The 144,179-nt window shown below is 30.7% G+C and overlaps 12 protein-coding genes and 1 non-coding gene across 30 annotated transcripts in view; 5 read left to right on the top strand and 8 right to left on the bottom strand.

The window, feature by feature from the left end:
• Positions 1 to 4,484: 4,484 nt before the first annotated feature.
• On the top strand, positions 4,485 to 9,212 carry LOC107005553 (cytochrome P450 734A1-like). The gene is made up of 5 exons (XM_015204178.2): positions 4,485 to 4,875; positions 6,226 to 6,449; positions 6,971 to 7,212; positions 7,560 to 8,028; positions 8,366 to 9,212. The coding sequence occupies exons 1-5, from the start codon at positions 4,608 to 4,610 to the stop codon at positions 8,822 to 8,824; spliced, it is 1,662 nt and encodes a 553-aa protein (XP_015059664.1). The 5' UTR covers positions 4,485 to 4,607; the 3' UTR covers positions 8,825 to 9,212.
• A 10,559-nt stretch (positions 9,213 to 19,771) lies between these two features.
• Positions 19,772 to 29,446, top strand: LOC107007534 (acyl-protein thioesterase 2). The gene is made up of 10 exons (XM_015206198.2): positions 19,772 to 19,864; positions 22,167 to 22,243; positions 22,820 to 22,934; positions 23,646 to 23,682; positions 23,870 to 23,939; positions 24,178 to 24,282; positions 25,339 to 25,489; positions 25,571 to 25,653; positions 28,883 to 28,976; positions 29,058 to 29,446. Exons 2-10 carry the CDS (start codon positions 22,213 to 22,215, stop codon positions 29,140 to 29,142), a joined length of 771 nt encoding a protein of 256 aa, XP_015061684.1. The 5' UTR covers positions 19,772 to 19,864; positions 22,167 to 22,212; the 3' UTR covers positions 29,143 to 29,446.
• A 345-nt stretch (positions 29,447 to 29,791) lies between these two features.
• Positions 29,792 to 35,673, bottom strand: LOC107005502 (deSI-like protein At4g17486). Of its 2 annotated transcripts, none has more exons than XM_015204110.1 (4): positions 35,326 to 35,673; positions 32,099 to 32,386; positions 31,097 to 31,177; positions 29,792 to 30,273 (listed from the first exon to the last, which is right to left on the bottom strand). In XM_015204110.1, the coding sequence occupies exons 1-4, from the start codon at positions 35,489 to 35,491 to the stop codon at positions 30,137 to 30,139; spliced, it is 672 nt and encodes a 223-aa protein (XP_015059596.1). In that variant the 5' UTR covers positions 35,492 to 35,673; the 3' UTR covers positions 29,792 to 30,136. The 2 variants fall into 2 exon arrangements, with proteins under 2 accessions (XP_015059596.1, XP_015059595.1); XM_015204109.1 differs by having other exon boundaries at positions 29,792 to 30,276.
• A 191-nt stretch (positions 35,674 to 35,864) lies between these two features.
• LOC107005426 lies at positions 35,865 to 40,897 on the top strand. Its single transcript, XM_015204020.2, has 2 exons — positions 35,865 to 36,057; positions 38,725 to 40,897. The coding sequence occupies exon 2, from the start codon at positions 38,832 to 38,834 to the stop codon at positions 40,554 to 40,556; it is 1,725 nt and encodes a 574-aa protein (XP_015059506.1). The 5' UTR covers positions 35,865 to 36,057; positions 38,725 to 38,831; the 3' UTR covers positions 40,557 to 40,897.
• A 1,701-nt stretch (positions 40,898 to 42,598) lies between these two features.
• On the bottom strand, positions 42,599 to 43,420 carry LOC107006669. The gene is made up of 2 exons (XR_003575781.1): positions 43,271 to 43,420; positions 42,599 to 42,862 (listed from the first exon to the last, which is right to left on the bottom strand). It is a non-coding gene; the product is annotated as an uncharacterized LOC107006669 (transcript).
• Positions 43,421 to 46,189: 2,769 nt separating this feature from the next.
• On the bottom strand, positions 46,190 to 51,028 carry LOC107007183 (serine/threonine protein phosphatase 2A 57 kDa regulatory subunit B' kappa isoform-like). Of its 9 annotated transcripts, none has more exons than XM_015205683.1 (7): positions 50,583 to 51,028; positions 50,439 to 50,483; positions 50,295 to 50,351; positions 50,160 to 50,208; positions 50,014 to 50,070; positions 48,306 to 49,526; positions 46,190 to 47,050 (listed from the first exon to the last, which is right to left on the bottom strand). In XM_015205683.1, exons 6-7 carry the CDS (start codon positions 49,461 to 49,463, stop codon positions 46,688 to 46,690), a joined length of 1,521 nt encoding a protein of 506 aa, XP_015061169.1. In that variant the 5' UTR covers positions 49,464 to 49,526; positions 50,014 to 50,070; positions 50,160 to 50,208; positions 50,295 to 50,351; positions 50,439 to 50,483; positions 50,583 to 51,028; the 3' UTR covers positions 46,190 to 46,687. The 9 variants fall into 9 exon arrangements, with proteins under 9 accessions (XP_015061169.1, XP_027769198.1, XP_027769197.1 ...); XM_027913397.1 differs by having other exon boundaries at positions 46,468 to 47,050; positions 48,306 to 49,498; positions 50,160 to 50,204; XM_027913396.1 differs by having other exon boundaries at positions 46,468 to 47,050; positions 48,306 to 49,522; positions 50,160 to 50,204.
• Positions 51,029 to 55,097: 4,069 nt separating this feature from the next.
• On the bottom strand, positions 55,098 to 60,323 carry LOC107007182 (palmitoyl-acyl carrier protein thioesterase, chloroplastic). The gene is made up of 7 exons (XM_015205682.2): positions 60,068 to 60,323; positions 58,585 to 59,200; positions 58,352 to 58,485; positions 57,454 to 57,567; positions 57,018 to 57,189; positions 56,865 to 56,933; positions 55,098 to 55,792 (listed from the first exon to the last, which is right to left on the bottom strand). The coding sequence occupies exons 2-7, from the start codon at positions 59,092 to 59,094 to the stop codon at positions 55,523 to 55,525; spliced, it is 1,269 nt and encodes a 422-aa protein (XP_015061168.1). The 5' UTR covers positions 59,095 to 59,200; positions 60,068 to 60,323; the 3' UTR covers positions 55,098 to 55,522.
• Positions 60,324 to 77,489: 17,166 nt separating this feature from the next.
• Positions 77,490 to 85,601, top strand: LOC107007480 (E3 ubiquitin-protein ligase At1g63170-like). Of its 8 annotated transcripts, none has more exons than XM_015206111.2 (6): positions 77,491 to 77,642; positions 79,859 to 79,982; positions 81,417 to 82,133; positions 82,987 to 83,112; positions 83,199 to 83,490; positions 84,807 to 85,601. In XM_015206111.2, the coding sequence occupies exons 3-6, from the start codon at positions 81,487 to 81,489 to the stop codon at positions 84,999 to 85,001; spliced, it is 1,260 nt and encodes a 419-aa protein (XP_015061597.1). In that variant the 5' UTR covers positions 77,491 to 77,642; positions 79,859 to 79,982; positions 81,417 to 81,486; the 3' UTR covers positions 85,002 to 85,601. The 8 variants fall into 8 exon arrangements, with proteins under 8 accessions (XP_015061598.1, XP_015061597.1, XP_027769366.1 ...); XM_027913565.1 differs by having other exon boundaries at positions 77,498 to 77,642; positions 79,798 to 79,990; XM_015206108.2 differs by having other exon boundaries at positions 77,499 to 77,642; positions 79,798 to 79,982.
• A 4,624-nt stretch (positions 85,602 to 90,225) lies between these two features.
• LOC107005913 (probable sulfate transporter 3.5) lies at positions 90,226 to 95,345 on the bottom strand. Its single transcript, XM_015204559.2, has 12 exons — positions 95,020 to 95,345; positions 94,190 to 94,397; positions 93,603 to 93,774; positions 93,324 to 93,389; positions 93,107 to 93,220; positions 92,730 to 92,846; positions 92,467 to 92,593; positions 92,094 to 92,380; positions 91,092 to 91,279; positions 90,910 to 90,992; positions 90,675 to 90,751; positions 90,226 to 90,425 (listed from the first exon to the last, which is right to left on the bottom strand). The coding sequence occupies exons 1-12, from the start codon at positions 95,327 to 95,329 to the stop codon at positions 90,252 to 90,254; spliced, it is 1,923 nt and encodes a 640-aa protein (XP_015060045.1). The 5' UTR covers positions 95,330 to 95,345; the 3' UTR covers positions 90,226 to 90,251.
• Positions 95,346 to 96,790: 1,445 nt separating this feature from the next.
• On the bottom strand, positions 96,791 to 104,174 carry LOC107006702 (probable sulfate transporter 3.5). The gene is made up of 13 exons (XM_015205220.2): positions 104,004 to 104,174; positions 102,699 to 103,023; positions 101,853 to 102,060; positions 101,118 to 101,289; positions 100,445 to 100,510; positions 100,246 to 100,359; positions 99,879 to 99,995; positions 99,468 to 99,594; positions 98,847 to 99,133; positions 98,157 to 98,344; positions 97,485 to 97,567; positions 97,291 to 97,367; positions 96,791 to 97,037 (listed from the first exon to the last, which is right to left on the bottom strand). The coding sequence occupies exons 2-13, from the start codon at positions 103,006 to 103,008 to the stop codon at positions 96,867 to 96,869; spliced, it is 1,920 nt and encodes a 639-aa protein (XP_015060706.1). The 5' UTR covers positions 103,009 to 103,023; positions 104,004 to 104,174; the 3' UTR covers positions 96,791 to 96,866.
• Positions 104,175 to 109,469: 5,295 nt separating this feature from the next.
• Positions 109,470 to 112,481, bottom strand: LOC107007166 (leucine-rich repeat extensin-like protein 4). Its single transcript, XM_015205663.2, has one exon. It carries the CDS (start codon positions 112,185 to 112,187, stop codon positions 109,968 to 109,970), a length of 2,220 nt encoding a protein of 739 aa, XP_015061149.1. The 5' UTR covers positions 112,188 to 112,481; the 3' UTR covers positions 109,470 to 109,967.
• Positions 112,482 to 125,148: 12,667 nt separating this feature from the next.
• LOC107007167 (leucine-rich repeat extensin-like protein 4) lies at positions 125,149 to 128,167 on the top strand. The gene has a single exon (XM_015205664.2). It carries the CDS (start codon positions 125,443 to 125,445, stop codon positions 127,666 to 127,668), a length of 2,226 nt encoding a protein of 741 aa, XP_015061150.1. The 5' UTR covers positions 125,149 to 125,442; the 3' UTR covers positions 127,669 to 128,167.
• A 6,509-nt stretch (positions 128,168 to 134,676) lies between these two features.
• The window catches only part of LOC107007271 (probable ADP-ribosylation factor GTPase-activating protein AGD14), a 10,010-nt gene continuing 507 nt past the window's right edge, over positions 134,677 to 144,179 (bottom strand). The window contains exons 2-15 of one of the 2 annotated variants that reach the window (XR_001455035.2): positions 143,419 to 143,559; positions 140,217 to 140,278; positions 140,008 to 140,095; positions 139,802 to 139,863; positions 139,627 to 139,723; positions 139,038 to 139,448; positions 137,475 to 138,059; positions 137,216 to 137,380; positions 136,940 to 137,044; positions 136,759 to 136,839; positions 135,998 to 136,142; positions 135,884 to 135,926; positions 135,303 to 135,627; positions 134,677 to 134,928 (exon numbers count right to left, since the gene is read on the bottom strand). Coding sequence is in view for 1 of the 2 variants with exons in the window: in XM_015205828.2 (XP_015061314.1) it covers positions 135,489 to 135,627; positions 135,884 to 135,926; positions 135,998 to 136,142; positions 136,759 to 136,839; positions 136,940 to 137,044; positions 137,216 to 137,380; positions 137,475 to 138,059; positions 139,038 to 139,448; positions 139,627 to 139,723; positions 139,802 to 139,863; positions 140,008 to 140,095; positions 140,217 to 140,278; positions 143,419 to 143,514 (2,079 nt within the window). In the remaining variant the exon portion in view is untranslated. Of the gene's footprint in view, positions 134,929 to 134,994; positions 135,628 to 135,883; positions 135,927 to 135,997; positions 136,143 to 136,758; positions 136,840 to 136,939; positions 137,045 to 137,215; positions 137,381 to 137,474; positions 138,060 to 139,037; positions 139,449 to 139,626; positions 139,724 to 139,801; positions 139,864 to 140,007; positions 140,096 to 140,216; positions 140,279 to 143,418; positions 143,560 to 144,179 lie in introns of those variants that run through there. The other variant, XM_015205828.2, reaches the window with a different exon arrangement.

Below are 144,179 nucleotides of genomic sequence, written 5' to 3' on the forward strand. Positions count from 1 at the left end.
AAAATATTTTCAATAAACTTTTCAAGACATGATTTCGTTTAAAATACAAATAGAACCAAGAGTTGCTCAAGAAATCATCAGCCCTTAATCAAACGATTTGGTCAAGTAATGTGATTATTTTAATTTGATTTTAAATGAAAGCCCTAAAGGTGATTATATTTGCACTTCATCCCTTCGAATATCGAATGGTTAAACCAATTTGTTTTTTTTAAAAAAAAACAAACTAAAGTTGTATAAGAACGACCTAATTGACTTAACTAATAATTTTTTTTTCAAATCATATGTCATACACACATATATTGTTAAAAATATTTATTTATTTATGATGTATAGCAAGACACATTTAATATCATCTATTTATTATTTCATATATATATAAATGCATGGAAATTATTTACGCGTTTTAGGTCCAAAAAAAAAAAAAAACTTTGAATTTTGGCTATTGAAAGCAAAGAAAGGTTGTATGTGTCACATAAAGTATTAGTTAGTTTACATTTATATATACTTGAAATGACTCTTCAACTAATTCCATCAAAAAAAATATTTTATTTTTATATTTTAATAATAATAAGAGTAGTGAGCACGTCATTTGAATTAGTGGATATAATTTAAATTTAATTATATTACCTCTTATGACTCATAACAAACAATTATGTAAGCAAGGTCAAACTATTTCTTTACATGGTAATAATTGTAATAATTTATTGATATATATAAAAGAATTATAACAACAGCAACGACAATAATATATCTCGTGTACTTTTACAAGAGATGTCTTAAAAAAGATGGCGTGTGTCACTTTTACTTGTTCTTCGGAAGGTAGATAAGTTCTTTCGAATAGATAGAGAAAAATGTGTAATAGTATTTAATAGTAGTAAATTGGGACAATTAACCAAAAAAATATAGTATGAGATAATTGCACTTTTGGTCTCTCAATTTATTTTGTAAATTATGGGTTTGATAATCATAATCTTTTATTAAGTATTTATTTTTCTTTAAGTAACTAAAATGTATGTGTTTATTTAAATCCATTTGTATATGTGATAATTCAACTATATTTAGAATTATAATATCTCCAATATGAAATAACAGTACAATATTAACATAACATATTAATTACTGAATACTTGGACACTTGATAATTTGTTAAATTTGTAATAATAAGGTTAAGTATTTTGAATTAAAAATGATAATTCCCCAAATAATATTTTATTAGGTAGTAAAATTACGTGCATGGAGAGCAAGAACATTTTAAAATAATAATAATGGGTGGCCTATCGAAATAAATATATACAGCTCATACTAACAAATTTTCAACTTTATGAAGAAAGTCTTTTATTTAGTTAGAAAAAAAGAAGGGGATAAATTATAAAATAAAACTTTGAAAAATATTATATTAATATTTCACCTTAAAATGTTCACACTAATTTGAGATTTTAAAGTTTAAAAAGGATATAATTTCTTTCTATACTTAATAAAATGAAAATTAAAAACATAAAAATTTCATAAGTAGAACGAATCTCAAGAAAAGATAAATATATATACATAGAAATACATAAAATTAAATGATTGGAGATAACAAATATTAAAGAATGATCAATTGAATACTTTGTCACCTATTATATCGAAAATGTAGTACATAAGTTAAATTTTTATTATACATATCTATTATCTTTGATATTTTCAAAGAAATTTCGTTATTGAATTGGAATGGTAGAACTCAATTATATTTGGTAAATAATAATGCATTATGTTTATCTAGTTATGATAAAAAATTATACACAATAAAATCGTGAGTCGTAAGTACTCTTTCATCCTTAACAGAAGTCTCAAATTTGAGTCTTCTTGAATACAAAATCGTCTTTATTAAAAAGTGCTCGCTTTACTTCTCAATGCGAAACTTTTCAACACAGATTCAGATTTAATTGCACCTCCAGTGTAAATATCGAACCCCGAACGAAAAAAAATAATAATAATAAAAAGATTTATGAATTATTTTTCACTAAGTATGATTAAGTACTTATGGATTGACATTCCATCTATATAAGTTTCTATTTATTTTTTTTTATATATATCTTCTTCAAATTTTTTTAATTTTTAATTTTTTTTTTTGGGGGAGGGGGTTGTTAGTAGTTGCATAAAATTAGATAACATGTGACAACATATTCCTAAAATAATAGTAGCAAGTTTACACCTCATGCCTATCTGTTATCTCCTAAGGTTGCCATGAATTTGATGCTTGTGATTAAAATTGCCATACACCTAATCAAACACACATATACTAAAATAATTATATTACTCAACAATTAGATCATCTATACCATCATCTTATGAAAGCATTTATACTAGCTTAATATTCCATTTTTCCTAAAGCATGCCAAATTAATACTAATAATTTTACTTATCTAAGTTTGTTCACATTATTAGTCTTAAAAGTACTTAAATAAAGTAGAATGGTTAGGTTATAGGTGAACTCTTTTAATTTGTCAATTCTGAATTATAATTATTTTGTCAAGTGATTTTTCACGATTTTTAATAATTTTTTTCTCATAAATTTTTTATGACCATAGATTATTTCAATTCAAAAGTTGAGATAATGGGCGTAAATCGAAGAAAAAAGTAAGCTTTAAGTAGTTGTTGTTTAGCTATTTTAAGCATAAGCAATAGTTGAACCAACATAATATAAAGGCTAGCAAAATGCTAGGCTTAGTCTTAAATTCAACCAAACATTTGAGTATTTAAACCAAAATTATTGATCGAGTTTAATTGAATTTATATAAAGATAGTTTTATCGCTGATTACAGTATGTCGAAAATTAATATAAGAATAATAAATTTATCATAATAAATTTTTGTTAAAATAAAATACATAATAAACTCAATATAAGTCAGTAAATATATTTATTTCGATGGTCGACATCAATTATCTTGAAATCAGTACATAATTATTGTTTTTTATGCTAATATTATTCTCCATATTTCAAAAAAAAAATTAATAAAATTAATCAATGCAAGAAAGTCATTCATAGTGGAATTCAAGATTTTTGAGCTGAAATTTTCTAAAAGGATAAAAATAAATAGAAGAAATGGTCATAAGACTTTAGCTATATAAAGCCAGCCCATCAATTTTGATGTTGGTAGGTTCTTGCTAAAATCACAAAATGTCATAATATAATGGTTGGTTTCATTTTCATACATTGTTGATATATATATATATATAAAGTTAAAAAAAGCCAAAATAGATTCAATGGGAATATTAGTGTTATTATATAGGTCGTAATAAGATAGGCAAAATCTCTTTATTTTTAATAAAAAATTTCTAATTTGATTTTTTTAAAATAATAAAACATTGCATTCAAAAATGTGTTCTTACTAATATCTGAATTCAAAATTCAACATAAATAACACATACCGAATGTCAAAAAAGAAAAGAAATGAAAAAAGAAGACAAATTTGTTGTTGTACTTATTCTTCATAGAAAGTTATATAATTTTTTGATATATTTACTATTATTATCAATAAATTTAAAATATATATTTACTCTTGATCATTAGTTTCCCTTACTCGTAATCTTTATTATCCTACATGACGCCTACCCAAATATTTATTTCTCCCAATTTAATTCTTCACAATACCTAAATCATCTTTAACCCCATTAAACCCTTTAAATCCAACCCAATTTACAAAATAAACCCAACTTCCCTTCGACCTAAATGTGTTCAACGAAATTCTCTTTCGTAAAACTTTATATTATTTATATATAGGAAAAAAGTCTGAAATATATCTGAACTTTGATCGTAATGATATCAAACTTTAGAAAGGACCTTTTATCTTTTGTACTATTTGATAATATATTTTAAAAGTATATATTTGCTCATGTGAACATAAAAAAATATTGTATAATTATAAATAGTAACGTGTCCATTTTGATAGTGGCGGAGCCAGGATTTTCAATCAAGGGGCTCAAAATTGTAGAAGTAGACACACGGAGTAACCAAAGAGGGTTCGACATACACTACATATACATAAAATATTATTTTAAGCTTGTATAAATAGTATAATTTTCCATTGAAGGGGGTTCAGATGAACCCCTTGTACCAAGGTGGCTCCGCCCTGCACTTGAGCACATATATACCATTAAAATACACTGTTAAATAGTGCAGGGAGATAAATGGTCCTCCATAAAATTTGATACCGTAACAACAATTTCCGTCGAAGTTAAAATATTTTTCAAACCGTTTTCCCCTATGTATATATATATATTAGAATATCTTTAACTTCTTCATATTCTGAACTCAATCTCTTATAAATAAAAAAAACTTCCTTCAACTATTACTATGTGAATACCGAATAACAGATGAAAAAAAAATTATCTAGAAAAAGACAAGGGCAACATTGTCTTAAAAAAGTTTTTTTTTTTTTATAAAATAATTTAATTTTTATTTAATTCGTTGACCCTTATAATTCCAATGGCGGCCCCTACGCCGTTGGCCTTGCCAAACAAACTTCTCTCTCTTTTCCTTTGTATGCTTTAGTTTTTTTCATTTAAAAAGAGAACCAACACACTCACAAAAAATAAAAACCATATTACACAAACTTGAAAAAAAAATGGAAAATTGGTTGAAGATTATTGGAGTAATTTTGTTGATTTCAATTTTAATGATAAGAGTTTTTGGTTACTTATGGTTAAGACCAAGAAAAATTGAAAAACATTTTGCTAAACAAGGTATTAGAGGTCCACCTTATAAATTTTTCATTGGAAATGCTAAAGAAATTGTTAGTTTAATGTTAAAGGCTTCTTCTCAAACTATGCCTTTATCACACAATATTCTACCAAGAGTTCTTTCATTCTATCATCATTGGAAGAAAATTTATGGTAAGTTTAAATTTAAGTGTTCTCTTTGTAAATTTTGTGTTTTTGAGGTTGGGGTTTATTAGTATTGTTATAAAGTTTAAGTCTTTTTTTTTTTTTTTGGAAATTTTGTGTTTTTGAGTGTTGGGTTGTTATAAAGTTTAAGTCTTTTTTAACTTTCTTGATACCATTCAAAAGTTTTCATTTTTTTTTTTTGCAAAATTTTGTGTTTTTGAGGTTTGGGGTTATTAGTATTGTTGTAAAGATTAAGTCTTTTCTTTAAAAGAAGTGTTCATCTTTTGCAAATTTTGTGTTTTTGAGTATTGGGTTATTAGTATTGTTATAAAGTTTGAGTCTTTTTTAGAAAGTGTTCATTTTTTTTTGCAAATTTTGTGTTTTTGAATATTGGGTTATTAGTATTGTTATAAAGTTTAAGTCTTTTTGTAACTTTCTTGATAAATTAAAGTAGGATTAATTAAACAAAAAAAGTTTTGTTTTTTTTTTTTTTTTGAGGTTGAAGTGTTGAAAGCTGGCTTTCTTGTTTTGTACTTACTTCTTTAATTAAAAATGTCTTTTTTTTTCTTCTTTTCTGATATTAATGAGTTGGTGGAGTTGTGAAGTTCAGTGTTTCAGAACATTGTTGCAGAAATAAATTTAAATTTTTTTTATTTATTTATTGTGGTCCAATTTTTTGTAAAAAGAATTTTGATGTTTTGGAACATCATAGTCATGGGGTTTTCATGAACTTTATCTCTTTTTTCTGTTTCATTTTTTTGTCCTTATGGTTCTTTTAGATTTTGTTGTAACTTATAATTCTTGATGATGAAGTTTTTATAATGTTTGTTAGTGCCTTTTTTTTCTTCTTTTTTTCCCCCTTTTCTGTTTTATTGTATTTGTAGGGTCCTACATTTATCCATCTTCTCTGAAAATACTGAATCACTGATTTTGCCAATTTTCATTTTTCTTTACTGTTTTTGTGTTTAACTTGTTCATAAATACATACTGCTTTCTGTCATTTCTATTTTTGTGTATATTTCTTCACCTTCTCATTATTACTCTTTTGTTTTTTTTCTTCGAGTTGATTACTCATACGATCACTCAAGTGTGAATTATATAGGGATTAGTATGAAAATCCATAGAAAATTTACTTTTTCGTAAATTTTCATACTAATCCCCAGAAAAATCTTCATGTAATTCACATTTTTCTTATAGTGAATTATTACTATTATTATCTTAGCGATGATAATAGTAAGTATTAGTTGAGGAGAAATCAGAGAAAATAATTACAATTGGTAGCTAATATACATTAGTATACAGTATTATACATCTATCGACTATTTTTATCGACGATTTTTAAGTAAATTTTTTTTACAGGTGCAACATTTTTAGTGTGGTTTGGTCCAACACCACGTTTGGCTGTGGCTGATCCTGATCTTATTAGAGAAATTTTCACTACAAAATCTGAATTTTATGAGAAAAATGAAGCTCATCCATTGATAAAACAACTTGAAGGAGATGGTCTTCTTAGTCTAAAGGGTGAAAAATGGGCTCATCATAGGAAAATTATTACCCCTACTTTCCATATGGAAAATCTTAAAGTAAGTTTCAAATTTCGTTTCTTATTTCACTATTTTTAAAGTTCGAGCCTTCAGAACGAAAGTCTTAGAAATAACACTAATCACTTTTCGGCACCAATGTTTTGAAGTTTTTAAAATTTGACAGGTGAAATTTTTTGTGGATTTTAAAATTCTAGGATATAGGTTAGTTTTCAAATACATGGGGTTAAAAGTGGCTATCTGCAAAATTTTATCAACTAGCCACTTTTTCTTCCATGTCTCTGAAAATTGTCATTGTCCTAGAGTTTCGAATTCCACAAGTAAATTTCAAGACATTATCCTCGAGTTTCCTTCAAGGATTTTGAAACTCTTGAAAGTGGCTATTTTTTAAATACATGGGATGAAAAGTAGCTATTTGTGACCTCATTTTTATCGTACAAACTCTGGATTAGTCGAATTAGTGAATTTCACAAATGAAAAAAAGAGTTACTCTACATGTTATAGATTCTTATTTCATTTAACAAGTGTATGTTAATTAATTATTTTTTATTTTTTTTGTATAGTTGTTAGTACCAGGGGCAGCTAGCAAAGTGATTGAAATGTTGGACAAATTGACACCAAATTTAAAGAATGGAGAGATTGAAATCGAAGTATCGGAATGGTTTCAAACTCTTACAGAAGACATCGTAGCTCAAACAGCTTTTGGCCATAGTTATGAACAAGGAAAAGCTATTTTTAGGCTACAAGCTCAACAAATGGTACTTGCTGCTGAAGCATTTCAAAAAGTCTTCATACCTGGCTACAGGTGCAAATTATTTTTTATCCCTCGTATCGTATGACCTCTTTCGATATCCCTCTTTAATTTTCGTCCCCGTTAATTCATTGGACTAGTATAGCCATTGTCGCGGAGTATCAAATTCCATGTGGCTATTTGTTTAAAAACAAGGCAAAAAGTGGCTAGGGTTTGAAAAAATGGCTATTTAGGGATTTTGTACATTTTGCATAAATTAAATTTGAAACTCTTAGGACATTATCATTATATTTGAAAATCCGCGACGCATGAAAAATGACCAGTAAACCCTAGTTCTTTCGTTATTACTTAGTATAATCAAAGAGTACATGCTAACTTCTTTTCTTTTTTTTGGCCAATAGGTTCCTACCGACGAAACGAAACATCAAATCCTGGAAACTTGACACGGAAGTTAAGAAGTTGTTAATGAGGTTAATTCAAGAAAGGACAGATAATTGGGATAAGAATGAAATGCAAGAAAACAATGGGCCAAAAGACTTATTGGGCCTTATGATCCAAGCAAGTATTAAGGAATCATTACAATTATCATCATCCATTAACAGCCCAATTCATCATAATTCTTCTACACATAATCATAATCACAATAATAATCATAATAATAATCCCTCCATGATCACACCAAATGATATTGCTGAAGAATGCAAGACTTTCTTCTTTGCTGGTGAACAAACGACGTCGAATTTGCTGACGTGGACGACCGTGTTACTAGCTATGCATCCACAATGGCAAGACCTAGCTCGCGACGAGGTGATCAAAGTGTGCGGCTCACGTGCCATACCTTCCAAAGACGATCTTGCCAAGCTTAAAATGGTACGTGCAATCTCTTCGTTAAATCGAATAAATTTTGAAAGTTTTTAGTTAAATTGTTTCTAATTATAATCAGGAATGTTCATTATACAAAATGATACAAAAGGAGTCAAGTATATCGGTTGACTATAGTTAATTAATTGATTTGGTGTAAATATCGCGTATTTTGCTAATTGTACTTGCAAATTATTAAATTATTAGTGTGGATTCCATCACCAGTAGAAGCTAAGTACAACATTAATTTTGAAAAGCTGTCATTGTCATAAATTTTTTTATTAATTTTATGATTTTTGTATTTATTTATTTATTTATCTGATTGAGATATGATTTGGTGTTGCAGCTGAGCATGATACTCAATGAGTCCTTGCGCCTTTACCCTCCGATCGTCGCGACGATTCGAAGGGCAAAGGCTGATGTGGATCTCGGAGGATGCAAAATCCCTCTCGGGACAGAAGTATTGATTCCGATTCTAGCGATTCATCACGATCAAGCTATATGGGGTAACGATGCTAACGAGTTCAACCCTAGTAGATTCTCCGAAGGGGTGGCTCGAGCCGCTAAGCATCCTGTGGGGTACATTCCATTTGGGCTTGGAGTACGACAATGCATAGGTCAGAACTTAGCGATCTTACAAACTAAGTTGACTCTAGCAATTATACTTCAGCGATACATCTTACGATTATCGCCACAATATAAACACGCCCCAACCGTGTTGATGCTACTTCATCCTCAATATGGTGCACCCGTCATCTTCAAACAACGGTTGACTCATGACCCCACATTTGACAAAAGCTCATAACATGTCTAGTCTCCTTTTGGTGTGTGAGTGCATATATTCTTGGAGAAAAGAAAAAAAAAAAATTAAATATGTTGTTGGAAGGATTAAAATTATAGGAGTAGGGAGAAAATTTATTTTATTCCTTTTTTTTTTTTGTTCACCAAATATTAGTATTACTAACTAACCTATCAAGTAGAGTCATCATCATGCCTTGTTTTTTATTTTATTTTGCCCAAAATTACTTGGATTTTCGGCATGTTTATTTTAGGGTTTATTACATAGTGACTCAATTTAGTAGATTTTATATTATTTTCCCACTCTATGTATATGTATATGTAATGTATGTATATTGGCTCAAGCCATAGTACAATTTTGTAATATTCTCATGTATATCCTTCTTTTTCTTGAATGGTAGCTTGTGTTGTATCTCTTTATTTTTTTAAATTAATTAAATAGGAAATATAAGCGACTCGATTAATTCTGAGTATAGATGTAAAAGATGTGATCAAATTCACCTTGTCTAATTTTGAATCGCGAATCTACAATATTGTAAACATAGAAGAATCAACACCCTAAAGTAGGATTAATCGAACCTTAAAATATTGATGGTAAATGTTGAATTACAATGCCATGAGAACATGAATTAGCAAAGAATCAAACATTCCAAAGTGAGGTTTTTCGTCATGAATTCAAATTAATTAGTCAGACTCTAGAATCCACTGATTCACGACAATACCATGATTGTAGATAAACAAAGAATCATAGCAGTGGCGGAGGCAGCATTATATAATGAGGGAATTCATCTGAACCCCTTCGGTGATTTTTTTTTATTATTTATACATGGTTAAAATTATTTTTTAGGTATGTAATATTAGATGTCAAACCCCATACCACTCGTTCGTATATTTACTTCTCAGATTTTGAACTCCTTCATTAAAATTTCTGACTCCGCCATTGAATCATACACTTTCAAAGTTAAACTTTTCGAGATGAATATAGATTTATCAGACCTTAAAGTGACTATCGAACAACATATGAGAAACCAAAAACAAAAGCAAAATGACCAACAAAACAAAAACTTTTGAGACAATGGTATAATTGCCACTTGTTACTTTTGATGGTGCAAATAAATTTTATAGTTTATATATTTACCAAATAGATTGGTAAAATCAATACAAAAATTGGGCATTGAATCACGCTAATGAGCCCATTGTTGCCGCAACTATAGTCCCAACAATCACACATTGGATTTTGGGACCAAATGTGAAAAAACATAAACACTACTTTTAAGAAAATTCAATATTATAAACAATTAAAGGGCAATTGAGAAAATCTTCTTTTTTTAAAAAATTGTTGTATTGTTATGAAATCATATAAAATCCGATTTCATTAAAACATTAATGACTTTCTTAGATAAATATCTCGAATCGAATGGATTATCGAAAATCTGGATAGAAATTGCACCTGAAATTATCAAATTATCGAAGACTCATTATTTAAGTGTAACGTCAGAAAATAGATACTAAATTAATTTCTACAAAGATGTAAAAAAAGTGAAGGAAATGAATATCCTTTTTTTTTCTTGAATTGTGTATTGATCATTTACTTCAAACATGTCTATTGTTAATAGTACACTATATTCAATTATGAATTTCACCTATGTTTAATGATTAATGAAAAATTTCAATTATTTGATACTGACATGTAATAATAGAGAGTTACAAGTACTATTATTATTATTAGTCCCTCTGTCTCTATATAGTTGTCTACTTTAGTAAAGACATAGATATTAAGATAACAATAATTAACATAGTGAAGTTACAATTCTATCCTTATTAAATATGATCAAAAAGGATGAATTAAAATTTAGAAATTTTCAAGAAGTTTAAATGAAGATATAATAGAAATATTTTTTTGTGCTTTCTTAATTTATCAAAATGGAGAAGTAAATATTAAAGTGTTTTTTAGACTATATTAGTAGAGGAGATTTATGTCTATTTACTGTACAAAATCCATGAATTTATTGCAACAAAAAACATAAATTATTATTACAATGTGTGAAGTACATTCTTGGAAGTTGAGGTACCCCATTTCAATAACTTCGAAAAGGGTATGCATAGCGTAATCTAATAGTCGATGAAATATGTGTAAAATTTAAAGTTTAGAGTTTGAATTTAAGTGAAGACAAGTACATATCGAGTGTACACTTACAAAGTATCTTGTGCTAGTAGAAGATAAAATATTTTTTAATCTCATTTTAACTGTTGTTTTAACTCTTTCATACTCATAAAGAAAAATAATATATAGTAGTGGTTTTACTAAGTTATTCATATTTAATAAAGGCAGATTAATTTTTTTTCTCATCTTAAAATATTCTACATACTTCTTTGATATTAAAAATATAATTAAAAATAATTATCAACTTTAATCTTAAAATTCTAAAATAAATTAATCAAAATAAGTACATACTCATCAAACATTATAAATGTGAAAAGTAAAGAACAATTTCAATGCCCCAAAAATATGTTTTTAGTGAGGGGTTTGTTTATATCTAAGTATGCATTAAAAAAAATTAAAAAAATAAACTTTTTAGGGCTTTGTAATTTTGCATGTAGCAAAGATCAAAAGCAACAAAATTCCCTTTTTGTATTACTTTTTGGCTTTCTCTAAATTAATCCTTCTCATCATGCTCTAAGAATTTTGTTAGTCCCCATGAAATTGCATGTTCTTGGGACTTGATAAAACACTATGCAATTAATTATATTAATCTCTCTTACTAGCTCATTCATTTTTTTAATTAAAAAAAATTAATTATAATTTGTCTTTATGGGGTTTGTTTAATAGGAAACAAAGCATGCCTTGAGGCATGTGTAACCTTCCATAATTATTTCCTTTAATAATTCTAATTGTGAAATGTGAATTTAAAATTAATACTCCCTGTCCATATTTCCTTTTATATTTGTTCCTATTTACTTGTTCATTTTAACAAATCAAGAAAGGATAACAATTTTTTTCTTAATATACCTTTATTTAATTCTAGAAAATTTTTTAGTACTACTAAGTTGTAATGCATGTTTTTTGGAACCAAAAAATATATTTATTATGTGTGCCACTTATAAAGTGGACAACTAAATAGAGACTGAGGGAGTACTAATAATTACTCCCTCCGTCCGGTATTGTTTGTCATTGTTTCTATTTTTAGAGTCAAACTATAAAAACATTGACTAATATTTTAAGATGCATTTTTTCATCATATTAATATTCAAAAAATTGTAATGTACAGTACTTTTCATATAATTTTAGAATATCTAATTTTTTTTGTTTAAAATATCGAATTAATGTGATCCGATTTATCTTTAAAATTAGTCAAATTGACTTTTAATAAACGCAACATGACAAACAATTTCGGACGGAAGAAGCATCTCACAATATTTGTTATTTTAGAGATTGAAGATAAAATTAATTATTTTTCTTATTTTGACCTTAATTTTAATTGTTCTTAAAGATTAAAAATATTTCAATTATAACACATAGAAGAAATATTCAATAAAGAGAGAGTCAAATACTGCTCCTAATTTTTTATCGAGTGTGTAAATGAAAAATACCATTAGTATTTTAAAAAGACGATAAAAATAACATGCATAGTTTAATTTCATAAGAGTATAGAGATTGAGTATATATAATCTTACACTTATCTTATAGAGATAAATATATCACTTTTAAAAAAAATTAACGAATATTTTAAAACGGAGAAAGTATAATATTGTTTATAGGCTGTATTTATGTAGCACAATGTTTCATAATAATGTTACTTAATTAACATTTTATTATTGCGTCGTTAACCTCGAGTTATGTGTTAAGGAAGAATCATAGCCACCTAATTTTTTTTTATATTTTATTTAGATAGTAATAATTTTAATAATTTTTATTATGCATCTAAGTTGCACGCCCTTTAATTTATAATTATGTACATTATACTCCATATCAATTTGCCATATTCACCTTTAATTAATTATCAATTGTGCATATTAATCAATTTTGTACAACTTGAAATTACAAATCAAATTAATTATTATTAAAAATTACTAAATAATTATGTACATTATACTTTATAGTCGATTTTGTCATCTTCATCTTTAATTAATTATTAGTTGTACATAGTGTACACATAACTTAAAAATACATTAATAAGTTTTGTATAATTTGAAGTTACGAATCGAACTAATTATTTATAAAAATTACTAAATAATTAATTGTACATTGTGTACGCATAACTTAGGAACACATTAATCAATTTCATATAACTTTGATAAATTATAATTAACAAACTACTACTAATTAATTAGATGAAGTCAATTGCTTAATTAGGTGCCTATAATTATACTGCATGCCACATGCAACAAACAGGAATTAAGCATGATTAATTAGTATTTGAATTAAAGTTCATGATTCCTTAATTGTATTTTAATTATATATATATTTCAAAAATGGACACCCTTTTTTTCATTGTCATTTTATTAATATCCTAATATTCTTAATACTAATTAATTATTTAATTATGAAATTTAAACTTAAGAGGAGACTTTGTGCTTTTTAGTAAGCACGCTTCTAGATATTGAGCTAAGTTCAATGTCCCTAACCATTACTAGAAGACAAACTAAACATTCTAATTAGGCAACTTAATTAAACATATACAATTTAATTATTGTTTTGAAGATGGTTAAATAAGTTATACAAAAAAAAAAGAATTATTGATCTTTGCGTGTTAGAGTTTTCGATTTTTCATTACCATGTAGTATAATGAAATGATGAGAGTTCTTCACCCTTAGTCAGACATTTCTCGAATTTCGAAAACCTCAAAATGAAGATAATTTCAATTGGAAATATGTGCTCTTTATATAACCGTTCATACAATACGACATAGTATAAAAACGAGGTCATGAGTTCAAATATGTTATGGAAAAAATGGCCGAGTGAAGAGAGTACACATTGTACTATAGTATAATTAAGTAATTAGATATTTATTTTTTATAATAATTTAAACTTTTAGATAGGAATCGTTTTACTCTTTAGGAGCTACTCCACCTATAATTCAAATTTGAATTAATCAGAATAGTAAATTTTAAATATCAAATACTTAAAATAAAAAGAGAAACCCCTTTCGATAATCGTAGTATATTATATTCTATATAATAGATTTGTCAAGTGAGAATAGCTTTAAAACTAATTTATTCTAATATAATTATTTGTTGTAGTAAGTTAATTGGCTACTTTAAATTAGTCTTAAAAGGCTTAAAAGGAATGTTAAACACTGTAACTAATCAGGTAATTAGCACTGAAAAACTTTACAATTATTAGTGCTACTAAATAAGAATTAAAAGGTTTGAACTTCTGACAACTAACTGCCAACAAGAATAAGATAAATAGACACAAAATCATGTGAGCTAAAAAGTTAAGGATGTAGACCTTTAATATATATATTTTATTTTTATCCGATGTTCGATACATACAATTTTGATAATTTAGATCATCGTCATACAAAATTTGTTAGAAGATGAAATGTTATTTAAGTTGTAGACTATCTTTATCCTACGTACATTAAAAAAATTATACATTGGTAAATAAAATTTCCTTACGTATATACTATGTTGAATTATTTTGAATTCGAAATTTCTGATAAAGAAGAAAAAAATTATATTACTCCCATTACAATTCTTGATTTTTTTTTTTGTTATATATATGTTGACAAAGAATCCAAAATATCATAGAGTTGACAATGTATGACAACAAGAACAAAACAACTAGGATTAAATATATAATTATTATATAGTATATATTATACTTTTCTAAAACATACTCTGCAAATTTTTATAGCCAAAGGAACTAAACCAGCTCATTAAATGGATATTTTTTTTTAGGATTTTGTAGATAGCAGAGATCCCAAGTAAATGCTTACTTAAGATCTGGGATTATTATTATTATTAATAATAATAATCATAAAAATTATTATTTGTATTATTTATTATTTTCATAATTCATAAATAATTAAATGTCTTCTATTTATGTATTCATGCCAGAGAAAATAAGTTGGCTTGTGTCTGCCAAATGTTAATGTTCTTGTCTGTGACAAAGGGTCATAATTCTTTAATTTTATTAATTATTGAGGAATAATCATTCTTAATTACTCCTTATGGTACAAATTTTATTTACAATAATGTATTATTTGTCTCCGCATTTTTTAATTGCTATTACATAAAATCTTTTTGTATAACATAATACGAAAAATCAATTTAATAGAAAACATAATTATTATAGTGAAATATTATTACAGAGAAACCTGACATTATAATTAATAACATTAATAATTAGAAAAAACAAGAGTGTCATATAGTTGATATTTAGTTATATCTTACCTGGCCCTATCATTAGAAATAAATAAGAAATTTTGTCAGATGGAAACGAAATACTCTCTCTGTCCCTATTTAGTTGTCCACTTTAAAAAATACACACATATTAAGATAACATTAATTAACATAGTGAAATTACAATTTTATCCTTATTAAATATAATTTCAAAAATGATGAATTTAAGTTTAGAAATTTTCAAGAAGTTTAAATGAGGGTATAATAGGAAATTTTTTATGTCCTTTCTTAATTTGTCAAAATGGACAAGTAAATAAGAACATCTAAAAGAGGATACATGGACAAATAAAGAGGGACAGAGGGAGAAATAAATATTTGTACTCCTTTTTCAGAAATAGTGTTTGATACAGACTAATTAAACGTATCGAATTTGAGCTAAATATAAACTCATTTTTTTATAAATAATATTATATTTTTAAAACGTAATTAATTAGTCGGACGACAAAACAGGTACTAGACATTAATGTTGACATATTACTACCATGATGGTGCATTATTTTTTGTCCTAAATAATGATGGCTATACAAATATATATATATATATTTCAAGAATTTCAATTGGTATATATAGATAAAAGTATTGGCCTCTCTTCTGCATTTATATTATTTTGTTCTTGTAATTTAATGTTTGCTCAAATTAAAGGCATAGGTATCATGTGACATTGAGGTGGGCTAAAAATGCAATGTACCTATGCTATTTATGTAATTTAATTTATTGCATTGACATTGACAATAATTAAATGGAAAATGACTTGCCAAATTCTGAAAAAAAGAAAAAAAAAACTATAAAGAAGATGAAAGCTATCTCATTGTCATATGGCAATTGTAAATGTCACATGTCCTAAGTGGTGTTGTGTGTGAAATTGGGGACCAAATTGAGTATTGTCATAAAATGTCACAAGATGACAAGAGAGAATGTAATTAATCACTTAATTTTTTTGAAAAATAAAATAAAATATTTTTTTTAGCTTACTTTCGATATAACTCAAATTTTCAATTTATTGATCGAGTTTGAAATTCAGAGTATTTAAATTCATAATATAATGTTCGCGACTTGGTAACTTGATTGCTTATTGTATTAATTATCATTTTTTAGCATATGATTACATTTGATAGAGTCGTTAACCTCTAGACAAACGATTAAGAATCACCAACAATCTAGGTCAAATGATCCAAATAACTATTTTCTTTATCTTTATTTTGTTTTACCCTCTTGACTTGAAAATATAAAAAGAAAAATTAGTAGTATTTGTACTCACTTTTTAATATAACTCTTGTTATTATATTCAGTGGCGGATCCATGATTTTCGTTCAGAAGGTTTGAAAAATAAAAATATAAACGTGTAAATAAGTCTTTCAAAATGGGCCCTTTGAATTGTTTTGAGTTTAAAACCACACTTTTGGCATATTTTTAAAATAAAAAATGCTTGAAAAACATAACTGAAACTATACAGGAGGTTTGAAAAATAAAAATATAAACGTGTAAATAAGTATTTCGAAATAGGCCCTTTGAATTTTTTTGGGTTTAAAACCATACTTTTGGCACGTTTTTAAAATAAAAAATGCTTGAAAAACATAACGGATTTTTTAAAACAAAAATAAACTGAAACTATAAAAGGAAATAAATAAATGTTGTTGCAAGAATTCGAACTTGGAGCATACAACTTAATATCCAAGGGACTTACCATTGAACCATTTATTTTATTTGTTATTAAAAGGGTTCAAAATATATGCATCTACAGAAATATAAAAAATTTACCTTATATATATCGTGTATTTTTTTGCCAAGGATGTTCGGGTGAACACCCTGGACCCAACGTGGATCCGCCCCTGATTATATTATTAACCTTTCAACCCGATCACTTACCTTGTTTACCATTTAATAAAGTCTTTAGGCTCTAGACAAACTATTAAAAAGCTCCAACAATCTAGATCAGACGATCCAAGTAAACATTCTTTACTCTACTTAACTTTTTTTACAAAATAATTAGCGCAGTGTTTTCATCTATTTTCGATATAGCTCAAATTATCAAACTTATCAATCAAGTTCAAATTCTCATTATTATATCCTTGACTCGCCAGCTAAGATTACTTATCTCATTTACCATTTTCTTAACGTATGATTCATGCATAATCCTCATATATGACTTCTCACCTAAATTGTTGACGCTTTATAACCGTTTATCTAGAATGAAATGACTGTTAGAGATATCGACTCTCCCTATCAATATTCTTTTGCTCTTTTTTAAAATAAATTAAATTATTTTGTAATTATTTATTTATTTATTCATATAAGACAATAATTTAGGTGATGGAGGTCTAAAATCCCAACCTAGACTCATTTACTACTCTCCTACTTTCTTCCTGTGAGATAGGAAGCATAATCACATGGGAGTAGCAATCATCAAAGATGCTAAAAAGACAATGGCAGAGGATTTGGTGGAACCACTTTTTTTTTTTTTTTATAAATATGCAACTCATATGTAGGTTTCTTTCTTAAGTATCTTTATCAATCTTTAATATTATAAATCTAAATCAATAATTATTATTATTATTGTTCTCACCATATCAAAATATTTAATGCCCTATGACCTTGGATTGATATTTGGGAATTTTGTTAGATTATTAATTTGACAATTTATCGAATACAGTTTTTCTATATAATCAAGATGTAATTCAGATTGCGTTTACGCTGTATATAGTGTTGTTCTATTCAAGGGATATATAAACCAATGAAAAGGCTATATTTAACATGAGTACTATTAATCCCCCACTCATGAATAATCAAGTGTGACATTTTATTAACATGAATTTTCATAAAGTAGTTTTAAATTAACTTGGTGAATAAGATGTTTCTTTTTTTAGCTTTGATTTTCTCGAATAAGCGATTATCTCTTCTACAAGCGAGAAGAACAAACATCATAGCTCAATGTACAACGATCTAAGTGTGTTACTACAAAACTTATCTGCGAATGTGATTATATTTACATTTACAAGACAAATCGATAATTGGTAAAAAAAATTACCAATTTCAACTATATATTGATATTATTAACCACATTGAATGGGATGAACACAATAAGGTAATAAGAAAATGAAAGTTTTTTTTTTTTTTATAGCTATGAATACTTGAATTTTGAATTATAGAAGCAATTACATGGTCTCTTCATTATACAACAAGGTACAAATGGGCCAAATTCTACTATTGGGCTTTTAATTACACTTGATGAATCTAATGAAAGCCCAATAGCTACATTTTGGACTCTTTTAAGCCCACAAAAGTAAATATGGTGCGTAGCCCGATCCATCTTACTCTTATAAATTTCAATATTACTAAACTTATATACACCCGATGTATACACAAAACCCGTTTCAGTAACTCTAGTACCAATATTGTCACAAACAAAGATGAGTTTACATCAAATTGTATCCTGTTACAGAAACACAATCGTAGTCGAATTAACTCAGTAGGAAATAAATGAAAGAATTCGTGTTTTATTTATATAATTGATATCTCAACAAGACATTATATTGTTAGAGAAATGAAACTTTTGTTTATTTATAATCTGCAATATAAACTGATTTTACAAAAAAAAAACTTCATTTGTTGTGATCAAATTTGCCACTTTCACAAAAAGGATTTAATACATATTTTTCATTAATTAAAAGTAGAAATAAATATAAATTGGGCTGTGCCTAAGAAATATTAGTTGGGCTTTGCTTCATCTGGATTGGGCTATATGGCTCTGACCCAAATAGGCCCAAGAAGAAAATCTATATTTAGGTTTGGTTCATTGTCACATATAGCCAATTTGGACCACCATTTAACCTATAACCATTTGTGTAAAAATTTACCACTTTATATATTAGGAACATTCTTTAAACGTGTGCGCGATTGAAGTTTTAAGATTTTGATAGCGAAATTTGTGTAAAAAGATTTATGTACTTGACGTTTTTGTCCAAAGCTTGCGTTGACAATACCAAAAATCAAACGCATACATTAGAATCGAAAGTAATTTTTTTGTTTTGAAGTTTAAACTATTAGTCTTCATTTCTGTCCATCACGTTTAAACTTTTTCAATAATATCACTTAATTTGAACGCAATTTTTTACATCAAAATTCAAAATGATTTCTAAAATTATCAATATATAAAAAATATTACAATCTATGTACCTTTTTGATACTAAATTAATTTAGCTCAATTAATAAAATCAATGTTTCAAAATTTTTTTATAAAAACAAATATTTAAAAAGAAAACAATATTTTTCAATTCCAATCAAGTATTTGTCTAAAATGTAAAGTTATAGTAATATGATTTCCTTAACTAAATTTTGTTAGATAACGTAAATGAACGTCGAATCTCTAAAGTCAAAACTAATTGAATATATCAATATAAATATAGAATATGAGTGGAAAATTAAAAAAAAAAATTAGTTAAATGTGAAGGTGAAATTAAGTTGAGATCCAAATTTACAGGCTAATTTATTTGAAGTAAAATAAAATAAAAAATTAGGGACAATTAATTATATTAACTAAAATAATTTACTATAAACGTTACGACAAAAAATAAAATAAAATAAAATAAAATAGCTTCGTCTTTGTAATCTCCGGCTCTCCATTTTTCTTCCAGAGATTCAGGTAAGAACATCATAATAAAGCCCTAATTTTTCTTCATTTTTTCGTAGATTTGATTTTCTTTTTTGAAATTATTCAATTGAATTTGTTTTATGTATAGAAAGATTTTTGTTTTTTCTTTGTTAAATTTGTTCAGATTATTGTTTGTGGTTTGAGATTGATTTTCATTTTGTTAATTTGTTTGCTAATATGGTTAGATTTGGTTAGCTACTAGTTCACTGTAATTCCTATATTTGGGTAAAGCTGTTCACCAAGAATTGAGCAATTGAGGTCTAGAGTAGATGGGTATTTAGTGAAGAGAGGGAATAGGGAAAGGAGAATCGAACACTCATCCGACATGGTAGGAGTTGAGCTAGAGCTCAATTGAGTAGATGGGTACTTAGTGAAAAGAGGGGGAGGAAAAGGGGAGTCGAACACTCATCCGACGAGGTGGGAATTGAGCTAGAGCTCAATTGACCAATTGAGCTCTAGAGTAGATGGGCAGTTGGTGAAGAGAGGGGCAGGACAAGGGGACTCGAATACTTATCCGGCAAGGGGAGTGCGGGTAGCCAATCAACTGAGCTACTAAGATTACCCATATGATAAAAATCTCTTTTTTAGCCTAGCAATTACTTCCCCACCAATATTTAGTTATATTGTATTTGGATGGATGGTTAGGTACCCTTTTGTTTTAACCCAATAGTGTATTAGAAACGCTTTCTCTATCTTCTTGAGGCAGGGATAAGGTTGTGTACGTACCATAGTCCTTAGACCTCATTTTTGGAATATCCTTTTGTTTTAACTTAAGAGTGTATTTGAAATAGTTTCTCTATCATCTAGAGGCAGGGGGTAAGGCTGTGTATGCACCATACTCCTTAGACCTCATTTGTGGAATTATTACACTGGTTATGTTGTTGGCTCAACAATGCTTTATAGTTTATGCAAGTGTGGTTTGTGAAGAGAGTAGTTATGTAAGTTGAGATTTTTGTTCTATTTCTTTTCCTTTTTTTGGTTGAAATGATGTTTGGAATTCTGGAATTTTTATTTGGTCATTTAGTTTCAACTGTTTGGAAACTATTGATTCTTAAGGTCAAATACTTTTTAGCCAAATGGGAGAAGAAAAGTGGGAGTGGTTGGAGAGGGCAATTGTTTTCCAAGGTCAATTGATAGAAGCGGAAGCGTAGCCAATGAATTTTGAATAAAGATATTTAACAGAAAAACTCCTTTCGAGTGTAAATTTCAGCTTAATTTACTTTTAACAGTATAGCAACTTCTACAAGTTTGTTTAAATTTAATTTTCTCAACTAATTTAAGATAATCTTTTGTAAAATGTGCCTAATGGTAGCAAAGGTGCACATCAGTGATTTTTTTTTGGGAGAATGTAACAAGTGTATAACAATAATAAGCCCTAGGGCAGTGCCAAAACCGTATTTACATAGAGGAAGGAGATCATAACCAACTATTACACATCAAAACAATTACGAGGTACCTATCAAATTTATAATAGAATCTTCCTCCTCTGCTAGACATTCTTTGCGCAAAAAATAAAACAGAAAGAGAGCACTTTATCTTGATATTCTGTTTACAACTGTTGCTGTCTTCAAAAACTCTAGAATTCCTCTCCTTCTGTATTGTCCACCATATATAGTACAAGCATGAACCAATCTTCACATTTCTTCTGTCTAACTATGCCTCCGATACTATTCCAACTCTTAAGTAGGTTACAGGTGTTGGCTGGCATACACAATTTGAGTCTAACAATATATAGAAAGGTTCCCACAGTTGATCAGTGAAAGAACAACGAAGAACCAAATGGTTTGGTTTCTGTATTTGAGTCACAAAGAGAGCACCTAGAGCAAAACTGGAAACCTTTTCTTTTTAAATTCTCTTGAGTCAAACAAGCCTCTCTTGTCACCATCCAAGAGAAACATAAGATCTTTGGTAGGGGCTTTGACTTTCCAGATATATCTCCAAGGCCAGCTTGCAATCTGCTGGTCTGAATTATTGGCTGAAAGATAAGCAGATTTGAATGAAAAGACCCCATCTCTATGTGGCCTCCACTGTAGTTTATCCTCTCCATCTGGAAGACCATTGAATTCTTCCAATGTCTTAAAGAATTCTACTGCTCGTAATTCCCGATCATTTAAGAGCCCTCCTGAATGTGATACTCTACCCTTGCTGCCCCATAAATATGTCCAGTCTTGCATCAGGAGCAGTTGCAATGCTAAGTCAGTGACAGTTTATACTGATATTTGCTGTGTAATTATAGTTCAAGTTCCAACTTTCAGATGCCTTTATATGCAAAGCTGATTTTTGGTGTTTGCAGGTGCCATTGTGCGATAAAAATTAGCGGACAATAAAGTGGAAGCAGTATGAGTTTCACTGGGGCTTCCGTGGGTTCTGGTTAGTTTTATGGTTTGTTTTCGTGTCTTATGGCCAGTGCAGATTGTACTATTTTGTTTTCTTAAATGGTATGCTACGAAATAACAGAATCTAGCTTTCTGCTTCTGAGGCAGTCTTGTTGGAATACTTCGTCTCCTATTATTTTTCTCAGGGTGTCAATAATGAAAGATACTGAATGAAAAAAATATGGCCTCACATTACATTTTTTAAAAAAAGAAAGGAAAGGTTTTGGTTCTAATGGCATGACCAAACTCTTAAATATTCTTACAGTGCATTTTACTAATTTGCATATATAATCATAAGCAAAGAAAAGTTTGTGAACTATTGTGTCTTCATCATGGAGATCATAAAATGTATAGAAGTGAGACTGAATAACAGGGAAAAGTATTTCTGTCTGTCCTCTTGACTCACTAGTTCATTTAAAGTTTCTTTTCTTTTCCTTTTACAATTTAGCGCATTTATTACTCATCAAAGGAAAAAGGGTGTTATTGATTTCTGAAGATGTACCAGTAACGTGTTATTTTTGTCTCTTTGGTAGTTCTAATACTAGTTACCCTTCATGTGCATCTATTACAGTTGCCGGAACTGCTCGAAGGGCATTTGAGTTTGGACAGACTTATGTGGTGAAGCCCAAAGGTAAACACCAGGCAACCATTGTCTGGCTGCATGGCCTTGGGGACAATGGTTCGAGGTAAGCTCGTAACATTTCCCTTTTACCTCTTGCTTCTTTGTTCAAGATATGTATGTTTCAGTATATATCTGTCTCTCAGTGATTTGCTTGGATGATGTTGGATCAGGAAAGTTTTAGCGTTATTCAACAACAAAATACGTCTAAATATTGACTACCTCAGTACCTCCTATGTGTTGTGTTAGTTGCATTGTTCTACCACAGCGACCGAGAGCATCCTGCTAATTCTTTCTCAATCTTTTTTATTACTGAGTTCCATATTGTGATGCTTTTAGCGGTAAGTCCAGGTAGGTTATAGGAAAAGTCCTAATTTTAAGGATACAATTCATCTTTAAATTTGAAATTTAGTCATTTTATTACTTATATGTTAGCATTAGGATAAGTATTATTGCATTCTTTTATATTAAGTATCTCAGTTTTATTGAAATATATCTAGCAATGACATTGGTTTTTTTTCATGCTACGTTTAAGGTTGATTGAGTCCGTTTCTTTTGTTGCAATTTTAGTGAGCTATAATTGTTGAAATATTGAGTCAATTGTTTGCTATTTATGACTATACGAGTTCCTTATTTTTTATGTCAATCTTCTCGAAATGTTCTTGCTTGCTATACACGGTGCAATATGTATGCTATGTATAACTTTAGTCTCTGTGAAATAAACATCTCAAACATATTAACTAAACCTTTTATAATTTACTTTTGGTTTTCCTGGCAGCTGGTCCAACCTCTTGGAGACCCTTCCTCTTCCCAATGTAAGGATCCAAATATTGCTTTTGTACTGAAAATATCTCTTGTTTACTCTTAAACATGTAAATCTCATAACTTTCTGCTATTAGAATCTCTTAGTAGGCTCTTGTATAATGCTCTTTCATCTCCATGCCTTAATCTTTCGTTGTTGTGGTAGCTTAGCTTGATTTTGCACTTCTTTGTATGCTACAGATCAAATGGATCTGCCCAACTGCCCCCCAACGACCAATAACTTTATTCGGAGGCTTCCCTTCTACTGCCTGTAAGCTTTGTGCTTGTAGATTATGCCCATCATTTTCCGATGTAGATATAATTTAGAAACGAACTTTTAATCCCGGCGTGGATGTACATTGCAGGATGTGTAAATTGGATAATTCTATTAATTTGCGACTCATCTGAAAGCATTGTCCAATCCATCATTGGAATTAGTTTAAGTCGGAAGTCATGCTTTGAAACCCAGGAATAAAGAAACCGTTATTTTTTCTCATCTTTTGTAACAGGGTTTGATGTCAATGACCTTTCTGAAAATGCTATTGACGATAACGAAGGTTTGGATGCTTCAGCAACATATGTGGCGAGTTTGTTGGCTACAGAGCCCTCTCATAGTAAGTTTCTCTCACCTGTTATACTAACTTGTGTACCATTATTTGAATCACCAACTTCTCTAAAGTGCATGGCTTCACCCATGAAGCAATTACTCCTCGCATCGAATAACTTCGACACTTTAAGCGACAAAGCAATGACTTTAACACTATATATGATGATGCCGGACTAATAGCCCATTTGACCAAGCTCTTGGGAAGCCAAAAGTGTTTTTTATATCTCATTTGAAAGAGTTGAGATGTTTGGCCTGGCTTTTAGGAAAACAATAAGAGCTTTTGAGTAGTGGATGGCAGCTGAAAAAAGTAGTTGTTTTTGGGAAGGACTTCTGGTACCTTGACCAAGCACAAATTGTTTCTCTAATTTTGGCAAAAGTAACTTTCAAGTTGATAAGCCAAACAGAAATTGCTACTCTCCAAAAATATTTTTTTCAAAAAACACTTCTGAAAAGAAGTAGATTTTGGTGTGACTATGTCTACTACTTGGTCAAACAGGCTATAAAGGATTTGAGCTTGCCATCTTTCTCTTCTTTTTTTTTCCCTTCAAAATGTTATTCTCCTTACGCTGCTGAGTTTTTTAGTGTGACTATGTCTGCTAGTTGAACTTTAACGCACCTAATTCTGATTTTGGTGTTTGTGAATATGAAAACTCCCTTTGTTTTTCTTTCCTTGTTGGTGTGCGTGAGTTTGGTTTTGGGGGGGGGGGGCTAAAAAATGTTTGGCTGTACCATTTAGATGTATTAACCACAATGGCCGTGTCAAACACATTTACATGCTAAGGGCTATCAATTGCACAACCAGCTGTATTTCTTATTCCATGTCCAACATCTCGGAAGTTGTTGTGTTGCATGATTGTTTTGCAAGAATGAATTTCCTTATTTCTACCTTAGTTATCCCATTACCTAGTTGTTATTTAGACATCCATAAAGTTTTAGCTGTAACATCTGAAAAACATTCAAACCTTTTCTCCATTACGATCAAGGGATCTTAATAATTTCTCTTTTTTATTCTTCATTATAAAAAATAATCAAATTCTTTACTTTGTTATTTTGTGTATTACAGTCAAACTTGGGGTCGGAGGCTTCAGCATGGGCGCAGCAACCTCCCTTTACTCTGCCACTTGCTTCGTCCGTGGGAAGTATGAGAATGGCAACTCCTACCCTGTCAATCTGAGTGCAGCTGTTGGATTAAGTGGCTGGCTTCCCTGTGCAAAGTTTGACTTCTAGCAATCTTGTCTGTAATCTCTTCAGAGATATTTATGATGTTTTTGAGTTGACTGCTACTATTCTGGCAGGACTCTTACTAGCAAATTAGAAGGGGTAGAGGGGGCTGTAAACCGTGCTACATCATTGCCCATTCTTCTTTGTCATGGCAAAGGTACTAAAATGCTTCATTTTCTCCTCTTTTATTTTTTATTTTTTTGATCAGGGATGCTTCATTTCTCTTCTACTTGCCCTTTCTCAAAAAAAGAAGAAGAAGAGTAAAGTATTTTTTTTTTCTGCCTAGTCAGTTTGACATGTCCCTAAGTTTCCCTACTCTTTAAATTGTCACTCACCCTACCTTTGGGGGAGGGGGGGGGGTTTGCTTTATATTTTTTAGTGAAGTTCCTTGCCTGGTCATCTGTCACATACTTACATTGATGATAAGTACTGTTTATTGCCTGTCTATACATAAATTTGAAGAATTTTCTTGTCATTTCATTTTAATGATCTAAAAACATCTCGATATTGTCCAACAAAACACAAGCTGTCAAATTATTTGTTTCTAGGCACCTTTGTTGATCAATTATCCCAGTTGTTTTCATCGGAAGAAGGCTGTAATTGCTCATTAATCCAAAGCTACATGAGATGATTGGGGAATTGATAACAAATGTTGGGCCTCTAGAGTCCACCATATTCACGAGATGAGTGCTTAAAAATACAGTACTAAGATGGATGTACATTTGTACAAAATCAAACATATTCAAACGGGGCAAAGTGTTCAAGTAGCATATTAGCGGATGAAATAAGAGAAGATTGCTTGAAATGGATTGGCCATATTTTACTAGATCTCCACAAATTCACTAATGTGTATGCGACAATATGATTATTAAGGTACTAACTACTAATAGGGATGATAGCATAAAATCACATGGAAAGAAATTTCTAGAAGTCCTACAATCTGTAAGAATGCAATTTATAGTTAATAACAGAAAACGATGAAATCAAGGAAGCCATATAAGTGATACAACTGCTTAGCATTTATTAAGCTTAGTTATAACACTTACATTTGGTTTAGCCATTCAAGGTTAGGATAGGTTTGAGATATATGAAACCGTGTTCAAAATGAAATATGAGACAGATAGCCCTTAATTTTGTCCTGACAATATGTTGCTTGATAAACGGAAGAGCTTTGAATAGAGTTGAATGGTGGATATAGAGGATTTATATAGCTGATGATTGGTGCCGAATATGAAGAGGAAGACAGTGGATGACAAAGGTGGTGACTAATCCATATGGGGCCAGTTTATAGAGATCTATAAGAGACATGTGGGATGAGGTGAAGAACAACTCAAAGAAAAAAAGTGATGAATGGAAGAAAGACCCAGTTTTGGAAGGATGAATGGCATGAAAAGACAACTTGGAAGCTTTATTTCCAGATATTTTCAATCTAGCTTTGTTCCAACAAAGATCATAGCAGAGCTATGGACGCTGCAGGGGTGGAACTTTGCCTTTAGGAGGTAGCTAAATGACTGGGAAATTACCTTTAATGGGCTTCAGATTGGGGAGGATAAATTATGGTAGAGTGGTAACAACAAAGGGGTATTCGAAGTTAACAAAGCTTACAGGATGATGGACAAAACCTAGTAATCATAATCTAAACTGGCCATGGAAGAAAATTTGGAAAAGTAGGATACCTTACAAAATATCCTGTTTCATCTGGTTATTGGTCAAAGAAGCAACTTTGACTCAGGACAATGTGATGAAGAAAGGGATAACCTTATCTCAAGATGTTTTCTTTTTAAGGAAACATATGAGACAGTGAACCGTTTGTTTCTACACTGCACTTACACCCTTAAGCTATAGAGAATATTTCAAGTCTCAAAGGCATCTCCTGGACCATGCCCTGGAAAGTCTAAGAGATGCTAAAGAGCTGGGAGGGAGCAGGAGTACATGCTAAAAACAGAGATAGATGGAGAATTATCCCTGCTGCTATATGGTGGTCAACCTGGAAAGAGAGGAAGTCTAGGTGTTTTGAGAGCATAGAGAATAGTGGGCAGAAGGTTAAACTAAATTGCATTATGTTATGTTTTTGGTGTAACCAGGTATACTCAAATGAAACTGTCTCTATAATTGATGTTCTAGACTCAATATAAGTTCAGGGCGGCGGTGAAATTTGCAGTAAATATGTATACACTGGCTGTGATATAATACCAAGTTACCAAGTTAAAATAAAAAAAAGTAATATCTTTAAAGATTGTTATTTCTGATTCGGGACAAGATGGGAGTGGGCATTGTGGTGGATAAGATGCGGGAGGGGAGGTTGAGATGGTTCAGACGTGTAGGGAGATGTGCCAATATCTCAATGAAGAGGTGTGAGAGGTTGGCCGTGGTGGGCCTGAGGAGATGGAGAGGTAGGCCGAAGAAGTCTTGGGAAGAAAGTGATTAGGTTGGACATGACACTGCTTCAGCTTACAGGATATGACCCTTGATAGGAGGGTGTGGAGGTCGAGTATCAGAGTAGGAAGGATAGTAGGTTCCGAGCATATTAATATCATTTATTATGCACCAGGGGTATTAGTATCATTTTTATGTTTCCTTATTCTTAGATTTCGAGTACTACTTGGTTGTTTCTTTCACTTTGTTTATCTTGTTATCTTCCTGCTGTTAAGGCTTGCTATTACTGCTTCCTTTTCATATCTGCTTGAGCTGAGAGTCTTTCGCAAACAACCTTCCTGCCCTCACAAGGTAGGGGGTACACACTACCCTCACCAGACCCCACCTGTGGGACTTTAGTGAGTACGTTGTTGTTATGATTGATACTTCTGATTGTTATATATAAGGAGAGACCAACAATTTAGAAAGGAAAACAACGACCTTAAGAAAATGATAGAAGGGAAATATAGAAGAATATAAAAATTGCTTTTACTCTAGTCCTTTACAATGTGCAATCAAAATGTGGAAACAAATATATAATATCTACAGGTTTCTCTTTGTTCTTCCCTTAATAGACACAAACACAAGCACTCTCTCTTCCTTTTGGACTCGCAAAAAAAAAAACACTCTTTCAACTGATAAAACAAAGTTTTTCCTTCTTGCTATAACCATTTCCCAAGGATCTAGTATTTTCTTTCCAGCTCTAATCTTTTCCTTGCCAATAATTTTTATGAATAGAGGTGTATTTATCAGATTTTGCATTTCTTATTTCAAATGTTAACGTGCAAAACTATTCTATTTTCTTTATTCGTTTTTATTATGGACCAGGGAGGGGTGGGGGGTGGGAGTTCTATCACATGATAATCTGGCTGCTGTGCCTTTTATAGCAAGGCAGTTTCTGCAAAGAGTGGTATTGGCGCTAGATCTTATCTAATAGTCTTACCTGATATATTTACGTTTGATCGACTCAGGAGATGATGTTGTTCCATATAACTATGGTGAAAAGTCTTCTCAGAAGTTACGTTCATGCGGATTTCAAGATGTGGCATTCAAATCCTACACCGCGTATGTTATTTCTACCTGTTCTGATACTACTCCGTCCTTGATACTAGAAGCATCACTGACTCTTTGACTTGTGTTTGACAGACTTGGCCACTATACAATCCCAGAGGAGATGGATGAAGTTTGTGGTTGGCTAACTTCAAAGTTGGGACTTGAGGGAAAATCATAAGTTGTACTTCTGTTGGGCAACTTTCATTGCACAAATATGGAGAATCAGCATTATCATTGTTAATGTGTTGAAGCAGCACTGAAAAAATTTGCAGAAACGCGAAGATTGACTGATTCACCTTCTAATATATCGCGTCTTTACATTGTTCAGCGGCCATTTTATGCCTACTGCTGTATTATCTAATCACAACAATAACGATGTTTTGGGTGTTTATTCTTAAATACCATTTGATGAGAGACAAAATTATGTCCATTGACGTGATTTACTTTGGCAATTTAGTAGTATATGGAAGCCAAAAAAACTCCCTGTTGCTTTGATTAAATAGCATTGCAGTTGTTTTTTCATACAGCCACAAGAAACCAACAACAACATTCCCTATGACATCCTACAAATGAGGACCGGGGAGGATAAAACGTACACAAATTTTATCCCTAATAGAAAGATTGTTTCCAAAGGATCCTCGTTTCATTCAGAAATGGAATAGTCACAACAAAAATATAGTGTGATAATTAAAGCACAAAAGCACGAAATTACAAGAATAAATAAGACTAATATGCAATAGGCACCACCAAATCTAAATCGTAGAAAAGCAAGATAACACTCCACAGTTACTAAATTTCTATTCAAACTGTAACTAATTAAGAGATCATTTCCTCAATGAGTATCTGGTGTAGTATTAAAAAAATGTATGGTATCTCATTTTTTCACAAATACTGGCCTGTTTTCATCTTCCAAACTCAGAATGTTTACATGGATATTTGTGATCTCTAACAAAGGCATAACTCAATAGATGACAATCCTGTCACTTTGAACTAATACATATTGCACACTAAAGGAAACCTTAATAACCAAAAGCAAAAAAGGTTTGAAAATCAATGGACTAGTAATACATATAGCAAGCAAATGGAGAATTTGAGCAGTGGTTCTGTGGGGCGAGTCGATAGCCTTTAATAAACCGATAATACATATTGAATCCCCTTCAGGTAGCATGTTTTCACCTTTGAGTCTCTCTTATGAAAGCCACTTCACGACTACTGATTGGAGATGACAACAAGTGCTTATCTTGATCTCCGTCTTCGCTTTCAGTTGGTTCATGGGGCGTTGTAGATGTCATCGATCCACTTCCATCTTCTTCTGGATAAAAGAAAGAGTTGTTATTGAGAGAACATTTTAAGAGATCTACAGCTGATGTATTCAAAGCAGTGTTTCGAAATGTGAAAAGCGGAAGAAAACAACAAAATCCATGGGACTTGAAGTGAAGGTCATAATTCACATTTCACGCCATAAAACAACAACATACCCAGCGTAATCCCCACAAGTGGGGTCTAGTATGCAGACCTTACTCCTACCTTTGTGGGGGTAGAGAGGCTATTTCCATTAGACTCTCGGCTCATAAGAGAAGTTAATCATAGTAGAGTTGGAAGAAGAAAAAATGACAAAAATATCTAGATACAAGCACGTGAAATAACAGATAGTAAAACACATTGAAGAATAAGAAGCTACATGATTATGAAATACTACTAATAAGGAAGCGATTTGGCTAGCATCCTACCTCTCCCTTCTAAAGTGCGACAACACTCGACTACTTACTAAACTTCTACCCTAATCCTACATGACATAAAACAGACCAAACATTATGAATTTCGTACTAGAATGATCAAATAGCAATTAGAATAACTACTTGCAATGTCCAATATGTAGTAATACTGATACTAACGAAACCCCTGAAAAATGAGATTGAATGAACTGGCCACCTCTTGTAGGGATCAGTTTGCATGTCATTGTTTGAAGCACACACTTTTACAAAGCCCGTGGCTTCATCCATTAAGTGATATCCCCTTGATTCGCTCGCTTCATTGTTTTAAGTAACAAAGCGATGGCTTTTAATAATACTGATTCACAGAATAGCTATTGCAATTTCTATTTATCATTACAAGGATATGTATCATGTTACCTGTACAATGATGATACTCAGGAAGCTGTTTAACAGTTGTCGCTTGGAGGCTCTCAGGAAGAAGACAACTGCAGAAAGCACCTGAAATTAAAAATAAACAACACCTTTTAAGATACGTGTCATTGACTCGCCATATATGGTAATTGCATTGAGAGGTTATCAAAAATATGAAAGGGACATCCAAGACCAAGGGCGGGTTTGGGGGGGGGGGATTGAACCCCCTTGTTGAAAAATTATACTATGTAAATAGATAAAAATGATTGTTGTTGAACCCCGTTGGTGTAGGACATTTCTTTTGAATCCCCTTATTAGAATTCCTAGCTCCGCCGCTGTGAAGACTTAAAGGTAATGTGTAAATTTTGTTGCCAATGAAACATCTTTGTTTAGCAAAAAGACTTAAAGAGAGACTATATATCTTTATGACAAACCAAACAAAAGGATAATGAATGGACGAGTTTAACTCCATCAAATTGCAGAAATAACTTGATGAGTTCATTAGCATGTATGTCAAGCATGGCAATCTGACAAAAGTCAATTAGAGCAGAGAACAACATTAAGACAAGACTTTCAGATGCACCAAAATAAAGAGGCTTAGTATTGTGCCTTCTACAAATCTCAGAATTAGTAAATTGCCACACACCCTCAGATGCCTAGGTAGATCATATACCTAATTGCTCGCTGCAGCTGTATGCTAGTATATCACAAAGAAGCAATAAATGTGGACAAAAAAACAGTGAAAACTAAACGAAACTGAATTTATAACAACAACATACCCAGTGTAATCCCACTAGGTGTGGTATGGGGAGGGTAGGGTGTGTGCAAACCTTACCCCTACTTGTGGAGGTAGAGAGGTTGTTTCTGAAAGACCCTCGGCTAAGGACTCAGGTAACTCATAACAACATACAGACGCAGAGCAGACATAACAAGTAGAGTAATAAAGAAATCATTACACAGCATTCACAAAATGCAGGGAAATGAATTTAGCGGACCAAATATACATACCAACCCTGGCAAGCCGATTCACCCATCCAGGTATCCCTTTCCCTGTTAATCTCTGTGCTATGTCATCTGTAAAATGGTTACAGTTCTTTGAAATGAGGTGATACGTATCCCCGTGATACTCAGAAGCCACATCCTCAAGAAATGCATGAAATTCAGAGGGAGGCATCTTAATACGACCCAATGGGACTGAACATCTGTAGATGAAACCAGGGCAGCTCTTAGGTTCCACTTCAAACACGCCACTTATGGGAAAGTCATGCGCTCCATATCCATATTCCATACCATGAACTGGATTTTTTTTTTCAATTGGCATATGCAGAAAGCAAAAACAAATTCAAACTCCAATCAACAAGAGGTAATTCAATATACTATATTGAAGAGCTTTATATGAATGTATTCAGCATATGTTAGTTCTATAAATTGCATACTCCACATGCAAAAGAACCTAAAGAGTTTATCCAAGTTGAAAATTTTCTTCTGTTTTCTTGAAAAGAACATAGCCAGTGAAAGAATTAAGTTCTTTTGATGACAAATAAGTGAACAAATCTTCCTCAAGTAATTTGCCCAGTTTGAGATTCATCTTATCATACTAGACACCACTATGGGGTTTTATGTACTTTCTTGATGCAAAATTACAATGTAAAATTCTTATGTTTCTTATTTGAACTTTTATGGCTCCAAATATTGAAGGTAATGATTTAACCTCCTATCATCAAACAACCCATCCTAAGATAATGTAAAAACTCAAAGATGCCACTGGCATCCTGTGCACAAAGTATCCACGTTAACAGGGTCTAGGGAAGGGACATGCATTTAGGGGTGTGATGTAGACAGTCTACCCTAATGCAAGCATTATGGCTGCTTCCACAACTCGAACTCGTGACTCATAGATCACACAGAGACAACTTTACTTCCAAGGCTCCCCTTCTCATGGTGCAGTGAATGTGGATGCCACTACCGTGGAGAAAGAGCACGACTCTCAGGCATTTCGTGGATGAAATCCTATAGTAATACTTAAGGAGGACAAAAGTCCATGGGAATCGGTGTGGAGAGAGAGAAATGAGGTGCTGGTGGAGAAAGGGCTCAATGCAGGAAAGAAGTATATGGTTCCTCTCTCTAACTAAACTAACAGTTTGTGTGTTGTGGAGCGAAAAGTGTCTGCGGTAAGGAGCAACAAGGGGAGAGAGAAAGAAAGAAGGTTGTAGAATTCTTATCTTCCTAAGACAACTGAAACTTCAGGTCTCACTAAGTAGTTCTATCAATACTAGTATGAAAATGCCACTTTTAAGATATAGGAAGCTCATAGATATCTAACAAATAATTTAGGACACCAGATCAGTAATCCCTGAACACAACGACTACAAATTTTAGCGGTTGACATACTATACTATTTCAAGTATTAAGCTGAAAATAAAACTTCCATAAAGAAACGGCTTATCTTGAATACCCCAGACTGTATGAGCAAAATAAGTTGCATCTACTGTCTTGCAACTCTGGTAATAATTTTTTTTTATCAGGATCTCCTGGGTAATAATTATTTGGAAGTTAATGTATAACAACATTAATATGACAGGTGAATCTAGGAAATGTTAGTTGGGGTAGAGAAGTGCCATAGTTCTATCTTTGGTAGTTCTCGACATTTTCAATGTCTCAAAAATCTGGGAAGGTGAAGCAATGGTATAAGATATCTACACATGATATTAACAGAACTTTTTGTCCTGTAACAGTAATGATTGTACAAGCATGACCCTCAGAAGTTTAACGATTCAGAACATTGTAGGGGAAAATGAAATGAGAGGTGTTAAACAAGAAAAACAGACGAGATCCATTACATTGACTGGTAAACTGTTGTTTACTTTTGAACGTTCCATGAGCTCCTCAGTTAGCAAGTAACTAATATATATAAGCTATTCATTTTACTCTCACGTATTCGTTCACAATGACAAACAAAATCCCAGCATCCACTTACGTATGACCATTGCAAAATTTATGGCTTCATGATTCCCCACTACGTTGATAATCATTAAATACCACACGTATTACACGTGTCCCACTAATCTCTTATATCTGTGCAAATCTACAAGCCTTTCTCTTTTGGCCCAATGACAAAGAAAGTAGTACTCCGTTTCAATTTGTTTCGAAATTTAAGAAAGTAAAAGAAGACTTTTGAAATTTGTGGATTTAAATGGAAGAGTAAAGATATGTTGAATGTACCCAAATTTACTGTAATCTTTGCGGTATTAAACATATCATGTCATTCATGTGGAAGCTGAAATTAAGGAGTTGCCAAAACAGGAAAGAGACATTCCTTTTTAAACGGACTATAAAGGGAAGTAAAACGGAGGGAGTATCGAAGATCTCACATCTCTGATATGAGCTTAACGCGCCATCATCAACTTGATATTAGAAAGATAAAGAGTGCTCTCATTCAGAATCATTTTCAAATAAATATTTTTGATAATGAAAAAGTCAGCCTCACATCTTTTTCTTCCGTTCTCTTTTTCTCACCTTTGGGGCTTAAGGGTTTTGCACCCAAGATCCATTGAGATTTTCATTGTACCAATAAGATAAACTCTTCCTTAAACAGAGATAGATCGGGCAAGTTTTAAGCCGCTGGGCGCAAAGTTCCCATCGCACCTACTACTTCAGTGACAATTGATTCAGACTTAAATCCAACCATGACCTTAACACTGGATAACAAAAGCTTCCATTTTTTTCCGTTACCTTTCATGTTCGCACAAGGTAAACCCCACTCAACTGTAATAGCTCACAAACCCCACAGAAGAGGTAAACCACACCGAGAAAGCATGCACCGAGTTTCGAACTCAAGACCCCCCATTACCACAAGGAAACAAACAAGATCAAGAAAACTTACAAACACCACCTACTTAACATTTTCATCTAATAACTCAAAACTCAAGGTCAAACAAATAGAAAGATCTTGTTAATAATCCAAAAACTCCCTAACCAACCCCACAACAAATTCTTCTTTTTTTTTCAGAATATGGTAAAGCCTTACCCCAACCCCCCACCCTCCAAAATCCCCCTTCTCAGAAGCTCAAAAGTAACAACCCCACAACAAACAATCCAATAACAAATCTATATTCTAACAACAGCAAGCAAAATCAAAGAAACAAAAAAATCTATGTTAGAATCTAGAACATATGAAAAAAAAACAAGATTTTAAAAATGAAATTCTCCAAAAAGATCAAATCTTTTGTTTTTACCTTCAATACCAGAATGAAAGATTCCAAAGCCAAGCCAAACTGAGTACTGATTTGCAGGTGTGAGATCATACACATTCAATATAACTGGTGTCTCATAGCTTCCATCAGTTTTAGCTGCATTATTATTATCATCAGCCTTAGAATTTGAGGTGCTTTCTTCTCCCATTTGACTCCTCTTTTTTTTTTTTTTTTGAAATTTCTGTAATAATGGAAATCTGGGATTAGGAAAAAGATTGTATTTTTGAGTCCATTTTTTTTATTTTTGGTATAAAAGCAAATAGCTTTTGATTCTTGATTTGTCTCTCTGGCAAACAGAAAAAGGTTTGAACTTTGTAAAAATGGAAATCACAAAAAAAAGAAAAAAAAAGACAAGGGTAAATTGGTAAATGAACTTACAGTCTGCTGTCTGCTTAAATTGTTGTAATAATATTTATATATTCTCGATTAATTTAGATTCATATACATGTCTTTATTAAACTATCGAAATATTAAAATTTACCGATAAATTTAGAAGGTTTATAGATATATTTGATCATAAATTGACAAAACTAAAATATAAAGGGCAAATTTGTCTCTATACAGAATTAATACAATATTTCTCCTTCTCAGTTGAAGCATCGAATTAGGGTTTCGAAAAATCGGCAACGGTGACCGGAAATCCCCAAATCAATCTCCGACGCCTGCCAATTTACTGTTTTTCAGCTCATAGCCGCCGGATACTACTCCGATTAGGTAAAAGCTTGCAACTTTGCCGGATTCTTTACTATTTTCCTCGATAAAATTAGTTTTAAAATTAATTAGAATTATCTCCGATTGGAAATGTTCTTTTCATGGGTACAATTCTCTATTTTTTTATTTCTGTATTGAGGAATTGGATGTTTCTTTAGAGTATATAGTGGTATAATTTTTAAGTTACAGAGAATTTAGCAGTTTTGTGTATATATATGCTTAATTTTTTTCCGAGCCAGCTCCTTGACCCACGGGAACAGGAGGCTAAAACAACGAATGGGAAGAAATCACCGAGTGTTTTTGTCTTTGCTGGAATTTGAACATGTTGCTGCATTGACCACTAGGCCGCACGTTTAGTAGTGGTATTATATTAGAAAGTTCTTCTTTTCTGTATTATTCAATTGTTAGCAGTAGTATTCTAGAAATGTTTTTATCAGAAATTAGTTTTATCAGTCCATGATGTTTTCTGTCATGTGGAGTTTATCTAGGTTGACTTTTGATGAGTGGTTGCTCACACACAATTAGAATTGGCAGGGTTGGGGAGGTGATTTGAATCATTATGGATACTGTGCAGCTGATTTTTTTTTCGTTGAAACAAACTTGAGTTAGCTTTAGGATTAAAGTTCGTAGTCAAAGAGTCGCTAGGTTTGGTTCGATGCATTCCAGCGCCAAATAACTGGCGGAAGGCTCTGGAAACCAATTCACTTAGAGTTTGACAGAGGTGAGTAATTTCTATGAAGGAATGTTAGATACCTTGTTTGTTCATGCCGTGAATGCTCGTGCAAGATGTGTGGTAGACACGAGCTCAGAGCATGGCTAGGGAATTAAGGGTGGTAGTTAACCTGAGAAAGGTAGAGGGATGGACCTATTATCCACCTAGTTCCAAAGCTTGAGACATCAAATTTCTTGGTTATCACAAAAAAAAAAGAGTTTGTACTAGAAGACCTCTAGCTGAGTGTCAAATGGATTAGGTAGGACATATTACTGTGTGTGTTGGACTAGCAGTTTGATTGTAGAAATATTCATCAGTTTATCATTATAGATTAAATTCCACATTGTTGCAAATATATAAAGCAAAAAGTCTATTATTATTTCTCTATTCAACTAGATTTTATGTCCGGAAGATCTTTAGTGGGAGTATTGTATGATTGCGATTACGCAAAAGGTCATAACCTCAAGCCTGTTTTATTTACTCTATGTTCAGGTTTATGACTCTCTTGCTTGCTTCTAGTAAAATGTATTCAGTTTCAATTTTTCGCTTTTAGTTGGACATATAAAGTATTTCATTTGTTTGCTTTTTAGAATCCAGTCTGCCTAGAAAGTTGATTTATTCCAAAACTCCGCAAGGATCTCTTTATAGACAACTTGTGCATAATAATAGACATGATATTATGATTTCAAATGGAATTCTTGCATTATGTCCAAGGAACTGCTCTTTTTTTTTTTTATCTTATTAAAAATTATACTTTTCATTTTGTAACTACATAATTTGATAATAAATGCTCATAAAAATTAATGAGATATTAAGATTGGATGAAGACCTAGCCAGCAAGCCATATAACTTAGTTATGTCTGGTCATGAAAAGTAGAGAGGTCAAATTAATATATTTATTGACTGAAATCTCCCTTATCTCAGACAGTGATATTGTGATGTTTAGTGCTGTTACATAGTCATGGCTAAGGCTGTAAGTGCCTATATTTCCCAGAAAGATGGTTTTTCAGAGATATGAATTTTGATGACCTTGTATATTTCCCAGAAACATGGTTTCAGAGATGTAAATTTTAATGACCTAGGACTTGATAGGTGTAAGTCCTCCTTTGTCTATTTCCTTAAGAACCCTGGTCCCTGGGATTGTGGAGCGTCAACTACAAGTGTTTGCTTCATCTGCCTAAATGTTTCTAATATTTGTAAACTTGTTCAAGATTCTTTTGGTTGTCTATTTCGGTGATATAATCAAGAAACAAATCTCACTGAACTCTTGTAGTTCACAAATACTATATTTTCCACGAATTACTTGGGGATGAAGGTAGGATCGAAGAGATGACTCTGTCTGTTTCTTCAAAAGAAATTTTGGTTTTATAAGGTTAATGGTCTATTCCACTATATCTTGATGGTAGAGTTCTATTACTTTTATTTCTAGAAAAAAACAAATCGCTGGTGTCATGTATACGTATTGTACATGGGTTAATTTCTCTGTTAGGCTTGCTTTCTGATGAACGCCATTTACCTACCTACCCCACCCTCCCCCAACCCCGACAAAAGTTTATCAGGGTTTTAGAAGTTCAGATATTTGGTTTGCTGTTAACCTATACACAAAAGCATTGTCCCTTTTCTGAATAGTTCATATGGATACTTGGGTATTAAAACGAGCTTATTCACGGATTACTGAAAGCTGTTTGGAAAAGAATTATTATCCTGAACAGCTGTTATACCTGCATGTGTGGTGCTTATGAAACAGTTGGTGAGGACATTAACGTGTCCTGGTAACTAGGTCGAGCAGAAGTCACATTGTTATGTGTGCATGGTTGCAATATTTTGTATCGGGATCTTTTTCACCCTACATCTAACCCTTTGGTCTTTTCTGATCAAGGTTTGAGAGGATTCATGAAAGATTTGTGCATTTTCGAACTGCTTGCCCATGCTAATGAAGTTTCCTGTTGAATATTCAGGTTTGGATACATTGGCTGCTTTTTCAGTTCCTTCACATGTCAATTCCCAATAAGTTAATTGGGGACTTTAGCCATTTAAAAGTGGCGATCTCATAAATTGCTATTTCATGGAGGATCAAGACATTTTTGTTGGCCAAGAGTTTCCTGATGTCAAGACCTTCCGCAATGCAATTAAAGAGGCTGCTATTGCACAACATTTTGAGCTTCGCATCGTAAAAAGTGACCTGATTCGCTACATTGCAAAATGTGCCTCAGAAGATTGTCCATGGCGTATTCGTGCTATTAAGCTTCCCAATGCTCCTACTTTTACTATAAGAAGCCTCGAGGGAACACATACTTGCGGGAAAAATGCACAAAATGGACACCATCAGGCTTCTGTTGATTGGATAGTGAACTTCATAGAGGAGCGATTGCGTGATAACATAAATTACAAGCCAAAAGACATTTTGCATGATATTTATAAAAAGTATGGGATAACTATACCATATAAACAAGCTTGGAGAGCCAAGGAAAGAGGGCTGCAAGCTATATATGGATCTTCCGAAGAAGGGTACTGTCTATTACCTGCATATTGTGAGCAAATCAAGACGACAAATCCTGGAAGTCATGCCGAGGTTTTTACAGCTGGTTCAGATAGCCGGTTTCAGAGGTTCTTCATTTCCTTTTATGCTTCTCTTCATGGGTTCCTGAATGGTTGCCTGCCTGTGATTTGTCTTGGTGGTATCCAGCTTAAGAGCAAATACTTAGGTACTTTACTATCAGCAACTTCTTTTGATGGTGATGGTGGAGTGTTTCCGCTTGCTTTTGGTGTTGTTGATGAAGAAAATGATGATAGCTGGATGTGGTTCTTGTTGGAGTTGCGAAAAGCCCTAGAGATGAGCACTGAGAAGATACCACCTCTTACATTTCTGTCTGATGGACAGAAAAGTATTGCAGATGCTGTGAAAAGGCAGTTTCTCTCTTCTTGTCATGCAATATGTATGCAGTATCTGAGTGAAAGCATCAGTAGAGATTTCAAGAACTCAAGGCTTGTGCAACTCCTGTGGAAAGCTGCGTATTCCACGTCCACCAGGGGGTTTAAAGAGAAAATGGCTGAAATTGAGGAGGTTTCTTCAGATGCAGCAACGTGGCTTCAGCAGTATCCTCCTTCACGCTGGGCATTAATACATTTTGACGGAACAAGATATGGTCATTTCTCTTCAAACATTTATGAGTTCAATAAATGGATTCTTGAGGCGCGTGAGCTTCCTATTATTCAGGTGATCAAACAGATTCACAGTAAGTTAACAGAAGAGTTTGAGCTTCGACGATCAAGGAGTAGCACATGGAGTTCTACCCTTTCTCCATCTGCTGAGAAACGCATTATGGATGGAAGAACTCTTGCTTCCACATATCAAGTGCTAAGGTCGGATGAAGTTGAATTTGAAGTTATCTCAGCAGAGCGTTCAGACATCGTGAATACAGGTACTCGATCTTGTTCTTGCCATGATTGGCAGTTGTATAGGATACCATGTTCTCACGCCGTTGCTGCTCTCACATCATATAAAAAGGATGTGTATGCCTTCACAGATAAATATTTCGCTGCAGCTAGTTATCGCGAGTGTTACAGTAAAGAGGTACACCCCACCCCTGATAAACTTGAATGGTCTAGAACCCGAATAGTCCGACCACCCAAGTTCCGCCGCCCACCTGGACGACCTGAAAAGAAGCGATTATGCGTGGAAGATCTTAATCGCGAAAAGCATACTGTCCATTGCAGCAAGTGCAATCAAACTGGACATTACAAGACAACCTGTAAAACAGAGGTTGTTCAAAGTACACAACAGTTCTAGATGTATAGCCATCCCAGTCCCCTTTGTTTTCTTTCGAGTTGAAAAGTTCTCGAGGAAGGTTCAAAACGATGGATAATGGACCCGTCCCTCTACTCTCCGGCACTAAGGTTAGCGCCCTTTCTCGAAGTTCTTCATTATCTTTTAGGTTCCTTTCTTGGAGATAGAATTAGAAAATATTGTAGAAAGATGTGAGATTAGATATCTCAACTTAGCTTCATATATTGTAAAATAGAGTTTGCTTATCTTAGTGATTGTGAGGAAATGTGTTTTATACTTTATTTGGTTTGTGTTATCAAAAGCAAATTCTCATAGTTAAGATTGTCTCTCTCTTTTTTCACTCATATCATATATTATTGATATATTATTATAAGCGGGAAGAGTTTTGCCCAAAAGTTGATTTACCGTTTTAATCCTGCAATTTTGATAAATATTTATTTATTATAAATTAACTTATAATCCTAGACCTAATTTAATTCTCCAGAAGCGAACCGTTGTTGTTCAACCTCCTTGATCAGTGCGATTAGATTACCATTTTACTCCTACGCTTAATAAAAACATTTACTATCAAAATATTTTATCAATCAAATACTAAATAATAATCACAATAAATATACTTTCTCCGATCAAAAAGATTGTCCCTATTTTCTTTTAGTTTGTTTCAAAAAGAATGACCCTTTTCTTTTTTTGGTAGCAATTTAACTTTAACTTTCCACGTGGCATGTTTAAGACCATAAAATTAAAGGGCAATTTGGTACATTTGACATAACTTTAATTTAGAATTATAAGATTAAAAAGTCTTCTTTTTTTTCTTAAACTCCGTTCCAAGTCAAATTAGGCCATCCTTTTTGAAATGAGAGAGTATATATTTATGTTCTTCACCCTCAACCCCTCAATCCAGCCTATATGTCTCTTATTATTTGTCTGGATTATATATAAATATTTTGAATATAAGAAAATTAGTAACAAAATCACTTTGTCCTTGAAAAGACTCCAATTTTCTCCAGTTTTGAAAGTCTAAACTGATATAAACAAAAATAATAGTAATAGCTACTTCATTTATTTTTAGTTTTCATCGTTTTCTTCTATCTGAATTTTGATTTAACATTTTAACATATTTTTTTAGCATATTAATATGAAAAAAGTTGTGTTTATAGTACTTTTCGTATAATTTTTTAATATTTAATTTAAAATTAATTAAATTAATCATCGTAAAGCACAATATAATGACTAAAAAGGATGAACTGGAGTAACAGTCAATAAATTTATCACAACTATGTAAACCACAATTAATGAAAACCATAAATGCAAGTTAATTCACTCAAAGTAATAACACCTAACAAAAAAATTTAACGTACGTGAAAAAAAAAAAAAAACTCCCCCTTCAAGTTATATATATATATATATATGAATAATATAATTTTTTTTTTTATATATCAATATAATTTAACTTGTTATAACAAACAGAAGAAATCGCGATAACATGGAGCCCCTAGCTATTGTTGCTTTCACAGGAGGGATGATTGGACAAATAGGTATTCTTCTTCTTTGGTGTCGACCTATCTACAATTGTGTTCAAAGATTTGTTGATTGTCTTAGAAATCCACGACCTTTACCTCCTCAAGAAGAAATTAATAAAAAAATATTTAACACTTTAAAAGATCGATTTTATTCATGAAATAGTTCAAAGGCGTGGATTTAGAAATAGTCGTTACTTTCAGTTTGAATTATGTACACATATTTCAATATAACAAGGTTATACTTATTCTACACTCCGAGTCTCCAACTTCAGATCAGTGGTGTACACAAGATTTTGTACGAGTCTTTTTGTCATGATACAGCTTGATAAGGAGTTAAATTGTGAAATTAGTAATTATTTTATGCAATTAAAGATTATAGTTACGCAAGAAATGGTATCGTGAAATATAATGCATATTCTTTTATGACGAGTTAAATTGCACTGATAATATAAAATGATAAATCCTAATATTGTATAACAAATGAAGAAATAGGAGGAATTAATTACATTACAAGAATATAAAACATAGCATAATCAATTAACATCCAATTTTATTGAAACATCAACGTTACAAGCTACTCTGCATCTATTTTGCTCGAATTCTTAAATATTGTTATTGTATTCATATCGAATCATATAAAAATACATAATTTAAAAAAAAAACGTACACATCATATAATATTTTTAAAGAGTCTGAATAACATAATCAACGACGACGATGATTAATTTGTGCTAACAGCAACAACAAGTCCTTCCATTGCAGCAGAAGCAGCAACACATCGCAAACATACTGCACTTTCAAGATTTATAAAATCAAATTAAAAAAATAAAATAAAAATAAAAATAAAAATTAGAATAAACATGATAATATTTATATAAATTACTTATATATCTATTAATTAATTAACTACACATCAATCTCAAATTAGTTAGCGATTAACTAATTTGCGGTGGAGCTATAACTATCGAACAATCTCAAAGTGAAATAACCATCGATTTTCACTCACAAGACATAAAAAAAAAAAGTAAAATTCAAGTCCAAACAATAATTTCGACTTTAACTTCAAATATTATTATTTTTTCGGAGAAAATGTCGTCGAAAAAATAAAATAAAAATCTCAATTTTCATGTAACTCTAGTAATTATTTATTTTTTTTCACTAATAAAGTAAAATTAACAAAAATAAATAATAACAAACCAAGCATAGAGGCATCCTTTTTCTTCATGTTGCCTTTGGACATTATCATAATATGACATATTTTGATATTTTGGAGGAGCATCCATTTTTTTTTCTATGTTTGTAATAAAAAAATATTTGGAAAATTGCCTAATAAAAAGAATTTGAAAGTTGATAAAGAATATTAAAAGAGTAGAGGTGAATAATTAATGTTGGAGGCTGAAAAAAAAAACAGATGGTAAGTTGTCTAATTAATAGGGATACTTTGGTCAACTCGATTATTTCATCGAATATCTGTTATAGCAAAATTTTAGTAGATTTTAATTATTTTATCGGGTATTTATTATTTTTCATTGACACTCATGGTAAGAAACTTTGTCTAATAAGTAGCGGTGAAGCTATAATTATCGAAAGATGATTAATATAGTAGAACCCCTTCTATCGAAAAATTATATTTTTAATCTTATTATAATTGAAGATCAATTGAATACCCTTCACCGAAAAATTATATAGCAACCAAGAATGACTAATTAAACTCCTTTCATTAAAGAACTAGAGGTGAATAATTAATGATGGGGACCTAGACCTAAAAGAAGAAGATGATTAGTTGTCTAATAATTAATAGGGTTATCTTCAGCACCGTTAATTATTTCATCAGATATTTATTATAGTAATTTTTTCGCGAAACTTTATTATTTTATCGGATTTTTGTTATTTTTTATTGACACTCTTTGTAAGTAACTTTGTCCAACAAGCAGAGATGGCATTATAATGATCGAAGAGTGATTAATCGAAAACTCTAATGTTTATTAAAACTAGATATTTATTATAGTAATTTTTTTGCGAAACTTCATTATTTTATCGGATTTTTGTTATTTTTTATTGACAGTCCTTGTAAGTAACTTTGTCCAATAAGCAGAGTGTTGAATGCCTTGAATCGGACCCGTTACAAACAGAGAGAGAAGGAAACTTTTCTTGTCACAGAGAAACTACATTCAGAAGGTCTTGGCGAGGTTTGGCATGTCTTCATCTAAGCCTATTGATACCCCCAGTGCTGCCAATATCCATCTCACTGCCATGTTCGCTCCACAGTCAGAAGAAGAGAAGGAGTATATGTCACGAGTCCCTTATGCCAGTGCCGTAGGAAGTTTGATGTATGCTATGGTCTGTACAAGGCCAGATTTAGCACATGCAGTCAGTGTAGTGAGCAGATTCATGGGACAACCAGGGAGAGAACATTGGCAGGCTGTGAAGAGAATTTTCCGGTACCTTAGAGGTACATCTGACGTTGGTCTCATTTATGGAGGTGATACTCAGTGCTTGGTTACTGGCTATTCTGATTCTGACTATGCTGGAGATGTTGACACAAGAAGATCGATGACTGGCTATGTGTTTACCCTTGGAGGATCTGTCGTCAGTTGGAAGGCAACTTTGCAACCTACAGTGACTTTGTCTACTACGGAAGCGGAGTACATGGCCTTGACAGAGGCTGCAAAAGAAGGGATTTGGCTGAAAGGGCTGGTTAGTGATCTTGGTCTGCATCATGATCAGGCTACGGTGTATTGTGACAGTTTGAGCGCAATTTGTCTAGCCAAGGATCAAGTCCATCATGAGAGAACCAAGCATATTGACGTAAGGTATCATTTTCTGAGAAGTGAGAAGAGAATCAAGGTGAAGAAAGTAGGAACTGCTGATAATCCTGCTGATATGTTCACAAAGCCGGTTCCACAGAGCAAGTTTCAACACTGTTTGGACTTGCTCAACATCAGAAGCTGTTAATTGCCCTGCGGGGCAACTCTGAGGAAGAGGGGGAGGCCTGGCACTATCATAGTGCGTCTGAAGAATCTGTTCGGAGAATTCAAGTCAAGGTGGAGATTTGTTGAATGCCTTGAATCGGACCCGTTACAAACAGAAAGGACGGGATTCTGCCCTTAATTATCTGTCAATTCTGTATGTTGGGCCCAAGCCTGTTAGGGCGTAGCTTAGCACTATATATAGACGCTATGGCAAACCCTATTCTGTAATTCTGTTCTTGCCTCTCCTTAATAAAACTGCTCTCCCTCTTCCCGTGGACGTAGCCAATTTATTGGTGAACCACGTAAATCTGTTGTCTTGTTTTTCGCGTTTATATTTTCTCGTATTATCTCGAATTCCGCATAACACAGAGATGGCATTATAATGATCGAAGAGTGATTAATCGAAAACTCTAATGTTAATTAAAACTATAGCAATCGGAAGATAGCTAATTGAACATCCTTCATTCCAAAGATTATGATGTATAGCGAAAATTTTGGGCTCGCAATTGTCAACCAGACTAAATCAAATAGTAATAAGAAAACAACTTATTTATTTTCAAGAAACTGAAATCTTTAAGTTTTTACGATTTTCACTCACTTCATTGATCGCAACGCGGATACCTCTAGCTGATGTAGTGCTTTCTCAAACTTTTTCAAAAAATTTTTTGGCATTTATTGATGGGAAGACAACTATGCAAGTGTAGAATACAACTAGACAACAATGGTTCACATGTCTATGTATCCTAACATATTATGACCCTAGCTGGCTTGTGACCTACTCACATTTTCATGTCTTTTTGACATTATACTATATAGTTTAAAGAGTTGAAAAAACATTTTATCATTATTTTCGAAAGTTTCATAACTTAACTATTCATTGTTCTTTTTTTATACCCTCCGTCACTTCGATGCTGAATTAGCCAAATATTTGTTTCCAACTGACTACAAACATGCGTACACTGATTCAACATCGAAGTGTGTTTTAATACTATAGTTATACCAGACCAACCTTTGTAGTATTTTGCCTAGACGGATTCAGGATTTAATGTTTAAATATTTTGGACCACAACCTCTTTTTTATTTATTAAGTTTTGAATAGGTACAAACAAATACAGAATTTGGACCAAAACTATTGAGTCATGACTTGTGTCAAAACTAGTAACTTCAACAGTAAATCCAGCCATATGCATACATCAATTGTATAAAAAAACAATAAAACTGTGATGTAAGTGAGTGCAACCAAATAACAGCTACATACCAAATGTAATCCGACAAGTGGAGTCTAGAGAAGTAGAGTGTACGTAGACCTTACCCCGACCTCGTGGAGGTAGAGATAGAGAAACTGTTTCCGATACTTACCTTTACCTAGTGCAAGTGAGTGCAACCAAATGACTTATCTTTTTAAAAAGCCAAAAGAATAAGTAAATGGTAGTAGCAAGTCACTTAGCACAGCTTTGGGAAATAGTTGAAATGTGAACATGATGATGCCTTGTGGCATCTCCCTATATACATCCATATTCCAAGACACAAAATCCTTACACTAAAGAAACAGGACATGCATGTTTCCTTTTTTTACTTCTTCACGAAATAAAAACCGCGTGAATGAGAGCTAAAATGGTTCTTTCTATCGATCAAGATCAAATTAGCAAGAAACGAGACAGGTGGGGGGTTTAACGAGGCCTGGAATATTAGAAGGAACGGTAACAGGTTCATACTTAGCAGCAATTTCTAGACGCTCCCATGTCAACCTTCGTCTCTCCGCTGCTACATTTGACTTTGCATTTTCTTCTTCAAGCTTGTGTTGGCACTCGAGTACAAGCTCTTCATCCATCTCGGAGAAGACTTTCCTCACGTTTTGACTGAGATTAAGAACTGCTTTATTCCAGTGGTTCTGGCTGTTCCATTCTAAAGCTGAGATAATAATTGGCATGATTACATGCCTGTTATGCATAACGAGGTTAAGGACGTTATCGTTGTTCCACAAGAAATGTGCTCTTTCAGCCACCTGCAAGTTCGTTATAAGAGGGAGAAAGTCTGAATGAGTTCAAGATAGTCTATATTCGGAAGAAAAAGAAAACAGAAACACGGATTAACCAGACATGAAACAAATATCCAATTTTGCAGACTCCTTTGAGGTGCTGCCCTTCTCCGAACCTTGTGTGAATACGGGACGTTTCATGCACCGGGCTTCCCCTTTTTGTACAAGTGGAACAAACCCCCTCCACACCTTCTCCCACAAGAGAAGAGAAAAAGAAAAGCAACTACAACTCAATCATAAACTTTGGTCAGCTATATGAATATTCTATATAAGTATTATCTACTCTGCTCCATTCGGACCCATTTCATTCCAGTATTCTTTCGGGGAAAAAAGGATTATGCATCTATTATGTCAAAGTTGGGATAACAAAGTAAAATTAGCCTCTCGGGGGTACTTGGAGTTTAGAGCTATGCAAAGTATAGATATACTTATTTTGATAACCATGTGGTGCCCGTGTCAACTTGTGTGTATCTCAACTAATCCTATGGAGGTCCCACCAACACAAATACCGGTAACTCTGTAGACCAAAAAATGTCACGAATAGTTATTATTAAGATAAACAAGAGGCTGAGAAGGCTCTTTCAAGGGCTTGAAGATATCCCGCAAAATAATGGGAGACGTAGCATTTTAATCAAGAGATTATAAATATCTGGCTATGTTGTCAAGAATAAATCTTCAACAATTCTACGTATAAGAAATCTATATCTTCAACAATTTCACATAATATTGACAGAAGTTTTCAAAGGAAGGGTGCAATAAAATGATGGGTAAGATCTCGAAATCCGACTTCCGGGGTCTTCTTTTTTCCTTCTCTTTTCGCGAAGCCAGCTTCTAACGTTCAACTTGAAGTTAAAACTATCAGTATGGTATACAGTGACATAAAAAATAGTATACTAATTGCATGAAATGACAAGAAATTTCATGCTTGGTGACATCCTAAGCTTCACAAACCATTCTAAAGTTGTGGACACAACAATTTGAAATTGAAATTACCATAACCTTAAGCCCGAGCATTGGATTTGCTATTTATCTAACATGCATATGAAAAATATTGTCTCCAATTCTGTCAATTAAGACATCACCGAGACCAATTCAACTATGTACCAATATGGTAAAGAGGTTTCTGACAGAACCTCGACCCAAGGAGAGACTCCCTCTTTATTGTGACCATAATAGTTTGAGAGTTATGTAATCCAAGAGCGTGTTGATTAAGAAATATTACCTGGAAATGGGAGCTGTTAAGGCAATAGCCTATACGACGAAACAGTGGCACCACGATCTTCTCAAACTCTGGAATACTGATCATTTCTAAAATCTCTTCCAACTCACTGATGAACATCAATTGTTTCTGGCTACTTGTCACTGGCCAATATCTCAACAATCTCGTTATCACTATGCTAGCCAGATTTTGTTCCTTTTCTATGAACTGTACAACACAATATGCTAATTGTTGATGATAGATACCCAAGGACTTTGGCTTGTGCAGAGGTAGCAAGGCCCTTGAGAAGAATAATCTATGCTCTTCCTTTAATGGTAAAGCAAAACCACTAATTACACTTCCGAAAACCTCCAGAAGCTCCGCAATCCCGTTATGTCTTTCAGTCTCAAAAGCGAAACGATAAAAGATATTGCTTACAGCCTTTCGGATAGCAGGCCTGTGCATCATGAACTTCCCATAAAGGCGATGCAATACTGATTTCAAGCATTCTCTTTCTCTTGGGTCCTCAGAATCAAATAGGTCAAGCAGTTTCAATATGAAAGAATGGTCAATGTATTTCTTAGCAACCTTTGCATCAAGAGAACCTTGGCCGATTATGCTAAGGAACAAGTCATAAACAAGTTGTAAATGACACCAAGCTGGATCAAACATCGGTTCTTCATCTTCACTTTCACCGCGAGCTGAGAAATACTTGGGAGGAAAAGTTCTGAACATGTTAACTCCACACATTTTACATACTGCAGCAATTGCTGATTCCGTGAATCTTGCAGATCCTGAAGCAACAAACTCATTCAGCTCCAGCAGAACTTGTCGTTTCAAGTCCTTCTCTGCGGAATCTTTATCTGGATCATTGAAATCATAAATGGTACAGCAGAGATTCAACTTGCTTACAAATAAGCTTTGCTTCTCCGCATTTGAAACATCTTTAAAGGGCACATGTGGTGCCACAGACTCACCACCGGCCACAATACTCGCAGGAAAAATTGCTGTCGACATCCGTTTCACTACATTCAGCCTGTTAGCTATGACTGTGCAACTATTGGTAAACTGAATTCCATTCCCCAAGTTTGAGGTGTTGTTTGAGGAATTGCTTCCCGATGAATCAAACGTATCACATTTTGATGATTTCCTAGGAAGTTTTGCAAGAATTTGCTTGAGCATAGTAGCGTTGCTCCAACTTGCAGCAAGACTAAAACCTAAGCCAACACTCCAAAAAAAATCTACCTAAGCAAATTTCAAAGAAAAAAGCATAAGAAAACAAACCAACAAAACTTTGAAGAAAATAACACATCTTGTGGCAAACATAACCAGAATGTTTAGAAGACAGCTTTATTATCAGAACTACACATCTTAAATTCATATCAATTTTTTCATCTAAAAAGCTCATCGAAACCGAAATCTCATTACTAAATCCACTGTTGCATAAATCTCAGATCTGGTACAGAATTTACACAGAGGCCACCACAACACAAAATGGAACACTGAGCAAAATTAAATAGCAGATCATTGACATTCAGAGGCCAAAAAAGTAAGCACTGTGAAGAAAAGAATCACACTTGAGCTATATCAGTTTCAGCAAATTTTGAATAACTAAAGTTGAAATCTTTAACTACTCTTAACAACTTCCAAAAAAAAACAAAAAAAAAGGATCAAACTTGAGCAATATCACAGCATTTCTCAAAAGATCTAAGAGACAGTAAGAAAATAGAACCTGAGGTTTTCCTAATCAGCCCTGGACTTATGAAATTGCCCAAAACTACACCAACAACTATTCAAGAAACCAAAAAAAGGATCAGACTTTAGCAACATCACAGCATTTCTCAAAAGATCTAACAGACAAAAGTAAGAAAATAGAACCTGGGGTTCTGCTAATCAGCTCTGAACTTATGGAACTGCCCAAAACTACCTATTCAAGAAACCAAAAAAGAATCAAACTTTAGCAACATCACAGCATTTCTCAAAAGATCTAACAGATAAGAGTGAATATAGAACCTGGGGTTCTGCTAATCAGCTCTGAACTTATGGAACTGCCCAAAACTACACCAACAACTATTCAAGAAACCAAAAAAGAATCAAACTTTAGCAACATCACAGCATTTCCCAAAAAGATCTGACAGATAAGAGTGAAAATAGAACCTGGGGTTCAGCTAATGACCTCTGAACTTATGAAATTGCCCAAAACTACACCAACAACAATTCAAGAAACCAAAAAAGAATCAAACTTTAGCAACATCACAGCATTTCTACAAAAGATCTGAGATACATAGTGAAAAATAGAACCTGGGGTTTTGTCAACTTCCTCAAAAGATTCCTCAGATGAAATTTCAGAAAGATTGAAACTTTATTACAATACTAGTAAAGAGAGAAGGTAATAAGAAGAAAAAAAACAGGTAATGGGAGCAATCACATCATGTCCTTCTTTTTTAACTTGGGATTGAAGACACAATGATGAGTTTTTGAGGAGCCCATTTTTTTTTCTTTCTTTCTTGATTAACTTTATCAAGAAAAACACACACACACACACACTAATTTCTTTCAAATTCTTGATTGTTCATCCATATGTTAAACTAAAGCAACAGCACTAGTAGTAGTACTACTACTGCTACAATGGCCTCTCTCACTTCCATTTTTTTGTGTCCTCGATCCAAGTGCCACAGCTTGAATGACTCAGTGGCATCTTCACAGAAATTGCCGGCATAAGATGGTGACTCTTATGTACTCATATTAATTATTTTTTTCTTATTCTTCCTAACATTATTTACTTTTGTCAAATAATTTCATTTCACCAACCGTAAAATCAACACATTTCAAATTTTTTCGCTTTTTTCGCGAGTTTCTTATCTGAGTCGTATCTTAAATATTTGATTGGTTTATACGTGATGTTTGTTATTATCGATTGAAATAAATATTTGATTAGCTTAACTTCAACGTATATTTTAATAGTTATTTGAATGCTATTTGAATTTTTAATATGAATATCGAACGATTTAATTGAAGATTAAAAATATGTATATGTAGATGTATACATACTTTGTTGTTGACACATTCAGCTTGTGATATAATTTCACAAGATTCTTGTTAGTGCTACTTCTACCCTTTTTATTTTTCTTTATTTATTTATTTATTCTTTTTGTTTAATATATATATATACTAATAATAATTTATGATTGAGTAAACATAAATATTCATATTTTTTCTGATTAAACAAAAAGAATAAATAAATAAATAAAGAAAAATAAAAAGGGTAGAAGTTTAAACAATAAATTATTAATGATTTTATTTTAATTTTATCGATTATTAGGTCATATTTTTAAACGTCAACATCAATATAAATTTCATTAGTCATAGAGACGATCAAGTGAATTTGCTCAAATATATTTTACAATGTAGTAGTTAAAAAGGAAAAATTTGGATAAAACTTTTTTCGAAAAAAAAGAAAATTATGTTATTATTCTTTTTATTTTTTTTTCTATTCGCGTGTTCGATATACAATAATATAATAATAACGTCTTAGTTCTAAACAAGTGAAAATTGATTGTATCGATTTTCATTTCGATATTTGAACTCATATCATATCATTATCATAATAAATAGAATAAGAGTAAAAAGCATGATAAAAATCTATTCATCCAAGTCTAATATCTATATTGATTAGTGATTATTATCTATATAAATCTTTTTCTTTAATTAGTCTTATTTTTAGCTAAGTATGTATTAACATTAAGCAATGTGCTATAAATTTTTGAGACTGTATATGCGATTTTAAATCTATTTTGTCTACTTATTTTACTTGTTATATTTCATATTTATAGATCGATACAAAACACATCACATCATTTTAAATAATTTTTTCACAGTATATCCTCAACGTATTTAATTTTTATATTTCCGCAACTCTCATTTTATGAATATTTTTCGAAGTTGAGTACATGGTGTATGCCTTGAATATTAATCATATAAGCGTGGATAAATGAAATGAAGATTATGTCACATCAATGTTTTTCAAAAAAATGTTTATGTCGGTATACACTTTATTTTATTTTATTACTTTGTTAAAAAGGATCAAAATTAATTAGTCCAAATACATTGCAACTTAAATTAAATCATGTGTAATAATAGCTAGTGGATTATATTGTTGGACAAATTACATACCATTATTTTAGCCTAATTTTATGTGTCTTTTTTTGTTTTATTTTCTTGCACTTTTCATTTAAAAAAAAAACATGTATCTTATTAGTTGGTCTATATGCTTTTAATTTACTTTTTGTTTGCGGTGATAATTATTATTTCGTTTTTTTAATTATCGAGAAATAACTTTATTTAGAGTGTCTTTGGGATGAAGAAAGCAAAAAAAATTACGAAAAATATATGATTTTACGTCACCTGATCTTAATTATATTTGTGTTTGGGACATCATCAGGTGAATTAGTGCAAGAGTTAAGTGTGTCAATTTGTTAATTAGGTTTACCAAAACAATTTGTTGAATAGAAATTCTAAAGGTAATTAATTAACAACTCCACTTATTGCTTAATTGTCAATTAGTTACAATGTCCTCATCTTAATTATGTTTATTTTGAGTGTTATATAGTACTCAAATTTGAGTTACATAAAATTAATTTCAACTTAATACAAAAAATATGCCATGAGAAAATAAGATAATATGCAATTAAAAATGTGGTTTAAACTTCGATAAAAAATAATCAATTAATTTAATATAAATATTGAATATGAATAAAACTTTTATTTTGCACATATAAATTAATTTGATCATCACTATGGATAAAAATATATATATAATAAGAAATCCAAGAAGACCATATAAAACAATAAATTTATTATGGGCAGATAAACTAAACTAGATAAAAAAAACTGTCACTTGTAACATCTAAAAAATTGTGTCTAATTAATTATAGTAAATTCTATGATTGACCTAATCTTAATTTTTAATCAATATTCTTTTTATTCTTAATATTCCTATCCACTCTGGCTCACTTTTGCATGTGACAAATGTACTAAAAAGAGCAAATAGCATGTGATAAGAGAGATATTTGGATATTATATTATTATTATTTTTTTTTCACAATTAAGACAAAGTTAATGAATTGTTCCCTACTCATGTGAAGTCTCATGGTTGACACATTATTTTGTTTTTCAAGATTCTTTATTTTGTTTACTATAAATATATATATCGTAGTGCAGTGAATGAGATTGCTAATCTTTTAATTAGAGAAATTCAGTTTAAACTGTAAATATAAAAAGATTCCCTCAAATAAAGCCCTACGTTGTATAAATTTAAAATAATTAGGCTTCAATATGAATATACGATACCGGAGGAAAATAAAGAAAAGTACCAAAGTGATATTATTATATACATGGTGATTGGCTTTTTATCTTTTTTTTTTCTCCACCACTCATTCATTTTCCATCCTTTTTTTTTTTTTTTTTGAAGACAAAATTAATTTTAGTAAAAGTATTTTGTTAGTTGACAATAGAAGCCTCTTTCTTTTGAATGGTTTTTATTTCAAGATTGAGAAAGTTGAAGTTTTTCTTTTTGTTTCTTTAAGATTCTTTAGTAGCCTTAATTATTTATTTTTTTTGATGAAGTATTCTTTAGTAGCCCTAATTAATAACAAATTATATATGAAGTGGGAAAAAATATTAGAACAATATATTTAGTGTAATGAAGTCTAAGAAGAATAAGATGTACATCTCTTATCCTTGTCTTTATGGGATCGAGAGGCTATTTTCGAGTGATTCTTGACAATCCTTTTTTTTATAGGACTTAAAATTGATAATTGAGTTCGACGAAGTTAAATTATGAAAAGGAAAGAAAGATCCCTAAACATATTCAATAATCGTATATGCAGTACAAGTTAGGAAAAAACAAGTGATGAACGCGATTTGAAAAGAAGAACAGAAAGACTTCAATTCTAACAAGCTTTTGAAAAAGAGGCGCATAAGACATCTTCACTCATTAAATGGAAGAAAAAAAATGAAGAACATTATAAGACATATCTCTCTGCATATTCAAAACACGAATAGGCAAGTCGGAGTGCTATAAGTACCTTCCCAACAAGAAAAAGATGTGTTTATCAGTTTCGATAAAAAATGTTACCCTTAACTTCTTATTAGGAAGATATGTGCACTATTTGAACTCAATTATGGTATAACCTAAAGGATAAATATGTGAGGTTTGATCGATCGTGAACAATACATGTCATGAGTTTAAATCGTAACAAATATAGTCTAGCAAGTGAAGTTAAAAGAAAAAGAAAAAAAAGTAAGCCCAATTATCTTCCACAAACTTATTTTAAATCCAAAATTATCTGTAAAGTTGATTGTCTAGTTCTACTTTTATGATATATTCATATCTACTATTAAAAATTTGAACTTTGATTGATAAAAAGATACTCATCCACCAACAAAAAAGAGAGGCCTTTGTCACTAAAAGACACAACAAAAATGCAAAAAGATTCAATTTATAAAAGTAAAATTAATTGACAATCATTCTTCTCCAATATATAACTAGGCATCTTTAAACATCATCAATTAACCATTATTAGTCATATTTGTTTAATACCATTCCAAATAAATACCTTTTGATATTTCAAATTATTTACCAATGTATGTGTTCCACAACACATAATACATCATCGTTCTCTACTCACTTCATCGTATCCTAAACGATACGTGTTAAATTTTGTGACCAATCAAACGCCGTTTGGGGAAGGAGGAAGTACAAAGAGGAAACTTCCATACACTAAATTAATGACAAAAATGAGATTGGACCACATGAGAATAAGAACAAATATAATGCATTACAGATAAAGAAAAGAATTGCCACAAATAAAAAAATGTTCCATTTGCTGTCCAGTTCAGCAATGTCATTTCTAGAGGCAAGTTTAATTGCCAGCAAGGTGAAGGGGACAAAAGATAAGAAAGTTCTTGGAGTATAGGGCAACAATGCTTAAATGAAATAAAGACATTAGACACAAGGACTATACTTACAATCACTGATAATTTCACTAATAATATCTAAGGGGAAAGAAAAGAGGCAAGAGGGTAAAAAGAAGAAAAAAATGGGGAAAGGGGTAAGGAGGAAACATATATATTTTATATATATATATAGATATATAGATATAGAGAGAGGGGATATATATATATAAAGATCAAAGAGCACAAGTTGGAGGATTCACAAAGGATTGTGACATATAGATAGCTCAGGCGAAGTCGGCTGGGAATCCGCCTAGGGTTCCAATTCCATTGACAAGTTTCGGCCTCCACTCAGTCCGTCCCTTAACAACCTCTCCGCCATTTTCAAGTCGAAGGACGTGTTGACACTCGACATTGCCAAAGTCGGTGAAGTCACCGACTTCCTTGTCGAGTACAGAGGTAAGAGACTGAAGCACACTGTCCCTTCTGCACTCCCTGCGGTACTCCAGAGTCATGGCAGCAAGCTCACAACCCTCTAGTATTTGCATGGGTGCACTCTGCAGCCAAAGACATGTTCCGAAATTACATGAAATTACATGATGTTATCAAGATTTTGAAGCACTTCAAGAGAATGTTTCTTTGTTAATGTACACCGTTAGACCTGAGAAATTTGGAGTTCTCCAACCCACTAGTCCCAAAAGGATTATTACTACTATTGTGACAAATAATTTATGCTTTATGCAAACGGCAAGGAGAACGAGCACTGAAGGCCAATAAAGTCGAAGATCAATGACCATCGATTTTTCAGTACAATGCATGTCAGAGTGCTCACTCGAGTTCTTTAAGCTTTCCTATTTAAGGTTGATATAAAGATTTCATGCTCATACACCACAACAGCAATAACTACTACCCCTTTATAGGGACAACAAGATCCCCTGGGGTGAAACTAATTATTGTTAGATAAAAAATAAAAGAAATAGCGAGACATTGTACTTATCAGCCGCTAGAAGACAGGAATAAGTTTATTACTGTGCTCAATTATTGGAACACTTTTCACACTTACTGGTTGCACTATACAACAACATACAGAGAGAGTGAGGTTTGGGGAGGGTAGAGTGTACGCAGACCTTACCCCTACCTCGTGTAGGCAGAGAGGCGGTTTCCGAAAGATCCTCGGCTCAAGTGAAGCTAAACAAAGTAGTAATAAAGAGGGAAAAGAACAGAGAAGAAAACATGGCAACTAATAGAAAAGCAGTACAGAGCATACAAGCAAGGAGCAGTAACATCAACAAATACGCGTTTCATAACTTAATGGACTATGCAGATGGCTCCTAACAGATATACACATCACTGGATGTATTTCAGCTCTATCTGAAACCTTAGGATATCCAATACCACTACAAATCCAACAAATACAGAAGTTGGTTGGGTTAGTGTGTGAGCAAACACACGACCTTTTAATTTTCCTTTTCTTTCTGCATTGTCCTGTCCACATAATTTCAGAACACGATGAAACCTCAACTCATCTATTATGCAGCATACCCTAATTATAAACCATAATACATTAAAAGCAGTAACAGGAAAGAAAATTTTATTTTAGAAAGGAGGAGGAAACAGTTGAAGTTTTACCTCAAGAATCCAGCCAATGTACTTGACATTATTAACATGCTGGTTGACATCTAAATCACTCCATCTTGGCTGTAAATTTCAACAACTTAGAATATAATAAAAATGATGTCCTTAGGTGCGACAAAGTCACCATTGATGAATACTTCAACTTACAGTTAAACCAGTTCGAGTGTAGTCTGCTGTTGTCTCGTCAAGTTTTGGCAGCTTCCTGCTGTCATCATCAATAACAGGAGGTGAGTCAACAAAATAACCTTCAATTTCAGCCCGAGCCTCATCTGGTATTTTAGATAATCTCCTCGTCTCCTTATTCATCATCACCCATTGGCTGCAAGCAAATGGAAATATAAAGACATCACAGTTATGAACCAATGAATATATCATCAAGCGCTTCATGTTTGGCTACCAAAGATACAACAGAAAAGAACAGGAGCTACGACATAGTCCTAAAACAACCAAATCCAACGAGAAGGTTGCAAACTTATAAATACAAAGCCTAAGTAGGAACGATAAGATCATTTTACATTGAAGATAACTGATCATTGTGCCAAAATTAACCAAACTGAAGTAGATTAGACAATAATGCTCCTACCTGGAAGCTCTCATCAATATATCCCCAGTATTACTATCGCGGAGGAGCCAATCTCTGCGCATACCATTTTTCCCCGATGCAGCTACCCAAGTGTCTACTTGAACAACATCACCCCTGTGAAAAAAAAAAATCAGTCAAAGGATCTTCATCTCCCATGTCAAAGAAACTGTGCATGTAGCATTACAAAGATTAATAGGGAGATCAGTAGGAAAAATAAAGAATAATCCCCAAAAGATCCGAAATGGCTTCAAATCTTCAACTATACAACAAATGTAAGAAAACCTCATATTGCTCCTATGGATAGTCCACAACTGTAATTCACAACAGGGAATTTAAATACTTAGCAGCCAGATGGCAAATGAGCAAAAGTGCAAAACAATCAACAACAGAGTGTTACTTGGCACCTAAAGAGCTTGAGAGATTTCTGATTGTGTAAAACAAACTTTTCCCATTTAAATTGATCATGTTCCTAAAGACTTCACAGACATTAACATAAGGGAATCAAATTAAATTTGATTTAACCCAAGTGATGTCCATATCACACAAGAGCAAAACGCTATGAGAACACTTTAATAACCTGTTTGCCCAAGTTTTGGAAGGCCAAAAGTGCTTCTTCTTTTTTCCAGAAGCACTCTTCAAAATAAGCTGATTTGAGAAGTTGTCAAACAGGCTATAGGACTAAATAAGAAAAGAAAACTGACTTGAGGTTAAGCACATTACACCAATGTGTGTTCAAAGAAATTTTTATGAAACATAATTAACAAATTCTGGAGTATTGACACTCAATCTTGAATTGCCGAAAACGTTGATCAACAAAGATTGTTCAAAAAACTGGTGAATTTTATCTGATACAACATATGAGAGACGTAATCTCATCCATGTACATGTAGAAACTTACCAAGTAGGATAACGGTCCACCACAACCTGCATTTTCGTAACGACCCAGATCAAATTTCTCTTGGACATCTCTGGAGTTGATCCAAACCCACCATGCATGAGTCCAGCACTCTTGACATGGTTAAGAGCAGTTTCCTGCAGAACAAACTCAAGCTCGTGAAATTATCAAAACAAGATGCGTCCACAACTTAAAGTCAATAATTCTTTACAAATGGAAATGAAAACCTAGAATACCTGTAAATGATTCATCATTGTTTCTATAGACGCAGTCCTATCAGCCCCTATTTCATAGGACCTGATGCTGAAATTTTGACGGAAAACAAAGCCATCCTGCACAATTTTTCCTAATCCGAATGGATCAGCGAGCATATCAGGACGCTTAGGCTTCCAATCAAGCATCATCCATTGCTTCTCAGCAGCTAAAAAAATTGTCGTGATGGCAGCGAGGAGCATGCTCCAATCAGGTAACTGGTTGATAAAAGTCCTTGGGTGATGTGAAGAAATCACCTCATCATCGTTCTTGAAGCCATCCATAACGCCTACCTTTGTTCCATTCACCTTAGGTGGTGCTTGTGCATTGGCCTTAGCTTGTAGGCTCCCAAAAGAAGGCTTCTTAACATTAAGCCCCCGTGTATCTATACTTCCAGGAAGACTTCCTCCTAAATTTCCAGACGATTTTGCTCCAGACTCAGGAGGTTGATTAGCAGCAGGGAAGAATGCACATGTAGCAGCAGTGGCCATCATGAACAAACTATCGTATATTAGCAAGTCAATCTCCCTTCGTTCAAATTATATTGTAAATGGATTACGAACGAACACTAAAACCGATCAAAGACTGACACCTTTCTTCCTGCAACATCACGCAAGTAAAACATCACTTAACAACAACAACAACAACAAGAAGTTAACAACAACATCAAACCCACTGTAATCTCATAAGCAGGGTTTGGGGAGCGTACAGTGTACGCAGACCTTACCCCTACCTCGAGGCTGTTTCCAGATAACATATCACTATTATATAGCTATGAAATTCAAGAACCTAAAATTTCTTCATGTAACTACTGATAAAAAAAGCTTGAATATTTACAATATTTCTAAAGAAATGAACTTTTTTTGCAGCCAAACAAAACCAACAGGCTTTCATAATCATGCACCATAACCCCCAATCACTAACACAGTTTCAGATAACAATTAAAAATCTCACCCAATATCATCATAAAACTAATTAAACATCATCACCACCTCAACATATTAAAACCACTCATCTTTTCACCATCCCCAGCCAACCAAACCAGCACCACAATAAATTTCAAAAAAAATATCTTAATCCAATACATAATAACACCAAAAAGCTTGCATCTTTCCACACAAATCTTCATACTACAATTATTATCATAAATTTCTAAGCATATAGAGCTGAAATTAACAAACTAATTTCCAAATTAAACCATTTCAAACAATTTGTCAATAACAAAATCCCTCAAAAACAAACATAAACCCTCTACAACACCCAAACAAAACAAAATTCAATCATAAATTATAAAACAACAACAGATCTGAGCCTCAAACATTTCAAAAAAAAAAAAATCTAATCCTCCACATTCCACTCAAATTACAAACATTTTCACCACTACATTATACCAAGCAAAAATTCAACCAGATCAAACATAAATATTCAAAAAAAAATTCAAAAAAATTCAAAAAAAAAAATACTAACCTTTTTGAGCTTGTTAAAACTGTATAACAGTTGTAAAAAAAATTAATAAAAAAGACTACAAATTTGATCAGCAAACCCGATCAAAATATATAAGATTTTCAAAACAAATTCTAGGGTTTGTGATCTTTGTAAGTGGTCCTTTTTTCTCTGTTAAATTTGTTTTTAGAGCTCAAGAGAGAAAAAAAAAATTAATTTTAATTTTGAAAAAAAACACAAAAAAAAAATTGAAAATTGAGAGAGAAATAAGGGAATCTGGGTGGTAAGGATACACTGTTTTAGTAACCCATTTTTATAAACTATCCACCTGGCTTCCTCATGCTTCGCGTTTCACTTCATAACTTTACCCTTACTTTTTCTCTTATTTACCTAAATGCCATTTTCCTTTTCTTTTTTTTTTGTCAAAAAGGAAACTACTTTTTCTCATATTACGACCGCTGTTTTAATTTATTTGATTTGATTTAAATCGTGTTAATTCATACTAATGTATATAGAGCGTAGGTTTGCTTTTAGCACTCTATAGACTGACCAATTAAGGCTACGAATGCATTGTCGATAGAAGGAACAATGCAGATCGATCGCTAGAATTACTGTGGTTACTGAAATTAGACTTGCTCCTTCTATGGATTACCAACTTATAATCAAATAAATAGATTAGACTGAGACAGTAACGTACTCCCTTCTTCATAATTGTTTGTCATAATTTTTATTTTTAGAGTTAAATCATAAGAATTTTGACTAATATTTAAAGATGTACTTTCATAATATTGATATGCAAAAAAATTACAATTTATAGTACTTTTTATATAGTATTTGAATATCTAAATTTTTTGTTTAAAATATCAAACTAATGTAATTTAATTTGACTTTCGAAAAGCGCAATATAATAAATAAAAGAGGACAGAAAAAGTATTGAATATTGGATTATGACAATTAAATTAAAACGGATGAAGTATATATATATTTATGTTTAGCCAATATGTCAAACGAAAAATATTTATCAGTTCATCCAAATAATTATTGACATATAAAATGTAATTGCATAGTTTGATTGTCAAAATATAACAACTAAACAATTCTTTTAATTAATTTATTAATAGTTCTTTCTTCTTTTCTTTTCTTTTTTTATTTAAAGCAACATAAAAAATTAATAATTTTTTTAAAATTAAGAAATAATTAAATAAATTGACACAAAGAGAATATTCATTTTTTAAAATAATTCAAGATAGTGGGCATATAATATATCATTAATCTTCCAAAACTTCTATATTACTCTATCGCTTTGCTAGGTTGTCCTCTACTTTATTTCCTTTCCTAAATCTTTATGGATTTTTTTTTTAATTATTATTATTATTATCTTCTTTTTTCATAATTTTTTTTTTGTAATAATATAATTAACTTAACACGTGGTTATGTATTCTATATTTGAAATATTCAGTGTGGCATCATTTAATTTCAATTTAAAGCATACTTAATTAGTTGAAGAATTTTGTTACAGCTACTAATAGCCTAATACTATTGTTTATAAAGTATTATAGGTATTAAAATATTTTATATAAATACATCAAGATCATTTAAGAAAAAGACATAATTGACTTATGAATATTTTTTAATAAAAAAAATATTATGTGTGGATATTAACGAGTTTATGACAGCCATCGGTTAATTTATATTTAGGTTTTAATTGCCTAATAATAAATACTTTATTGTGAAAATATTTTCTTAAATCAATTATTTTATTAGTACTATAATTTTAGGCCAAAAAAATGTCTTATGGTTCAAACTATATTACATTGGTCTATATTACATTGGTTTCATTTTATGAAATAATCGATTTGCATTTTGTTATACTTGGGTTGTTGTCTTTTCTTTCTTTTAATTTATCTTTTATTTATTATCTAATTATTTTATTTTATTTTTTACCCTACGCTTTTATAGTTGATATATTTTGTATTTTACTTTTTGTTATAGATTTATATTTTTCAAAAATATACAATACAAATAAAGTGTTATTCTTAAATGTGTTTATGGGAGGGGGTAATTGAATAATTAGCATCTTCTCATATATTGTTCTTCCAAACATTTGCCTAATTTTTTTTTATCGTTTTACCGATTTTGAAAAATATATTTCTCAAAACTAGATAAAACAAATAAAATGTTATTCTTAAATGTGTTTGTGGGAGGGGGTAATTGAATAATTAGCCTCTTCTCATATATTGTTCTTCCAAACTTTTGCTTAATTTTTTTATCGTTTTAACGAAAGTGAAAGGTATATTTCTCGAAACTAGATAATATAAACAAAGTGTTATTCTTAAAACGTGTTTGTGGGAGGGGGTAATTGAATAATTAGCCTCTTCTCATATATTGTTCTTCCAAACTTTTGCCTAATTTTTTCGTTGTTTTAATGAATTTGAGAACTTATGATTTAGTTAGAGTTGACAAAATTAATTTATGAAATTATGGCACGTTTAATTTGTTTAAATTTGAGCGGATTGTAGATTCGTTTATTTATTAACTTAGCTCATTAAGAATTGAATTAAAATATAGTCTAATTTGACCTATGAGAAATCTTATCAATCTAAAAAATATAGTTTTAAAATTTTGATATGCTATATATAGTCATAATAAAAAATATAATATTTATTAACACTAAAAGCTATTAGTAATATTTTAAAAAATAATAATGAAAACTTAAAAATTATATTTGTTGAATTATAAATTACATTCTAACCAGACTGATTTCAACTCAAATAAATTTTAAATAAATTAATATTTGACCTGATTCAATCCAACGATTTATTTTAATCCGCCTATTTCATACCTCTGAATTCAACACAACTAGAACAAAAGCCTTTTTAGTAGAATTTTTCGTTTTTTTAGAAGGAAAAAAAAAAGTTATCGTTTGGAACAACTTTTAAAAGAAAAAAACAAAAATATTTTAAGCTTATATTATGCCTTGAAAATTTCTTTAACAGGAAATAGGAAATATAATTAAATTCCTTGACAAAACACAATAGGTTTTTGTACGAATAAATTTTCAAATATCGAAATTAAGTTTTTGAGTCTTTTGCTTGTATTAATAACAATAATATTTAATTTGATAGGGTACTATTGCGTCTAGGAATAAATCTATAATCAATAATAAATTAAAAAAAAAAACAAATATTTGTCATTGAGATTTTGTATTGACTTTTTATTATTTAAAAAAAATAAGAAATGAAATAAACTTCTTTAAAACAACAAATTATACGCAATTCTATTTTTTTTCTATAAAAGAACATTTTCTTTTAGATCATATATCATTTTTAATATTAATTGTGAAACACCTTAAGCAACAAAATATTAATAATTTCGAAGGGCTCTTTTGGAAAATTTTAGATTCCAAATAAATTTTCAAATGCCTTAATAATAATTTAAAAGAAGAAAATGTGACTGGATCTTTTACTTCCATTAATAATAATAACAACAATATCAAGGACCCATTTACGAACGTGAGAATATTTTATTTAACTTTTTACTTTATTTAAAAAGCAGAGTTTTCTAAATGTAACGACCCATTTGGTCGTTTTAAATATTAGAGCTTTTTATTTCATAAAATAATTTCCAAAGATTCTAAATGGAAATTTTGGACTATTCTAATTATAACTATGAAATTAGTGGGATAATTTTAATAATTATTTAACTGGTGGTTAAAGAAAATAATAGTAAAATAAATAGTGGGTCACTTTTATTATTTTTATAATTAGTTAGGTATATAATTTAGGGTAATAAAAGTTAAATTAGATTAATGAGAAGATATTATCATTCCTGTTCCAAACCAACTACTGGCGGCTCTAATCCTCCAAAGGATGGAAAGACGAGATCGGTCACAGGTAACAAATTTCAACTAAAATTATTCCTTGCCAATGTTGATAGTTGCAGAAATATAGTATTAATATCGTTAGTATGATATTATGGGTATAATAAATGGAAGTAAAATTTTAAATTGACAAATTTGATTATCGTATGCAGTGTCTTTATTATTATGAATATATTACCAATATTTGTTGTCTAATGAGGAATGATGAGTTGAATTGGAAGGCGGCTTCAGGTGGAAATTATTTAACTTCAATTCTTTTAGTACATTAATTATATGGATGTCGTTAGTGAAGTAAGAAAATTATTTAGTGAAAATGTGTAAAGGCAACACGTACGTATATGAGTCATTGATTGGTTGAGCTTTTGAATAAAAATGATGAAGTTAATGATTTGACAATGGTGAGTGATGATTGGTTAATGGTAAAAAGGATAATGTGTTAAATTTCTGCATATTTTATATAAGCAGGTTATGGTTAATCTGTAGTTTGGGTTGTTGTTCGTCCATATGTCAGTGGGTTCGTAATTAGTGGCTTCCGTCTTTATGTAGTAATATTTTGTTCTCACGCTATTAACTATATTTTGATATATTGAGATAGGTAATTAAATATAAGGTATAGTATATTATATAAGTTACATTAAAGTTATGTTAATTGGTGGAATTAAGACCTATCCTTAGATTTGAACTTTAGGAAATTGATTATATAATTAAGCGAGTTTTTGGGTCTAGGCTAAACATAGAATAATATGAGTGTTTATAGACTCGATAACTTATAAATTATGAATATATACTTGAATAGATTGCATCGATTTGGAAGGTCAACAGAAAGGAAAGGCTCAAGTCCCAGAGTGATTGTTCGATAAATTGAGGCAAGTGGATTTCTAAACTCTTGTTAAGTGTATGAAATGCGTGTATTTCCTTGTGGTATATGTTGGGAGTAACGGGATTGGTGATGGGTTGACTTGTCCACATTGATTAATTCTAATGATGAAAAGAATGGGGATAACAAAAGGCAATGTGATTAATTGTTTATGTCTGTTGTGTTGAGAAAGGGTTGAAGGCTTGTTGAATCATTGTTGATGTAACTTCATGTTTGTGTGGTTGTGAACTGTGCAATGTTATGAAAATGGTCATCTCCTCATTATATGTGTGAACTTGTCATCTGCATTATTCTGAGGCATTTGTTGTGACAAGTGTTATGTGCATTGAGAAAGAATGGGTACTTAAGAGGATGTACCATTTCGAGGGACGTATCGCGCGCCGCGATGGATACTATATTTCGAGGGACGTATCGCGCGCCGCGATGGTTACTATTATCGAGGGTCGTGTCGTGCGCCGCGACAGATGCATGGACAGATATGTCCCCCATGGGTCCCGGACTGAGAGACAGCGGGTGTGTATCACTAGGTCAGACATGCATCATTATACTTGACATTGCATTCCATTGCATTGCACATGCTTATCATTAGTGAACTTGATATTGTGTTTTGCTGATCTTGTAAATGCCTTTCTGTGGAACTTGTGATTGATGAATACTGAGCTTGTTCTTGAGGATATAAAATTTGTTAAAGTGTTGTTGTTGAGGATATGTAATTTGGCAAGGTATTGTTGTTAAGGAAATGTAATTTGCCAAAGTATTGTTGTTGAGGATATGTAATTTACCAAAGTGTTGTTGTGGAGGATATGTAGTTTGTTAAAGTGTTGTTGTGGAGGATATGTAATTTGTCTAAATGTTTTTGTTGAGTTACGTTCTATGTAAACTGTGAGTTGTTAGGTTGGGCTGATGTTTATACAGGTTGTAGTTGTGGAGGTTCGGTTGGGGGTGGTAGGAGTAACCGTATTTCATCCCCTTAGCTTGTGTTTAGAGGTTTACTTGCTGAGTACCGTGTGGTTTGGTACTCACCCCTTGCTACTACAAATTTTTTTGTAGGTTACTAGCCCGGACTTTTATGACATATTCTCTTCTTTTCCGAGGCTTCCTGGAGATTTTGTGAGGTAGTTGTTGGTCATCTCAGCATCCCTCCTTACTCTTGTTTATGATTTTGTTCTACTCTAGAAACATTATCATATGAGACTTATATTTTCTTTTGATCCGATTGTAATATTTTAGAGGCTTGTACACGTGACAACCAGGTTTTGGGGTATAATGTAAGTTGATAGTGAATTTTCCGCATTTTTATTGTAATAGTTGAGTTTTAGGCTTACTTGTCTTGGTGGGATAAGACGAGTGCCATCACGCCCATTTTTGGGTCGTGACACTAAATTCTCAAATACAATTTGAAAATTTGAAGAGAAAAAACACCTAAACACTCTTTCACCTTTAATTTTTTTGAAAAAAAATTATCCTACTATAATAAAAAAAATATTTATCATTAATAGCAATAATATTTTTTTCACTTGATCACTTTTGATTCATTTATAATACAAGTTTAATACATATTACAAAGAATAATTTATTATTCACATGTAATACAAGTTTTAATGATAGATAATATATTTATCACACATTTTAACTCACTTATAATACAATGTGACAATTTTTTACCAAACAAACATAATATATTTCAAAAATAATTATAATTCATATATATTGCATACATAATTTACTTTTAATACATATTACAGATTTATCACAGTATTGCTATAAATGGTAATAAACAAAAAGTATCGCTAAAATCAGTAATTATTTTTTAAAATATATTAATTCATGTAATTTTTTCTAAAATAATCATATTTAAATCATATGGTATATACTTTTTAGTAAATATATTCAATCTTTAATATTTATTTACAAAAAATATACTTATACATAAATTTAAATTTAGGATAAAGTTGCTTCTAGAATTATATCACCTCTTCAATATTAATTATTATGGTTGAACCATATGCTTAACTTTGCTACCTAAAATGGTCTTCCATATCTTTTCCTTTTAGTCATCCATGTGTAATCTTAATTTTTTTCAACTTTATGTCATGGCATAACGTGTTGGCCATTTTTTTTTCTCTCGTTCGATATTCATATTAGTATTTTAATAAAATTTAATTTGTATATTATAAAATTTATTTGAAAATAATATATCTGATAATATCTTTTTCATACGTAAAATTTAAATTTAAAATCTCTAATTAAAAATTGATCATACTTATATTATGATTTCATAGTTGATTTAAGCTTTATATATTTAATAAATGACCATTGTTTATTATGACTTGTAACATATCATTTATTAAATAATATCATCTATATTACTTTTTTATTGATCTAATTGATTTATAATATGTTATTTATTAAATAATATCGTTTAAATTATTTTTAATTGATCTGATCAAATAAATAAATATATTATTAGTCAAATCTTTTTATAACAAATAAACTCATGTAATAATGTCTTATTAATTATTATGAAACGATCAAATTTTTATTGAAGAAGATAATATATTTTTTTATATCTATTTTTTGTTTACCTATAACGAGAACAACTATTCATCTTTATAACAGTACATTCGTTATAAAATTATTTTTATGTAATCATTATTTTTATAAAATAATGATAAGCCATCTCTATAGAAATAGATTCTTTAAGATTCTCAATAGTAAAAAGGAATTTTGACCAACTATTTTAATACATTATTTATGACAGAATATTATCGATAAGAATATACATTTTCTTTATTAAAATAATTTACTTCCTTATGCAAAATGTGATTAAGCTTACAATTACAATATTAATAATAATAATAATGATGAGAAAGTAGATCTCATGTATCTTTTTTCACCTAAAACAATAAATTATTATTTAAATATCAAATATTATTATTTTTATACGTATATAACAAATAGTATCCATAATAATTAAAAATTTAAATATTAGTGATAATATTATGAAAGAATTTAACTGTATAATTTTTTATGTAATAAAATTTATCTCTACATTCGAACTTCCAACCATCAACAACTCAAACAGTACTGATATAACAAAACAAGTAAATTAGGTCTCGATATAGTATAACTTTTAAAATATGTTACTCATTATTATTATTTTTGTTTTGGATATATCAATGTCTTTATCTATAGTCCATAGATATCGACGAACTAAAAATGTTGAGATTAAAGTCATTAATGTACATGCCTCACCTCACGCGATTAAATATCGCGGTGAAATAATAAATATTTTTTTATTAAAATTAAAATTTTTTGATTTAAATATTAGTAGAGAACGATTTACCTTCAAAATAAGATTAAATGACTTGTATTCATATAAATTGAGTATAAAAGTAAATATTAGATACAAAAATTAGAAAAATAAATAAATCGATGTTTTAAAAGCTTTTTCACACACAAAAAGGTGTAGATTGAAGTCACCCATGATCTTGTATGACGAATAAATTAGGAATTTTTTAAATTCTATTATTATTGTTTTTTTACTTTCATTATCTTTATTTTTTTTATTTTTAATACTTTTTTTAAAAAGAAAAATCATCATAGTCTTTTTACTTGTTTTTTTAATGTATTTCAATTTTTTTAATTAAGAGATAAAAACATTTTTATCCTACTAAAAATAAAAGTAAAATATCGTATATTTTATTTTCCTTGTCATCCACTTATAAAATTATATCAAATATATACTGGGAGTCCGGAGCCTAAAGGATATAAAATATTAATAAAAATTTCAAAACGGTATATAAAATTTTATATCAACCAAAATGGCAAAATCGCTGGAACAACAGCGATTTACTCCACTGGAAAAAGCAAAATCGCTGTTACTGTGATTTTCTTTTTTAAAAAAAATTCAAATCGCTACCTAGACAGCGATTTTCAATTTTCTTTTAAATTTTTTTTTTTGGAAATCGCCGCCTAGGTAGCGATTTCTATTTTTTAAAAAACAAAAAAAATTAAAGAAAATCGCTGCCTAGGCCGCGATTTTCAATTTTATTTTTTTTTTTTTTTAAAAAATCGCTGCGATTTTCAATTTTTAAAAATTTTTGTTTTAAAAAAATGTAAGTCGCTGCCAAAGGTAGCGATTTTCAAAAAAAAAATAATTTTTTTTTTTAAAAAATAAAAATCGCTGCCTAGATTTTTAAAATTATTCGATTTGAATTTGATCTCTCAATCTTTTTTTTTTTTGCCTTTTGTTTAGTAATGACTGGATTAATTTATAGCTCAAAAAATACATGTATCAACCATTTAGTTAAGCTTCTTTTCATCATTACACAAGTAAAAATAATAATAGAATCAATTTTTTTTAATTGAAATAAATAGTGTTCAAACTCTTAAAACGCAACATAAATACTAACACTTTCATTCTATTTAAATATTAATAACTATCTATCATGAAATATTTTCTTTGTTTGAATCATCTTCTTACGTTCGAGTTAGGTTAGTTGACCCTTTTTTTTTTTAATTAGTATTTGTCAGATTTACATTACGTATGGCCTAACGTAATATTAATATTAATTAATTTAACATAAGAGTATAGTTCACATTTGATATATTGTTGGCAACTAAACAAAATTCATATTGACCTGTAATTTGGTGTTTCATATGGCAACACGCATTTTGCTAAGTTACCTAATTTGTTTCAATTTATGGTTTTATGTTATGATATTTGATCGCTACTAAAAATAAATATTATTATTTTTAATTAATTTTAAAAATTATGTTATAAAATATAATTGTCTCATCGAATCAATTCACTAGAAAGACATATCGTGAAAAACAGATTCTCGCTGAAATACTGAAATTTTTCTATTTTTTTGTGTGAAAATATTAGTTTATATATATTTTTTCTCATTGATTCAATTAAAATATTTATAAAAATATCTTCTTAACATATTTTAGTGATTTTTTAGTAGTGGATTCGACACATTAATTTATTTTTTTAAATCAAAGTCAGTTATAGAAGAATGTGTGTCTTACTTTCCTTTTTAGTCGATTTAAAATAATTTTTTCACGTGATATATTTTAGACTATAAGATAAAAAATTTCATGCATTTCGACATATTTATAATTTAAGCTCACAAGATTCAAAAATAATTTTCACTTTTTTAAAGTTTATATCAAATTAAAATCAAACAAATAAATTAAATCAAAAAATATTAATAATAAAATGAGAAGTATAAAATCAAATTTACTGTGAAATATGTATATGTTTTTTCTGGATCGACTAAAAAATGTATCAAATAAATTGGAGATACCAGAATTATTTTTTCTCATTTTGTGACAATTATTTTTCCAACAATAAAATTTGATATTTGCAATGGCAACATCGTTATTTGTGAATTGAGTAGTGGTAAAATAGTACTTTGACGAAAAACATAAGTAATAGTAATAATCGTTAATTGGAAGGGTCAAAATTGTACATTCCTTTCTTTTTTTCTTGGAACTTTCCCAGGGTCAAAATTGTACAATATGGCGTTTTGCTTCTTTAAAATTCAAAACGTCTTGAAACACTTTATGTTATTTATTTTTCCAATCAAATAATAAAATTTTTGTCCGATATTAGATATTTATATTGAAATCAGGGGCGAAATCACCTTAGTACAAGTAGGTTCATCTTATTTTTTTCGATCGAAAATTATACTATTTATACATGATTAAAATAATATTTTATGTATATATAGTAGATGTAGAAATGTATTCGGCTCTCCTTGTGTCTATTTCTATGAATTCTGAACCCCCTTATTGAAAATTCTGACTTTACCACTGATTGAAACGTCAATTAATTTAAATTCACGTTTTGAATAAAGAAATTTTTATTTGTCGATATTTCATAGAGAAATGAGAGTGGTGAATGCTTTAAATCTTAAATTGTTCTTATAATTACTCATTTTGTTCACTTTTACTTGTCATATTTCAATATTCCAAATTTAAGTTATATGAATTTTGATCGATATCGTATTTTTACATACTGATATAAAAATGATTGCAATAGTTATTATCTTCTTTATAGCTTTTAAATATTCAAATGTAAAATTTAAAACAATAAATAAATTTAATTCTAAAAAGTTAATCACATTGACTCTGGTAAAATAAAATCCAACAAATAAAGGAGTACATATTTTATTTTTTTTGAAATGAGTAGAGTTTTTGGACGGATTTATAATATTCCTAAGTGAATATAATAATATTGGGAATAAACCAAAGTCTAGAAATGTTTTTATATCACATGTCCACACCCACACATAATAATATATATAATTCTTTTTAAGAATTACGATGAAATAAATAAAAAAATATTTTAATAAATATTTTGAGTTAAATCTTAAAAATAAATAAAAAGTTGTCGTAAACAAAGAGTTATTCTCTTTTATATTTCTATTTTATATCACTAGCATGATATGATATATAATTAAATTCATCTGAACTCTAAAATGAATAGCAAATATTAAATATCGAATGAAAAAAAATTTCATCCTTAACAAAAGACAGTAAGTTCTAATTTGAAAAATAAAAATATAATATGCTTTTTTTTTACTTCGATAAGAAAAGTACTTCTAACTAATCGAACAAAAAAGATATTTTTAAAAAAATATTTATGCACGCCGAAAACACTCTTACTCTCTTTTTAATTTTTTTTTTGGTCCCCATTTTCCTTGTTATCTGGAAGAAACAACTACTAATGGAAGTATCCACACACTTCCATTATTCTCTCTAAATATATATATCTAATCCAATATTCAATAATTTGAATGATTTTTTAAAAAAATATTAATTAGTTTAGGTTGGCACTTGGCATCATGTCATGTTATATTATATATAATATACTTCTAATAAAAATTAGACCCCTATACACTTTTTTATTTTTGGCAATTTAGTGCATTCTTCCACATCATGGCTACCCATAAAAAATAATAATTAAATAATCATTCATTAATCTATTTATTTTATCTGTATTTTTCTAGGTTATTTTTTTCGATAGAATTCAGTGACAAAGTTAAAAATTTATATGAAGAAATTTAACAAAATTCGCGTATGAACTAAAAGGTGATTAATGTGTGTCACTAAATAATAAGAATTCGCGTATCGTTTTATTTAACGACAAATTTCAAGTTTTATTAACTACAAATTAACAACAAACAAAGGAGGCTAAATGGTTAGGTATTTATTAATCATCATGATGAATGAAGATAATTAGTAGGTTTATAGAGCTCTTAATAATAAGTCTATTCAAAATAGTTGTAAAGTATTAGCTAGAGAAAAGGACTAAAATCTAAAAACTATTTTTCTTTTTAGCATTTAATTCTATCCCAAATTTTATGTGATAAGAAATCATTTGACAAATAATCACAACCAACTTAGCAAGCTTCTCATTAATATTATCTCTTTTTGTCATTTTTCAAATTTCAACCAACTAAAAAAAAAGGAAATTTGATAAAATTGTTAGTCGGGCAAGTTACTTAATAAAATTATATACAATGACAGATTCAAAATTTAAATAATGTATTTTGTGTTAAAAAGAAATTGATAATATCAAAGTATATTTTACGATAATCATCATTTATGTACATAAAATTTGTGTTTATATGACATATTTTTTCTAAATATATTTTAAATAAATTGTTATCTCTATACTTAAAAATATTATGAATTGAAATTCTCATATAATCAAACAAATGTTTATACTCCCTCCGTCCGGAATTGTTTGTCATAGTTTCTATTTTTAGAGTCAAATTATAAAAATTCTGATCAACATTTTAAGATGTAATTTTCCATCATATTAATATGTAAAAAATTGCAATATATAGTACTTTTCATATAGTTTTAGTTTTTTTTGAAAATATCAAATTAATGTGATCTAATTTAACTTTGAAAATTAGTCAAATTGACTTTCAAAAAGCGCAACATGACAAATAATTCCGAACGGAGGGAATAGCTTGTTTAAAATCACAAGTTTTTAAATATTTTTATTTTCTTGAATTTGATACACAATCAAACGATATCATGTAAAATTTAAGAAAAGGAATACTAATAGGCAATATCATATGTATATATATATATTTTTTTATAATTTTGAAAATAAAATAAATAATTCATTATGACAAATAAACTTAAAATGATAGTGTATAGCACCGATAAATTAGTAAGATGTATATAACTTTAAAATTTGTTATACAAAAGGTAAGTAGGAGTTTGTTGAACTACTATACAAATTTATTTATTTTTTAAAAACTTTATATTATGATTCCTAGTTCTTACTTGACTTTAATTATTCGGTGCAACGTGGTGCACTAATTATTTTGCCAGCAGAAAATGCAAAATTGACCTTATTTTTTCTACACTCAAAGCAAATTGATAGGGATAGGAAACAGAAATAATATTCAAATATATTTTCATATAATAATCGATAAGGTGATTGAGTTGATTGATCACGAAATTTCCTAAACAAGAAACAAATTGGAGAGAATTCTGTAGGTTCAAAGTCTTCTAGATGAGTTTTCGGTCGATCTCATCGTTTGAGACTTGCTTAATGCGATTTATTTTTTCTATGTAATTTACATGCTATTATACTGAAGTGAGATTTACCATGCATATATTTAAGTGAACTTTCTTCTGTCATATAAAATATCTATTTAAAAAATGTCGTTTTCTATGTATATTTTTTTTGAGGGGTGGGGTGGGGGTAGGGGTGGTGGTGGTGGGGGGGGTCCTATTAGCAACATATTTAAAATTGTGTGGACTGTTCCTACAAGTTGAATTCTCTAGTAATTGACTAATTTGGTCGTTTTGTGGTGTGTGCAATATTGGTCCACAAACTAATTAGGGTTTTTAAAAATTTTAAAGTTCTTCTTTGACAAAACGAAGTTTACAATTTATGGGCCTTCTCCTCAACGATGCATAAGTACCCCTTCAATCTATGTCCGAAATCTCAGAGACACACTTATATTATACTAAGATTTTATTACCTTTCTGAACTTATTTTGTTAATAATTTTCCATCCCTTTTCGGCCTACGTGACACTATCTTGGGGGCTCAATGCTGGTTGACCTTTTTTTTCAAGCTAGTGCCATGTAGGTCAAAAAGGGATAGAAAATTACTTATAAAATAAGTTTAGGAGGATAATAGAACCTTTATATAGTATAAGTGTGTCTCTGGAATTTCAGACATAGATAAAAGAGATACTTACACATTTTCCCAAAAAAAATCATAATACTACATTCGATAGACGTCTTGAAGTCTGTTGATTTTATTTTTCAAATAATATTTTTTAGTTAGTGGAACATTGATCAAAAAGAAAATTTAATCCAAGGAATAAAATCGGAATGAAAAAAGAAAAGAAAGGGAAATGTATCCCAACTTTTCTTCTTCAAGCATTTGACGTATGGAATGACCTTTGTTTTTCCTTTCAAACGTATGGCGGATGAAATAACATTATTTATTAGTATGATTAATTTAAATTTGCATAATAAGAAAAAAATCCTATGAAAAATTTATTATTTCATACTAAAAAAGAAGTTTCATGACTCAAACTCGCGACATTTTATATTACACAACTTTTTCATTTCTCTTTTTTCTTAACATTAGCTTTTGTTGAATGTCTAAAGAAACTCTCGTAATTAATATTAGATATATAATACTTTAATGATGTGAGATAATTTTGAAAAATATATTTAAAAGATTTTGTCCAAAAATATATATAATATCACTACTCATCAAGGATATTTTTGAGCTGATTTAGCTCAACAACCAATATCAAAATAAATATTTTGATGAAATAAATGTGAAAATAAGTCGAATAATGGCATGAAACTCGATTTACTACCTTCCAAAAATAGCTTGGAAATGCATGTGCACAACAAAAAAACTCAAGGCTTTGTCTTTGTGAACATATATATATTTTTCAATTATAACATACAATGAATCTCAAAGTTGACACGTATGTGGTTCATGGTAATGAGTTATGTGAAAATTAATTTGATCTGAGATTGTCAAGTATATAAATAAAGTCTCGTATTAATAACTGAAAAATACTATTAGTAGTACGAGACGTAGTTTTGAGAAATGATATTTATGCTTAGTCTAAAATGAACAGTATAATAGCATGTGGAGAATTGAAGTAGAAGTGTCATTTAGAGTTTTGTAGAACACACTAAACATTTTCATGAAATAGTTTCACAAGTAATTGACTAAAACTTAGATAATTGAAGGTTACTTGTGGTCTTTATTTAGTGAAGTAGTTTAATTCTATTATTATAGTATTTCTCTTTTATCTTCGATTTGGTCAAAATATAATGATTTTCTAACAAATATTTGAATCTAAAAGATTTTTTTAAACACTTTTCGATTATGATTATGACAAAAAATTTGTCTATCTTTTTGTAGCCAAAATTAACAGTGGGAAAATGACGATTTTTTAATAAAATACGAGTCACTCATTCAATGTCTTACAATGTAGATAACTTACCAGAAAACACACAATGAAGATAGAAAAAAGTACAAACCTAATTAAAGTTAATCTTGATAATGATATAAATTAATTGTTTAAGCTATTATTTGATCATAGCCTCAAAAACTAGTTCAACAAGAAAGATTAACAATACAATGTTGAATAAAGTGGTTACATATACAAATCTATTGATATTCTAGCTTCAAGTGCACATTAAATTTGAACATTTAAATTTAAATTTTAAAGATAGTATATATGTATATGAGAATATCCTCAAAAGAATAATAAATGTTACATCTAAACCTATAATTTTAAAATATATAACGAGTTCAATGTTAAGAACGTTAACTATCTATTTATTAAGTTAAATCATGAATGCATCTCTAGTATAAATTGATTAAAGCATAACATTAGTTAATATGAGTAATTTATACATCTACTAGTACTTAATTATGATATATATTGCGAACGATTATGGTAAGATGAATATAATATTCTTGCTCTTAACAAGAACTTCAGATTCTAACCACCCTGAAATGAAAACAAACCTTGTAAGAAACGTTTTCTCCTTCAATGAGTCTACATAATAAGTTCAAAATAATTAGTTTCAAAACTAGTACAAAATTAAAAAATATGGTAAGTGGAAACAATTATTTATAAATATTGGGAGGGACTCAAATAAATTGAAACACATAATTTTAATACCAATAATGTAATAAAAGTACAACTATAATATTGAATTAGGCATTGAAAAATAATGTATTAAACTAATAAAATTAATTGTTTATGTGTGTGGCTCTAATGTTTTGGTCATTTTGGAGAAACTAAAGCATTAAAAACCACATGATTTAAATCATATACATCATGATATCCACATCAAAAATAAATTTTTTAAAAATGACTTGTTGCCCATATATTCGGTGGCAATTTTTTTTTTTTGTGTGTATATATTCGTCTTAATAAATATATGTGATCTTAATTAATAATATACACATATTTTGATTAAAGAAAAACATTTAATATTTTTTTAACTTTTAATTGTAATAATTTGTGAATTTTTTTATAAAATTCATTATGAATAGAACAAGACAAAGCCCTAAAACTTGATAATGAAGCCCAGCCCAATGTACTATTGGGCTTATTTGATGGATAATAAATATCAATGGGCTTTGAAAGTTGTATTAGGGCCCAAATGTGTTTTTAGAATCTCTATTTATAGAAATAGTCATAATTTATAAAGGTTTTAAAGTTTAGCCATTCCAAAAAACGTTAGATATGCTAGCTCGAAGTTAACATAGTATTTCAATCAAAATTAGCTTTAATCTTTTTCGAACAATATCGAAATTGACATTAAATTTTAACGATTATGAATATTTATAATCGTTTGCAATAACATTTAATCCAGACAAATAACGATTTTATAAAACATAATTTTCAAATTTAAAGGTTCAATTTTTTTAATGATCGTCAATTGAGACTTTTCTTTCATCTTCTTTGCTTTAATTTTTAAATAAAATAAAAAACAATATAAGCTCAAATACTTCCCAAAAAAAAAAACTAAATAGAAAAAAGAAAAGGATAAGTGATTATATTGGGCTTCTCAAAGAATAAGACAATTATATCATACAGTTAAATATATAAAACTATAAAATAATAATAATACATTTAATATAGTTTTACAAATAAGAGTATAAAAGGAAGAGTGTGCAAACAAATTTTATTCATATTTTGAAGGCAAAAAAAACTATTTTCGATTCGACTTAAAGATGAACATAATATAACAATCTGAAGATAATATACTAAATAGAAGCATGACAAAATATTTTTAAAAAAATAAATAAACTATTATACATATTTCACTCACCCTCTATAAATTATAATTAATGTACACAATTGACCACATAGCTTTTAATTTATCCGTATCATTAATTATAGTAATTTTTTTGATAAATTCTAAAATATTCTATTTATTATTAAAATATTTAATAAAATTATCATTTCCAATTTTTGTATATTTCAAGTTAATGCTGAACAAGTAAAATTAGACGGATGGATCGAGAGAAAATAATAAAGAATATACATTTTCATGTTATTATTTTGATGGATAATTATGTCAAAATGGCATTTAGTAAAAAAGATAATTACATATAATATAAAATAATAATAATTAATAATTTCATACAAATACAAAAAATTAATAGGAGGAGTCGGTGGAGCAATTATGGGAGCTGACAAAATTTTGCCCTTTTTCGCATAAAAAAGTTGAAAAAATCGAAGCCCTAATTTCAGAGAAATCTTCATACTGACGAACTTTATCGATCATCAAATATAATCGCTGGTAAATTTTACGATTTTTTCAATTCATTTTTTAAATGTTATTTCGATTTATCTGATACCTATATTGATTTTTTTTTTTCAAAATTAAACCTTTTTTGAATGGATTAATGGGTTAATTTTAGGATTTTATGTAGTGGGTTTCGTGGAGAATTTGATTGTAGAGCGTTTATTGTTGAATTTTGAGCTGAATTTTGCTTCATGAAGGTATATTTTGGGGGAGGGGGATAGAAAAGAAATGTTAAATGTGTACAAATAGAGTTGAATGGATAGAAGAGGATTTCTATAGAGATTGTGTAACTAGTTTGGGATCAAGGTGTTGTTGCTGTTGTGGGGTTCGTCTAATTTAGATATTGGTTTGAAGATTTAACTTTTATGAATGGATTGATGGGTAAATTTGAGGATTTATCTAGAAAAGATTGCATTTTGAGCTGAATTTGGTTTGTGAAGGTATGTTGGGGGTTTGGATATTTTGGCAATAGAGTAGTTAAATGTGCACAAATAGAGTTGAATGGATATAAGAGGATTTATATAGAGATTGCGTAGCTAGTTTGGGATCAAGACATTGTTGTTGTTGTGGGGTTCTTTTGATTTAGATATTGGTTCAAGATTAACTTATATGAATGGATTAACGGGTAAATTTGAGGGTTTATCTAGAAAAGATGGCATTTTGAGGCTGAATTTGATTGTTAGAGCGTTTACGTTGAATTTTAAGCTGAAATTTGATTTGTGAAAGTATATTGGGGGTTTTGGGTATTTCGGCAATCGAGTAGTTAAATATGCACCAATAGAGTTGAATGGATATAGTGGATTCATATGGAGATCGCTTAGCTAGTTTGGGATTGTTGAGGTTTTCTTGTTTAGATAGTACTTTCAAGATTTAATTTTTATGAATGGAATAATGGGTAAATTTGAGGATGTATCTAGAAGAGGATGGTGCTTCGAGGCTGAATTTGCTTGTTTGGTTCTTCATGTTGAATATTGAGCAGAAATTTGATTTGTGAAGCTATGTTGGGGGTTGGGATATATTGGCATATAGTTGATAAATGTACCCAAATAGAGTTGAATGGATATAGAGGATTCATATGGAGATGCTTAACTAGTTTGGGATTGTGGAGTTATTCTAATTTAGATATTAGTTTCAAGATTTACCTTTATGCATGGTTTAATGTTTAAGTTTGAGGATTTACCTAGAAGAAAATGGTGCTTCGTGGCTGAATTTGCTTGGTAGAGCGTTTATGTTGAATTTTGAGCTGAAATTTGATTTGTGAAGCTATATTGGGGCTCAGAATATTTCACAGTAGTGTTGTTAAATGTACCCAAATGGAGTTGAATGGATATAGAGGATTTATATGGAGATGCTTAACTAGTTTGGGATCGAGACGTTGTTGTTGTGGAGTTCTTCTAATTTGGATGTCATTAGGAAAAATTCTTGTTAATATTTTTTTTATGACAAGGAAAACCCACAACTGCTACCTGGTGGGTGTGCACAGGGTAAAACCCCCACTCTTGAATTTTTTGTTTGAATCCCGCTTATCGTGATTGAATCGTATTTTTTCTACTCAGGGTGCTATAGTTTTGAAGCCGCTGTTATTCCATTTCATTTGTTGGATGACTGCCAGATTTTAATTGTTCTTAGTTCTGATAGCAATTAAGTGTAGCATGATATCATTTCAATCCCTAATCGGGTTATATGAATTATCCATGTCCATTCTGCTCTATTAAGGTTCATATCAGTAAATTTCCATAAAAGAGGGATAACTTTCATGTAGTCTGTGATTGGATGTAACTGTTAAGATTTTCTCAAGAATTAATCTTTCCCTTAGTAGATCTTCAAATAAATAATTTAACATTTCAAGGCTTGAAGTTTCAGTCATAGTGACTTACCTTATAAAAAAATGGCCCAAAATTTCTGACATAGCGCACAGGGGTGATCATAATACTTGCTCTTTTTTTTGTGAGTGTTTTGATCTTAGCTTATTCTGTATTAATTCTGTTACTGTTATTATTCACAAAAAATAAAGATGGGTCAGAGTATTCCTAAACTTGTTGCTTAATTTCAGTCGAGTGCTGGTTCATACTCTTTTCTCGAGGGAAAATCCTTTGTTTAAGTTACCGACTGATTTGTTTTTGAGTTGATAATGACATTGCATATTCAGTGACAATGGATTTTGGAAGTGTCTTTTTTGTGAAGTATGAGTTGGCTATGGATGGATTCAGGAGAGGTAGAAGTAGATGAAGAAGTATTGGGAAGAAGTGATTAGACAAGACATGACATGGTTGCAGCTTACCGAGGACATGACCTAAGATAGGAAGGTGTGGAGAACATGAATTAGGGTAGAAGGTTAGTAGGTAGGAGTACTTTGTCTTGTTGCTCTTACTGGTTCTCATAGGACTATTCTTGTACTTTCATGTTCTTTGATTTTTATTACTATCTATGGTTTCGTGTCGTTCAATTGTAGTACTGTTCTGGTACTATCTGTTATTTGTGTTACTATCTATTATCTGTTGTACTTTCATTATGGCTTTTTCTAGACTGTTTTTGTCTTGAGCTGAGGGCCTGTCAAAACAGCCACTTCACCTCACCTTTTAGGTAGAGGTAAGGTTTGTGTACACTTGGTGAGACTATACTGGGTATGTTGTTGTTACAAAGTGCAACTTAGTTGTCATAAATGAGAATCATCTGATTTTAGGTTTCTAATTTCAATTCTTGAAGTAGCTTGATCCATAAGAGTTCAAAAGATGATATTCGACCTCGGTGCTAAATCTTGCTACTCAATTTTACCTCTCGGTCATCAATTCACAAGATTTTCCCGAATAAGACCAGAATACCTTGAGATAGATGTGTATTACACACAGTGATCTCGCCCAACCTGTATTTATAGAGAAATAAGCCATGCACATGCCCTCATAAAATGGTGCTTTTGCTAATTAGCTGATTCTATGTATCTAAGAATGCGAACAACTACATTTCAGTAAGTGTCACATGGATAATTCAAAATTAACTCTTGATGCTCATAGGATAGGCAGTATCTTTTTCCCTGGGGTAAAGAAAAAGGCAATTTAATTTAATTCGCAATAAGTTTGTTTCACCTGCCAACCAACCTTCTAATTTTGCTAGAATCATTAGAAGCCTTCTTTGTTGAGAAGCTTGACCTTCAAATCCAATGGAGTGATTCATCTCATGTTATTCTTGTAATATGTGAGATATTGGAGATGAATTTGGAAGTCATAATTTTTCAAAGAAACAACAAAATACCAAGTGCAATTCTACAAAGTGGGGCTTGGGGAGGGTAGAGTGTACACAAACCTTACCCATACCTTGAAGGTAAAGATGCCGATTCTGATCTCGACCCTATTGAAGGAATATCTCTGAAAGAAAAAAAGAAGAATGGGAAGAAGGGAGGCATGTTTTATGTCCTACACTTAGCAGTCATCATAGGTACTCTATACATTACAAATGGTACATTATTCTGATGTGGACACTGTTACAAACTCATACATATCTTACACATATTTTACATCATAGGTACTCTATACATTACAAAGACTTAAAAGGTACATGCTAATTTGTGGGCAACTGTATGCTCTTGAACACGAACTCCTCCCACTTGTTATGTTTATGCATGGGTGTAAACTTTCCCAACTTCTTAACGTATATTATTACAACAATTCAACTATACTTTTTTCTGCAAATGATCCTTCCTCAGCAATGGAGTAAGCTTCTCATTTCTTACCCAGCCTTTATTCTTTTCTTTCTTAAAAATAAAATCACCAGGTAGGCTTTGCTTGTGAGTATAAGGTGGTAGCTGAACCAGTAGCAATATTGTCTTGAGATTTATGGTTGAATGGCTGTTACCTCGGAAGAACTTACTCAAGAGAACCCAACCGACAGATTTCCTTTGCTCATGGAGCAAGCAGAAAGTCGTGAGAGGAATGAACATGTTATTGATGTAGAACAAGGAAGTAGCCCCTCATCATCAGGTTCATCTGATAATGATTCTCCTCATGAATTGGAAATACCCAACCATGAAAATAGACCATCAAATCGACATTCCGTCTCTTCTTCGTCCAATGAATCAGATTCTCATAGCCCTTCTAGTGCTAGGAGAGCTGATGGTTCTGATCGTCGTTGGAGCCCATTTAATACTCTGTTGTGGCTTTCCATTGAGCTAATATTCACCTTAGGACAGATTGTTGCTGCCGTTGTCGTTTTATCCTTGTCAAAAGAGGAAAACCCAGAAACTCCATTATTTGCTTGGATTGTGGGATATGCAACTGGATGTGCAGCAAGCCTTCCTTTACTGTACTGGCGTTATCTTCTCCGTTACCAAACCATCAGTCAGAGATCAGCTCAACTGCGTCAAGATTCACCCCAAGTCAATTCCACTGCAGAGCCAAATTCTTATATTACTATCTCATTAACTCGGTCCTCGGATGAGGAAGATGGAAGGAACACACCTACCGACATTTGGACCAGGCAAAGCAATGCAAGGTAATATCTGCACACTACTCTCTTCCATGTGTTTTCTTCTTTATCTTTTTTGTTGTTGGGCACAATTAATCCATAAGGCAACTAAGCATGTTTAGTAATTTAGGATGGAGTCAGTTGTTGCCTTCAGAATATTAGCTAGCTTGAACGACTTTTGACCAAACGACTTTTTAGGCACAACTGCTTCATGGGTAACTTGAAACTTTAGCGTTTTTCATTCAAAGGTTTTAGCCTTTCTCCAATTCCTTTAATTTTATGTTAGAAAAAGTGTATCCAAGAATACTTCAGTTTTTCTGTCTTCTAAATCCTTGCACAGCCATGTGGATATTCTCATGGAAATGTAGTTAGTATCTCCTCAACAGTGGTGGCAAATGAGACGTTTGGGCTGAATGTGGACGAGTCTAAACGGGCTGAATTGATAAATGGGTCATTTTCCAACCCTGAGATACTTGGGCTGAGATGGGGGTTGGGTCAAAGAAGGGCTAAACAATGAGTTGGTAATCCAAGTTCTAATTTAATATTTTTTATTTTCTCATAATTTTGTTAATACCAAACAAACTCATACATCCTTTTCTTTATCTTAGCTATATATAACATATCAAGGAAAGAAAATTAATATAAATATTTTGACAAGGTATCTCATGGGTCAGTTTGGTCTGCATACTTGGCCCATATAAGCCCATTCTTTTGATGGACTGAACTTGGGGAAGTCGAGATGGGCCGAGTAATAGATGGGCTGGTCATATTTTCATGGACTAAATTTAACACCCCTACGCTTCAGTACCATGATCTTGGAATCTGACTTATATCATTGATAGTGTTATTCACCGTGCATTGATGCTTCCTTTTTTTACAGACTTGGTTCATTGGTAGATCATTTTAAGATGGCCTTGGATTGCTTCTTTGCTGTGTGGTTTGTCGTTGGCAATGTTTGGATCTTTGGGGGGCACTCTTCTTCTTCTGAGGCTCCCAATCTGTACAGGTACAGTTGTTTCCTTCTTATTTATTTGCTCTTCCTTTGCTACACCAGTATCACCAAAACTAACATAAGATCCACATACTTTGCAGATTATGTATAGCTTTTCTTACCATTAGTTGCATTGGATATGCTATGCCTTTCATCTTGTGTGCGATGATATGCTGCTGCCTGCCTTGTATCATTTCAATCCTCGGTGTGCGTGAGAATATGCATGGAGTGAGAGGAGCCACAGAAGAGTCCATCAACGCTCTTCCCACACTCAAGTACAGGGTCAAGACAGATGGAACTGGAAGTAATGAAAGTAAGAATCTAGAAGAGGAGGAAGGTGGTTGTGTAGCTGCTGGCACAGAGAAGGAACGTGCCATATCAGGTGAAGATGCGGTAAGTTCATCTTTCCATTCATAGCGTTTAGGAGTTGGAAATTGAGTTTCTGGGTAACAGTCTCACAGAAAGTAGTTTTTGCTTCTTGATTTGATGTTATTTACATCTTACCTTAGCTAAAATATTGTATGTGTGCTATATCAATCAATCCATTATATGCAAACAGGCTGCATTCCCATTTCCATGACTGCTATTTCCCCTTAGGATTAGCACTATCAAGGAGTCAATAAGTGACTGTCTTAAGTACTAATTGCATTTGATGTTGAAAAATCAACATATAAAGTATTTCTTGTAGTTTCTTTTTTCGTGATTATTTTTTTCTTATTACCCCAGGTTTGTAGTTTTTTCTCCTCAAGGCTGAGCATTAAATACATGTATTTTCATTATTACTTCTCCTTTGCTTTATTATCACTCCCTCATCATCTTATTATTCAATTTTTATTATCATCTGTTGTTTTCTTTTGCTTCCGTTTTCGTATTATTTGCTATTTCTACTGTTCTGTTCTTCATTATTTGCTTTAATTTACTTTATTTGAGGCAAGGGAGTTTCAGAAACAGCCCATGTCTCAAGGTAGGGGTAAGTTCTGCTTAGACACCACTCTCCCCAGCCCTTACTCCTGAAATTACACTGGATTTTTTGTTGTTTTGCTTGATCTGGTTTTGTAGAAGTTTGTTTTACTTGTCAAAAACAGGGATACTTGGAAAACAGCATTATTGGCCTGGTGAGAAAGAATATTTACACATATTATGCTTAGTAAAAACTATCCAAAGTGCAAAAGGAAATGAGGAGAATGAATGAGACCTTACCGTTGTCTTCGAAATACTAGGAGAGAGAATGCATTTTTTTTCTGAAGAATTTAGTCTTCATAGCTTAGGAATAGCACATGACCTTAAACTTATCATTGAGATAGTATCAGATTTCAGTTATTACTTGTTGGCACTCATGTTCCTACACATGTGACAAACCTAATACTTATTTACATGAAATAGGTTTTAGATATTGGACCACGTATTGATCATGGTTAGTTATTCACGCATATCAAAACAATCAAAGAGGATATATCTAATTGTATATACTGGATCTTTGATTAACTCAATTTTATTAGACCTTACCGATGTCTGCTATTGGCTTGTTACGTATTACATGTAGTATTTCGCAGAGCTGTTATCTAGGCATATTTGTGCTTTTGGAAGGAGTTTGTAGAGTCTGTCCCACTTTTGTTTGAGAATAGTTATCTTGAATTTGCACTTACTATCTAATCAGTTGTTTCGTCTCATCTTACTTAAGCCGGCTCTTATGCGTTAAACCTAAACAGGTATGTTGTATTTGCTTAGCAAAATATGAGGACAATGACGAACTGAGGGAATTGCCTTGCTCCCATTTCTTCCATACACAGTGTGTAGATAAATGGCTGAAGATCAATGCGACTTGCCCCCTCTGCAAATCTGAAATTGACGCCAAGAACAGAGATCTACCTTCTGTAGAAGAGGAACCCCTCCAACAATCCTAAGGTGATGCAGAAACCAACTTCTTATGGTTGAAACACAGATCATCGCCGCTAGCTTGTTGCATGGGGAACAAGGAGAGTATATCCCAACTGTTACTTCTTCTGCTGTTGCTGCTACTGCTACTGCTGTTTCTACCACACGAATTTCAGTTTGTATAGTTGTAGCTCATACCAGGTATTTATAACAAGCTTGAAAGAAGAGGTAATTCCATTGTTGATACCCTTACATCTTTCTCATGCCTCACCAGCTATATGTTGCTCGGAACTTCCAAAAAAAAATGTCAGTTGCACTCGTGTTGGATCTTCAAAAAAATGCATAGCTTTTGGAAGATCTAAACCGGGCGATATTTTTGAAGTGTCCATCATCTAATGCAAACATAGCACACTGTATAAATAGATTTAAGGGTAAAGCTGACTACACACCATTCTCCTCAGACGTCGCTTTTGGGATTACACTAGAGATGCTGTTATCTCGAACTTTAGTCTCTACTCTGTTATAAGCTTTTTTTTCTTCTTATAACACTAAACAACTGTCATTATTAACAGTAGTTTCTTTGTGAAATTATCTCTTTATAATAATAACCTTGTGCAAATATTCATCTATGTATTTATTGTTTATAACAACTAAAAAGCAATTAGTGAATTATATTTTGTTATAAACATAACTTTAGCACTTGAAATATAAAAAGACTATTGTGAACCTGGAATATGAGAAATTAGAAATGTACATAAAAAAAGTTGAATATCTCAAAATCTGAACTCGAAATCTCAATCTTATTCATCCCATCATATGTATCGTCAAAGAACTAGAACTTATGTAATGGAAAAATTCGCTAGCCGGCACACAATAGAATCAGCTGAGAGGCATCATTTTATTTTAATATTAATGAGAGTTTACCTGCTTTGGAACTCGTTTGAATTTGAAAATGGATTTCATTACTAAGGTCTTAAAGAACGTTTATGGAAAATTTTGGCAAAAAAACATGTCAGATTTCGGATCATCAAGAATTCATGGACTATGCACACGAAAATCGGCAAAATGAGGATTTACCTGTTTTGGGGCTAATTTGAACTTGAAAATGGATCGGTTTACCCATCGGGAGTAACTAGCTCCATTACTAAGTTTTTAACTGACGTTTATGAAAAATTTCAACCAAAAACACATTGAAATCTTTTATTAAAAAAATTCATGAACTATAACACACAAAAATATGCAAAATGAGGGTTTAGCTGCTTTGGAGCTCGTTTGAACTTGAAACTGGGTTGGTTTACTTGTTGGGACATCTTGTCTCTATTACTAAGGTCTTAATATACGATCATCAAAAATTCAATCAAGAATACGCCGTAATCGGTGATCACGAAAAATCCATGGATTATATAATATATGAAAATTGACAAAACAGGTTTTTACCTGCTTTGAAACTCGTCTAAACTTGAAAATGGTTTGATTTGTCCGTTAGGACCAACTAACTCCATTACTAAGGTCTTAACCGAGTCCATAAAAAATTTCAGCCAAAAACACTTCAAAATTTGGGATAATAAAAAATTCATGGACTATAACACATGAAAATCGAAAAATGAAAATTTACAGACTTTGAGACTCTTTTGAACTTGACTTGTTTGCCCGTCGAGAACAAGTGACTCTATTAATAAAGTCTTAACGTCCGGACATGCAAATTTTTTAGCAAAAACACGTCGAAATTTCAGATCACCGAAAATTCATGAACTATAATACACGAAAATCGGCATATTGGGGGTTTACCTGCTTATAGACTCGTTTGAACTTGAAAATGGGTTGATTTGCCCATCGGGACATATTGGCTCCATTACAAAGGTTTTAAGGAATGCTCATTAAATTTTTTGATGATAAACACGCAATAATTTCGGATCATCAAAAATACATGGACTATAGCACACAAAAATTGGTAAAATGGGGGTTACTTGCTTTGGAGTTCGTTTGAACTTGAAAATTACCGATTTGCCTGTCGAGACAAACATCCGTGAAAAGTTTCAGCCAAAAACACTCCAGACTTCTAGATCACAAAAAACCATGGTCAATAGCACACAAAAATTTACAAAATGGGGGTTTACTTGCTTTAGGGCTTGTTTGAACTTGAAAATTGACCGGTTTGCCCGTTGGAACCAACTCGCTCCATTACTAAGGTTTTAACATGTGCATGAAAAATTTCTGTTAAAAAGACGTCGCAATTTTGGATTACAAAAAATCTATGGATTATGCACACAAAAATATGCAAAATGGGGGTTTTCTTTCTTTGGGGTTTGTTTGAACTTGAAAATAGACCGATTTTCCTGTCGCACCCAATTGACTCTATTACTAAAGTCTTAACAGACGTCCACAAAAAATTTCGACAAAAAACACATTGAAATTTTGAATCTCTTAAAATTCATGGATTATAGCACACAAAAATCACCAAAATGGAAATTTACCAAGTTTGGGGCTCGTTTGAACTTAATATGAGTCGGTTTACCCATTACTACCAACCGACTCAATTACTAAAGTATTAACAGGCGTCCAGAAATATTTTTTGCCAAAAAAATTAAGGAATCCGAATCACCATAAATTCACTGACTATAACACATAAAAATTGATAAAATGAGGGTTTACCTGCTTAGGGGCTCATTTGAACTTGAAAATGGATTGATTTGCCTGTTGGAACCAACTGAATCCATTAATAAGGTCTTGACGAACGTCCATGAAAAATTTTGGTAAAAAACACGCCAAAATTTTGGATCACCAAAAATTCATGGACTATAACATACGAAAATCGACAAAATTGGGGTTTACTTGCTTTTGGGATTGTTTAAACTTGAAAATGGACTGATTTTACAGTCGGGACCAACTGGATCCATTACTAAGGTCTTAATGGACGTCCATGAAAATTTTTAACCAAAAGCACGCCGAAATTCTGGATCACCAAAAATTCATGGACTATAGCACATGAAAATAGATAAATTGGGGGCCTACCTGGATTTGGGCTTGTTTGAACTTAAAAATGGACCGATTTGCCTGTTGAGACTAACTAGCTCTATTACTAAGGTCTTAACAAACATGCATGAAAAATTTCAGCCAAAAAACATAGCGAAACTTCGAATCACCAAAAATCCGTGAACTATAGCACACGAAAATCGACAAAATGGAGGTTTACCTGCTTTGAGACTCGTTTGAATTTGAAAAATGGGCCAATTTGCCCGTCGGGACCAACTAACTCTATTACTAAGGTCTTAACGGACGTCCATGAAAATTTTTAGCAAAAAACACGATGAAATTTCGAATCATCAAAAATTCATTAACTATAACACACGAAAATCGACAAAATGGGGGTTTACCTGCTTTGGGGCTCGTTCGAACTTGAAAGTGGGCCGATTTGCTCGTCGAGACCAACTAGCTCTATTACTATGGTCTTAACGGCCGTCCATGAAAAATTTAGGTAAAAAACACGGCAAAATTTCGAATCATCGAAAATCCATGGACTATAGCATACGTAAATCAGCAAATGAAGATTTACCTGTTTTGGAGCTGATTTAAACTTGAAAATGAGTCGATTTGCCCATCAAAACCAACTGACTCCATTACTATAGTCTAAACGTATAATTAAAGTATCAACCATAATTATCTTACTCATTTTTAGGGATTTTACCTTAATCATGTTCCGTTTTTAGTCCTGTATATGTTAATGGGAAACTTACATAAATGTGCTATAATAATAAAATATTTACCATTTATAGCAATAATATTTTTTTTTCACTTGATCGCTTTTAATTCATTTATAATACAATTTTAATACATATTACAAAGAACAATTTATTATTCACATATAATACAAGTTTTAATGATGGATAATACATTTATCACACATTTTAATACACTTATAATACAATGTGACCATTTTTTACCAAACAAACACAATATATTTCAAAAACAATTATAATTCAAATATATTGCATAAATAATTTACTTTTAATACATATTACAGATTTATCACAGTATTGCTATAAATGGTAATAAACAAAAAGTAATGCTAAAATCAGTAATTATTTTTTAAAATGTATTAATTTATGTAACTTTTCCTATGTTAATTATAAAACTTTCACATATTGCGTACTTAAAATTTTGTATATTGACTAATTATCACAATATTATTTTGTATATGTTTTCAAATTCAAGCTTGAATAAGTTTTGTGACTTTACTTCTTTGTCCTAAATTGGTATTTACTTTGTATTATCTTCAATTATTATCGATTGATTTAGTAGTGTCAAATATGGTCTCAAATTAGTGATTTAATATATTTGATGATTACTTAACTATTAATTTTTTTCATACGAAGTCACTTAGCTTTGATTTTCAACTCAAAGTTCACTCAATTATGAATTATTTGCAAAAAAAAATCAATAAATTTAGTTAATTATTTTTAGATTAAAATTTATTGATATGAAATTTTTATTTCTAATTCAAAATTTTAAGAATTAAATATATATCAATTTAAACCATTTAATGACCCGATCACTTGACCAGACCTACTGAAAATATAACATTGACCCCTTTATTTTACCCTTATTCTCTTAAATTATTCTGTCTTCACATTTGCGTTTTTTTTTAACCTATAGAGAGAAAAAAAAAGAATAATTAAGAGAATAAGAATTAAAAAAAGGGTCGAATATTATATTTTCAGTGAGTCGGGTCAAGTGAGGCGAGTCTTTAAATGAATATATGTTTAGTTCTTAAAATTTTGGTTATAAATAAATTTCATATCAGTAAATTTTAATGGAAAAGATAACTAAATAGGTTAAGTGATTGTCTGTAAAAAAAAAAATCTATAGTTAGTTGATTTTGAGTTGAAAATCAAAGTTAAGTTACTTTCAAAAAAAATTCGATAAATTGAATGACCATCAAAAATATTAACTTCGATCTTAGCAAATGGGATTAAAAAAATTAAAAGTGGAGAAAATTTTTTACTTGTTGTCAAGCTTATCAAAGAACATCGACATATAATATCACCCTCTTAATTTAATTTTTTGCTAATATATATGAAAAGACATGCTAAAAAAATGAATTTTATTTATACTTAAAGAAAAAGACAATAAATCTATCAAAAATCAAAGCTACAAAATTTATTCTAACCAAACTAATGGAAAAAAGGTAAAAGAAAACACTAAAAAAAAAGAAATTAAAACTATTTCTTTTCCTATTATTTTAAATAAATAAAATAATAAATAATAAATTTCCTTGTAGACTAAGCAATTTCCAAATCTTCTCTTTTTTCCTGACTTGAAGAATTTAATGAAAAACTGCAATTTTCAATTGCTTCTTCAATTGTTAAAAATATTGATTCTTTCCCAAGAAAATCAATAAATTTTGTTGCAATTAATTTTTCCATCACCCCTAATCTTGGATTAATCAATATAATCTGCAAAAAAAAAAAACATATTAGAAAGTTGTGAATATCAAACACTATATATACATATCTGTCACGTCTCGCTTTACGAGAGTCACTCAGTTAAAATTTAATTATACAAGAAATACTATAAGTTAGTAATCCTTTTCATACTATATGATGAAGCACTTTTTTAAAAATTTTGGTGAAAATTGACTCTCGAGAATCGAACGTGAAACGAAAGAAGTAAATAATGAGAAAGTGTATATAAATTATACATACCTTGATGTTTTTTGCAGCTAGGCATCTACGAAGTTCTTTTAAAGTTTCAACACCAGTAATGTCAATTGATGTAACACCTACAATATTATCATTGAAATTTTTTTTGATTTAGTAACATATTGAAAAAAAAAATCACATAAAAATTTGAAAATCCTTTTTATTAAATATAGCTTTTGAATTACTAATTTTATTGAATCGTACTTGCGTTTTTATTTATGAATTTTTAAGCTCATACCTCCAAAATCAAGTAGCAAGTATTCAATCTCATTTCTTTGTGAATTTTCAAGAGATTGCTCGTCTCTAACCCATCTTAGAATCCTGTACACATTAAAAATAATATTATATATCAATTTTCACTAAAATAATCAAAATAATATATCTAGACAAACGACGTTATTACAGAGATATTTTGCGTACCTTTCTCTAACATAATTGCTATTAGGGAAATAAATTGGTGAACCAAGTTTCAAAATTAACATTCCTGGAGTTTCATTAGAACCAGGATATTGTTCTATGTCTCTAAATGCTGTATTTGTTATGGTTCCAAGTTTGCATGTTGGTGGCCTAGCAACATATAATAGTGCCCTTATCAAGGCAAGTCCAACCTACAAAAAATAAAATAAAATCGAGTACGCGTAAGTTTTTATCATGTTTAGTATGATAGACACTCCCAAGCTACGACAATGACTAATTTTTCAATTAGATGAAAATGACATTCGTCGTATCAATCAGATCCCATATTTCAAGACTAGGGTCTGAATCAGATTACGAATAAGATAATATTTTTCGGTTACGTACCGAAAGGAAGTTTTTATCATGTTTAGTATGATAGACGCTCCCAAGTCACGACAATGACTATTTCTCAATTAGATGAAAATGACTTTCGACGTATCAATCAGATCCCAAATTTCAAGACTAGGGTTTGAATCAGATTGCGAATAAGATGATATTTTTTGGTTACGTACCGAAAGGAAGTTTTTATCATGTTTAGTATTATAGACGCTCCAAGTCACGACAACGACTATTTTTCAATTAGATAAAAATGACTTTCGTCGTATCAATCAGATTCCACATTTCAAGACTAGGGTCTGAATCAGATTGCGAATAAGATAATTTTTTCAGTTAGATTCCAATTTCAAGACCGGGGTCTGAATCAGATTGCGAATAAGATAATTTATTTTGGTTACGTACCGAAAGAAAGTTTTTATTATGTTTAGTATGATAGACACTCCCAAGTCACAATAATGATTATTTTTCAATTAGATAAAAATGACTTTCGTCGTACAATCAGATCCCATATTTCAAGACTAGGGTGTGAATCAAATTGCGAATAAGATAATATTTTTCAATCGAATCCTAAATTTCAAGACTAGGGTCTGAATCAAATTGCGAATAAGACAATATTTTTTGATTACGTACCGAAAGGATGAGTCCCATGTCCATGCTAATGAAAGCAACACCAAAGAAAGCAACCATACAAATCAAGAAATCAAATTTGTCAGTCTTGTAAAGGTGAACAGCTTTTTCATAGTCCAATAACCCAATCATAGCTGACATGATAATAGCAGCCAAGGCAACAAGTGGTGTGTAGCCAAAAAGTGGTGCCAAAAACAACAAAGTTAGCAACATGCACAATGACATTACTACATTTGACATTTGGCTTTTGCATCCAGCATTATAGTTCACTGCTGTTTTTGAAAATGGCCCTAATAAAAATAAAAAATATGAATAAAAACATTAGTACACGTTCACGTTAATACTGTCAATGTATATAAGTTAAAAAGAAATTTACCTGTACTTAAGTAGCAAGAAGTTAAAGAGCCAACAATATTCATAAGTCCAATGGCTACCATCTCTTTGTTACCATCAATTTGATCATTATTCATTATAGCAAAACTCCTCCCAATAGCTATCCCTTCCTATAATATACTCGATGTAATATTCTCACACGTAAAATTTGGAAAGAATAGTGTGTAATATAATGTATATGTATAGTAATATTATTTTCGATACGCATAAATAACAGTAACAACGATAAAATAATATAATACTTACTGCTATTGCAATCATAGCTGTAATGATAGCAGCTTTAACAACATTAGGTAAGTATTCTGGACTAAAATTTATAAGGTGAATGGAGGATGGATTAATTCCTTTATTCAATTTTCCCACCTGCATTAAATTAAATAAAAAAAAATTTAAAAAAATCAAATATAAGAAAACATATGGTAAAAAATTTATAAATTTTTAACTTGAAATGACTTATCAAACTCGAGGTATAACAGGTCAAAATAGTGTAATCTGACATGTCATATGTCAAAATCGTCTAGTTTCCTAAACTTTGCATCAGATATTTTAATTTCTCATAAGATTATTTTCTCGAATTCGATCATTTTTAATATAGAAAAAATCCAAAATGATTTTTAACTTACAATAGCTATGCCATGTTTCTCAGCATTGAAAAAATATGCAAAAAGGCAGCCAGCTACAACAACAATTATTGGAGAAATGGCTGAAACCCAAAATAGACTTGGTTTCTTCTTTCTCTGCAAAAAATAATAATAATAATAATAATTTTTTGTTAATTTAAAATTATTTTTTAAATACTATCAGTATATATAAATTAAAATATCGTATTAAAAAACTTACCACATATCTAGATAATTGTAGGAAAGCAAGGAAGAATGCTCCAACAGCTGCACATTGCCATGTCCACTGATTTTTTTTTTATATATAAATCGAACGAAAAAAAAAATCAAGTTAGTATCTTATAGATCATGAGTTCGAACCATAAAAATAACTATAATACTGTCTAATCGCACTCTTTAAAGTAGAATCGTTCGTTAAATTCTATATAAATATAGATATTTTTTACACTAGACTATGAAATGATCGACGATTTTATCGAATTAATTAAGATTAACTAACCTCTTTTCTATTTTCAATAACAGCACGTAAAACATGATAAACATCAGTACGACTAGTGAAATGCTTCAATCCAAGCATGCCTTTTAATTGTTGTAAGCAAATAATTAATGCTGTCCCTCCCATAAATCCAGTAATTGTTGAATGTGATAGAAAATCCACCAAAAATCCAAGCCTACATCACACATAAAAAAAAATGAATTAATTTATTCGATCTTCGATATTCATTTTGATATTGTTCGGATCAGATCGCGGAATCAAGATTTCCAATAAGGGGTTCGGAAAGCTTTAGAAATAGACACATGAAGTAGCCGAAGGGAGTTCGACATCTACTATATATACATATAAAATTATTTTAATCATGTATAAATAATATAATTTTTCGCTGAAGGGGTTCGAATGAACCCTCTTCGTACAAAATGGCTTCCGCCCCTGACTCAGACTTTTTAAATAAGTCGATGATGTCATGTCGAATCCTCCAAAGAAAAAAACGTATTATTTTTGGTTAATTCAACATGCAATCATTGACATATTTGAATATTTCTAAACTGTCAGTATATAAAAATTAAACGACTGATATGTAAAATTACCTTAATACCCCCAAAGCTGTTTGTAGCAAACCAGATATAAGGGCAGCAGTGTAAAACAAACTAACATACAATTCCATATTGTCTTCAGGCTTAACTTTTTGTTGAACTGCTTCAGCAATAATCAATGAACAAGTTGCTACTGTTCCAACAGCAAGATGTTTTGAACTCCCAAAAATAGCATAAATTAATGGGGGAACAAAACTCGAGTCTGCGATATAAAAATATTTAGACAATCAAATCACTTATTAACTAATTATAGCTATGCCTCTTGCGTAATGTGCTATAAAAACTTAAAGTTACTCTAATGATGTACAAAATATTACCCCCTAAATACGAGAGTCAAATTAACAAATATTCAGTGTGAATTCAGACATAGAGTCTTCAATCTTTTAAATATAAACTTTTACATATTTAAAAATAAATATAAAAAGTAGGAAAAATACACAAGTATCCTCCTAGACTATGATCGAAATCTCAGAGACACGCCATAACTAAACTAAGGTTCTATTACCCTCTGAACCTTTTTTTTTGTAATTTTATACACCTTTTGTCTTACGTGGCACACTTTGTGACTCCACGCAATTGAAGCGCGTGGGAGACATTTGGATTCCACATAAGTGCACAAAATTACAAAAAAAAAAAGTTGAGGGGTAATAGGACTTTAGTTTAGTTAAGATGTCTATGAGATTTCGTTCATAGTTTAGAGATATAGTTGTGCATTTTCCTTAAAAAGTAATATAAATTACAATAGTTAGCAGTTCAAAATATTTTTAAAAATATATGATTTTGACGGTTCAAATAGTAATATACTGTCAGTATATGTAACGTACAGAGTCCGATAATAGGAGGAAGTTCAGCTAGTTTTGCATAGCTTATTCCTTGTGGAATTGCAAGACTAGCAATTGTAATTCCAGCAAGAAGATCATACATAAATAACCCAAATTTGTATCTTGGTAACCATTGGCAAATTGGTATAAAATATTGAATTCCTTTTAGAATTCTTTTAGATAATTTTTCATTTTTGAATTCATAAAATGGATCATCTGGAAATAGTGTTTCTTTGACATTTGCTTTAAGAACAGTCTTAAAGCTACGTGGTGGTGCATAGTTCACACCATGTAAAGACTTTGGAGAACTCATAATTATAAGAGAGTATTAAGAAAGATATTAAAGCGTTTACGTAATAAAATATGACGATTGAAATGTCTTTATATAGTGTGTCGATTTATCTGAATTTATAATTTTTTGATGTAGGATCAAAAATATAATGCTAGAAAAAATGAAACTAATCTAGACTTTGTAAAAAAAGCACATAAATACGCATCTATGTAATATTATTTTAAATTCAACAAAAATATTGACCACAAAGAAAGAGAGAAAAAGGCAAGAGAAAATTACAAAATTCATATTTAATTAAGGTTTAAGGTTTTGCATCATATAACTAATTAAGATTCAGATAATTCATAGATAAAACTTTCTATCTTTAATTAAGGTTTAAGGATTTGCGTCTATCATATAACTAATTATTAAGATTCTCATAATAATATAGATGATTTATATATAAAACTGTGAGTTAATATTTCAAAAGGTCACTCAATTTTAATTAATAAAATTATTAAATTTTATTTTATATTAATAAAATACTCAACTTGGACATTTATATTAATTAAATTTATTACTGAATCTTTTTTATATACAAAATAATTTCTTTTATGTCATCTAAATATATAAAAAGATAGTTTTCTTTTGAAAGGATTTTTTCAAACATGACTGTTGACCTTGGCAAAAAAAAAATAAAAAAATTAATTAATCAAATATCATCTAATATTATTTTATTGAGTGATTTTTTGGTAAAAAAGTCTAAGTTGATTGATTTTTGTGATATAAAGTAAAGTTAAATGACTTTGTTAGATAGATTCTCAAAGTTGAGTCGATTTTTTAAGACATTAACTCTATAACTTTCAAAGTGACATCACTACCCTCTAATTTGATATTTAGCCGTAACTAATTGACGATAATAACTTAATTAGTTGTTGCTAAATATATTATCTAGAGGCAACTACCACCTTTTGTAAATTTTCTTAAAGCCTATATCGATATCGGATCCAATAAAAAATAACTAAAATCGATAAATGGTTTAGCACTCTTTGGTTTATCCCTTTAATACATATCCTAGTCGGGGTGAGTCTTGTAGTAGCGTCCAACGCTTTCGGAGTTATGGTGAAATTCTGCTCTTCGGATCATTATTAGTCTCCATCTATCATTTTTAAAGGTTTAACTTACTTTTCAAAAGACTTGAGACGTAATTCAAATTTTAAAAAATGTATTAGATGTTTTTTATATTTAAATAATGTGTTGATTTTCTATTGAACAACAAAAATATATAATTAATATTTTTTGGCTAAAAAATGTAGTTATTCTTCTAGTAGACTTAAGTCATATAGCTTAAAAACTCTATTAAAGAAGTTTATATATACCAAAAAAAGAAAAAAACAACAAAGATAATAAAACTATGAAAATTAAAGTTACAAAATCTATTCTAAAAAAAACAAACAGAAGAAAGGTAGAAAAAACATTACAAAAGAAAAAAAAAAGGTTCAATTGGCAGATATTAAAATCTATTTTTTTTCCCTCCTATTGTAAAAATAAAATATTGAATATTAAATTTTTTTGTATACTAAGCAATTTCCACATCTTCTGCTTTTGTTTGACTTGAGTTTAGTGAAAATCTGCAATTTTCAATTGCTTCTTCAATTGTTAAAAACACTGATTCTTTCCCAATCACATCAATAAATCTTGTCACAATTAATTTTTCCATCACCCCTAATCTTGGATTAACCAATATAATCTACAAACAAACAAAAAAAAAACATATTATAAAGTTTATGAATTTCGAAAATTATATAATCTTCTTTCAGAAATTTACTTGTTATGTTTTGCTACACGAAATAATCAATTATTTAATTTATATTTGAAAATTATATGAAAATATTATAGGTTGTAATTTTTTTCATGTAAAAAAAAATTACTTCAACTCTCGAGAAGCGAACGTAAGACGAGGGAGTAAATAATAATGAGAAAGTGGATGTAATTATACATACCTTGATGTTTTTTGCTGCTAGTGATCTACGAGTTTCAAATAAAGTTTCAATACCAGTTATGTCAATTGATGTAACACCTACAATATTGTCAATAATTTATTTTTTTTATTTAGTAACATATTGAAAAGCAAATAAAAAATAATAATTTAATTGCATAAAATCCAAAAGTTATTATTTGTGAATTTTAAGCATACCTCCAAAATCAAGTATCAAGTATTCAATCTCATTTCTTTTGGAATTTTGAAGAGATTGTTCATCTCTAACCCATCTTAGAATCCTGCTCAATATATCCATCAAAAATAACATTTTACCATTAGAACAATTAAACTTTCAAAATTCATAAATATGTTTAAAGTCGGATCTCTTTGTAATAATCATATGATATAATAATATTTTATCATAACGGTCAAATTTTTTTTGATATCAAGTTTTTCATATTATGTTAAATTATCGACGTAACATATATAGACACACTCAAACTTGCAAACGTTAACTGAAAAATAAACACATCAACTTTAGGGATGCACATCTAGCTAACATATACACGTGGAAATAATCACTGAACATTTTCCGATAGGAAAGTAATGACTTTTAGTAGTGATCGCTGACGTAATACATAAACTCTGGAAGTGTCTAGATGATTATTATAAGTTGGAGTGTTCAACAAACACGATGAATACGAACTTAGGTGTCTAGACTGCATCATCAAAGTTGGATCGAAGGTTTAGTTTTCAGTTGATGCCAAGTTAAAATGTCTATGATCTATATATTATATGCCTCTATATTATAAGTTGTGAATAGCTATTTTCACTACAATAATAAAATAATATCCAGATAAACGACGTTATTACGGAGATATTTCTTACCTTTCTCTAACATAATTGCTATTTGGGAAGTAAATTGGAGAACCAAGCTTCAAAATCAACATATTTGGAGTTTGTTTAGAACCAGGATATTGTTCTACGTCACGAAATGCATTATTTGAAACGGTTCCAAGTTTGCAAGTAGGTGGCCTAGCAACATATAGAAGTGCCCTTATCAAGGCAAGTCCAACCTACAAAAAAAAAATAATCATATATATCGAGTACTCGTAAGTTTTTATCATGTTTAGTATGATAAAAGTCATTTTGATCACGAAATATATATTCCTAGGGAAAAAAAAGTACTAAATAGTGTTTTGAAGAATGTCTAATTGTTAGTTGTAGCAAATAATATGAAGTTGAAAGTAAGAAAAATAAATCCCACTTAGCTATTATCGCACTATCTTGGTTTGGTTTAGCTACGTTGATATTGGTTGACAAGAAAGTAAAAAAAAAAGTTTTAAATTTCAAAAGTGAAATTATAAAAACGTTTTGTAGAATTTAAAGTTCACGATACTGACTACTTTTCGGTCAGAAGGACTAAAACACGATTATTTATAGTCAACCGTTAGAAAACGACTTTTGTTGTATCAATCAGAACCCAAGTAACAACGATAACAATAGGAAGAAGATACTTAATGTAATTTTACCGATTAAGGAAATTCTGAATGATAATAATATTTTTTGTTTACGTACCGACATCATGAGTCCCATGTCCATGCTAATGAAAGCAACACCAAAGAAAGCAGCCATACAAATCAAGAAATCAAATTTGTCAGTCTTGTATAGGTGATATGCCTTTTCATAGTCAATTAACCCAAGCATAGCTGACATGATGATAGAAGCCAAGGCAACAAGTGGTGTGTAGCCAAAAAGTGGTGCCAAAAACAATAAAGTTAGCAACATGCACATTGACATCACTACATTTGACATTTGGCTCTTGCATCCAGAATTGTGGTTCACTGCTGTTTTTGAAAATGGCCCTAACCAAAAAAAAAAAAAAATCACTAGTAGCAGATGTTTACGGTATATTGTCAGTATATAAAAGTTAAAAAATTACTTGTTAACTATAGACATATTAATCGTAAGTGACCGTTTTGGTTCAGTAGAACAAAATAACTTTGATTTAAATCTTGTAGTAGTGTTCAATAGAATAAAAATACTGACTCAACCTCTGTGAGATGCTAACTCTCACTCACTTCTTAGTAGGAACTGTAATTTATTTATCGAGTGACAGATTTAAAATTTAAATTTTTTGAGTTTGAAATATGAGTTAAAAATTTAATATTTTTAATTTATAACAAAGAAATTAATTACCTGTACTTAAGTAGCAAGAAGTTAAAGAACCAACAATATTCATGAGTCCAATGGCTACCATCTCTTTGTTGCCATCAATTTGTTCATTATCCATGATAGAAAAACTCCTTGCAATAGCTATTCCTTCCTATAAAATATTCCATTCCAAAAAATAAAAAAATTAATAACCATCAATAATATACTCGATGTAATATTCTCACACGTACGTAAAATCTGACAAGGATAATGTATAATGTATATGCATAATAATGTTGTTTTCGATAGAGTAATTTGGAAAGAGAATATCAAAAGTAATAACAGTAACAACGATAAAATAATATAATAACATAAAAAAACACAAAAAATAACCAGTATTACGATATAAATTAATCGAAGAATAAAAGACTACGAGAATAATTAAAATGTACTTACTGCTAGTGAAACCATAGCTGTAATGATCCCAGCTTTTAAAACAACAGATATATATTCTGGACTAAAATTTATAAGATTGAGAGAGGGTGGATTAATTCCTTTATTCAATTTTCCCACCTGCATTGAGTTCAAAAAAAAAAAAATAATTTTTTTAAATTAAATATAAAATAAGGTAAAGAAAATGACTCATCAAACTCGAGTTATAATAGGTCAAAATAGTGTAAGCTATTTCACATGAAAAATCGTCTAGCTAGAGAACCCTTCGTCAGACAATTACTTATATAATTATTTTTTGTAAATTCGATCAAATTTAATAAAAATATTCAAAATATTTTTTAAAAAAATAAAAGAGTGTAATATAACTTACAATATCTATGCCATGTTTTTCAGCATTGAATAAATAAGCAAAAAGGCAGCCAACTATAACTACAATTATTGGAGCAATTGCTGAAACCCAAAATAGATTTGGTTTCTTCTTTCTCTGCAAAAAAAATATTTTTTTTTAAATTAAAATTATTTTTTATATTATCAGTATATATAAATTAAAATATCGTAAAAAAACTTACCACATATCTAGATAATTGTAAGAAAGTAAGGAATATTACTCCAACAACTGCACACTGCCATGTCCACTGTTTTTATATTTACATATAAAAAAAAATATCAAGTCAATATGAAAGAAAAAAATAAATAAATCACATTGGTAACCAAAAAAAATAGAATTTCTTTTTTTGTGTGAAATTTGGCTTAATACAATTTTAGTTTTTCCTTATATATTGAACATGGTTTAGATTACGCAAAAATGTAAATATAGTCTTTGTAATCGACAAAATATTAGACTGTCTTCTAACGTATAAAATATTTTATAGTGTGATCTAAAGTTTTTTTTTTTTTTAAGATTTTTAATTTGTTTAAAAGAAATCTTTAAACTGTCATGACCAAAAAGGTCCATAAATTATAAGGCAAGTAAAATTAAAATAGAGTTATTTACTAAACAATCGAACACAAAAAGAAATAACAAATGAAAATTTCTATCCTACATAGAATTAATTTAGTTAATTTTGTCTCTCTATGACATATAGTTTATGGATTCAAATTATAAAAGCAGATACTAATGTTTGTATTAGGGTAAACTGTCTAATCACACACGTTGAAGTGTGCTTATTATTCCTGGAACCCTACATGAACGTAGAATATTTTGTACACCAGACTATTTCTTACTCCGTAAAATTAACTAACCTCTTTTCTGTTTTCAAAAACAGCACGTAAAACATGAACAACATCAGTATGGCTAGTGAAATGCTTCAATCCAAGTATGCCTTTCAATTGTTGTAAGCAAATAACAAGTGCTGTCCCTCCCATAAATCCAGTAATTGTTGAATGTGATAGAAAATCCACCAAAAATCCAAGCCTACACACAAAAAAAAAAAAAACTAATTAGATGATAGATGTCATAAATAGTTTTTACGATGTTTGATATTCATTTTGAGATTTCAAATAATTCGAATTTACTATCAAGATTTCTAATCTCTACTAAAGGCTCAAGGCCGTTGGTTAAGGATGGATTCAGATAGGACAATCGTGAAATTAAAGTGTATAGTTGGAAATCTGAATATAAATTACGGGGACATTTGACTATTTTCTCTATTGTTTTTGGTCGATTCAACATGCAATCATTGATATATACGAATTTACTATCAAGATTTCTAATCTCTACTGAAGGCTCAAGACCTCTGGTTTAGGATGGATATATCAGATATATAGTCCAGGGGGTAACAGTACAACTGTGAAATTGAAGTGTATAGTTGAAAATCCGAGTATAATTAAGTTAGGGGGCATTTGACTATTTCCTCTATTGTTTTTGGTTGATTCAACATGCAATCATTGATATATTCGAAGAGGCCAAATCAACATAATTTTAATATATTTGTCAGTATACAGAAGTTAAACGAGTAATTTGGTATGTATAATTACCTAAATATCCCCAAAGCTGCTTGTAGCAAACCAGATATAAGAGTGGCTGAGTAGATCAAACTAACATACAATTGCATATTGTCATGAGGCTTAACTTTTTGTTGAATTGATTCAGCCATAATCAATGAACAAGTTGCCACTGTTCCAACAGCAAGATGTTTTGAACTCCCAAAAATTGCATAAATTAGAGGGGGAACAAAACTTGAATCTGCAAAACAATTAATAATTTGTCATAACAAGTTACTCATTTAAAAATATTTACGTAATCAAATCACTTATCGACTAATATTTTCATATAGGATAGTAGGGGAATGGTAAAGAGTAATAAGTACTACTTCATCATTAATCAGAAGTACTCTCTAGTTTTATTCTGCGTATCGAAATCTCCTTTATTAGAGAGTATTTACTCCATAAACTTTAAATTCTAGATTAACCTCATCTACCGAAACCCTAATAAAAAAAAAATTTCTTCTTCAATTCATATACCTCTATTTAATAAAAATTAAAGAGAAATCGATAATAAGTAGTGTGGTATAAAAAGTTTAGGTTACACTAATGATGTACAAAATATTACTCCCTCCGTTTGAAAAAGATTATCGAGCATCAAATTAACTAACATTCACTGTGATTTCAGACATAGAATATTCAATCGGAATAAAATGAAAGTTACATGTTTAGAAAAAATATAAAAAGTAATATAAGTCAAACAAGTCAACAATTTAAAATATGTACAAAATTTTAAAAAATATATATGCTATTTAAGTAAGACCAATTTTTTTGGTAAGGAGGGAGTAGCAATAATTAATAAACCTGAACGAATATATATTGTCAGTGTATATAACTTACAGAGTCCGATAATCGGAGGAAGTTCAGCAAGTTTTGCATAGCTTATTCCTTGTGGGATTGCAAGACTAGCAATTGTAATTCCAGCAAGAAGATCAAACTTAAATAGCCCAAAATTGTATTTTGGTAACCATTGAAATATTGGTACAAAATATTGAATTCCCATTAGAATTCTTTTTGATAATTTGTCATTCTTGAATTCATAAAATGGATCATCTGGAAATAGAGTTTCTTTCAAATTTGCTTTAAGAATTGTCCCAAAGCTACGTGGTGGTGCAAAGTTCACTCCATGTAAAGACTTTGGAGAACCCATTATAAGTGGCTATTTCTGCAAAAGAAAAAAAAATTAAAAATTATTTTAGGGAGAATTCGATTAGCATGAGGAGTTTATCCATGTATTTATAGTAGAAAAATAGGATTGTTTATAGTATGTAATCTGCGTGTACACTGTTGACTTGACACACTTTTGGATAAATAATAAATAATAGGGGTTAATATTATTATATTATTCTTTGACTTTATTAAATTTGATATTTTGAGAAATGTGTTAGATGATAAAAAGTATATTTAATAGGAAGGGTAAAATAGACAGAAATAATAAATTATCACTTGATTATCTAAATTAGATAAAATTTAGATAGTGGATAACTATTGTTGGATGGATAATATATTTTTATAACCAGCTACTTTTATAAAAGAAAAAAAGAATAAATTTGTTTAGCATATAATATATTTGTTATGTGTTTTAACGGTCTTTAATAATGTATACATTTATTAACGCTAAATATTATTTTTGTTACAGTGTATCGATGTGCTTTTTTCATGAATGAGGAAAGGATATAGATGGGGTAAGGGGGTAGGTCATTTGGAGCATAAAATAAGATGAGATAATTCACAATTACGTTTGAAATGTTATTGTTATAAATTAAAAAAATTGTTATAAAACAGTAGAATATAACATAAAAAAAGAATATATATATATATATATATATATACATATGCATGTTTCAGTAATGAAAAAAAAACATTTATTTTTGAGAATATCAACTATAATTCCTATTTTCGGAATCAATATATTTTTTAAAATATCAATAACTTTTTGAATAACAAATTATATGCAAATTTTCAATGAAATCCATCAAGAAATGGCTCCTCATAGACGTTTCTCAACAGAATTTTCATCGAAAATTTCATATTTCTGATAACATTCTTATAAAAACATTTCTCGAAAAATTGCGTGTTTAAAATAAAAAGTATTTTTGTAATCATAATTAATCATTTGCAGTAAATAATGATATGAATAAATACCAGGATAAATGTTGGCTCTTTGTACTTGTGTAGCAGATGTTGGAGATTAAAAAGAAAATATATGATTAATTATAAATTAACATAGATAATAAGATAATTAAGGATAGAATCTGAGAATGTCCCAGTGTTTCTGGGACACCCTATATAATACTAATTAAAATTTGAAGATAACAATCGATTAATTAACGAGTGAAACATTGCTAATTAAAGAAAAATTATTGGTTAAGATAAGGGGGAAAATGCTATAAATATGGACAAAACAATCATTTAATTTTACCACTAAAATTATAAGCCAAATAAACATTAAAGGTAATTAATAGTTATAGATAACCCAATGACAATGTATTATAGGTAACTAATCACAGTATTTTAACTAATGTAAAAGACTTTTTATTTAGTCTAGTCATTTAAAATATAATAATTAAAATTTTAAGAATAACAAAAATAAAAAAAAGGATCATGTTAGCGCTCTATAGCTACAGTTTTACTATTTGCGTTTCATATCCAAGTTATGTTTGTTATGGAGCATCTGATTTTTATAAATTGCGGCGATTTGTATAAATCAAACGTTTTTGTCTATGAAAATTGTGTTGATATATGCATATGTTCTCTGTTAGGGTAGAGTGGCGAGCGAGATTGGGAGAGTAATATAATGATGATAATCTTATTTTTATCTTTTACCCAAACTCTTATAAATACTTTCATTTCATACTTTAGTTTCCTTCTCTGCTAGTGCATGTTTTATTATTTTTCTTTTATCCTAATACGAATTTAAGAAAGTAAAAAAGATAATTTAAATCTTGATATTTTACATATAATTAGATTATAAGATAATTTACCTTCTAAAGTAGTGGTTTGGATGATGTTTTGGGCTGAATTAAGGTCCATGTAATGAGCTAAAAAAGGCCTAGCCCAATTAATAGATGGATTGGGCCTTAATCAAATATGCCAATTATGATGAAAATTTGGACCTAATTTTGTATTTAAAACCCCCTTTCTCATTTATATTTCTTGTGCTTCTAAGTTGGATCAAATTCATCAACACACTATATATTAATACTAAGTAGGTAATAATAAAAATAATAATAACAACATGGTAATGAAAGTAATGTAGTAATAACAACAACATATTCAGTCTCTAAATGAATATTATGGTATATACAATTCGCTTTTTTACTGAATGGGAGCGTGTGCAATAGTGTTTTTACTTTCTCCCAATCGCTTCAATGCTTATGATTTGAGAGGTAAGAAAAAGTAAAATTCCTCTGTCAAATTTGAAGATGCGACAGAAATAATGATTTCGTTCATCGAGATGTCAGTAGATTAGATAGCTCTAAGATTTTGTATATTCGGTAGAAGGCAGACTAAAACTCTACCCCAACCAAGTGAAAGAAATCTAGTCATATCACCATTTAATTTCCTTTGATATTTTGATATCACTATCAACTATTTCTAACTACTTGTAATATTTTGGCTAACAAATTTTAGTTGTTGCAGACATGTAGGTTCAATTTTAATTTGTGCCTTGGATGTACAATTTCTCTTGTTGTAGAAAAAGATTCAGTTCACCCACTGATTGGCATGTTATGATGAGACGGGAACTCAATATAATTGTCTGATGTAATATTATGTTGGAAGTCTGCAACCATCTCATTTACGATCTTATTTTTACTTAATTATGTCTTTAACAACACATGTATCGAAGGTTTGGACGCATGTACTAGTAGAAGGAGGTCATTGATCGTATCGTTTTTCAATTGTCTGTTGATAAATTTGATCTAGTTCTACAATGCATGTGTGGTCACGTTATGGATTATGAAACTTGGGCTCGAGGTTTGAATATGAATTATAGTTCAGATATTTCTTAATCTATTTTATGTTTTCAAAACTAGTTCTTTTATTGCTCCTAATTCCATCTCACAATCGAACCCTTAATATATTAAAAGCAGAAGAATCTCAACCATCGTATCGCTATCTTTTTTGATTATCCTCCAAGTGTCATCATAGAATGTGTTTGAATTTACATTCTTTAATCCTTATTCTTACCAACTACTCCCTTTTTAATATTCTTAATTTCCATACTTTGGCCTTTTCATTCTTTTAGACACAAATTTCAACATAATTCTAGGCATGGAGATTTGCAATTTGCTTAGAAAGACAGCAATGTCAAAGAAGTTTATACACACCAAAATTTTAATATTATATACATAAAATATTATATTTAGGGTTTATTTGTTTTCAAGATATATATATATGGTAAAACGTATATAGTCAATTTTAATTTGTTGGAATTAAGACGTAATTATTATTATTTGTTTTCTATAGTATGTTAGGAGGAGAGTGAGTATAATGGGGTATACCAACATGGTTTGTATGTAGATGATATATTTTTGGAAAAATCGTTTCAGATTTGAATTTTTAATGTAAATTTTTTTAAAAAATAATATTGTTAGAAATGTCATTTTAGAAATGAGCCATATAATGCGTAAAATTAAATATAGTTAATTATTATTATAAGTATCAAATATCGAGTGAAAAAAGGGAAAAAAACAATTACATATGTGGTATGTGAGATTTTTGACCTATCAATTATTAATATACTTGACCTACTCACAGGCTGTAATTTTAAGGCCTTAAATAAATGACCACTAATTAATTTTCAAGATTTTAAAAATGTATAAATACACTTAGTCAACCAACTAATTAATTAATATGCAACCATACAAATCCAAACACCAAGAAAGAGTAGATATGATGTGAGAATTTCCTAGCAAAACCATGTGATAAGAGTATAATGTTGATTTAGACCCCATTTTTTAGTATTAAATTACAGTTACGATTTATACGATTTTTCATTTTTAATTAGAAATTTCAAGTTAAAGTCATTAAAAAAATTAAACTAAGGAGTGTTTTCCTTTTAAATAAGTTTTATATAGTGCGAATTTAGATTAATTAGTGCTTAATATAGATATCGAACGTTGAATGAGCAATAAAAAAATTAAATCACTTCCATTAATGTGTTATAATATGCTTTACAATCTTATGATTTGTTTAGAGTTTACAAATTGATAGCTATAACGACATTTTTATGAAAAAAAGTGAGAAAATGCACAAGTATCTCCTCAACTTATGTTCGAAATCCCAGAGACACACTTATACTATACAAAGGTCTTATTACCTCCCCTGAACTTATTTTATAAGTAATTTTCTACTTCTTTTCGGCCTATGTGGCACTAGCTTGAAAAAAAAAGTCAACTAGCGTTGGACCCACAAGATATTGCCACGTAGGCCAAAAAGGGGTAGAAAATTATTAATAAAATAAGTTCAGGAGGGTAATAGGACCTTAGTATAGTATAAGTGTGTCTCTGAAATTTTAAACATTGGTTGAAAGAGTACTTGTACATTATCCAAAAAAAAATTGTAGGATAAAATTATTTAGTAAATGATCTTCTCTTTTTATTATTTTTGCAACTTATGAAATATTTAGATCATAAATTTCTAAAATTTGGCTCAGAACTAATAGAATTATAGAATGGTACTCATCACTTAAAAGTATTAGAAATGAATTTTGTTTGTTTAAAAACATTATTTGTTTGTTGCTAATTTCTATCGAAAATTTAAAGCAGGTTGATAAAAAAAATTAATTCACCCTAAAATGTGATAGTATATGCTCTTTTTTGTGCTTTTTAAATGAGTAAAATGTCAACCAACTATTTGAAAATTGATCATATTTTTTTATTATTTCCCTGGTGTTGATAGAATATTTAAACAATGGGAAAAAGAATCTCATGATATTGACAAAAATAAATAAAGGCAAACAAAGCAAAGGAATTCACTTGTAAAATATTCTTTTAAACAAAAATAATTATAAATAAAATCTCAATCAAACAAATATCACAATAGTAATATGATAAAAATGATAATTAATTCATCATCACAAAGCAAATTCAAATGATTGGGTAACTTTTTTAATATATATTTTAGTGTATTAGTAGCTTGATAAAAATGTTAATGAGTTATGTTTATAGATCAGAACGAGATCAGCTATCGATATGAATTGTGATTAGATGATTAAAATTCATTCGCTCTTAATTAAAAATCTCAAATTTAAATTCTTAATGAAAAATTGTGTTGAAAGCAATATTTCTAAAATAAGCTATACATAATATAATATACGAATTTAAATTTAATCGAATTTTTAAATCGATTTCGAAATTATAAGTTATAAGTGACCCAAAAAAGAGGGTAACTGTCTTGAGGTGGATTCACGTGTGGTGTAGGAAAAACAAATAAATGAAAGCACATTATCGAAAATTGTGTCAAGAAAAAAACAAATTATATACTCCTTTGAGTTTAAAATTTTATAAATGGTAAAATTCACAAAAATATTTATTGTCTTTGAATTTCAAATTTTACAAATGAAATATAATCGATTATATATCATAATACACAATGATCTTGTGTCATGATAAAAAATAAAAACAAAATAATTACATAATAGACTTAAAATATTTATGAATTTTTTTAAATCGAGTGAAGATAGAATCAACCAAACTAATTTGAAATTTTAACAAATGAAGCAAAATATACAAATGAAAGAGTATAATACAATATTTTTAATTCGTGAATTTATAATGACCGTTATATTCCATTTGTTGGATCATCTCTCGTTCGTTGTGTTCTATACGAAAATTTGTTAAATTCTAGGTTGAATTTGTAAACATAACATTTCTGGTCGAATTCGTCCAATCCAACTAAGAAGAATCGAACTCGACAGAACTTCTTTTTTTTCTTTTAGATTTTTAAAATAAAATATTATGTATTTATTTTTAAAGAGAATATGAAAATAACTCTTAGAACTCTATTTCAACAAACAAAACTTTAGGTGATAATGTTATTGTGGGGACTAAAGTCACATGCTAATAATACAAAATTCTCAATTAGCTACATCATAATGGAATCTTTCACTTTTATTAAGTTTTTTTAAATAAATAAATTATGTAGACATCCAATTTAGGACACAATTCAATTACTTTCCCTCAATCAAAGGGAGACTCCAACCCCCAACCCCCACCCCACCCCAATACTCAAAAATTCTTTTACGTTGTTTGAAATTAGTTTTGTAAAAATAAACCTAAATTTACGATAAAATACGTGTTTACACATATTTATACGATTTTTAAATGGTTAAGGAAAAACAAAATCAAACTCAAATCAAATCATGAATTGGTTCAAACAAGAGGAATTGCTCTCAAATAGTAAGCAACTTTTACTTCCAACCGCGATGAGTCAGAAGATTGAAGGATCAACAACCCCACGTCCAAACATAAAATAGTTGAAATCTCTTCATTTTTAACAAACGATTGAAAACATTTTGATACACAAAGCTCTATCCCACTCAAACTCGAGCTTTAATCGAATCAGTAAATTTCAAATAATTCATCAAGAAAAAATTTAAACATCAAGAAGATAAACCACCTATTAGATATAGAAAGAACTCATCTGAATCAAATACAAGTTTTAAAAGAGAAAAAAAAATAAAATAAAAAGCTCATCTTATACTATAGTTTGGAAGAACCAAAAAAAAAAATTACAAAGAAATCAAAGTATGATCATTAAATAATAAAACCAGTTGCAGCAGGCACTGAGAAACTGGTTTCTAATTCAAGATTATGATCTCTATACATACATTTTCCTGCAAAGTTTCAATCTTTACTTTGCCAATTTATTGTCTCCACAACTTCAATCTATTTCATAACAATTCAAAAATACAATCTTTGAAGATTGAATCTTTCTCCTCTTTACCTCCTCTGTTCAATCGAATCGTTCTTTCTGTCGTACCATTTAAGGTTTGTGATCATATATTAGCTCGATTTTCTTGATGGCTTGAAGAGTAGAGGAAATAATAATTGTAGGGATGATTTTGTGCTTTTGAGGATAAGTTAGTTGAAATTTTTGAAAGAATTAATAAAAGGGTGGTGGAGGTGGTGAAGCATATTGAACTCCTATTACTGGTGGCAATGGCCCTTCGTATACTGGAGTAGGCGGTGGTGATGGTGGAGGTGGGGGTGGAGAATTGTAGTAATATACTGGTGGTGGAGGAGGTGATGGTGATGGTGGGGGTGGAGAATTGTAGTAATATACCGGTGGGGGAGGAGGTGATGGAGATGGTGGGGGCGGAGAATTGTAATGATACATTGGTGGTGGAGGAGGAGATGGTGAAGGGGAAGGTGGTGGGGGTGGTTCAATGCAAGGAGGAGGTGGTGGAGGGGGTTCTATACAAGGCAATGGGGACGGAGGTGGAGGGGAATGAGGTGGCGGAGGTGAAGAGTACACGTATGGTGGTGGTGAATTTGGTGGCGGAGGTGATGAGTAAATGTATGTTGGTGGTGGTGGAGGAGGTGAATTTGGTGGAGGAGGTGGCGAATTTGGGGGCGGAGGTGGTGGTGAATTGTAATAATAAGGTGAAGGGGGTGGAGGCGAGTGAGCAAGCGGTGGAGGTGGTGAATTATGTGGTGGAGGAGGTGGAGAATTTGGTGGTGGAGGTGGAGGTGAGCGTACACAATAAGGCAATGGTGATGGAGGAGGTGGTGGTGGTGAATAAACGGGTGGCGGAGGAGGTGGAGGTGATGGTGGAGGGGGAGATGGTGGCGGTGGTGGCGGTGAATAAACTGGTGGCGGTGGTGAATAAACTGGTGGTGGGGGTGATGGTGGAGGTGGAGATGGTGGTGGTGGGGGTGGGGGTGGAGGAGGAGATGGAGGTGGTGGGGGTGGTGAATAGACTGGTGGAGGAGGTGATGGAGGAGGTGGAGAGGGTGGTGGTGGAGGTGGTGAAGGTGAAGGAGGATTATAAACTGGTGGCGGAGGCGAATAAACAGGCGACGGAGGAGGAGAAATAGGCACCACAACAGGCGGAGGAGGGGCAGGCAACGGCGGCGAAAGTGGTGGTGGAGGTGGCAAAACAGGAACAAATTTATGACACTTAAAAGCACTACAATGAATTTTTCTAGACAAAAATGCCTTACACTGTCCCGGAGACCGTTGCACCGGTCTGTTGGGCAAACAATTCCGTTGATCATGAAACTCCGGCAACCCCAAACATACCGGCGGTTCACCGGTGAAGAAATTATAAGAATAGGTAAAATTCTCAAGCTTCGGAAGCTGACAAATACTTTTAGGAATCGTACCAGAAAGCATATTATGTGCAACATTCAATTGCTCCAAATTCACCAAACCACCAAAATTCTCCGGCAACGGACCCATCAACTGATTAAAGCTCACATCAAACACAGTTAAATTTTTCAACAACCCAATCTCCGCCGGCAAACAAGAACGCAACCCATTATTCATTAAAATCGCTTCATTAAGATTACTCATATTCCCAATACTCGCCGGAAGACACCCATGAAAACGGTTACTCGCCAGTACTATCACAGAAACCGGCGAATTCCCAAAGTTCTCCGGCAACTCAAACGCAAAACGATTATGATTAATAAAAATGGCGTCTAATGGCTTATCAAAAAGCTGCGAAGGTACATTACCTTCAAATTCATTGAACCTAATATCCAAAAATATCAACTTGGGTAAACTCAAAACAACATAAGGAAACTTCCCGGCAAACCTGTTATTACTCAGATCCAGCTCGAACAGTATCTTCAACTTGCTCAACTTTCTCGGTATTGTACCACAGAAACGATTGGAATTGATATGGAAAATCCCAAGATCTGTAAGAAGACCAAGCTCTTCCGGGAGATACCCTGCAATGTCACCATGGTTAAGGTCAATGCCGGCAACTGTACGGATTTTCGGATTATCCAACGCCGGAGCACAGAAGATTCCGGTGTAGCTGCATACATTAGGACCAACCCAATTCATAGTGATATTAAAGGGATCTGAAATGATAGCTTGTTTCCATGCTTGTAAAGCAATATAAGCATTCTTGATTCTGTCATTCTCAAACACCATAGATGGATCAATTTTCACATTTTCACCTCTATCACCAAACTCATCTCTGTAATACAAAAGCTGCCTGCGTTTGATGAACTGAGCTTCAGAATCAGTTAAAGGACCATTTTCAGAAACAGTAAACTCAGCATTTGTGTGTTCAGTAAACACTGAACAACACAAAAAACAGAGCACAAGAAAAAACAGAGAACAAATGGGTGTTTGAGTTTTCTCCTTCATCTCACATATAAGTCATCTGAAAATCAAGAATGCTTGTTTTTTTATGCTTTTTTCAGTTCAAAGATTGAATCTTTAACCAAATGTGAGATGAAAAAAGTGAAGATCTATGAAGAAAAATGGATTTAAGAAATGGGGTTTGTGGAATTTTTTTTATTTTTAGTTTAAAAATGGAATCTTTAAGCAAAATGTGAGATGAAAGAGATGAAGTTTTGTGGAGAAGAAGAAGATAATGAAAATGGTTTTTTTTTTTTTTTGAGATTTGAAGAGAGAGAGAGGTTGAATTTATTTTTAGATTAGGGATTTTGGGGTTGTGTGAATAAAGAATAAAGGAATACTTTTTTAATTATTTTTTTTTTTAGAAAAAATTATTTATTTATTTATTTTGTAAGAAATAAGAAATTTCCAAAATAAAAAAGGACAGCTAAAGCACAGCTCAAAACCCACTAGATCCTCTCACTTTCTCTAATAGTTGTATGTGTAGTAGCTATTAGTAGCTTACTATATATTCTCCCTCTTTTTTAAAAATAAAAATAAAAATATTTTCTCACTTTAATAATTAAAAGTGTGTGACTTTATAATGTTGATCTTTATTCTACTAATATAAGCATTAGGGTTTTGGAATAATTTATAATTAAGTCAATAATTAAGAGTGAATTGTTTTATTTTTTAAAAGAAAAAGAATAATGATTTGAGAGATGAGTTAGAATTATTAATTTATAAATCTAATGGTTATCACTTTTAGCAACACATATAGACATTTTCCTCTTGTTAGCTTCCCCCATTACAAAAATAGGGATCTATGTTTCACCATCAATAGAAGAAGAAAAAAGAAAACCTATTAGTGATAGTAGTTATTTGCTAATCATCTATTTTATTTGGTATAACACATAAATATGACTGTTATGTTAATGTTAATCAACAATAATTTTGGGTAGATAATTAATCTGATATAAAATTGAGCAAATAGACACATTCATTCATCATGGTAGTGTTGTATTCTACGTAACATCCTGCATGTATTAGGATACGCATGTCCACTTGTTCAATTTTATACAAGTTTAAGTGGTTACTTGTGCATTCAAAGTTTGAGAGTATAATTATTCGCTGAAATCCAATTAAGAATCACTTTCTTTTTCAAAAATTATTTAATTGTAGCAGAAGAGATATTAGGAGAGATACAGATAACCTGAAGACAAATTGAAACTAAAGATATAATCATAGATAAAAAGGGAAAGACGTGAAAAAATAATTTTACAAAATCAAAAGTATTATCAATTAACGAATTATGTGTATCGATAAGTCTTTTCTCAAATGAAAATAATATATGTGAGCCAAACTTTTAACTGATAAAGATGAACTTTTTCTCAAATGGAGATAACATAGTCATGTCAAACTTTTAACGAATGGTGTAAATAAGTTTTTTTAAGTTTGATAGAACATTTGAAGTTCTTTTCTAAATAAAAAGATATGAAAATCGTGAGGTGAAAAAAAATAATAGTATATAATCGATTGTTATCATACTTTAATTATGAAATAAAAAAGACATAAATTTCTAGCTCCGTCCCTACACGAGGTGTTAGCTTAAAGGTTAGTCGGTGAAATGAGGCCGGCAATTAGTTTCTCTTTTATTATTATTAATAAGTTACTTTTTGGCTTTTTGGTGAGGTGAAGACAAGGTTCTTGTTTTAATATTATAAAATTAAAACTAAGTGGGGTTTGTTAGTTTTTGTTTGTTTGTGTAGTTGAAATATATCTAGGGTTAAGAAAAATATATAAAATCTTTTATTTTTTGAGTAATAAAATGTAATCGATAAGAATTGTGATAAAATAAATAAATAAAAAATTAAATTTTGATTTTAGAAAGTTTTTATATCCCTAAGGAGTATTTCCCATATAAATGAGTCCTTTTCTTTTGAAAATTTATAGTTATTATTTTTGAGTGTCGTAATGGATAAATCTATTGCGATTTAACAACTTATAGATCACTAAAAATATATGTTGTATTAAATAAATTTGATGTGATATATAATCACGATTAAAAGATATTGACGGAGGTAAATTGATCTCTATCTTTTTTATATAATAGTACACGTTACATCAATTTAAATATTAAAAATACAAATTTAAATTAATATTTTTTAAAATAAATATGAAAAATCAAGAAATAAAATTTGACAAAATGTCAAACAAGTGGAAGGCCAGTTAATGAACTGTTTTTGGCAATAACGTAACGCGTAATAACAACATTGAAATTGACTTATCAATTCTTCTAACAACTATACTATTTTTTTGGTTTCGAAATAAATATATATATTTTTCACTTTTAAAATATTAATTTTAATTAAAATGATTTAGTCAATCTAAATATTTAAAAATTATACAATTAGTATCATTAGTGGAAACTTTTTCATATCGATAAACGAAAAAAATATATATTACGCGGCAAACATTTTTGCGTAACATAAGGAAATAACGGAAGGAAGAAAAAAAAGGAAAAATAATTTTTTAATTTATATTGCGTGGGAAATTATGACTAATATCATTATAATATATACTTTTGGTGATACACTATAGATTTATTTTTTTTAAATGATGGTGGAATCATGTTAGTTTGCATTTACCTTAATTATATTACAAATATATGTTGTCTTTCATTGGCAAAAATAATTTTTATTTTGAAAGATTTAATTAGATCAAAAGAAACTACTTAGTATATGAAATAAAAATTAAAATATATATCTTATCTTTATTAAAATCTTCAAAAATTTAAAAAATCGTCTCTCAAAAATATATCACTCTCATGTCACTGATATATTCCTATTTCTTTCTTGAATACATTTTTTTCCTCTAGAGATTATATTCCCTCTCTGATACATTGTTACCCTCCCGATGATATTCTTCTATCCTACTTCATTTATGTTCATGAACAACCATACACACGACTTGTCATCAAGATTCCTATTCCAAATTAAGAAAATCCGATATTTGTACACTTCACAAAGTCATTTTGATAGTTAATTTGAACTATACAGTTATTTTAGTAATTTAGTTATTTCACTTTCTATCATGTATAAAATAATATATATATATATATAATTTTCCTTAACTTATATATTTATTAATATACAAAATTCTACATTATCAACCAGACAACACATTAATTTTATATATAAATGACTTATTTCATATATCTACCAAACATTATTAAGTAATAACAAAAAGTAATATTCAAATATTGTTGTCACTAATTTTACCCTTGTAATAAAGTCGATTATAAACTTTTCTTTTTATCCATCGATAATGAGTGAAAATGAAATTCAAACAAAGTAATCATCACATCATCATGATAAAAAGACAAGAACTGGTTGATGGAAACTTAAGAATTGACACAAATTAGCTTGAAATTAAAGCTTCATCAAACATCAATTAAGTAAGAATAATCGAAAAGAATCATGGTGGAATGATAAAAATTTTTCTTAATTAAAAGTTTGGGATTTGAAATATTCTTAAATACTCATCTTTGTTAGGTAGCATTTTACGTTAATATAAAACTTTTTAAGTATATCTATATCTAATCGGACTCTAATATAAATAACTATTAATTTCTTTCATTAAGAGTCATTTGTTACTTAGGCTTGCCAATATATGTTGTGCTTAGGTACACATAATCCTCACCATATTTGGTATCAAAATTTGAAATTCATAAATTTAAGTTATAAATATTTTTAAATTATTGAGTTATAAATTAATATTAAATGATTACAATTTAAAGTATGCGATCAAACTCGTGCCGCCTTCATTTGTTACGTGAATAAAAATATTTTTTCCTCATCTTAATTTATATTATATGAAAAAAAATAATTGATTTAAAATTTATAATTCAAACGTAACAAGTATTAGATATTTATATTACTATAAATCATTTTATCACAATAAATTTTAAAGTGCATCGAATAAAAAATAGTTATTAGTGATAAGGCTAATATATGGAAGTAAGATAAAAGGGAAGAACATTTCATATTGTTTTTTATTAGAAGAAAAATAATATTAATTTTAGACCAATTAAAAAAAAGTCACATGAATTTACAATGAGGGTATTTTTTTATTTTTTTTGTAATAATAGTCGAATAAGTTTCACTATTTCAAACAGGAGTATATTGGATATTTATTAATTTTGAACTTTGACTCAAAAAATCAATTTTGTATTTGCAAATGTAAGGTATAACTACCTTATTTATGTGTAATACATACATATACCCCATCTTACCCACTTTAATTATTGCTTTAGCTTAAGAAAATTATCCCAAAATAATTAATATTTTAAAATTTGATGATTAAATCTGATAATGGTTTCCAACATACTTTTAATTTTGAAAAATATCTTATTTATAAGATAATTTAATAAATTATATTAATATTTATTATTTTTAACAATTATGAATAGATCCAATAATTTATCAGAAACATCTTTTTTATCCTCATAAAACGGGATAAAGTCTGAATACATTTACGAACGAAGTTAAAATTTGAAACTTATGAATTTTTACTATAATTTCAAGTTAATATACAATGATAAGGTAATTCACAGATAAATATTTTCTTAATACATGTATATAATATAGATAGAAGTTATTAAATATCTGTGATTGCAGTACATCGGATCAATATTTTATTATCTTCAAACATTACTCATGAAATTACATTAAATAATTTATTATTGAACTAAAATAACAGTTAAAATATAACGAAAACATGTATGAGTGAATATATATATATATGCAACTTGCAAATATATGCATTACTTCATCTTTAATCAGGTGTTTTGAATTTAAGTCCTACCACTAAATAAGCAGTCGTCTTTATTCGAAAATGCTTTACCCTCCTTACAACCTAATTCGAGTTTAATTAAATTTTAATATAAATATCAAATACACGTACGCCAAAAATAAAATTTAAAAAAAAAGAACTTTTGCAAATGTGTGGATAAGTTCACATAATACTAGCAAAAACTATACGAAATAAAGGTTATGTTGGACCCACACGTGACGCGTCTTGCACAGCTGGATCGACGCTTTATAAGGGGGGAAATGGGACCAATCTTATTCGATCAGTTTAAATTTACGCGATACAATTTAATTAAATACAAGAAAAGAACTTTTATTATATTTTAAAAACTATTACTAAAATTGAATAATCTTTCTTTGTCGTCACATTTTGTTCTTATAATTTTTTTTTTAAAAAAAAATTGAATACATTAAAGAAAAGTGCGGAATTAATGTCTCCATCAATTTATCGAGTGCAATTCCTATTTCAAATTTGATTTACAAGCTACATCACAAAAGTTGACTCAGTCAACCCATCCAAAGAATAGCGACTAAATATTTTTCTAAATTTTTTAAAAATGAAATAAAATAAAACAATCTTTATAATCTATAGACGTATATATAGAGAGAGCTTTTTGAATAACAATCTAATTCAATCTTATAAAAATTGAACACTTTTTTATGATAAGATCAAATACGAAATAATTTGCTAACGATAATATCAAAGACACATTATTATCAAAGGAAATTCCAAGTCAATGCCACGTTGTCATTTAAGATAAAAAATATTGCCAGCTGGCACTTCCAGCTGTGTATTACTAACTCATGCATGCATGGAGTTTTCTACACTTTTTTTTTTCAATTTATAAAAAGTCTTTATAAGGTCAAAATTATCGAAAATCTCCGTTGTGAAAGAATTAGACTATATATAAAAAATTAAAATTATTGTTATTTATATATATATATATATAATAAATATTGAATAATTTAATTTCTTTGTATGTCTGTTTTTTTATATTTTGAAAACGTAATTATAGATGTGTAAGTATAATTCAGACACGATAATAACCTGAGATCGATCCGTATAAAAGGTAGAAGATGATCGAATCTTGACAATCTCAAACAAATAGACGTATATATACACTCTAAAAGATGAATATATATTTGATTGAACATCAATATATACAAAGGATGATTGGAGCAATTGATCTAGTTTGTTGTTCTGTTTGTGTTAGATTACCCTCATTCATTCCCAACTCGAAAATATAACTATTATAAATTATTTTAATACATGTTTCGAACATCTTTAAATTTTAAATTCACCTTCAATAATATCATATGTTAAATTGATTTACCTTTCATCAAATATTATATATACACATTTCTTAAAAATGTGGTGGGGGTGGGGTGGGGGTGGGGGGTAGCATTATATTGGTCAAAGTTCAAAATAAGTATAATGGCCATAACAAAAGCAGAAGTACTGTTTGGTTGATGTAAAGTTGGGGACAATTAATTTAAATTGTTAGGTGGGAAAAAAAAAAGAGTCAGCCATATAAAGAAATATCTAAAAAAGTAAAAAAAGAATATATTTGGAAAGTAAATTTTAGTATATTATTGCTTTAGGAAAAATAGAAATTGAAAAAGAAAAAAGATTATATAACATCAAAACAATATATACATGACATATATTTCATGCGTACCTTTTATTTAATTATAGTCGACTTATTCACATTCTCCCATTAATTTATCGCTTAATTAAAATACATTTAATACAAACATCGAAGGTGACTAGAAAACAACATAAAGAAATTTACAGAGTGTAACCTAGTAATCAAAGAAGTAGGCCGAATATCATAAATCAAATTTAATAAAATTGCCTCGTATATTTCTCAAACGAAAGATAACAAGTATGAAATACCCCATAAAACTAGTCAAAATATTAATATTTATTATTGATAGAAGATGATAAATATTATCACATAAAATTATTTGTAATACGTAAAATATTGATTCGAACATCACGATTATCAAGAGTAAAAACATAGAGGAGCCTTGATGTTTGTGGTGTTAACTTATTTCACGATATTCTTGGTTCTATTTTCGTCGGTAGAGGAGGCAACCTTTCAATTCCAAAAGTTTTATTTTTTGCCACACAATTTTGGGACCCATATATATATTTTCACATAACAATTTTCATATGATTTTTTGGCTCCCACTTTGTCTTTCCATTAATTATGATATATTATTTTATCGAATATTTATCATCTAATATATATATATATATATATTGTTATTAATTGTCATTATAAAATGATGTTAATCTTATATGAAATTCATTATGATATGAATTTTTGACAAATTTTGTGTGGAACAATTTTTATTGACGAATCGAATTTCAATATAATATCTGTAAAAATTAGTAATTTTCTAATAATGTGAGATAGAGTAAAATTATTATTTTTAATGATGTAACCTAGAATAGATCGATGAGAAAGAATAATATTCTTTTTTATTTTTTATTGCGATTTAAATTTTGATCTCGAAGATTTTTCCCCATCATTCACCAGCAGAGATCACATTATTAAAGAATTTAAGTAGTATACCAATAGACCTTTTAAACTATCGGGTCACGTAATAATATAATTATAAATCATTTTTCTTATAAGATTTATAATTTTTAAAATAAGATATTTTTCCTTAAAATATGAGATTGATTGATAATTTGATATACTACTTTACTCTTCATTATACAGCTATATTGGAGATAAAATATGTTCTTGAAAAGAAACACGTATTACCTTCTTTAATTTCTTATTTTTAATACCCACCCACCCCAAAAAAAAAATACTTTAGGGGAGTTGTTTTACTTTGTTCTATATACGTTGAAAGTTTAATTAAATACTTTATTAAATAATTTGGTACAAGTATGAAACCAAATAGTATATTATTACAAAAATGAAATTAGAATAATATAGATTAATATGTGGCTAATTATAATTATTATAAACAAAAGAATATAATTATCTTTCAATTCATTGGACTTGATCAATAATCCCATTTCATTTAACTAATTTTAATTTTTGACACATACACAAACATCTTAGTGTATATACCATTATTCCCATAATATCTTAAAGTTGTTGAAACCATGTGGTAGTTGCTAAGAATTAAGAAGATATAGGCCCATATTCTTTTGTCAATCTTACATTATTAAAAATTATAAATAAATCCATCACCAAATAGTTTAGTTATGATAATATAATTGTACTATTGTTTAATAATCAAGAAATATCCAAGGACTAATTTTACACGGTTTGAAAATCGATGAATAATTAGGATCATTCCTCTATCGATATGCTTAATTCACGCGGTTTAGAAATCGGTGAATAATATATAGATCAATATCTTTATCATTCATTGGTCTTTATTTAGATGTCAAGTTTTTGTCTTGTGGCATTATTTGAGCCTAAAACATTTGCTTAAGTTCCCACTCAATTTGGAAATTAGTGAATGATGGACTCGTCCCTTTGTATTATTTTTTTATTCAAAATTTGTCTGTGATAAAATTCGAGCCTATGATATGTCTTATGTATTTAACTAATGTTATCTGAAATTATTGAATGATAAATCAATCTTCTATCATTTTATACTTATTAAGTGTTAAATTTTTATCTGTAAATGAGATTTAAATTCATGACACATGTTTAATTTACACATAACATATTGTGCTCTTACTGTTATAGTTTCGGGGCATAGTTATAGCATTATTTTTACACAAGAATTTATAAAATCAAGAAATTAACACAAGAAGAAAGTACTAAGAACAAGAAATACCGATGACCAATGTTACTCGATTTGAAAATTGATGAATAATAAATCTATTTCTTAGTCATTCTCTACTTAACTATCAGACATTTGTTTGTGACAGGTAAAATTCGAACCTACAATAAACGTTAATCTATCTATCATATGTTGCGCTCTTGTCAACGTATATCTGGACATAATTATAATAATTGTATATTTTCATTTAAGAAAAATAAAAGAAACAAGAAAAGAATACTTAATGTAAATACTAAAAACAGCCAAAAAGATGAAACAAAAGTATATAGCCAGCTAAGTTTAGCAACAAAAAATTGAAAAATCATATTTGATACCTTAGAAGGAATCAAATGATTGGATATGATTGGAAGTTTGGAACATTCTCTTACAAATTACACTATGTTAAACTAAAGGAAATAATAATAATAATTTATGAACCACTTTCAAATTATTTGTTCATAGAATTTTGACTACTAAGATTAAACAATTTAAGTAAATATATATGATAATATTTTTTAACACAATGGAGAAGTAGTTAGTTCTTTCCTCTAGGCTGTAACACACCAAAGAAATGCTTTTGAACAATAATGTTAAAGAGTAATATCGTATCCAGAAATGAATCCTTCAATGTATAATTCAGGAATTAATAAGTTTCATTCGAATACCTAACGTTGTATAGAACATAAAAAAATATTCAAATTTAAACTATGATTGATTTGTGTGATTGCCTCAAGGAATCAAACTAGAAATATCTATGAATTATTGAGTATAATTTGATCAAATAATGCAACCTAAATTCTAACATACAAAACTAAATTTGGTAAATAGGAAATTTCAAGGAACTTAAATATATAATTTAAGAAAAAAATTGGATTTTATATTTTTCTTTCAAAATGCAAATCAAAAAGGGCGATAGATTGAATTATGGTCTGAACAGAATAGATTATGATTCATCATTTAGTCTATTTCGACACAATATATATACATTAACCATATTAAACTTTAATAAAATTTTATCTATTTTAATCTATTTAAATTAAACTCGAATTAAACTTATATTTTATCATTTATACTTTGGACAATGGACCCAAAGATCAATAACAAGCTACCTAAGATATCTCATGAGGGGCATAGAGAACTTGTCAAATGAATCATATGATTTGAAAGAGTACTTGACAATTATTTTAGTACTAATAAGATAAAAGCTAAAACTATAGGTAGTCACATGCAAACCATTAAATTGAGAGGGAAAAAAAAATCTAAAAAGTTATTGTATTATATGATTATAATAATAGTAATATAATGTTATGGATTAAATTCAATTACTTTTCATGTGATATATGGAGGCTTTGTGATGTTATTATTATAGAATTATTGGTGGCTGAGTTAGATTAAGAAAATACATGGCTTAAAAAATTCAATTTTTCTTTTAATTCAATACGAGTTTTATTAAATTCAAATTTTTATCGTGTAAGATTCATTAAAAGAGAAATGTTTTTTTTTCCGCAACTAGAGAAATGTATCAAAGGCACAAGTTAAAAGTGTACCTACCATAGAGTACTATGGTGTCTTGTGCAATTTCAACCAAAAATTTACATGTAATAGTAGGAAATAGTTCATACCAAAATATCAATGAAAATTAAATGATTTGTTTGGTAATTAGGAAAATATACAATAGGGAAATAGTAAATATCTCTTATGAAACCACATAAAGTTGGAAGGAAGGATAAAAAACTATGCAACATATATTCTGTTAGCGTTTAATCATAAATTTAGTTGAAATTTAAAAAGAACGAGTTTTTGAAGACGTTTTAAATTATTTTTTTTAAATTCGAAGTTACGTTTGAACATGAATTTTACTTACAATTTCTTTTTTACCCAAAAACTAGTATGAGCCAGTTTTGGCACTTGAATTTCTTTGATGATGAATTTTCAGAAACTAATCAAATTTTATGAACAATATTTGTTCTTATCTTGACTATACGTAATAGATACTCCTTCTGTTCCTTTTTACTTATCTACTTGTAAATTTGTATATTTATTAAGAAAATAATTAATGACGTAATGAATTTATCATTTTATCCTTATTAATTATGAAGTGGATGAAAAGTGCTATATTTTTCAAAGTAATTAGTCATTTAATTGAGGGTATTATAGGTAAAAAAAATTGTCATTTCTTAATTTGTCAAAATGGACAAATAATTAAGGACAACTATAAAAAAAAAATAAACAAATAAAAATAAACGAAAAGAGTATTCATACTATCCATCAATTGACTCATTTTGTTTAGTATATATAGTGAAATATATATAGACGAATCAAATATATTATTTCGATCAATCTAATTTAATCCGTTCATTTGTTGCTCATAATAAGTTGGAGAGAGAGTTGTTTTTTCTTTCTCATTAATGAGAAAAAGAAACCAAAAGCACTTGTGTGGCGTCGATAGCGGAAGAGCAATTATCTCAAAGTCAAAAAAGGGACACCTTGTGAGTGGAGAGGTGAAAAGATTTATTGAAGAAACGTGTAACGGACATGATGTAGCAGATGAGATTAATTTTTAATCAGAATTTAGAAATATATAGTTTGACCTTTGAATATGAAATTTTTTTTTAGAAGAAAACGCTTCGTTTTGAATGAAACCCTATATAGCGTGAATTCAAATATAATCAAATGTCAATATAGATATAAGACACTAAATAATTAAAAAGAAAATCAATATCATTTTATTGTGAAGATACACAAATTTAAGATTTACACACAAAAAAAATACATTTCTTTTTCATATTTAATCTTGAAGAGCAAAAGGTTAAACTTGTCTCTTTCTCTTCCTATGAGTAAATTATAATGTATAAGGAACATATAGTACGAACTAGTGAATATCATGCATATATAAATGTTTTTCTTTAAAAATAACAATTTTTAATAATATAGCAGTATAATTTTATAAGTAAAATTTAATGTACACAATTTTATCCATATATTATAAAGACAGAGAAATTGTTTATGATGAATCCTCGAATCAAGTAAAATAAATCAACAAAAAAATACATGTAAAACAAATAAAGCCATAAAAAAGTCATATTATAAATAACGAAGAAAAGTATTTATAGCAATGGCCAAACAAACGAAAATCGAAGGAACAAAAAACACATGTAAAAAGTATTAAAATCTAAAATAAGATAGTAACAAATTAATGATAATAACAATATTGAATAGTTAACTAGAAACACTTAACTACTAAGTACTAACTTAGGAAAGTAATAATAACAATACTAAAAAGATGAACTAGGCGATGCTTAATCTTCTAATCTTCTATTTTAATTTTCGATCTTTAAGCTTTTTTATCTTTACTAGAACTAAACTAGATAACGCTTAATCTTCTTACTTTCCACCTCAATACCCGACCTCCAAATCTTTCCATCTGAACTGGAAATGAACTAGACAATGCTTAACTTTTTTTACCTTCTACCTTAATTCTCTACATTCAAATCTTTCTATCTAAACTGAAAATGAACTAGACAATGCTTAACCTTTTAACTTTCTACCTTAATCCTCGACTTCTAAGTCTTTTTATATAGACTGAAATTAAACTAGACAATGTTTAACCGTCTTACTTTCTACCTCAATTCTCGACCTCCAAATCTTTCTATCTAAGACTGAACAACTATTAACCTTCTTATCTTCGACCTTAATACTTAATCTCCAAATCTTTCTATCTAAATTGAATGAATTAGACGATGCTTAACCTTCTTACGTTCTACCTTAATCCTCGACCACTAAATCGTTCTATCTAAACATGTGGTTCTTAATGGTTATTACTAGAAGAATAAAGAACCAAATTAGAGTGTGAGAAACATAAAGAAGTTTAGCCAGCTAGCTAAGAGCTATTACAAAGAAAGTGAGAGAATAGTGGGCTTTGAGCTGTGATTTAGCTGTCCTTTTTTATGTTGGAAATTTCATGTTTCTCTTTCTCTTTTCTCTATATTCACACCAAAAATCCATAAAAATAAATTCAACTTCTTCTTCCCCTTTATCTCTCTCTCCTTCTCAGATCTCAAAGAACCAAACCCCATTTCCATTATACCCCTTTTTTTCATCTCACATTTGGNTAGTAAGCTACTAATAGCTACTACACATACAACTATTAGAGAAAGTGAGAGGATCTAGTGGGTTTTGAGCTGTGCTTTAGCTGTCCTTTTTTATTTTGGAAATTTCTTATTTCTTACAAAATAAATAAATAAATAATTTTTTCTAAAAAAAAAAATAATTAAAAAAGTATTCCTTTATTCTTTATTCACACAACCCCAAAATCCCTAATCTAAAAATAAATTCAACCTCTCTCTCTCTTCAAATCTCAAAAAAAAAAAAAAACCATTTTCATTATCTTCTTCTTCTCCACAAAACTTCATCTCTTTCATCTCACATTTTGCTTAAAGATTCCATTTTTAAACTAAAAATAAAAAAAATTCCACAAACCCCATTTCTTAAATCCATTTTTCTTCATAGATCTTCACTTTTTTCATCTCACATTTGGTTAAAGATTCAATCTTTGAACTGAAAAAAGCATAAAAAAACAAGCATTCTTGATTTTCAGATGACTTATATGTGAGATGAAGGAGAAAACTCAAACACCCATTTGTTCTCTGTTTTTTCTTGTGCTCTGTTTTTTGTGTTGTTCAGTGTTTACTGAACACACAAATGCTGAGTTTACTGTTTCTGAAAATGGTCCTTTAACTGATTCTGAAGCTCAGTTCATCAAACGCAGGCAGCTTTTGTATTACAGAGATGAGTTTGGTGATAGAGGTGAAAATGTGAAAATTGATCCATCTATGGTGTTTGAGAATGATAGAATCAAGAATGCTTATATTGCTTTACAAGCATGGAAACAAGCTATCATTTCAGATCCCTTTAATATCACTATGAATTGGGTTGGTCCTAATGTATGCAGCTACACCGGAATCTTCTGTGCTCCGGCGTTGGATAATCCGAAAATCCGTACAGTTGCCGGCATTGACCTTAACCATGGTGACATTGCAGGGTATCTCCCGGAAGAGCTTGGTCTTCTTACAGATCTTGGGATTTTCCATATCAATTCCAATCGTTTCTGTGGTACAATACCGAGAAAGTTGAGCAAGTTGAAGATACTGTTCGAGCTGGATCTGAGTAATAACAGGTTTGCCGGGAAGTTTCCTTATGTTGTTTTGAGTTTACCCAAGTTGATATTTTTGGATATTAGGTTCAATGAATTTGAAGGTAATGTACCTTCGCAGCTTTTTGATAAGCCATTAGACGCCATTTTTATTAATCATAATCGTTTTGCGTTTGAGTTGCCGGAGAACTTTGGGAATTCGCCGGTTTCTGTGATAGTACTGGCGAGTAACCGTTTTCATGGGTGTCTTCCGGCGAGTATTGGGAATATGAGTAATCTTAATGAAGCGATTTTAATGAATAATGGGTTGCGTTCTTGTTTGCCGGCGGAGATTGGGTTGTTGAAAAATTTAACTGTGTTTGATGTGAGCTTTAATCAGTTGATGGGTCCGTTGCCGGAGAATTTTGGTGGTTTGGTGAATTTGGAGCAATTGAATGTTGCACATAATATGCTTTCTGGTACGATTCCTAAAAGTATTTGTCAGCTTCCGAAGCTTGAGAATTTTACCTATTCTTATAATTTCTTCACCGGTGAACCGCCGGTATGTTTGGGGTTGCCGGAGTTTCATGATCAACGGAATTGTTTGCCCAACAGACCGGTGCAACGGTCTCCGGGACAGTGTAAGGCATTTTTGTCTAGAAAAATTCATTGTAGTGCTTTTAAGTGTCATAAATTTGTTCCTGTTTTGCCACCTCCACCACCACTTTCGCCGCCGTTGCCTGCCCCTCCTCCGCCTGTTGTGGTGCCTATTTCTCCTCCTCCGTCGCCTGTTTATTCGCCTCCGCCACCAGTTTATAATCCTCCTTCACCTTCACCACCTCCACCACCACCCTCTCCACCTCCTCCATCACCTCCTCCACCAGTCTATTCACCACCCCCACCACCTCCATCTCCTCCTCCACCCCCACCCCCACCACCACCATCTCCACCTCCACCATCACCCCCACCACCAGTTTATTCACCACCGCCACCAGTTTATTCACCGCCACCACCGCCACCATCTCCCCCTCCACCATCACCTCCACCTCCTCCGCCACCCGTTTATTCACCACCACCACCTCCTCCATCACCATTGCCTTATTGTGTACGCTCACCTCCACCTCCACCACCAAATTCTCCACCTCCTCCACCACATAATTCACCACCTCCACCGCTTGCTCACTCGCCTCCACCCCCTTCACCTTATTATTACAATTCACCACCACCTCCGCCCCCAAATTCGCCACCTCCTCCACCAAATTCACCTCCTCCACCACCACCAACATACATTTACTCATCACCTCCGCCACCAAATTCACCACCTCCTCCACCACCAGCATACGTATACTCTTCACCTCCACCACCTCATTCCCCTCCACCTCCGTCCCCATTACCTTGTATAGAACCCCCACCCCCTCCTCCATGCATTGAACCACCCCCACCACCTTCCCCTTCACCATCTCCTCCTCCACCACCAATGTATCATTACAATTCTCCGCCCCCACCATCTCCATCACCGGTATATTACTACAATTCTCCACCCCCACCATCACCTCCTCCACCACCGGTATATTACTACAATTCTCCACCCCCACCATCACCATCACCACCTCCACCATCACCACCGCCTACTCCAGTATATGAAGGGCCATTGCCACCAGTAATAGGAGTTCAATATGCTTCACCACCTCCACCACCCTTTTATTAATTCTTTCGAAAATTTCCACTAACTTATCCTCAAAAGCACAAAATCATCCCTACAATTATTATTTCCTCAACTCTTCGAGCCATCAACAAAGTCGAGCTAATACATGATCACGATGTCAAAATGGCGTAACAGAAAGAAAGAACAGAGGAGGTAAAGAGGAGAAAGATTCAATCTCCAAAGATTTGATTTTTGAATTGTTATGAAATAGATTGAAGTTGTGGAGAGAATAAATTGGCAAAGTAAAGATTGAAACTTTGCAAGAAAATGTATGTATAGAGATCATAATCTGGGCTTAAATCCAGTTTACAGTGCTTGCTGCATCTGGTTTTTTCTTATTTTGTGAGTTTTTTATTGTTAGATTTTAGTTTCATCATACTTTGTATTTTTATTTTTTTTGGTTTTTTTTTTCTTCTCAAACTATAGTATAATGATGAGCATTTTCTGTTTTACTTGTATTGATTCTCAAGAATTCAGATTATTCCTTTGTGTTTTATGTATATTTTCTTGATCTTGCAAAGTTCCAAATCTAGTTTTGTTTTCATAGTGTTTGAATATGTACAAATTGCATTTATTTCAAGTTTAATGTTTTTGGGTAGTTGGTCTATTATCAATGCCAAAGGTAGAGTACATGTTGTTTGTTCATTGATTACCAATGTATATCACCTCTAGTTGTTAATTTGTTGGACTTGTATGGTGGTCCTTCTTATCTTTTGGCTTTAAAACAAGAACTCCATTGTTGTAGTAAATGTGCGATTTAGCAGTTAATGAAGCGGGTGAAAATTTTGTAAATAACAAATAGACAATGAAATAGGTGAAAATCTTAGGGTTTGGCACATGTCACGAACTTAGGTGTTTAAACCTTGTTGTTAGTCTGCTATTTAAGTGGAGAAGGGATAAGTGAAAATCTTAAGGTTAAGGGTTTGGTGCACGTCACGAACTTAGGTGTTTAGACCTTGTTGTTAGTCTGGTATTTAAGCAGAGAAGGTAAAAGGGATAAGTATGTTACAAACCTAAGAATTCAAAGATCAAAATAGACGATTTAAGTAAAGATGTATGATAAACTGATTTGAACATCACGATTATAAAAAAAAAAGTCAATAACTTCATTGATAGCCATTGGTAAGAAAAGCAAAAATCTTTTATTTCAAGGGTCAAGATTCTTCCGGACTTATATGCTGGAATTGAGGTAATTTGATTAAAAAACTATATATTTTACAGTTATATGATGTCAACACTTGGAACTTTTTGATCCACCAAAATTAATTTTTTAAAATATAATATTGTATTTAGTTTCAAAATAAATATTTATTTTTTTAATTAAAAAAGTCAATGTGATGAATTATTAAAATTGAATTGAATTAGATTAATCAAGTCTTCCTTTGATGAAGGGGAAATAGTTTAAATTCAGTCTTAAATTGGAAGTCTCCATCACTAATTTAGGGAAAAGTAATTAATTAATTCCATTATCACTTTGCTAATTAAATTCAAATTTCTTTAGTCATTTTTAAAAAAAATATTAAAGTGAGGTTTTCAAGATTCCTCAATAGTCATCCTTCTTTCTTCCTTTTCCTAATAATCGTGGTATTCGAAGCAGGTTATATATATTATAAAAAAATTTCGTTAACAAGGTAAATATTCAGGTAGTTAGCCAATCAAATTACTAACATTTTCTACTTTTTGTATTTACCGTTTCACTTATATCTACTTTATCGTTATTCAAATATTTTGTATCAAGAATTGAATGTTTCAATTAATTTGAATTTACACTTTCCATTACAAGGATTTTAGTGTTACTTATTGAACGAAGATTCCAATTTGAAATCGAAGTGAATGTTACCTCTAGATTATAAATCTTTAGGTTCAACCTAATAGAAATGAAACTTAAATATTTATTCGGATTCGATATTTATTTATTTAAAAAAAATGAAGCTCTCTTCATTTTAGCCGTTAATATAACAATAGTTAAGTTGAAAAATGTTATTTATGGCCCTAGTTCCCACTTTGCTATTTGTTAAAAAAAAAAAAAAAAGCAACATAAGTTATGGGGAAATGGTTTAAAATAAATTATCACAATACGAAATATTTTAATTTTTCTTCCGTCATTTTTTCGTGATTCAGTTACTTAGAGCCTGTTTGGCTCAGCTTAAAAGCTGGTCAAACTGACTTAAAAGCTGATTTTTGACTTATTTAGCTGTTTGGCAATATTCAAAATAACTTATTTTAAGTTAAAAAAAACTTATTTTAAGTCAAAAGTTAAAAGCTGGGATAGGGGTGCTTTTTTTTTTTTTAGCTTATAAGCTGTTTTAAGTTGACCACATTTTTAACTTTTTGCCCTTAATATTTTTATACAATCTCCAAATTACCCACATAACCCTAACATCTCTTTCTTCCATTTTTCCCTTTTCACGTTTGGCATAGCAACTTCAGCACTTTTATCCAAACACATAACTGCTTATTTTAAAAATAAGTTTCAGCACTTTCAAAAGTACTTTTTTAAAGCTGCTTTTATTAAGCCCATCCAAACGGGCCCTTAATTTAAGTATTTTTTGAAAACAGTCTCTTTACTTTCATGAGGTACGACAAGATCTATAACACATTTAATCTACCTTTGAAGATCAAGGAAAAATACGATAATCTTCATACAATGATAGTATGAGTAAGCACAACCAAGAGGGAGGTAAGACTTTAAGCTACAAATTTGACAAAACTCATGTATTTATAGACGCTAAATTAAATACAATTTTTTTATTAAATATTTAAATATTTATTCGTACTCGATATTTACGTATTTTAAAAACATTAGAGCCTCTTCCTTCTAGCCGTTGATATAACTTTAGATTTTTTTGGACAATATTTTCAATTAAAAAACCCTACCAAAATATGTGTTTTCATTTATTATTGTGTCCCAACATCACACGTGAATATACCTAACAAAATTACCCCATTTTATGGGTCACTTGTTGTCTATTCAAATCGGGCCAAATTTGTGGAATGAGTGATATCGTAACCGTTTTTGATTCAAACTATATATTTATAGATATTATTCGATATTTTTTTAAGTCTAAAATACTTTGTTGTATAGTCATAATTATTGATCTAATAAACGCGTATTGATTTACTATTTCAAACTCATCTCAATTTATTATTATCGTTTCTTTCTCCTCAACGTTCTTTTCTCTTCAATCATTGATATAACTGTATACCGTGAAAAATAATCAGTTAAACATTCTTCGTCAGAAATTTATATTATATACTATATATATATTGAAAATTTAAATTTATCAACGAAATTTTTGTTTTTACCGCTATATTCAATTTATTTACCTTTTTTTCTTCTTCTTCAAATAAAGTGTTACGAAAAATAAATCATGAACCCTCCTCATATAAAAGAGCTTGTGGTTTCATTAGTTAATAAATAATGCTCTTTCATTATTTACTCGATTTGATATTCGTATTAAAATAATAAATTATATGATTTGAAATAAATATCGACGGGGAGTAAGTATTTGTCCACTTAATCGAACTCTTTAATTTTAATGTTTTTTTGGTTGTTTGTATTAATTTGTTGTCTTTATTTATAGTACTCTTTTTCACCAACCGTTCTCTTTCGAATGCATTTTCTTATTCTTTTATTTGGTCAACATCATATGGGACTTTTTCCACATTGTTTATATTCTATCAACACCAACAACAAAAAAAAAAGAGTCAATTTTTTTTATATTTTGATGGTACTTGAGTGATAAATATTTATTCTAAAGGTATTTATATTAAATTATATTAATTTATTATCGTTAAATAATTTAATAAGGTAGAATTCGTATTAAGTTACCATGAATGTAAGTGATAGAAGTCTATGCAAAACATATATAAATTAGTTATTAATACATAGATAAACATCTTAATATGATCTCAGCTGATAATTATATATTTAATTTCGAGGTTGCATAGTTAGACACCTCATCTCGGGTCTAATATGTCAGTTGAACACTCTAACTTATAAAATGATCATCTAGAGTATACCATTTATGTGTCACGTCATCATCAGGTGTCCACGAGATATAGTATGAACAAGTTGATATGATTAGATATATATTCCGAAATTAAAGTTAACATGTATCGTTACCAGTCGAAGACAATGATAAACCTGCTTTTGCTCTGTTCGTTTTGAATCTGGAGATATATACTTGTTAGAAACTATATTCTTATTCTTCTTTGTATTTCTGACTTTTAAAATTTATTTGTATTCGATATTTGCACTTTTAAGCCTCGAAACAATGCTCATCAACTTGGTGTAAAATTTAATTCCAAAGTAAGTGGAAAAAAAGACTTTGGAATATAAGAAGGCAAGTGATATATATTTATTTATATATAACATAGAACAATAATGTCATTGTATCTATCATTTTATAAACTCTTATAACTAATGATAGTATATAATATGGCTAATACATAAATGCCACCAATTAATGGAAGTAATTGGTAAATGGGGTCCAAATCAACATTATATTTCACATGGCTTTGTTTGTTAGAGAAATTCTCACATCACCATCTACTCAATTTCTTGGTTGTTGATTAAGTGAGTTGGTTGACTAATAAGTGTACTTAATTATATTATAAATAAAAATAAATATACAATTTCAAAAACATTAAAATAATTAGTAGTCATTTATTTAGAGCCTCAAATGACAGGCTGTGAGTAGGTCAAATATATTAATTATCGATATGTCACATATCTCATATATACCCCATTATATTTACTCTCAAACAAACATAATACAAAATAATAATAATCGATCAGCTGTTTTGAATTTGAGCCTGAATGAAAAGTTATTTTTTATCGTAAACCATTATATTCCTAATATCTAGATTTTTTATTTTTTTGAAAATGAACCTTATGGGGTGGGGGGGATTTAAAGTGGTCTCACTAGGTATATATATTATAAATGATATCATAATAGCTTATACTATGCCAAAAAAAGTTAAAAAATTTGAGGTACAATGCAAAATAAAGTAGAGATAATATATTCCATACTTCTTATTTTAACGTGTTATTGTATGAAAATTTTTAAATAATATTTTTTAAGTTAAATAATATTTTCTTAACAAAAGAAAATCCAACTTTTGTTAAAAAATATATTCTGAATCACTATTTACAAAGTCTAAACCTTCTTTTTTTCTTTTTGCTACACTTTAAACAACTTCTTAAAAAAATATTTTGGATCATTAGCTTTTTCTTTTTTTTCTTTCTTTTTCTTTTTGGTATATATATATTCATTAGTTTTCTTGACTTGTAATACTTTTTTTTTTTATAATTTTCAAAAATGTAATTTTTAATATAAGAAATTATATCAAATTTTAAGTTAAAATTTAGTAATTTGACCTTTATACTTCGATCCACGCTACGTGAGAAAGACTGAGTTCGAAATGTCAATCTCCCTTAACTTGGCCTTTTTACAACTTTTTTTTGCTATTTCACTACCAGTCATTGGATAAGATGACGTTACTTAAAATCAAGAGAAAAAAAACACGTACAACAAAATAATCGAGAATCCTCCTTTATATATAATCAATAAGTACTGCATAACCCCTTTACTAAATTATAAAGAACCCAAATAGTTTAATAAGTTATCATGACAATACTTTTCGACATCGAAAATTCTCTTCAAATACAAATATGGAACGTTAGAAGTGTTAAAGAAGTTACATATAACAATTATGTTAGGAGACCAATAAACCCTTAAGGATCATATATAATAATGTTAGTATTTATTGTTTTTGAAGAACTTTTAATGTATCTTGTTCAAGTTATATAAAAACTATTTTAACATTACCATATTTCTAAGAAAATTGCAAATCCCCATATTGGCTAGAATTGTAGTCTCTGTCTAAAAGAATGAAATGCCAAAGTATAGAATATAATATAATAAATATAATAAGAATATTAAAAAAGGGAAGTAGTTGGTATGAAAAAGGGAATAAAGAGTGTAAATAAATACAAAATGTATTGTATGGATGCCACTTGGTGAGGACATATATAATAGCTTTAAGGCAAAGCTAAGTTGAGAATAAATTAAAAAGTATGGTTTGTCTAGTGATTCTGTTGGTATATTGAATCATTGATTTTTAACTTTACTTGGTTTGATATTCGTATTGAAATATAAGGTTTATTTTTTGAGATAGTATTTGAACTCTAGACTTCTCGTTAAGATAAGTATTGATATATTGAATTATTAATTTATTGAAGATAGATCCTGAAATGATATTTGCAAAGAAATGATGAGCTTATTTTTAATTTTCGATGTAGTATATGAACTCGAGACCTCTGATTAATATAGTAGTTATTGACAAAGTTGAAAACAGATATTAACACGACATTTATATGAAAATGTAGGGTCTATTTTTCGAGGTAATATCTAACTCATAACCTCTGAATAAAACAAAAGTTGTTGGCATATTGAATTATTGATTCGTTGAAGATAAACAATGGCACAATATTTGTATTGAAATTTAGAGTTTATTTTTTGCGATAATATCTAAACTCGAGGCCTCTGATTAAAACAATAATTATTGAGATATTGAATCATTGATTCGTTGAAGATAGATACTGGCACAACGTTCCTATTGCACTATAAGGTTTATTTTATGAGATAATATCTAAATTTGAACCCTCTAATTAAAACGATAATTATTGACATATTGAATCATTGATTCGTTGAAAAATCAAATCGATGATGTATTACATGATAGCTTTCTTGATACTCATCACTATTTTTTACTTTTAAAATTCCCAAATAAGATCGTGTGAAGTATAGCAATAATGTCTACACATCATATCATTCCTTCCCAAAATGATCTCAAACCCCCATAATTATTTTCTTTATTATTAATGCCAAAGTACCATATTACTTTTTTCTGACAATTATTATTTTAAACAAAGCCCTTCATTGAATTATATAGTATTACAAATATGACAATGATGATTGTTGATGGTCGTTGTGGTGGTGATTATACAATGGAGGAACTGTGATTATATTTTAATTAAGCCGATTAAGTAGAGCAATGAGTAGTTAGCCTTACATAATTCTTTTAAGTAAATAATATTAAAATAACAAATTGGAGATCAGGTTCAGAAATATACCCAACGTAATCTCACAAATGGAGTCTGAAAACGTAAGATATACGCTCCACCTTAAGGTTCAGAAACATACCCAACACAATCCAATGGAGTCTGAAAACGTAAGATATATGCTCCCCTTACTCCTACACAAGGTCAAAAATATCTACATCACCAAAAACAGCAGAGTTTTGTTCAAATCTTGGAAGGCAAAAAAGAACAAAGAATATAAGATTATTACATTAATCCTATCGTACAAGTAAAATACAAACTGTACAATACAGCTGAAATTCTATATTGGAAACTGACCACAACAATACTAGCAAAACAAAACAAGAATAAGTAAAACAATGAAACTTCCAGTGCAAGCAATGAGGGGAGGATTAAAAAAAAAAGAAGGTAAATAAATGATAAAAGGAAAAAAGAAGAGGAAAAAAAATATAATAATACACATTTTTGGTGCAGCAGGCAAAAATAAAATTCTCATAATGAAGGTTCCCATTCTTTGATAGATAAATACCCTTTAGGTTCTTCCCAGCATCTAGTTACACTTCCTTTTGGCAGCAGCACAGTGGATCCGATGCTCGGTGATGAAAGCTATAACCCTTGGAGATGCCTTGAGCATGAACCATTCTACAGCAAGCAGCTACAAAAATATCGTGACTCGGAATGCTCAATTCAATTACATTATAACACTGAATTTTCTTTATCCGAAAGGGTTTCCTCCAGAAGAAGAGAAGGTGTTCTGGGTAGGGGGTGCAGAATATAATCCACCCGACTGCTGGTTCGAGTTTAGACCTCCAAAAGCAACCCCATCAAAGCCAAAACTTGCTACTCCTGGTGGTCTGCAAATTGAAAAGCACTCCTTCAGTATTACCCCTCGAATGTATAGATTCTTCAAACAATGAAAGTAAGCCATCTTGAGAAGGAAAAGTTGAATGACAACAAGTTTATAAAAAGCCAGAAAGTTTCGGTCTATACTTCTAGATTTAATCTCATATATGTTAACACTTCATTTGTTATGTCCTACATAGGGAATAGGGTGCTGGAGAGTTTGTAATTGGTGCAAGACTAAAACGAAATAGCTATTAACCAAAGTACCTCTGTGGCATGCTACCAGCTACTTGATGCCCCATGTATGAGCCTAAAAATTAAGAAATCATCAGCGTTCGAAAATATGAACCATAGTTCTAATGAAAGGGTAACTGATACTACCTGGTGGAATTGCTGATGCATAAGATGGTGCTTGCTGAGGCATTGCCGGAGGATAAGTTGGGGCACCGAGGCTGGATGTATGCAGCAATCCAGTTGGAGCTGCCATGTTTGGTAGTGCACCTTGTAATGATGACAGTGATGGAAACTGAAAAATGAAAATCTCAATGAGATCAAGGGAGGTTAATGTTAATTAACATATTTCCCACTAAAAGAAAGCTTTGTTTCCTTCTGTTCAAGGTCGAGCACAAAGGGTTGTGGTTGTTGCAGCAATTAGTTATTCGCAAACTTATCACATAAATTATTATGTTGAGAAATAATAGGAGTACAGGTAAAAACCACCTCAATTAAATATGATCAAGTTCACTGCAGATAAAAGCATTTCCAGATTTTTACCAAAAGATGAAACCCAAGTGCATATAATAATCACCTAATATCACCATAAATTATCAACATCCCTCTCTATATCTTATTTTAATTTTTGCATCCTTTTCTTACTATTCAAATAAGTTGAAATGTCTTCAGCATCAATCAGCTTATCAGTACAGTCCAAAAGGTATAAAACTAAACATATCTCTGCTCCTATCGACTCATTTGCTAAAAGGAAAATTTTTAGGTACATCCTTTCTTCTTCATTTTTTGTGTGGTATGCGGGAGAGCGGGGAAGAGGGGCGGCTTGACTCTCTTTTAATATGAATGCCTTGTGCATCATAAGTGGTGACAAAAAAAATCTCACACAGTAAGGTGACATTAATTTCACATACCGTTGGAGCTTGTGAAGTTGGTTCATTTATGACATCAAAAGGGTTTGTTGTTTTTGATGGTTGTGGAAAAGCATTTGTAGCCTGAAAAAAGGTGTCCATGAGCAAGATGAAAGCGAGTTTAGCATGATGTGACAAAAAAATAGCAGAGTCAAGCATAAACACTTTGGGTCAGCACGGATACCATTGACATGTTGTACTGCATCGCGAATCCATAGCCTTGCTGTGGACCAGCATGCCAGCCTGGAAAAGCTCCAGGAATTGAAGGATAGTTTACAGCAAACAAATCCTGCACAGAAACGTACATTCTCAGACTACAGGATTTTTTAAATGTACCCATCTACTAAAGAGAGAACTTCTTAACCTAGACAAATGTTCATACTTTAGGCTATACAAATCTTCTAAATATATGATGAGTACTAGATTTAATAACATGATAAAACCATAGAAAACAACACACCGCAGGCAGTTCTTTTCTTCCAATAGATTTGATTTCAACAGAAGAAGCTTGAGATGCAACTGCAGAAGTGGCTTCCTGAAGGACAGGGTTTACAGCTTGAGGAACTTGTGCAGTTGCTGAACTAGGAAAACCAAGAGTGCTTGGGGAAACTGAAGAATTCCATTGCTGAAAGAGGAAAGATCGTGGTTCACAATGATCAGTACTGAAACACAAGGATACAGCGAGTTGACCTCAAGGACAATGTAAAGCTAAAAGCTACCTGATTGCCAGAAGGTCCACCAGCAGCTGGAGTAGAAAGCTGCGATATAGCTTGTTGGCCAGTCACAGGAAACAAGGAAGTCTGCTGAGGTTGCATAGTAGACCAGTGTCCACCATGAGTATTTGCAAAGGCATTACCACCACTAACTGGCAGTATTGATGTCTGTTCAGTGGGTGCAGCTGGAGCACCACCAAGTGGAAATGCTGCTGAGTTGTCCATAGTTGCAGCTCCAGGAGCAAAACTACTGAAGGGGGTGAATGAAGCTGCACTACCACCAGGACTTCCTGAAGGAGCAGTTGCAGTTGCTGGAGCTGTCAACTCTGAGAATACAGCCTCCAGTATATTGGTATTTGAAGGAGCTGGAGATGCTTTAACCTCTGCAAATGAATCAAAGTTCGCCCAGTTGTCAGCAGCAGATTTTGTTGGTTGAGCAACGGGCATGACCGTAACAGATTGTTGTATTTGGGGTGCGGGTGCAGAAGCTGGGGGTTCAGGAACATCATCAAAATCAATTAATGAGGTTTCGGTCTTTAGTTCAACAGGGTTCCCATTGGAGGACGCCAAACTACTGGAAGATGCAGTCCTCTGCACCATACATAAAAAATTATTTAGACCTTAATAATTGGTAAGCTATGGGAAAGCCATAAAAGAAAAGAGTATACTGGTAAGTGGTAAGTAATGTGGAGCATATTATGCACCTTTTGGTTAGGTAAGCAGTAAGGAGATTACAGGTAAGCCCCGTGCAGTTTGAAAATGCTAAGAGTTATGTGAAATCTAGATGTACATATTTCCTATTTGTTAAATAAAAACTTTCCGGAACAATCGAGAAATAGACTGTTGAATATGAAAATTCACATGGAAAACACTAGATGCTGCCTATGTCAATCATCACTGATGGAGACAAGCAAGCACTTGTTTGTAGACTGTGATTATGCTGCAAGGGTGAGAGTTGAACTTCTACAATGGTCCAACATCTCACTGCCTGCAAGAGAATTGAAAACTATATTGGAGATGATTAAAATGAAGCATTGGAAGAAGTTTAAGAAAGTGGTGGCTGCTCTATGGGGAGCTATGGTGTGTCACATCTGAAAAGCAAGGAACTGGAAGAAATTCAGAGGTGTACAGATACTGCATACTGGAACAGTGGGGAAAATTACAAGAGAAATTGTAGAGAGAATAGACATGTATAAAAATACAGAAAGAGCAAATAGATGTAAAAGTTTTTGGCAAATTTATGTAGTTAGCTGTTGGTCTTTCTTAGGCCCTTCCTCATTACATCCTTACTAGAGAGAGAGTGATGAGGTTGGGTGCTCCTAGTTCGTATGTGGATGTTTTTGTTAATGGTAAGATTCACATTGGTTGCCAAAAAAACATTCGAGAAAGAGCTTTTTATCAAAACCAAAGAAAATGTACCATCATCCGAAAAAGGAACAGATAACACAGGATGTCTTGTGGAAACAAACCGGGATCATAACGGGTGTTACTAGATAATGTAATAAAGCTTAATACCATCATCCAAAAGAATCAGATACCATATGTTGTTGTATAGGATATAATCCACACCTGGGTCCGCATGGAACTATCAGCAGCAGACCTACCACCATTGGTTTTCGGAGGCTCAATAACTCGAAGAGGAGATACACTATCTCCAAGAATCTCTCTAACAGGACGAACCATTGGAGGACTAGATGTGTCAAGGTCGCTTTGACGGTCAGGTGACATGCTTTCAAACTTGGATCCTCCATCAGAAGTTCGACCATTACCAAACCTATCCTCCCGTCGCCAGTCATTGATTACTTCAGCACGGGCAGGACTTCTTTGATCATATCCAGGACTTCTTCCACCACTACTTCTCCCACCAGGACTAGCTCTGTCGCTATATCGACGCTCATATACTTCCTCATTTGGTGGGCTTCGAGAGCCACCCCGGTAGGTATCTGTCTTCCTGTTCTCGTTCATGTTCTCGGCTTCAGCCTGCAGATATCAAATATTATATGAATTAAAAGGAATGCGCGTTCAACTAGTGGACATCAAAGGTTTTAGAACAGAAAATATGCTCAAGTGAGGACATCATGGAAATTCTTCTAGTGTAAGAAGCATCATGAGCTATTCTGAAAGTTAAAACTGAGGATGAGCAGGATAGAATATGTACCATCTTTCCCCTTGGCGGCTTCTCAAAGCTCCTTTCACCGGAGTATCTTCTATCCACATACACATGCTTAATAAAATCACGAAGCCTCTCTACATTACTGAACACAAAGACTATTAGAACTCATTTGGGGTCAATAATAAGTATCAAATACATACATTTTATTAAGATCACAAACCTGCCATCTGGGAGAGAATTACGCTGTGGGTCCCAGTCCTTCAAATATATTTCCTTTGCACTCTGTGAAAATGACCCCCCCACCCACCCCCAAATAAAAAGCCGCAAAGGAAAAAGGATAAAGGAGTCAGGCAACCAGTGATGAAAGGAATATGAACATGACAACAGAAGTAGGTGTGCCACTTGTATCAAAAGGAGCATGCATACCGCATTTCCTCCTCCTTGAAGGGCACTAACTTCTTGTGAGGTAAATTTAGCCATGGATACTGATTTCACTCTGTGGGTGAACTCCCGACTGCCAGTATTTTCAAATGTAGACAATAAGCAAAGAACTAGAAGTTAAAAGGAGTTCATAATGCTAGGGAAGCACCGCAGAGGAATGATGGTTGCAACATTTATTGAATAACAGCACTTACTGTAAACCACTGCATGTTGTGCAAACAAATGTCCAGAAATTAGTGCAAACATATTGTGGCCCCTGTTAAGACAAATAGTATGAGATATATTACTATACATCTGTTATTTGAATAGATAAGAATGACACCTGTTATGCAACTAATTCAGACAAATAAGAGAGGCACAAAAGCAAAGAAAAAACATCCAAGAAATGACACAGGAGCCTCTACAGTATATACATCAATGAGTCATATAATATACGGACAAGTTATACATGTATTTTGATAGGAAGATTGTAATATGGTGAATTATAACCAATGGATTGTTAGGTTACCTTATTTACTATTGGTTGTTTAGTTCGTCCTAATAATATCTAGAGATACACGGTGCATCATTTAAAACACTTCTTTGGCTTAAATTGGATAAAGATTTGTTTTAAATCACTTAATCTAATATTGGTTCTATCAACATATATGCCTAAAATTTTGCTTGATTAAACTTAAAAATAAACTTGAGCTACATCAATTATGATTTTAACTTTTAATTTTTCAAGGAGAAATTATTTTCAAGATGAAATTTAAAAAGACAGAAAAATTTATATACAACAACATACTCAATGAAATCCCACTGAGTGGGGTCTCGGAGGGTAGAGTGTATGCAGACCTTACCACCACCTCATGGAGCTTCAATATACAAAAATGTTATATAAATAAATAAATTTAACAAGCATCTATTGAATAAGAAAATTTTATAATAAAACTTTCTTTTTAATTTAAAATGATTCAATGTAAGCTGATACTTTAAAGGGCAATTTAGACATCTACATGTTCTAATACATGTATTGGTATAGCCGTATCATTACACCACAACGATTTCAAGGTATAATAATGTTCTAATTACAGCATAACTAATGCAAGGATTATTACTATTGCAATATAATTTGGCACTAAATCTGCATAAGTAATGAATTTACTACAGGAATTATTTCCAGTAATACATCTAACCAAACGAAATGGAAGGGAATGAGACAGTCTTTATCTAATATATCTGGGCTTCTCATCTAAATATATAAATGTAAGTCAAACACAGACAAGAAAATTCAAACCCAAATCAATGTGACAATTCTCTCATAGTCAGTAAAGACATTCTTTCAGTTTAAGAGAAGTAGCTGGAAAAGAGCTTGTATACTCACTCAATATTTTTTCAAATGAAAATCATGTCTATTTATAAGCCTAACAATATATCGTAAGCAGTAGAAGAAACATTGTCATCACTTAAGATAAAGGTCAATAAATTAATGATGAGGAATATGGAGAAGTGCATAAACAAACCATTAATAGGTCATTTGGTTCACATGCTAATTATGTGGAACTAGAGTAGAAGGATTATTTATCCGGTAAATAACAATAAAAAGGCCGTTACATGATAAAAATAACAAAAATTTATATGTAAAAAGTACTATTACCAAGAATGTTATTCATTAATTACCTACTTTAAGGTAATCTCAAATACTTTAATATTCATATTGCTAATAAACATAATTTTTTATTCAGTTATTTCATATTCTCTCCCACATAAAATAATGCATAGATTCTCGTATAACTTAATGTGGATATTATTTAGTACAGCCAACCAAACACTAGTTACCAGGATAATTTTTTCTAATTCCTCAAACTCGAAGATTGTATGTTGGATTAACACTGGAATAGTTTCTCTTAATCCCTCAACCTAATGGTCCCTTAGACTCTTATTTCTTGAAGTATCATATCGTCAAAAACACACCAGGATAAGAAGAGAGTAAGGCAAAGGAGTTGAAGTTACTTTAAAGCAGTGAAAACAATGTAGATGTATGCGTGCTCTGTTAAACGGGAAATATAGGATGCACATGCTATCTTACTACCATGGTTGAAGCTACTATTCTTTTAAGTAAAGAAAATCTCTTTATGCAGATTATTTCCGTCCTCAAAATTCATTTTGAAATATATCCTATAAAATCTAATTAATGCTTCTCCTCTAAATTTAATATTAGAAAAGGATATATTCTAAGAAAAGCAAATCTTGAAGAGTAAATACTAAGCTCTTCCTCTTAATACATTCCTTCCACATACAGAGCATCTTCTTATGAACTGCACTTATGGATTTCAGAAGATGTTCAACTTTTACAAAGAAAGTTAGCACACTTTTTTGTAATAAAGATTAAATGTATAAAGCAAATTAAACTTAATATAACAAGACCTGGAATACTTGTGGCATTTGGAATCAAATGCAGTTTTTTTCTTGGAGAATGGAATCAAATGTAGCTTTACAAGTGAAGGTCCTCTCTAGAGTAAAGAAATCGTAAGGAAGTGATGAGGTAGCCAACTTTACAGCCTACGTGATGATTAGATTTAGAGTTTCACCCAATTAGCATATCATGGTATCTGTTTGTGCTTACACCATGTCATATCCAGACCTAGAGAGAAATGCAGTTACTCTAAACAGAACAACATATTGAACAGAAGCCCACATTTCCCCATAGCTCCACTCCTAGTTAAGACAGTTCATCATTAAGAACTTGGCCTTACTTCTCTTTTCATTCTAATGTGTAAAAGTCATGCTAATCTTCCATGTATCCTTTCAAGCTTATTGAAAATTATTAAATAGAGTAGAATGGAACAGATACAGACCAAACCAAAAGGTCAGCACAATTCACAGTTCAAATACAAGAACAAACTCAGCAGCTAAAGAGGTAAATTAAGACCAAAACAGAAAGTGACTAAATAGAAAAATGGTCAAAATGCTAAACTAATAAATCGAGCCGAACGAAACAGATATAGAACATTCCTATAACCATTGACAACTAGTTTTGGATCGAGACGTGGTTAACAGATTGATTAATCCTAACAAACTACTCCGTTGTCCCTTTCTATGTGATATTTGAAGATCCAAAGAATTTTATTTCCATGATTTGTTCCTACATGTTCAAATATTTTGGATCTTTTTTCTTTGACCAAGTAAACTATTTGAAATCATTAACTATAGTGACTTACTAAATTCAATATTCAATTTCCAAAGATGTAAATTTTATTTCCAAAAAACTTAGAAAATTCTACATTCAACTTCGCATCAAAGTTAGGTACTTTGACATTCCCCCACCTAAAATGGGATACAGAGAGTACTAAATATAGCAGAAAAGAACCAACATAGAGGATTCATACAACCGACAGGATAGATCAAACTTACCAAACTATTACAGTTTATACATCGTCGATTGTCGGGAAGTTTAAGCAGATTCCGTATAGTTCTTTCATTCTTCTCATCCTCCCTTCGGTTCGCCATATTTTCACAAAAAACCAGCAATCAAAGCCCTATCTCCTCAACTTACTGCCAAAAATCACACGAAAAATAATCACCAATTCCAGTAAAACAATAAATTAGAGTCACATAGACCAGCAAGCAGAGCCCAAATTTCTCAACTTTCTGCCAAAAATTACATAAATATTCATCATTTCCAGTAAAATGATCAACAAAAGTCACATAAACTAGCAATCAAACCACCATCTCCTCAACTTACTACCAAAAATCACACAAAAACTCATCAATTCCAGTAAAACAATCAATTAAAGTCACATAAACCAGCAATCAAAGCCTAAATTTCTCAACTTACTGCCAACAATCACACAAAAACTCATCGTTTCCAGTAAAACGATCAATTAAAGTCGCATAAACCAGCAATCAAAGCCCTACTTCTCAACTTACTGCCAACAATCACACAAAAACTCATCCTTCCCAGTAAAACGATCAATTAAACTCGCACAAACCAACAATCAAACCTCTATCTCCTCAACGTACTGCCAACAATCACACAAAAACTCATCCTTCCCAGTAAAACGATCAATTAAACTCGCACAAACCAACAATAAAACCTCTATCTCCTCAACTAACAGTCAAAAATCACATAAAAACTCGTCATTTCCAGTAAAAGGATCAATTAAACTCGCACA

The sequence above is a fragment of the Solanum pennellii genome, chromosome 12, assembly GCF_001406875.1.
Source record: "Solanum pennellii chromosome 12, SPENNV200".
Classification (NCBI taxonomy): domain Eukaryota; kingdom Viridiplantae; phylum Streptophyta; class Magnoliopsida; order Solanales; family Solanaceae; genus Solanum; species Solanum pennellii.

Bases quoted from the DNA above. Each gene is read 5' to 3' on its own strand.
- LOC107005426 (XM_015204020.2), top strand. From the start codon at position 38,832: ATGGAGGATCAAGACATTTTTGTTGGCCAAGAGTTTCCTGATGTCAAG.
- LOC107007183 (XM_015205683.1), bottom strand. From the start codon at position 49,463: ATGCTCAAGCAAATTCTTGCAAAACTTCCTAGGAAATCATCAAAATGT. The intron at 47,051-48,305 runs GTAATATTTCTT...ACGAACTTGCAG, and splicing joins TTAACAGCTCCCATTTCCAG to GTGGCTGAAAGAGCACATTT.
- LOC107007182 (XM_015205682.2), bottom strand. From the start codon at position 59,094: ATGATGGCCACTGCTGCTACATGTGCATTCTTCCCTGCTGCTAATCAA. The intron at 58,486-58,584 runs GTATTCTAGGTT...TTTGTTCTGCAG, and splicing joins CAATGATGAATCATTTACAG to GAAACTGCTCTTAACCATGT. The intron at 57,190-57,453 runs GTAGGAGCATTA...ATTTGCTTGCAG, and splicing joins ATATTGATGAGAGCTTCCAG to CCAATGGGTGATGATGAATA.
- LOC107006702 (XM_015205220.2), bottom strand. From the start codon at position 103,008: ATGGGTTCTCCAAAGTCTTTACATGGAGTGAACTTTGCACCACCACGT. The intron at 100,511-101,117 runs GTTAGTTAATTT...ATATAAAAACAG, and splicing joins TTTTTGAAAACAGAAAAGAG to TGGACATGGCAGTGTGCAGT. The intron at 97,368-97,484 runs GTATGCTTAAAA...ACAATATTGTAG, and splicing joins CTTGATACTTGATTTTGGAG to GTGTTACATCAATTGACATA.
- LOC107005553 (XM_015204178.2), top strand. From the start codon at position 4,608: ATGGAAAATTGGTTGAAGATTATTGGAGTAATTTTGTTGATTTCAATT. The intron at 7,213-7,559 runs GTGCAAATTATT...TTTGGCCAATAG, and splicing joins GTCTTCATACCTGGCTACAG to GTTCCTACCGACGAAACGAA. The intron at 8,029-8,365 runs GTACGTGCAATC...TTGGTGTTGCAG, and splicing joins ATCTTGCCAAGCTTAAAATG to CTGAGCATGATACTCAATGA.
- LOC107007166 (XM_015205663.2), bottom strand. From the start codon at position 112,187: ATGAAGGAGAAAACTCAAACACCCATTTGTTCTCTGTTTTTTCTTGTG.
- LOC107007480 (XM_015206112.2), top strand. From the start codon at position 81,487: ATGGCTGTTACCTCGGAAGAACTTACTCAAGAGAACCCAACCGACAGA. The intron at 82,134-82,986 runs GTAATATCTGCA...CTTTTTTTACAG, and splicing joins ACCAGGCAAAGCAATGCAAG to ACTTGGTTCATTGGTAGATC. The intron at 83,491-84,806 runs GTAAGTTCATCT...AAACCTAAACAG, and splicing joins CCATATCAGGTGAAGATGCG to GTATGTTGTATTTGCTTAGC.
- LOC107005913 (XM_015204559.2), bottom strand. From the start codon at position 95,329: ATGAGTTCTCCAAAGTCTTTACATGGTGTGAACTATGCACCACCACGT. The intron at 94,398-95,019 runs GTACGTTACATA...TTTATATCGCAG, and splicing joins TCCTCCTATTATCGGACTCT to ACTCGAGTTTTGTTCCCCCA. The intron at 90,993-91,091 runs GTACGCAAAATA...TAATGTGTACAG, and splicing joins AGCAATTATGTTAGAGAAAG to GATTCTAAGATGGGTTAGAG.
- LOC107007534 (XM_015206198.2), top strand. From the start codon at position 22,213: ATGAGTTTCACTGGGGCTTCCGTGGGTTCTG. The intron at 25,654-28,882 runs GTACTAAAATGC...TGATCGACTCAG, and splicing joins TCTTCTTTGTCATGGCAAAG to GAGATGATGTTGTTCCATAT. The intron at 28,977-29,057 runs GTATGTTATTTC...TGTGTTTGACAG, and splicing joins GCATTCAAATCCTACACCGC to ACTTGGCCACTATACAATCC.
- LOC107005502 (XM_015204109.1), bottom strand. From the start codon at position 35,491: ATGGGAGAAGAAAGCACCTCAAATTCTAAGGCTGATGATAATAATAAT. The intron at 32,387-35,325 runs GTAAAAACAAAA...AAAAAAATCCAG, and splicing joins CTTTCATTCTGGTATTGAAG to TTCATGGTATGGAATATGGA. The intron at 31,178-32,098 runs GTATGTATATTT...TTTTAATTTCAG, and splicing joins GAATCGGCTTGCCAGGGTTG to GTGCTTTCTGCAGTTGTCTT.
- LOC107007167 (XM_015205664.2), top strand. From the start codon at position 125,443: ATGAAGGAGAAAACTCAAACACCCATTTGTTCTCTGTTTTTTCTTGTG.